The sequence below is a fragment of the Megalobrama amblycephala genome, linkage group LG12 (assembly GCF_018812025.1).
Source record: "Megalobrama amblycephala isolate DHTTF-2021 linkage group LG12, ASM1881202v1, whole genome shotgun sequence".
Classification (NCBI taxonomy): Eukaryota; Metazoa; Chordata; class Actinopteri; order Cypriniformes; family Xenocyprididae; genus Megalobrama; species Megalobrama amblycephala.
The window spans coordinates 15,177,205-15,303,738 of NC_063055.1; the positions used below are offsets into that span (position 1 = coordinate 15,177,205).

The 126,534-nt window shown below is 38.6% G+C and overlaps 3 protein-coding genes across 9 annotated transcripts; 2 read left to right on the forward strand and 1 right to left on the reverse strand.

Moving 5' to 3' along the window:
- Positions 1 to 16,514: 16,514 nt before the first annotated feature.
- her3 (hairy-related 3) lies at positions 16,515 to 18,778 on the forward strand. The gene is made up of 4 exons (XM_048210890.1): positions 16,515 to 17,568; positions 17,701 to 17,796; positions 17,928 to 18,009; positions 18,119 to 18,778. Exons 1-4 carry the CDS (start codon positions 17,509 to 17,511, stop codon positions 18,580 to 18,582), a joined length of 702 nt encoding a protein of 233 aa, XP_048066847.1. The 5' UTR covers positions 16,515 to 17,508; the 3' UTR covers positions 18,583 to 18,778.
- A 9,508-nt stretch (positions 18,779 to 28,286) lies between these two features.
- LOC125279677 (probable G-protein coupled receptor 153) lies at positions 28,287 to 95,015 on the reverse strand. 3 transcript variants are annotated; one of them, XM_048209614.1, is made up of 6 exons: positions 94,382 to 95,015; positions 50,907 to 51,339; positions 42,684 to 42,873; positions 38,252 to 38,281; positions 35,709 to 35,728; positions 28,287 to 32,129 (listed from the first exon to the last, which is right to left on the reverse strand). In XM_048209614.1, exons 1-6 carry the CDS (start codon positions 94,732 to 94,734, stop codon positions 31,326 to 31,328), a joined length of 1,830 nt encoding a protein of 609 aa, XP_048065571.1. In that variant the 5' UTR covers positions 94,735 to 95,015; the 3' UTR covers positions 28,287 to 31,325. The 3 variants fall into 3 exon arrangements, with proteins under 3 accessions (XP_048065571.1, XP_048065570.1, XP_048065572.1); XM_048209613.1 differs by lacking the exons at positions 35,709 to 35,728; positions 38,252 to 38,281 and adding an exon at positions 37,573 to 37,757 and having other exon boundaries at positions 94,382 to 95,013; XM_048209615.1 differs by lacking the exons at positions 35,709 to 35,728; positions 38,252 to 38,281; positions 94,382 to 95,015 and adding exons at positions 37,573 to 37,757; positions 60,493 to 61,834.
- On the forward strand, positions 61,834 to 67,936 carry LOC125279679. 5 transcript variants are annotated; one of them, XM_048209620.1, is made up of 3 exons: positions 61,834 to 66,088; positions 66,187 to 66,261; positions 66,523 to 67,936. In XM_048209620.1, the coding sequence occupies exon 1, from the start codon at positions 62,415 to 62,417 to the stop codon at positions 63,369 to 63,371; it is 957 nt and encodes a 318-aa protein (XP_048065577.1). In that variant the 5' UTR covers positions 61,834 to 62,414; the 3' UTR covers positions 63,372 to 66,088; positions 66,187 to 66,261; positions 66,523 to 67,936. The 5 variants fall into 5 exon arrangements, with proteins under 5 accessions (XP_048065577.1, XP_048065578.1, XP_048065573.1 ...); XM_048209621.1 differs by having other exon boundaries at positions 66,757 to 67,936; XM_048209616.1 differs by having other exon boundaries at positions 61,834 to 66,651; positions 66,757 to 67,936.
- Positions 95,016 to 126,534: the final 31,519 nt, after the last annotated feature.

Sequence of the window (126,534 nt, forward strand, 5' to 3'; positions counted from 1 at the left end):
CCTAAGACACGAAATGATCGGTTTGTGCGAGAAACCGAACAGTATTTATATAATTTTTTACTTCTAATACACCACTATGTCCAACTGTGTTCATCAATCGATTCGTGAGGTCTGATCGCGCTCTGACAACGGCAGTGATGTCTAGCACTCATTGAAGTATATGCGCGAGACATCACTGCCGTTGTCAGAGTTTCGGTTTCTCGCACAAACCGATCATTTCGTGTCTTAGGACATCAATGTGCCGTCACGAGCCGCAGGGTTTCCATTTGGATTTGTCTGTCGTGTTTTATTTACTCTTATAGTCCAAGTTCCCGCTGACTTGCATTATACCACTGACAGACGGCAGCGGTTGGAGTTAAAAATCATCATTTGTGTTTTACTGAAGAAACAAAGACACCTACACTGTGTGCAGAATTATTAGGCAAGCTAACTTTCTGATCATATTTTTTTTCCTAACACATTTTACCAATTTCAATCCACATCAATCTTAATAACTACTATTAATAATGTTTTTAATCATTTATAAGTGATATATAATTGTTCATGAAGGCTGGAAATGAAAAATGCCTTATATTCAGGTGTGCAGAATTATTAGGCAGGTTTGCTTTTACAGGCAAAATGAGCCAAAAAAGAGATTTAACTTAGACTGAAAAGTCAAAAATGATTAAATACTCACGAGAAGGACGCAATACTAATGCAATACTAGAAATTGCAAAGTTAAAGCATGACCAATGGACAGCAAAATGCTCATTAGGTCAGCGGGGTCATACAAAAACAGGTGGAAAAGAAAAGACACATGTTAACTGCAAAAGAGTTAAGAATTAAGGTGAAGAGTTAAGTGTGAAACCATCAGGAACCTTTTAGTCTCCAGCGCCACCATTTTCCAGAACTGCAACCTACCTGGAGTCTCCAGAAGTGCAAGGTGTCTCAGAGACTTAGTTAGGTTAGCTAAAGAATCCTAAAAAATGACCCGCTCTTAATAAGAATCACAAGCTGAAGTGTTATAAAATACATGAAGACTGGGTTTTTATAGGCCTTATAGACAGACAGATTGAGAGTGACTCCTGAAGGACCAGCACCACATCCTCTTTTACCACTGTTTGAAGAATTTATCTTCCAGAATCTGGCAGTAAGTTTTGGAAGATCATTTTTAGTCCATCTCTGCAAGACGGACATTTCAGGATAAGAGAGGGACTAAAAGTGAACTCCCACACCTTACTGCCAGATTTTGGAAGATAAATTCTTCAAACAGTGGTACAAGAGGATGTGGTGCTGGTCCTTCAGGAGTCACTCTCAAGCTGTCTGTCTATAAAGCCTATAAAAACCCAGTCTTTGTGTATTTCACAACATTTCAGCTTGTGATTATTATTAAGAGCGGGTCATTTTTTAGGATTCTTTAGCTAACCTAAGTCTCTGAGATCCTGACACCTTGCACTTCTGGAGACTCCAGGTAGGTTGCAGTTCTGGAAAATGGTGGCGCTGGAGACTAAAGGGTTCCTGATGGTTTCACACTTAATTCTTCACCTTAATTCTTCAATCTTTTGCAGTTAACATGTGTCTTTTCTTTTCCACCTGATTTTGTATGACCCCGCTGACCCCATGAGCATTTTGCTTTCCCTTGGTCATGCTTTAACTTTGCAAATTCTAGTATTGCATTAGTATTGCGTCCTTCTCGTGAGTATTTAATAATTTTTGACTTTTCAGTCTGAGTTAAATCTCTTTTTTTGGCTCATTTTGCCTGTAAAAGCAAACCTGCCTAATAATTCTGCACACCTGAATATAAGGCATTTTTCATTTCCAGCCTTCATGAACAATTATATATCACTTATAAATGATTAAAAACAATATTAATAGTAGTTATTAAGATTGATGTGGATTGGAATTGGTAAAATGTGCTTGGAAAAAAAAATATGATCAGAAAATCAGCTTGCCTAATAATTCTGCACACAGTGTACATCTTGGATGCCCTGGGGGTAAGCAGATAAACATCAAATTTTCATTTTTGGGTGAACTATCCCTTTAACTAATGTAGTTAACTAAAGTTAAATGATGAACCTTATTGTAAAGTGTTACCTAACAATCTTTTAAATGTACTTTTAATTAATAACAGCTCAGTTTAACAAATATTTATGAATATAATAATTATTATAAAATTTTAACCAAATAGTCTAAATTTAACTGTTAATATATATATATGTTTTTTTTTTTAATCTCACTAATGTTAATGTTCAGATTAAATTTCAAAATTAATAGCCACAATAAAAAGTTCAAGAAAAAAAAAAAAAGATGAAGGGACGTCATACCCCATCTTCTTCTTTTGTGCCATCTCCTAATATATAGTTATGTTAAGCTCTGATGGTTTCCTGGTGCTCCAGTCTCCATTCCACACCATACCATATGTAATGATGTCATTATTTTAACAAATCATGTCCTTATTAACTGCATGGTTACCAAACTGGAATTTAAATCTATGTGAATGAATTTCCCCCAAATATTTCCCAGCATCATGCATTGTATAATCAAGTTCTGTTTGACCTTGTTCACAAAAGTCTGATTTTCATATTATTTTACTGATTCTCAGGAGATCCCTATGCCTGTTTTCCATGTGCAGAGAGTGAATGGTCTGATGAGGGCAGCGCAAAATGTAAGGCACGTTCTGTTGTTTATCTTCAGTTCACAGAAATCTCCTCCATCACTGTGATGATTTCTGCCACCTGCCTAATTATTCTCCTTTTTGCCATATTTTTCCTTTTCACCTATAATTACAACACACCAGTGGTTAGGTCTGCTGGTGGTAGCATGTGTTTCCTGATGTTAACATGTTTGATAATGTCTAGCATAAGTGTGTTCTTTTTCTTTGGACAACCCACATCTGTACATTGCCTCCTGAGAAATGTCATATTTGCATTTTTCTTCACTGTTTTTCTCTCCTGTATGGCTGTCCGTTCTTTTCAAATTGTTTGCATCTTCAAAATGGCTGCCAAGTTCCCCAATGTTCACAGCCTTTGGGTAAAGTACAATGGACAGTGGCTCTTTGTTGGATTTTTTTCTGTCATTCATTTAATTTCTTGTGTGCTGTGGATGACTGTCTCAGCTCCCAAAGCTTTCAGGGACTCGTTAACTTTTAAAGACCAGATTATACTTAGCTGTGAAATGGGGAACACTGTAACTATTAGCATTGTTGTGTCCATGGGTTGGTTTCTTGGTTTCCTGTGTCTCTTATTTTCTTACATGGGAAGAGATCTGCCAAAAAATTACAATGAGGCCAAATCAATAACTTTTAGTCTTATTTTGTACAATGTGAGTTGGATTGTATACTTGACAGCATACCTCATTCTCAAAAGCCAATACATTCAGCTTCTTAATGCAATGACTCAGCTAGCTAGTATATACGGAATTCTCATCAGCTATTTCATACCAAAATCTTACATTATGATATTCCAACCACAAAAGAACACCCCTGCATACTTTCAAACATCTATTCAGAATTACACCCATACCATTAGTAGGACTTAGACCACAACAAAGCACACAGTAAACACAAATGCTTCCTTTTAATTAGCTTTCCTTTTAAGAAATTTTCTGTAAAATGCTTTTATACTCATTTCCATATTGTCTTTAGATCCACTAGTAATTCCCAATCAGATATCATTGTTTTGTGTTGTTATATCTGCTTGTTGTGATGTTGTATTTGAGTTTTGTTAAGAAAAAGATATCCCCTTTTGTTTTAAAACACTTTAACAAGGCAGCTACTGGTGTGCTGGTAGATATTTAACTTCATCATGCCAACATCAGCCTAAATGGTAAGATAGGCCATGCGAATCACACTGCAATTTAACAGGTGAATAAAGAAATGAAAAATGAAAAATTCTGTCATCATTTATTCACAGTTATGTTGTTCCAAACAATCATTTCTTTCTTCTGTGGAACACAACAGAAGATCCTTTTAACATTATTGACAGTGCTTTACAAGAAGACTGCTATTCTGTTCACATAGATACAACATAAGGACATCTCAAGAGTCTCGATATCATATTTTTAACCACGGATTGTAGTAGTACAAATATCTATTTGATTCACTAATAAAAACAATTCTTCCTTTATAATGTGGGATCATGTAATATATTCTACCATAATAATCAAATGTTGTAAAATAATATTACAGTAATGATTCCATTTTAGTTTCCCATCAGTGATCCATTTGACCACATGATGTCATTGCTCTATATATGTTTCAAGGTCATTATGTTCAGATGAAAATATGCTAATTGCTGTTTTCTGTCACTCCATTGACAGAGGCAACAGAGGTAGGGGAGACCGGCATGGTTGTAACAGGTGTCAGTTGAAACACTTCCAATTTCTTCAATCAGAAACAAGTTACAAGTCACCGGAATCACTTCACATTTGCTCAGTTTAGTCCTTATTCCATGTGTGAGGAGGTAGAGCCCTACATATATATAGGCATGTTTTCTTTGAATTTCAGGGTACCTAGGTTTTGAAAGAGAAAAAAAAATGAGGGTGTCTCTCAGCATTTTGAAGAGAGCATCAGATGATGTAAAAGAGCTGGGAAAGTCTGTAAGATCTGTGGTGGCAAAATTGTATAGCATTTAATTATGGCTGACAGTAACACCCTTACACACATACTTACACACGCATGTGCGTTATTCAATTTTATTATGATGATGCTAATGTGACATACACACACAAATAGTGTTCAGTTGTTGAAGCTGGTGCACATTTGCTAATTTTATTCATTTTTGTTACACACACATTAGATTTCAGTATCTTTGTGTGGCCTCTCCATAGACAGAATGATTTTTATACTTTACAAACTGTATTTTCTATCCCCAAACTCTACCCATAAACCTACTCATCATAGAAACCTTTTAGCTTTTTTACATTTTCAAATAAGCATCATTTAGTAAGCAGGGACTACTGACTAGTCCCCACAATGTGAGCTCAGGTTTTACTATCCTTGTTCTGGTCCTCACAATATGGGTTAAACAAGTACACACACACAAATTATGTTGAAAAATCAGTGTTGTATAAAAAGCTTTTAAAATCCTTTATTTTGTCATAATCCTCATAATGTATATCATCCCGATGGATACCATAATATTAGCTTATATCTCACCACAGGGTAGCAGCTATGTTACAACTAATCCTGACTTTGCAGTGAATTGTAACATTTTACTCCTCTTATTTAAAACTAAACCATGCTTTTTCTGTTTGCCCTGCAAAGGTAACAGCTACGTCATTTAATAGCAGACACTTTTAATCACATTTTGAATGCACTGGCTTAAAAGAACTCCAAGATATAGACAGAAATGTCAAAAATGTTACCATCCCCGGTCTCCCAAATGCTAGCTGCGTCAGCGTGTTAAAGACTCTACAATGCAGGCTATTGACTATGTTTTAATAATTTTTTAAACTATCCTTTATCTACGAATATTGCAATTGTTCTTGAAAATATTTTAAATGATCAAATTAAATTAATTTAGAGACACCATTAGTTCCCAAAGGCAAATTTCTGTGCAGGATGAACTTTACTAATCAGGCGTGTGTTGATTATAAACAGGGCCGGTGTTACAATATATTCGGTTCCTGAAATATTCTGTTCCACTGGGTGGCGCTTACGCGAATATTCATGATATCCTTCTATTGTGGGCGTGTCCTTGAGACAACGCGCAAGTGAATGGAACTGAAAATATTAGTACAGGCTTCTCAAATCGCATCGGTTTAATGGATTATTTCGAAATGGTAATAAACTATTCAGTGTTAAGTCAAGTCAAGTCACCTTTATTTATATAGCGCTTTTTACAATGCAGATTGTGTCAAAGCAGCTTTACATTGATAACTGGTACATAATTTGGCTGTACAGTAGCTCTTAAATAATAGTGTCAATGCAGGCAGATCAAAGCACTGTTGAATAAATGTCAAGAATACTATTGAATATCAAATGTCAAGTGTCCCCAACTAAGCAAGCCAAAGGCGACAGCGGCAAGGAACCCAAACTCCATCAGGTGACATCAGGTGGCAAACAAGTGGCAGATAGTTGTTAAGATGGAGAAAAAAAAAACCTTGGGAGAAACCGCTTAGTCGGGGGGCCAGTTCTCCTCTGGCGAACAGTGCTTTGTTACAATCAGGTTGCTATCATAAGTCTGATAGGATCGCAACAATCAAAGTATATATTTCAGTTCCATCCAGTTGAGGATCGTATTCATCACGCCGGTATGGACGGTCTGTTGAGGAACTGTGCTACTGGCTGTCGTGTCGATGAGGCCTTCACAATGGATGATCTAGTCGACTCAATCTCTGCTGATACTTCAGGGCTGCGTTGTGGTCGTATCAAGGCGCCGGTCCTTGGTCTCAGCTGGATACGGCCCAGATCCGGTTGACTACGGTAAACCTCGGGATAAACAGAAAGACTAATATTAGCGTAGATGCCATTCTTTTTCTGATGTAACGAGTACATCTGGTGTTATAGGAAGTGTTCCCGGTTCCGGCTGACCTAATTTATGCAGCCTAATAATCCTTTAATCATTTAAGCAACAGTTCACATGTTCAAAGAAATGCATAGTTTGTGTAATATGATAAATCGTCAGAGCTATTTTGCCTGATTGAATACAGGACAGGCATTCAGATAAACAGTTAACGTAATGATACATCAGAGCAAACATGAGCGAATAACCTTGTTTTACGCTGATGTGTTTTCTGTTTAGCTTTTTTATTTGTGAGGCTTTAAAAAGTATTTGAATAGTTTGATTAGTTTGCTTCCTTTGTTGTAATTGACAACTTGAAACAAACCTCTACAAATGTATCTGTGGCCTAATAAAAAGCTATAGCCTGGTGTGATTATTCTGTCATCCTTAATTTCTTGATTATTTTGATATTTTCAGTGTTTATCACCACAGTAAGACTTACATAGGCTACCCTTTATCAACACCAAACTACAAATATTTCCTGTTTTCTCATATTTTACTGGATATCATGACAAATTATCATTATAGTCCAACAAGTAAATGCACACTTAATGTTTTTTGTCACATATTTTTGTTGCAAAGCAACATCATTTTTTTGTGTGTGTGTGTGTGTGTTTTTCCAGCACATTTCTTAACATGTAAATATTTGTACAAACAAAAAGATTCAACAACTGAGACATAAACTGAACAAATTTCACAGGCGTTTGATCAACAGAGTATCTGAAAGTCTGGTGTGGCACCAGCTGCTTTACAGAGCATATCATCCTCATGGACAGCACCAGATTTGCAGCTCTTGCTGTGAGATGTTACTCCACTCTTCCATCAAGGCATTTCACATTCTCAAACATGTCTGGTGGGACTTATGGTTACATGTGGTTTGGCACTGGAAGGACAATCAGCTGTCCTTCTTTCTCGCTGTAGCACTGTCTCAGGCATCTTCATGTGTGTGTGCGTGTGATGGAGGGATTCCCGCTGCTGTTTTGACTCCTTTACACATTTTAGGAACATTGCAGTTTATTGCTCTGTTCACATCTGCATTCCTCATACCTCCTGCAGCAGGACTAAGGCACGTTCGCACAGGTGATCAGAGACCCTGGGCATCTTTATTCTGGTGTTTTTCAGAGTCAGTAGAAAGGTCTCTTTAGTGTCCTAAGTTTTTGTAACTGATTACCTTGACCTATAGGTGCATGTGAAATAATTGAAAAACATGACAAACATTGCTAAAACCTTTTCTAAATATCTGCAAAGCTTATTTGGATTGTACAAAATTATCTTTAAAATATTATCCTGAAAATGTTTTCATCTTTTCTTAGTTTAATTTTTTTAAAACAACAAATTCAGTTGTAGCCTATATAAATATTAAATACATTAAATGTTATAACAAGTACAGAAGGAATTACTCTATGAATGTAACTCAAATTGAAAAGACATTAAAAAATTCAAAACAATGTGTGAAAAGAAGCAATGCTAAATGTGAGGTTCTGAGGTAAATATTAAAACAGGGCCTTGGCACTCGGGAACAGCCTTCATGCATGTCCAGATCACACACTGCCAGAGCTATCCAAGACTTCAGCTCTCACATCCAGCCTGAAACAGACAGTGACTTTACAAGATGATGAGTGTAATGTGGAAACGTCACAAAAGCAAAACAAAACCATATGACATTGGTGATAATAACAAGTATAACGTCATCTTGTAAAGTAGCTGTCTATTTTTTCTGTGCATTTGTGCTGCATTACCTCACAGAATAAATTATATGATTATTATCAGAATTTTTTTATTTGACTGCTTTTGAAATTGTTTTAAATCAGGTACATAAAGTTGTTTGAGTATGTTATGTTTGACACATTTCAGGGTTTTGTGCTGCAATATCCTGCCTTGTCAAACTTTAAATAAAACGAAACTAAACTAAACTAAACTATAATTTTCTTATCATAATTATAATATTTTAAACAAAAATAACATTCTTTAAGTAGCTGCTGGCATGAAGACTGTCATCAAAACAAAGCTCCAAAGATTTATATTCCAAATTCATTTCATTAAACCGATGAGATTTGAGGAGCGTGTACTAATATTTTCAGTTCCATTCGCTTGCGCGTTGTTTCAAGGACACGCCCACAATAGCAGGATATCATGAATATTCGCGTAAGCGCCACCCAGTGGAACAGAATATTTCAGAAACCGAATATATTGTAACACCGGCCCTGATTATAAAGACAGTTTGCTGTCATTCAATCTCTCATCTTATTACGAGACCACCTTTAGTCAAATCTCCTCTCTAATCCTTGGATGCTTTTTAAAATATTATTAAAGCAGACTTTCACTATTCACTATTATACGTAAGATGTCATGCCATCATTTCATGTTAAGATCGCTATATGCATATGCAGTTTCAGGCTTCTCATGACACCTGAATTCCTAGTTAGCCTACTACACTATGTTAAACTAAACAATTTGGCAGTATGCTAATATTATCATAAAGCATATGACACAATTATTCGGTAGGCCTATTAGTCTTAGGCTAAGTCTAAAAAATGCCGCGCAATAGCATCATATAGGTCTGCTAACAGCAGCAGTGTTATTAATAAAGAGCTGAACACCCCCAACACACACTCGCCCCTCCATTTTTTTTTTTTTTTTTTTTTTTTTTTTTTTTTTTTGCATCAGCGAACCCATTCATTCTTTTAACCGAACGCATAATTTGTGCGCCAAAAATACGAAGCGAGGAGAATTGGCGGACCGCCCCCAAGCTTTTCAGAAGATGGACCGACTCTACATACTTTGAAATTATAAAGTTTGTTCTCTGGGCTCTGGGAAACCTACGATTTGGCTTCTTTAACACAGAAGCATATAACCATGACGTCTTGAAATATCGAGCCAAAAATACTGCAGTATGGAGGAAGACTGCTAGGTTTGTGGGTCTTCCAAAAGAAAGATGTCGGCCTATTTGAAGTTTAAGATGAAAGTAACAACACCGAGAAAATGTAGACTTAGTCATTGCAAGGAAAGCTTTTTTTGAGACCCTGTCTCATTGCGTTTAAACGAAAGAAGTGTACACAAGTCGTTTATTGTTATACAAATGCGTCTCAAGTTCTGACGAGTAAATGGCAGATGTTTTGCAATTCAAGGCGCATCCATAGACAGGATTTGGAGCTTTACAAAGAGGGGGCTCGTCTTTTGTTATGCCCTTGTGTTTCTCATTGAAAAGCGTTACAAAGGGTTCATCCTTCATGGAGTTTTAAAGTTACTTTCCACTAGTTCATTTTAGCCCTTGAGAAAACCCAAAGCAATGTTAATGTCCCTCTCTTCTCCTTTGAGACCGAGATCTCAGTCCACACAAGCAAACATAAGGCATTGTGCACCTGAACCAAAGCCTTCTGAATAACATGTAGTCTAGTCTATAGAAATTCATTAATAGAACTTGTTTGATTAGCCCAATACAAACAGGACCGACGCGTGGCATTATACAGTGACATAAAACATGTCAAATTTTGGGTTGTATGCTTTATTAAATATATCAAGTTTGCTGTTTTGTTTAACTTTGCGGGAAGACATTTGTTTCATTTAGTTTTTTTTTTTTTCTTTCTTTTTTTCAAACCTCTCAGTAGTAGGCGGTTCTCCGATTTGTTTCGCTCTTGGTTGACCCGTTCCGTTGACATTCAGTGAGGATTCCCGAGACACACCGTCATATTTGCATAAGCAAAATTCTTTCAGTAGCTATATCATATTTTCAAATATTTTAAAGAGTAATTTAAAGAATTATAACTTATGGTGCATATCGGTGTCCATATATATTTACAAAAATATAAATGTAATTTCATCGCTGTATATATTGCCAAAATGTACTGCGATATTCAATCTTTGTACTTCTACTCTATGCTTTGCTAACCCATATTTTTATTATTTATTTTGTGTATGATTTTTTTTTTTTTTTTTTTTTTTTTTTTTTTTTTTTGTAGGCCTATTTATATGCTTGTATTTATATTCATATCAGTTGTGTATTTATCTGTATTTATATTATGGGTAACACTTTATTTTAGGGTCTTTAGTTGCTTATTAGCATGCATTCTACTAGAATATTGACTGTTTATTACTACTTATTAAGCACATGCCTTATTCTGCATGACCTTATTCTTCATTCTTAATCCTACCCAATACCTAAACTTAACAACTATCTTACGAACTATTAATAAGCAGTAAATTAGGAGTTTATTGAGGGAAAAGTTGTAGTTAGTGAGTGTTACCATATTCGGTTTAAAATAAGATGTAATTTTCCTTAAAATGCGAATAACTGTACTATAATTACTCACTAATTATTCCTGACAAGTTGTATCAAACTCCAGAATCCCCTTAACTAAACATAAAAAACAATTGGGGTTTAATAGTTAATCAAAGCGAACTAAGAATCACGGGATTGGAGAGACCTTTGAAAAACACAAGTTTAACGCGTTTCATTGTTGACAAAATGTTTTAAATTGCATCTGTCTTAATTTAATGTGTGTATGTTTTTTTTTTTTTTTTTAGGGATCGTGTGTGTCTGGCATAATTTAATGCATGTTTGTGAACAGAGAACACAGCTTTTCCTCGGAATGTAGTGGCTAAATTGAAGGGCCAACGTGGAGCAACATGTTGAATTTGAGCGTGAAAATAGCGTGATAAACAGCATCGATGTGGTACAAAGGAGTGGAGCCTTCCACCATGCACCTAACTGCTGTGCTCCAATTTCATACTGATTTCGCGCTACTTTGTAAGACAGCATGCCGTGTTTGAAACAATTATTCGGTGCATTACACGCAATTTAATCTGAGGTTTACATGCTTAAGTGATTGCCTGTATAGCAGCATAATAATAACATAATAGGCAAAAACAAATCAATGTATCTTTTAATTAGCCTAGTAAATTATAAAAATAGTGAATTCAAAGTTCTCACTAATATTAGAATATAATTCAGCAATTTGTCGTTTTCAATAAAAAGATGCAATTTTTTTTTTTTTTTTTTTTTTGATATCTTAAAAACGCTTTCATGTATTAGTAACTATAGTGGACTCATTGATAGACATCATTATCTGGAACACCGAACAACAAATCAGTAGCCTAATGATCAATCGCTTCAGTAGCCTACATTATAGCAGTAACTTAAATGCTGGTACATTTTTTAATTACAGAAAAAGTAAGACGAGTCTGTGGCTGTATAATATCCACGTCACAATCCTTCTCATTTTCTCTAATCGCAGGAAACTGTAATAGCCTATGTCATAGCCTATGCATAAGTCTACATTTTAAAGTTGAAGTCTGTTTTTGTCCAAATGCGGCTGCCAGATTTTAGTCAAATTATGTGTCCACGATTAAATGATTGACGTTGGCATTAAGCATGAAGCCTTGGAAATATGCAAGTAGAAAGTGTAATAGGAGACTATGACTTACATGTTGGTCACACGGTATTCTAAGACTTTGCCAAGGACCCGCTGTTAACGAGGAAGTGTGGAAAATCAGGCGGATAGGGCCTTCGATAGGAGGCGTTACTCTGATTCGCCTCGCTCTGCTGTTTGAAGGGAGTACCCTGTGTCAATTCTTCTTTTTCAGACAATATGTTCAAACTTAAAAGTACAAAAAATATACATTTTCGGATTATACTCATCACAAAAAAAGCGACCATCCTATTAGAAACGCGTACACATACCAAATTATTAACTTATACATTGACAAGACACTTCTTAAATTCCTAAGGTGCTTGTGGGTCAGTGACGTATAAAATGTTAAGTGTGAATAGATAGGACCATTGCAGGTTGCAAGTGACTGTTTGTAACGTCAGTTCTTTATAGCAATTCTTAAACCTTTTTTTACGAACAGTTTGACTCCACATGACAGTGTCTCTTGCCTTAAAAAAGGACAGCACACCTTCACAATGCTTTCAAACTTTGTTTAATGACTGACAAGCAACGTTTAGACCATTTCTGTCTTCGTCGGGTATTCAAAAACATAACAATCTTTCAATATATACCTGAATAGGCGTGCATTGACAGCTAACAAGACAATTAACCAATGAAAACACATTGGACTCTCATCATTGAACAACTAAGACATATGGAACACTTACAGATGAAGCCAGGAACAACGCAACAAACACCACACATCAAAAGTATATCAGTAGTTTTGAGCACTGAACAGCTTGTCTGGTATAGCTGGTTTCAGTACCTTGGACAAGTCCCTTCAGTCCCTTGTTTTTATTATGGTGTGTAACTTCTTCAAAAATAAATGACTGTTTGTATACTGTATGATAGTTGTGCAAGAGTAGTGAAACTGTTCACTGTTACTAAGAAAAAACATATTCCAGTCTTACCAAAAGTGTCTATATGATGTTGAGTTCCAGCTTTTCATATGGACCCATACATGACTACAAAAGGCGCAGTTTGCAAAAGTAGTATATTGAAAGGCCGCAGTGGGATACCAGTCACCATGACGATATGCTTATTAGAGAGGTAAATTGTTCTCTTATTGAAACCTCTGCTGTGCGGAACCAGAGGATGAACCGTGGAACCAGAGACGAATAGTTTCAATAGGACGTCGTAGCATAGCATATGGTGCTGCCAGCTAACCGAACGCTGACACCAACAAATTGCAGATTTCATACTAATTTTCTCTGGAGGAAAAATGCCACCCACGCGAATCAATGGTAACACGTCTCTCTCTCTCTCTCTCTCTCTCTCTCTGTCTGTCTGTCTGTCTCTCTCTCTCTCTCTCTCTCTCTCTCTCTCTCTCTCTCTCTCTGTGTGTGTGTGTGTGTGTGTGTGAAACACACACTTGTTTCACTTTATTACACTGAAAATGGTAACTTAAAAATGTGCTTCATGTGGTAACATCTAAATTATTTTTATTTATTTTTTTTTATTTTTTTTATTTTTTTTGACAACGCTAAACAAATAAATCAAACTGATAAAATGAACAAAGATCAAAAACAAATTATGAATTTGGATTTATTTTAAATATATTTAATTGAAAGAATGTGGAATTTAGAATCAATACTTCATCGTGATAATTCAATAATTCAAGATTCGCTGCTACATTTCACCTAAAAACAGTGCCCACAAGTCTTTTGTTCTTATACAAATTTGTTGCTTATTCTGTGTGGTAAATGGCAGATGCTTTGCAACTCAAAGAGCCTCAACAGACAAGATTTGGTACTTAACAATGTGAGAGGGCTTTTGTCTTTAGTTTCTGGCTGAATGGCTTCACAAAAGCTTCCATCCTTCGCTGGGTTTTAAGTTACTATGCTCTAATTTAATTCAGCCCCTAGAATACCCAAAGCAATGTTAATGTGCCCCTCTGTTTTTCTTTCTCAGACAGTAACCTAAGTGCAAATAGCCAAACACATACCGTGGACGCCTAAGTCAAAGCAAAGACTTCTCAGATACACGCGGTCTATAGAAATTCATAATTCAGCACCCTGTGTCAATTCTTCTTTTTCAGACAATATGTTCAAACTTAAAAGTACAAAAAATATACATTTTCGGATTATACTCATCACAAAAAAGCGACCATCCTATTAGAAACGCGTACACATACCAAATTATTAACTTATACATTGACAAGACACTTCTTAAATTCCTAAGGTGCTTGTGGGTCAGTGACGTATAAAATGTTAAGTGTGAATAGATAGGACCATTGCAGGTTGCAAGTGACTGTTTGTAACGTCAGTTCTTTATAGCAATTCTTAAACCTTTTTTCCGAACAGTTTGACTCCACATGACAGTGTCTCTTGCCTTAAAAAAGGACAGCACACCTTCACAATGCTTTCAAACTTTGTTTAATGACTGACAAGCAACGTTTAGACCATTTCTGTCTTCGTCGGGTATTCAAAAACAACAATCTTTCAATATATACCTGAATAGGCGTGCATTGACAGCTAACAAGACAATTAACCAATGAAAATACATTGGAGTGCAAATAGCCAAACACATACCGTGGACGCCTAAGTCAAAGTAAAGACTTCTCATATACATGCGGTCTATAGAAATTCATAACATACGATATTGATCAGACCAAAAAAAAGTGTTGTCGCGTGGTGTTTTATGCTTTGTAATAGGCCTAATTATTATTTTATGAAAAACAAATATAGGCCTACAGTAAGTGTCACATTGAGTCGTCATATTTAATTGCATGGACTTTAAGATATTGGTATTATGGTAGCCTATATGTGGGAATCTATCTGTTATTTAAACAATCGGTAAATAATTGATGTTGTTTGGAAAAGTTGCATTGCTCACGTGGCAGATCACTTTCAGGACACATAGCAAGTAACTGTTCCTTGTAAAAAGGCAACACTAAATTCAAACACTTGAACTGTGCTGATAATGCTGACTTGTTTTTGTTTTACTATTTGGCAATTTCGAGCCAAGAACATCAGCTGATTCTCTTTTCCATGGTTTTTGTATTTAGCCTACATGTTAACAATGAATTGCAGCCCCTTGGAAAGGGAATGTTTATTGCAGTAATTGTATAATTGCTTCACTAATTGTTGTTAACAAGCCATTGAATACTTCAGTCACTACGGGATCTTCTAGCTAAGCTCGCATGATAAAAGGCAGTTAGGGTTAATCAGTTACAGATGGAGAAAAGTGAAAGCACTTCGAAGCTTTTGATAAACATGCGCTTAACCTTCATCGCAGTCAGTTATTATGCTAAACACGATCACATATTGTTCCTACAAAGTGGAGTAAATGGTGAAACCTCTATAAATAGAACACATGGCAATAAAGTGTTTTTTCTATCGAAGCGCTGTGTTGTGTGCTATGCAAATATTCTTTCTTTCATGTGATCTAAAATTATAGACTTTGACACAATTGACTAAATAAGATTATTTGCTTTTACAAATTAACTGTTAACTGTACCACGTGTTGCTTCTAAGCCTGTGACTGACGTGTGAATCAGCGTCACAAAAGAGAGCTGATTTGCTCCGATTTCATACTGATTTGCGACATTTTCTGCTGTGAAAAGAGAAACACTACAGCGTTTTGAACCATTTTTTTGGCTATTACAAACAACTGAATCTCTAATGCTTGTAGATAACAAACATGCATTTGTGCACTAGCCTGCCTGTTTCTTAGTTTGTTAAACTTAAAATTAAAGTAGGCTACGGAACAACAGAAAAGCTAAGAGTTAAAGATGAAATAGACGTTAACAGCACTCTGATTTTTTTTAAACGAATTATTCAACCAACGGGCCTTTTGACAATATGACTAGTTTATTGTTCCTTGCATTTAACATACAAACTGAAAACTTGTAAACACTGTATGATCTTTGCAAAGGTTTGTGTAATATTATTGTGTCGTATTAAAATGGTCGTATTAAAATTCTTTGAAAGAGAACTCATTTTAGAATATATTGCCTTACAATAGACCGAAATATCAATCCCTACTCTATAGGCCTACATATAAACTGTTGTGTTTTTCATTGCCTTCTAAAGGCTCTTGACCGGAGCTGCTGAAATGGTAATGTGATTCCATCCCAGTGTCACGTTATTTGTTCCCTCTGTATAAATACTCCTATTGTATGGTGAGGCAGTCTCAAGTGAAAAAAGTCTTAAAGCTATCAATGGACGTTCATTCATCCTGTCGCGTGTCATGTGTTTGAAGTTATTATTACCCGTCTTTCTTACTGCGCATGTGCAACATGGTATTGTAATTTTGACCAAAGACATTTATTTTGATCAAAGAAAAATTCAGAACCAAAATGTCATTGCACCAATAATGTGTCTATTTTAATAAACAAATTAAAGGTAACCGAAGAGTTTTAATTGTGAAATGAACACCAAGCTCTGGCGTTAGAACCCCTTTTCATTTAACTAGCTACTTTTTTTAAATTTATTTATTTATTTATTTTTTTTTATGTGAAACTGTAGTTTTTCCCACAGTGGAAACTAGTGGCTTTATTTTAAAAGGTTCTTCATTTCTATTAAAACCCTGTATGACATTCCCAAGGACAGTGCCTATTGATGGGGAACTGTGGAAAATCAGGCAGATAGGGCCATCGGACAGGAGGCGTTCCTCTAATTCTCCTCGCTCTGCTTCTTTGAAGGGAGCATCTGTGAGAATTCTACTTCTTTTTCAGACCATGTATGTTATCAAGGCAAGCTTTTAACACGTAGAGCTCCGCTTGTAGCATGGCCATCTGTATTTTACAGGCCATCAAAGAATCTTAGAGCGTTTGGACAGTTTTAGAAAATGTTAATTTGGTTTGTAGAATCTTGACATTTTAATTCAGCAAAAGTGAAGGTTCCCCTTCCTTATTGGCAGACAATTGCCACGTTGTGATGACACGGAAAAGATTTCCACGGTGCTGCCTGTCCCACATGGCGTGAAACTTGAAGAGAAAGGGATGAATAGTCGGAGCTAATTCCTCTAAAGCTCGTCTGGTTATTTGTAACATTTTCCATTTTACGGTGCTTATGCAGCTCTCTAAAAGCTACATTTTCACCCCACACGATGACGTTTTAGGTCAGCGCTTATTTGTTAATTTCTCTTTAAACTAAAACAAATAAAATATAAGATTTAAAAATGTCTCTTAGGGATAACATGATTATAAGCGTTAGTCCAAGTATGCCATTTCAAACTAAAATAGGCTGACAGGTGTCTGTAAAAAAACGATTGGCCTATACCTAATTATGTATGACGCCAAAATACGGACAAGTAATGCAAAACACATCTTATTTTATCTTAATTAATTTTCTTCTGATTGCATAAATTAGAAGTCTCGTGGTTTATAAAATAGAGCAGGCCTAATACCAAAGTCACCCTTAAGCTCTTTTTTTTTTTAGAACAAAAGCACAGCCAGAAAAGCAACTTCATGCTGATTGGGTGTCCAGCAGAAACTAAATGGATGCTCTTTTTTTCTCACCAATGATGTGAGCAGTACATTGAGATGTTAAGTGAGTCTTTCTTTATAAAGCAGGATACTAGGGAGAATTCCTTCACTCCAACACAAGGAAGTCTGATAATTCATCTGGGTATCTAAGTACTTTGAGCATTTGATGACAATGGCTGCAGCATCAGATTGTGCGGTAACGGCAAAAACTAAATGCGTTAAAAAGGTGATTATGAGTAGCGTGTTTTTTTTTTTTTTTTTGACAAGAAACTGTAGAACTTCATTATCTGTGTATATTGTATTTGTATTTGAAATCAAAATTGTATTTGAAATCAAAGAAAACGATTTTGTCTTTCAGGTTTCTAAACCACTGATGGAGAAAAAAAGAAGGGCACGTATCAATAAATGTTTGAATCAACTGAAAAGCCTCCTGGAAAGCGTTTGTTCCAACAATGTAAGGAATTTAAATGAATTTAATTTTCTAAAGTGGTTTAGATATACAGTAGGCCTATTCAAATCCTAACATCAAATCTCTGTCCCAAAATCTAACTGATCTTTTTTATATTTACTTATTGCATTATTCAGATCCGCAAGCGAAAACTGGAAAAGTCTGACATTTTGGAAATGACGGTGAAACATCTAAGGCATCTGCAAAACAGCGAAAGAGGTTCGTGTGCCCTTCACTTTGAAAGAATTAATCAATTTTCCAACATAATAGGCTATATAAGAAGTGTATTATTGGAGAAAATAACTAAATATCGTTTCTCTGAATACAGGAATGGCCAAAGTTTTGGACTCTGCTGAATATCACGCTGGCTACAGAAGTTGTCTCGCCTCTGTCAGTCATTATCTTCTCGCGTCAGACACAGACAGGGATTGCCGTTTCACCATGCTGACGCATCTTACGAGCGGTCCTCACCACGGCAGAGTTCATGATTTCAGTACTGCGGAAAGCGACCCCGCACTGATCCTTGCACCAACAAGTACACCTCGGCGATCACATAGGCCTATTGTTTCGCTTAAAACAGAAGCTTCTTATCCCAACGTGCAGCAAACATCAGACAGAAATTATTGCTTTGTGCCGAAGAGGACTGAGATTTGTGATATGGACAAACAATCATTCAACGCACAGGTTGGGACGTCTGGATCAAAGAAGCTCAAAACCATGCACTTCAGTCTTAAAAATACAAAGGTTGATAAGTGCTGCATTTTGAAACATAATTATTGGCGGCCTTGGTAATTATGAACAATTTCAAATTTCACTGTTTCAACACTTAGACTTTAGCTCTAATTTTTGCTTCTCATGCACTGTACATGTAGATCTTATTTTTTATGAATGTCTATTTTAGGAATAAAAGACTACAACAATATGTGTATTTGTAAAAAACATACATTGTTTATGACTAGATGTCAAGTCTCTTTTTAATCTCTTCTGCATGTCTCCCAAGAGCTTTTTCAAGTAGCCAACACGTAAAACCGTTTGTAAACTATGACTCGCAACTTGAGCTAATTTTCACTCTTGAATAACTATACTCCTTACTGCTTAAGTAGCATTATATCATGCGTCGGTTTATACATTATATGGTTTACTGATATATTACATTAGATGGACAAGCTGGTCCAAGCTCTTCCCGAATTTGTGTTTATGAATGAATGACGTTACGTAGGAGATGGAGTAGCTAATAACTGCTGCGAAGATGGATGGATGTCAAAATCCATAGAATGGATGTCAAAATAAGCAAGGGAATAAAATATTTAAAAATACACACCCTTACTATGGTACACTCTAAAAAATGCTGGGTTAAAAACAACCCAAGTTGGGTTGAAAATGGACAAACCCAGTGGTTGGGTTAAATGTTTGCCCAGCGTGCAAACCCAAATATTGTTTAAAAATTACAATATGGCTGGCTTAAAATAAACCCAAAAATAGGTTGGAAATTAAAAATCAGACACATAATTACTAGAGGCAACAATAATAATCAAAATGTGAACATTTATTAATAAACAATTTAATAAATGTTTATTGTTTAAATATTATTCAATAAACGTATTAATTTCCAGCATACTTTGGGTTCATTTTAAGCAAGCAATACAGCAATTTTTAAACAATAGTTGAGTTAAATAAAACATCCATTCGCTGGGTTAAAACAACCCAATTGCTAGGTTTGTCCATTTTCAACCAAACTTGTTTTTAACCCAGCATTTTTAGAGTGTAATTTTATACGATCAATTTTCATAGTTATTCTGTTGACTCAAAATTTTATAAAGTCTAAAATGTACTAACATATATACTTAAAATTTCCGAACGGAAATGTCTCTTTTCCCCTAATTCCCCTCAGACATGAGGGCTCTTCATGCTGAGCAACATTTTGGCTGCCCATTAACTACTACCAAATGAGATATAGGGGTTGTTGTGGCTGCAGCGAGAGCGGAAAAAAAGATGGTTGAACTCTAAAAGATGAGGGAATAATTAAAAGTCACAAATGTTACAGTTATGCTATACAACAACGTAGGGCACCATGCTTTTTTTTTTTTTTTTTTTTTTTTAATCCAACACCTCAGTTGTGGTAGGTGTAAACAGGCTGGGTCTGGCAAACTGGGCTCAGTTGAAGCAAAGAGTATTGAACCCAGGAGGCGACACTCTGATCATTTTTGGGTAACAGCCACTAGATGGCGCTCCGGTAGTGCGGCCGCCATTTTTGAGTGAAAATACTAACTGGACCGTAGAATCCTTCACATCTTACGCACCCAAAATCGGCGAATTTCACTGCCAAATCAGAAGCGCAATAGAACAGTTTTTTTTAATTAAGTCACATGGCTCCTACAGTAAATGTTGATATTGTTGAATAAAGTCGTTATTTTTGTTTTGTTTTTGCGCACAAAAAGTATTCTCGTCCCTTCATAAAATTAAGGTTGAACCACTGCAGTCACGTCGACTGTTTTAACCTTTCTGGACCTTGAAAGTGTCGGTTAAATTGCTGTCTATGGACGAATCATAATACCTCTCGGATTTCATCAAAAATATTTTAATTTGAGTTCCGAAGATGAACAAAGGTCTTACGTGTGTGGAACGACTTTAGGGTGAGTAGCCTAATTAATGACAGAACCCTTTTTTTTTTTTTTTTTTTTTTTTTTTTTTACACATTTTTTACTTTACATTTTTTACTTTGAATTTGAAAAAAGAAATGAAAAGTTCCATTTGATGAACAGAAATATCTAGCAATTCATTTAGCAAGTAGTTTGTGTGGTCACCTGAGGATTTTCACTCAAACTGTAGCAAATCAGCCATAAACAAGCATGAATCTTGTTTTTTTTGCGCGTACGTGTGGTCCTGGTAATGTTATGGGGACAAATGTCCCCACAAAGATCCAAAATCCTTGACCTTGTTGGGACATTTTTTGGTCCCCATGAGGAAAACAGCTTATTAATACTTATATGATGTTATTCAAAAAACGCAGAAAGATTTTTCTCATGAAACATGAAAACTCAACGTGTGTGTGTGTGTGTGCGAGCATGAACATTTTTGGGAAAATTTTTGTCATGTTCCTGAAGAGGGTGGTTTGGCCACAACTGGCTGCTGAGAGACATATCCCCTGTCTTCACCCATACTTACACCTGTAGCCAGCCGCTGTTGGAGAGAAGAGGTTCAAACAGGAGCATAGAAGGACACGCTCCATATGGAGCAACGCTTTTGTTGCATTAGCAAGTTCCATGGAGACTTGAAACTATGCAGTTGTAGTGGTTACTGCTATTCTCCACAACAGGGAAAATGTTCCCTAGGAGGAAGAGCAGATTCAAAGGAAGTAAGAGAGCAGATGAGATGAGAAATTTTAATTCTAAATCTATTAAATTCTGTATTTTATCATTTTTTTTAGTTGCATCTGACATACATACACTCATTTAATTAATCAATTAATTAGGAAGGAGCTGGAACCCTACTGTGTTTGTTTCTTGTTAGCAAACTTATTTTTCCTTCCCTAAAAGTGGCTTGAGACCATAAAGAGACCCATAAATCAAGTATAGGTCTCTGCAGGACAGTAATAGGAGTTACCAGATCAGTGTGGGCGAGGCCATACAGAGGGCCAGAGGAGCGTTTTTGACCGCGTTACCTAATTTGCCCATGTCCAAGTGAGGGTAGGGTTTAGGGGTTGGGTTGGGTGAAGGGGTTAATTTTTATCGTGTGATTTATAAACACCCACCAGTTTGAAATCACCCACAAATTCCGAAATGCCCACTTTTGTTCCGCAGAGACCCCATACTCCCATAATTGGCATCATGGTTCCAATCGTGCACATTTAAAGGCACACAGACTCACACCCATATGACACTAGGTGGCGCTATAATAAGACAATTTGCATTTTGGATCATAAGTTTGGAACTCTGTGGGCTAGAGACAATGTAATTTTTTTATATGTGTCTGACATCTGGTATGACCCACTATCACTATTATGTCTATATTTAGTGTGCACAAAGTCCAAATATCTCAAAACTTTGTACATATGGAGAACTAGTCATTTTAAACATGCTTAGTTAGTTTCATGAATTCATGATGCACCGGAGGCTAACAGCAAATTCTAAACTAGCTATCAGTCATTTCAACTGAAAGATAAAGGCTGTGCCATTAATGTTTTATTTACGGCCGGGAGGTCACATGTCACAACAACAGAGTGAGTCTCAATGAATAGAAAGATACATGCACATAGTCTTACAGTTGAGTAAAAATCAATGTCTTCTTCACTGTGATTTGTTCTGGTGATTGGTTTGTAATGATCTAAGCTAATCGTATAACTGGGGTGCTTCTCAATATCCCTCCTCGTCTCCTCGCTCCTCCGTCCTCCATCCTATGACCCGGAAAACGATCGAGCTCAGCCATCTTGAAGGACATATCAATTCTCTAATTGCACCGCGAGGAGGCGAGGATCGAGGAGTGAGGAGGCTTTCTGAGGAGTCATGAGCGAGGATACACCGGTGCATCCTTTGCGGAAGTCTTTCTCGTCGAGAAACCTGACGCAGGCATAAATTCTCCTCCCCCTTCATATCTGTCACAATAATTTAAATGTATGCTTTACTTTTACAGTTTAAATAAACTTTATACCTCATATATTTCAACGGGGCATCTTGCTTTATTAATATTTATTATAATTTTTTAAATAACCAAACTTTAACAACATGTGGATAGATTCCTCGAGAGCAACTGATGACGCTTTGAAGTGACGCTAAAGAGAGCAAGGATATATCATTTCACTTGATTCAATTCCTCCATCCTCGCATCTTTTCCTTGCGTCCTTCCCTCGCATCCTGAAGGGGTGGAGCTAAGACGCGAGGAAAGGAAGCAAGGAAAGGAAACGAGGATGCACAAATAAGAATTGAGAAGTACCCCTGGTCTTTGACCTGAGCATCCTTAGTCTGCATTTTCTGTACATTTCTATCACACCCACTAGAGGGAGCCACGGGATAAGGAATCTTTTAAGCCTAAAGATTTTATCAGTTTCTAATAATTTGATTGAAAATAAATGCATAGATCCAATTCATTTGTATAACTATGGTGTATTGACAGTATTTAGTTTTATACTGTGTAGATAGAAATGTACTGTGAAATACTTATAGATCATTAAATGTTTAACTATGCTGATAACACTCAACTCTATGTCAAGACCAACTCAACCTCGTCTGCTGCCCAGCCATCTACCACTTTGACCACATGCCTGGAGGAGATAAAGGCATGGATGAAGCAAAACTTCTTGCAGCTAAACAGCTCCAAGACTGAAACCATCCTATTTGGCATTCCAGCAGGTTCAAACATCTGTCATTAATAGCATTACCTTCTCTAGCCAGGATATTCCACTCTATCTCAAGGAACTCCTCACTCCACAATGCTCTACACGTACCCACCGTTCTGTTTCAGCAAATCTTCTGAAACCCCCTAGGACCAAGCTCTGTACTATGGGAGACCAGGCTTTCTTCTCAGCTCCTCCCCGTCTGTGGAATGCTCTCCCAGACCATCTGAGGACACCACAGTCTGGATACTTTTAAATGTGGCCTTAAAACCCACTTTTTTAGCAGAGCTTTTTGCATAGGGTTTAATATGCAGTTGGTCGACCCTTTACAGCTATAACAGCTTCAACTCTTCTGGGAAGGCTTTCCACAAGGTTTAGGAGTGTGTAATGTGAATTATTCTTCTAGAAGAATTTTTTACCATTCTTCTAGAAGCAAAATTGTGAGGTCAGGCAGTGATGTTGGCGAGAAGGCCTGGCTCACAGTCTCCGCTCTAATTCATCCCAAAGGTGTTTTTTCGGGTTGAGGTCAGGACTCTGTGCAGGCCAGTCAAGTTCCTCCACACCAAACTCGCTCATCCATGTCTTTATGGACCTTGCTTTGTGCACTGAAGCGCAGTCATGTTGGAACAGGAACATCCCCAAACTGTTCCCACAAAGTTGGGAACATGAAATAGTCCAAAATGTCTTGGTCTGTTGAAGCATTAAGTGTTTCTTTCACTGTAACTAAGGGTTCAAGCCCAACCCCTGAAAAACAACCCCACACCATAATCCCCCTCCACCAAACTTTACACTCGACACAATGCAGTCAGGCAAGTACCGTTCTCCTGTCAACCGCCAAACCCAGACTCGTCCATCAGATTCACAGACAGAGAAGTGTGATTGGTCACTCCAGAGAACACGTCTTCACTGCTCTAGAGTCCAGTGGCGGAGTGCTTTTCACCACTGCATCCGACGCTTTGCATTGCATTGGTGATGTGAGGCTTGGATGCAGCTGCTCGGCCATGGAAACCCATTCCATGAAGCTCTCTACGCACTGTTCTTGAGCTAATCTGAAGGCCACATGAAGTTTGGAGGTCTGTAGCTATTAACTCTGCAGAAAGTTGGCAACTTCTGCGCACTGTGTGCCTCAGCATGCGCTGACCCCACTCTGTGATTTTACTTGGCCTAACACTTCGTGGCTGAGTTGCTGTTGTTCCCAATTGCTTCCACTTTGTTATGATACTACTAACAGTTGACCGTGGAATATTTAGTAGTGAGGAAATTTCACGAATGGACTTATTGCACAGGTGGCAACCTATCACTGTACCACGCTTGAATTCACTGAGCTGCTGAGAGCGACCCACACCTGTGGCCATGAAAGTGACTGGAACACCTGAATTCAATGATTTGGAGTGGTGTCCCAATACTTTTGGCAATATAGTGTATTATTATAAAAAGTATTACACAACTATACTCTCGCAATCCACATCAATTGTACTTTGTAACCATAAATGTCATTTCCACCACAGAGGGCAGTGTGGTGGAAATGACTGTGGTGGAAATGACATTTCTGTAGTTTTTTGTGAAAAAATGGAAGATAGCTTCACTGATTCGCTTTGAATTAATACTTAGCATTTCATGTATGCAAAATACTCTTATTTAACTTAAAATTTTTAGCTTTTTAAAAACACCCTTGAAGGTACAGCATGTTTGGAAATGACGTAGAATAAATATATTAACTGATCTAGCAATATTTACCTTGATTTTTCTTCATTTTTTGTTGATGAAAATTTAAAATTTCCTCCATGTCCAACATGTGCTCTGATGTCACTGAACATTTCCACAGAAACCACCTAAACAATCTTTCACACAAACTTTTTAAAGGGACATTACAGCATTGTGGTGGAAATGACACCAATACTGTGCGACAGCTATATTTTGTATAAAAAGTAATATTGATAGTAGTCTCACATTAAATACTATAATGTATTTTAATTATTTTACTAGTGCTTAATTCAGGTACATTAATAGTTACCAGATAAGTCATATTTTTAGACTGTATTTTCATTGTTGAAGTTTAAAAGTCTGGGTGTGCGACAAGGAGAAAACAGTGATTTTGGCACCTATAAGGAGGTTGAAAAATATGAAAAAATCATAATAGAAAGGTAGTAAAAAGTTTTTAAGGTGGTTTTATTGTTAGTTTGATAAAGAAAGAGGAATTTGTCCAAAATTATATGTATTTTTAAAAATATGCCCAAAGGACATAAAAGTGCCCATAGTCTAAGAATCACCCGGGTATACTTCACTTTCCGCGCCCGGACGCGTCACACGCGCAGTCCCGTCCGCGCGTCTTTCAAAGTATACTACACCACGGATGCGCGCGGATGACCGCGTTCGTCTCATGCGCAGTACAGTTTTTTTCTATGCTCTACCAGACAACGGAGAGCAGCACTGAGTGGTGTTATCAAGCATTTACTCGGCATGATCAGAGAAGAAAAGAAGTGCATCCTTTCCCATATTTTACTTATCCCCTCCATGAATTTACCGCCCTGAACACGTCTTTGTACTCTTTCAAACATGAATTGTACAAATGTGGTTACTTTCTAATCTCTTCGCACGAACGCTGGTCAAGTTCACTGTCCATTGTCGTGTTTTTCTCTTTTTTCAAGCGTGTTTTTAAACCGGTCTTTTCACACTCTTCTTTGACGGCTGAACACTGTGCTCAATACTGTGCGTATTGCCACCTAGTGGACTCTTCTATACTGCTTGCGCATGCGCTGTTGCACGCGGACTGTCCGCGCGGTCTCGAAATTTGGCCTGCACGCGGCCAGGGTGTGCGGCCGGCCGCGAGCCCTCTGCATGACGAAAATTACATAATGCGGACGGTGCACGAACGCGGACGGCCGAAGTATACCCGGGGCTTAAGCCTGCCTCCATAAACATCAAATAATAAACACAATATGATGCATATTGTAGCAAATAAATTAACTGGAAAAAAAAGTTAAGGTGCCCTAGAATGCTTTTTCACAAGATGTAATATAAGTCTAAGGTGTTCTCTGAATGTGTCTGTGAAGTTTCAGCTCAAAATAACCCATAGATGTTTTTTTATTCATTTTTTTTTTAACTGCCTATTTTGGGGCATCATTATTAATGCGCAGATTCAGGTTGCTTCCCCTTTAAATCCTCACGCTCCCGGCCCCTGAGCTCGTGACTCTATAATACATTGCATAAACGAAGTTCACACAGCTAATATAATCCTCAAAATGGATCTTTACAAAGTGTTCGTCATGCAGCATACCCGATTATATAAGTACAGTATTTATTTGGATGTTTATTTGATTCTGAATGAGTTTGAGGCTATGCTCAGTAGCTAACGGGCTAATGCTACCCTGTTGGAGAGATTTATAAAGAATCAAGTTGTGTTTATGAATTATACAGACAGCAAGTGTTTAAAAATGAGTACAGTAAGAAACAATGGTAACTTTAACCACATTTAACAGTACATTAGCAACATGCTAACGAAACATTTAGAAAGACAATTTACAAATATCACAAAAAAAATATCATGATATCATGGATCATGTCAATTATTATTGCCCTATCTGCCATTTTTCACTATTGTTTTTGCTTGCTTACCTGCATAACGTCTGATGATTCGGCTGTGCACAGATCCAGACGTTAATTCTGGCTTGTGTAATGCCTTGAACATGGGCTGGTATATGCAAATATTGGGGGCGTACATATTAATGATCCCGACTGTTGCGCCACAGTCGGTGTTATGTTGAGATTCGCCTGTTCTTCTGAGGTATTTTAAACAAATGAGATTTACATAAGAAGGAGGAAACAATGGTGTTTCAGACTCACTGTATGTTATTCCCATGCACTGAACTCTTGTTATTCAACTATGCCCAGGTAAATTCAATTTTCAGTTCTATGGCACCTTTAAGTAACTCACCTTTCTTCACTGAAATGAAGTCAGTTTATTTCATCTTGCATGACAACATCTTAAACTTACTAGAGGATGATCCTGTTTTAATCAGTCATTAGTTTATTATATATTTTGAATACAGATTGACTTTAAAAAAGAAACCTAACCTGAAAAATATTCACTGGTGTAAAAAAGTATGAAAATTAGCCCTGGTCTTACCTTTAAAGTAATATCTACATGCTATTTGAAATTGAATTTTATTTTTTTTTTAAAAATAAGTTTTTACACTTGTGGAACAATTCTTAATCATGTCAAATGTATTTGGGTCTGACAGTCTTAGCCTCTGGACAATTTGATCGGGCAATAAAATATCTGATCGACAAGCAGGGCTCATTATAGCATAAGAAAATCGTTAAAACCATAAATTAGCACTATACCTAATGAATTTTAAAGACTATCATCAAATAAAGCTGCTGATAGAGTATCACGTGAGTGAGCACAGTCTGTTTGTAGAGATGGGCCAACACAAGCAGAGCTGGAGACCTGCAGAGCACAGTCTGTGTTCACACTGCACTGATGGAGTCAAGGACGAGTTGCACTTCTTCATGAATGCAGCAAATATAAGACCATTGGAGACACTTACTTTACTCAAATAGTTTGAATTCTACCTGATTTCCAGTGAACAAGTCATTTTGACAAACTTTCATATGTTTGGGAGAAAATTAAGAGTGTGTCCAGCTGGCAGAGCAATCTGTTCTCCTGTTATCATATGAGCTGAGCCTAATTTTACTTTTTTTTCACTGCTCTGTGCATTTTTATTTATTTTTTTGCTTACATGTGATTTATTCATTTATTTATATATGTGTATAATATGTTTAGTACTTAAAGGCACAATATGTAAGATTTTTAGATTAAACTGGATACCACTAAAATGTTATATATTTTGTTGACTTGTGTACTTGCATTATCCCAATGGTTTCCAACATTTAAATCCAGAGAAATCAGCTATTTTGACCAGCGTAACGTCCCATGTCATTGCATTGCCTGTCAATAACGGCAGATCCGTGTTACTCTCGACTTTTTACTTTTTACTTCCAGTTTTACTTGCGTAGAAACAAAATACACTTTAGAAACAAAATACGTAGAAACTAAATACAAAATACACTCAACATGGTTATCTTATTGTTTGAATGTCTTTTCCTTGATTTACTGCACGTAGCATGTTTGTACCCAAAAAGTAAATCAGACAACACTATTTTGTCAAGTGACTAACTTTGCATAATCATAAAGAGATTTATTTGTAATAACAGTAATACAGCATTTTCTCCACCATACAATGTTTTGAAATGAATTGCATGTCATTTAACAACTCAAGTCATCCATCTTTTATTAATATATTTTAATATCGATCTAGCTTACTGCATTGTGCAACAACTGTCTCACACCAGCCACTGAGCAAACGCACAGAGTATAACGTTAACTTTCAACACACTCAAATTTATGATTAGTATAATAATTTTGACTAGTAAACAGTGCTGCATTACCCCGCAATTTTAATTCGTCAAATAAAGTGACCTGTATGAGAAGTAATTCATCACTTGCAGCTGTTTCATTAGAATGAAATAAAATAATGTGAATTTAAGTGATCTAACATAACTGTAAGAAAGTTCAAGTTAAGAGGAGGTGAATGTTAAATGCAACTTCAATTGAAATTTTAATCGTAAAATATGCATAAACAATAAAACGAAAGGAGCGGCAGTGGCCGACTGCGGCATTAAAGCATAATATAAACAACAACATAAAATGTCCCAGGCTCTCAGCCTCACCCTGTTTCATACCACAGAAACATTAATAAAACTTTAATATATTAGTATTTAGTATTAGTATTTAATATTTTAGCTCATCCATGAAAACGATTTCTGCCTGAGTCCTGTCAGATTGCTTTCCATTGGCTGTGGAGGTGAAGATTCCTGAAGATTCATGACTCATTCATGGTGTCATCAAGCTATGCCTTTGTTATTAATTTGAATAAGCGAACTCTAGCAGCAAAAGTTACATACTGTGCCTTTAATGCTTTGGCAACATTGTGCTATTCTACACAGTCATGTCAGTAAAGCTAACTGAATTGAATTGAATTGAATTGAATTGAATTGAATTGAATTGAATTGAATTGAGAGAGAGAGAGAGAGAGAGAGAGAGAGAGATTAATTCAACAACAAAACATCAGTAATCAAAAACACTTTGCTATAGGTGGAGATACAAATGTTTAAATCTGTTCAATTAAGAGAGTTTAACACTTAATGCATGGACACAACACCAGCCTTGTAACCTTTGAAGTAGCTTTAAAGTTTCATTATATTATTGAAACTGAACAAGTCTATTTGCATTCATATTCAAAATTATTTAAAATACCCACTGTGCTATGGCAATAGTGATCATTTTCACCATAAATGTAGGCTCAAATCTATGGCATGTTTAGGTTTCAGTGCTACATATGCTAGATAACTGTGAAATATATCATATGTAATGGTTATATAAAACAAGTCTTGATTTTAGTCAATGTATATTTTCCACCAGGTAGCAATCCTTTAGACACATTAATTTTAAAGTCATCCCAATGATGTTGTCAAAAGCAAATGTTAATTAATTGGGGGGGGGGGGGGGGGGGGGCATCCTGAGTATAGGAGGAGGAAGACTTATTGATGCCCTTAATGTATATTAGACTATGAGGGGCAATCTGCAGTTTCCCACATTAAATTTTAAGAATGTCCTAGTGGATCACACATGAAGCTGCCAAGGTATCCAGCACCAATTGATATTTCAACACCAATTTCTGGCTGTATGAAACATACAAAAGTGCATGCTGGCAGCAAGCAATCGATTTTTTATATAAATTAACAAAAACAAATCATTTAAAAAGCTGAAATCTTTTGACAAGTGTAGAAAATGTGGTCATATACAACATAAAATACAACAAATATCCAATTCTGATTTAGTGGTTATGTCTACTACAGTATAACAAATCAAATAACACCAGCTTTCAAAAAGTCCTTTTCTCAATATGGCAAGATTATGTCACTTGTTTTGTAAAAAGTGCATGTCGATGCATGTCGGTGCAGGTTATGGGTGTTTTTAAATAGTGTCACTTTTTATATCATACTTTGTTACAGGCTACCAGACAAATAAGACTGTAATCATGAGAATAACAATGCATCGGATATACATTTTCAATCATCACAAAGCACTTAACACAAACTTATAAAAACATATCTGTGAAATTAAACATTTTTAGGCTATTGGCAAGCATGTCTGGATCTACAAAGAGAACCTTGTGCTTCAAAAATATGATAATTGATAATTCAAATGATATAACAAAATATCTTTTTTTTTTTTTTTTTTTTTTTTACTTAAATATTAAAAACAAAAATGTTAAAAACATGCCACACCACCAGAAACAACAAAAACACAGTTAAAGATTCTGCTTAAAAGCTCTGTGAGCTAAAGTGTTGTAAAGAAACACTATATAACTTAACTGCTAACCTTTTCCACAACCAAGTTGACCTTTGAGGTTTCATTAAATGCAGGGAATAAAATCTGAAATCAGAAATCTGCAAACTGTTATCAATCCCCTCAAAGGCAATAGCCTACAATGCTAAATCGCTACAAAATTATTTGGATCATGGTCTATTGGGCACACACGTCTTTGAATTCACCTCTTCCCCTATGTAATAACAGACAAGGGCAATTTGCCAAAAAAATAAGGAAACATATGTTTTGTTTGGCTAATATTAGATGGCTAAACATAATATGCATCTTTAGACATGAATGTAAGAAATTTAAAACATATTTGAATAAAGCATGAACTCCCAGGCCTACCCTATATAGACCTACACAAAGTGATGGAACAGGCCCTTATTCCTTAGTCAAGTAAGGCAGTATTTTGACCAGAACACTAAATTATCATTGAAACATAAAAGCTGAAAACTGTCTTATATGATATGGGCCTCAGTAAAAAGCTCACATCTATGAGTAGAAGGCCTTGTGATCATCTCACACTTCAAGTGCTAAGCTCAGGACTCTTAACTCCTTGTTCAGCTTCTCTTGGCTTGGAGGCGAACTGGCCCTACTGAATCCAGCCCTGTATCAGTAACAACAAACCAATAATGTCCCTATGCCATTTTGAATCAACCACATCTCAAAAAGCCTTGTTCCTAGATAACAAAAACATTCCACTTAGTCAAAGCTTTAATGCTAATAAGCATATCAGGGACTATTTTATAATACTAATAAAACTGTTCCTTAGTTTGTGGATCCTATGGATTCAGAGTGAAAAGTGATATAGCCTGACGATGCAGATTGTGAACTTATAAAACTATTTGTGCTTCCTTTGCTTTCGCCTTTGGACAGGTGTTTCTGTTCCACCCAAGCAGATGCATCTACCTGTCGTGTCCTAATACTTGAAGAAGACTGATCTCCTGTCCGTCCACCCTGGCCCAAAAGAACCAGCTCTGATGCACGCTTGGCATCACGCCTATGCTCAATGCATCCCTTAATGCCTGATCCTTCGCCAGTTGCACTCCTGCCATCGCTACCATCTTTCGTCTTTCCTGGCGTATCCTGAGGGATCTCAGTTAGTGTGGCTCCTTTGCCATGGTCGGAGAAGCGCCTCAACGCTTGAGGCTCGCGCTCAAAGTGTGTGAGCGGGAAATGCGGCAACAAGACGATGTGCTGCTCGAACGTCTCTGGGACAAGAGAGATCTTAGAGGCTCGGCGCGGGCTCCTCATTGGACTAGCCAGCGGTGTCTCGTCGATGAACTTAATCACTTCGTCGCGGCTAAAGCACTTGAAATCGTCCTCATAACGCTCGACTCGTGGAATCTGCTTGAGTGAATGCATGTCCTCTGATCGCCTCCTTTTGCGGTGAGGGTGGCTCTCCACGTGGTAGGGTGCCGGGCTGCTCCGACGTCTCTCGTGGCGTGGCAAGCTGCACTGAGGGATGCCAATGATGTCCTCTGTGGAGCCCCAGCGATGTAGGTAAGACGGGATCTGACCGGTGGTCCACATGTCGGTTTCGTCGTGGGAGTATCTTCTTGTAGGGGGCACCTGGAGTAACACACAGACGAATGAACCAGTACATTTCTAAAAGCAAAATTATACAAATTTCTGCTTCCGACTCAATCTAAAGACATAAAACAGCTTTTGCATCTCGGTAGCACTTTATTTTAAAGTACGTGTACTTTCCTGGTACATATATAGTAATTATGTTGTACATACAGGTAAAAGAGTGGTAACACAAGGTACTTACCTGACATGTATGTACATGGGAACTAATAAGAAACACTACTGTACTTTCCAATGGTACATACATGGTAACTACTTTGTACCTATAGACAAGTGTCGGGTAATAACAGGTGCTTACTTATAGTGTCCGTATATGGTAACTAACAGACACATTACTGTACTTGGTATGTAATGGTATGTATGGTGAATATTTTGTACTTACAGACAAGTGTGGATAACAACAGGCACTTATGTGTGGTAACTAGTAAGACACATTACTGTACTTTCTAGTGGTATATACATGGTAACCATGTTGCACTCACGGACAAGTGTGTGAAACAAATGTGCTTACCAAAATGATACACTGCAGTAACTATACAGCACTTCATAGTGTTAATACTTATCAAGTAGTCCTTTTAAGCAAGGCTTTTGACACATGACAACTGAGTATACCAAGTACAGTAGTGTTACTGATCTGTATGTATGTCATCAAAATACCCCTATTAAGTGAATTATTGTCCTGTAAAGATTAGGCAAGTTGAACCGCAAAAGTATATCATCCAGTACTCAAGAAGTATCTTGTACCATGCTTATACCTCACCCTAAGTAATGTGTAACTTACGCATTAACTAACTGGTATATTCACTAGTACGTTCATAATAAGTACATGGAAATAGGACTGTAAAATAAAGTGAACCCTTGTACATAAACCTTACATAGGAATTACCAGCTCTTACCAGGTGTAACTTACGCATTAACTAACTGGTATATTCACTAGTACGTTCATAATAAGTAGTTGGAAATAGGACTGTAAAATAAATTGAGCCCTTGTACATAAACCTTACATAGGAATTACCGTGATCTCATGAGAATACATGTGTATTTTTACATAAAATTTGGTTTAACCACACGTACGTTTTCATACACACAAAAACATACATTACGTATTAACAGCAATAATAAATCATGTAACGTAAAGTTTGAATGTAAATGAATTCCCCTGTAATAAAATCATGGGATTAATGTTTTAAATTTGTTGTATATATTCAATTGTCATATCAATACATGTTTTCAGTCACATTTTTTGAATACAGTTTACTCATCTACTTAATATGAAATAACATTTCTAACCGTGACTTGTAATATTTAGTTTGTCTGCTGTGAGACACAGAAGATGTTTTCTCCTATGCAGCAACTGAATACAATCATAAGATACATCAAAACACAACATATATTCACAAATCGCACCCATTTTATTTGTTTGCTGTACTCCATATCTTTAGAATCCATATGTTTGTAAGGAACAGGTCCAAATTCAGCCCTTTATCCATCAATCTTCATCTTCATTCTCAGCAGCGACGCGACGTCACAGTCAAAGCTCGCGCTCGTTATAATTTAAATTTGAAAGGAGCGCCACCCTCGAGAAGCGTTACGACATGGTTTACGGCACTGATATCAAACGCTCATTGGCTCTCACCCATAGCTCTCACCTGCTTCGTTACAGATTGCGACATGCCATGTTTCAGTGGATTGACATTTGAATGAGTGCGCGCCTTCACGTACGGTGCGTTCCAAACGGGATATATCGCCCTCCGAAGGGCACTTCGGAGTGAAAACAATCATTGCCGCCATATTGAAGGGTCGTTTCAAACCGAAGTGCTCAAAACGGCCACTTCAAAGGGCCCTTCGGAATGAAGGATTTCGAAGGGTACAACTGATGGACACTTCGGGCCCCCATGATCCTTTAAACAGGGAAGTTGTTTGTCGTCACAGAATGGGTACAGGAGGCTCAGAGTTCGCTTTTAACTATAAATGTATGTATAGTATTTTTCTATACTACTGTAATATTTATACGAGTTAGATTTAGTACATTTATGGTCAAAACGACATTGTACTTCAACAAATATACTTTACAGCTCCCTTTAACAGTCCATACAAATGTTTAAAATACATAGACACAATACACATTATGGTGCGATAAACCAAAAATAACTAAATATATAAACTAACGTTAAACAAAGGGCGCAGCTTGCACAATCTACTCCTCCTTGATTGTCTCGTTAAGATGACGCAGAAGTGCGTTCCAAAAAAGGAGTATTTTTGACCCCTACACCCTTCATCCCTTCGAAGCTCTCACTCCAGAGGGTAAACCCTTTGAAGGGATTAGGGCATAGGGATGAGCCCTTCCGAATGGAACGCAGGGGTAGAGCAGCCGGATTCATCATATTCTGCTCTGTAAAAAACTATTATTTACCGCCAGAGAGGACTGCGACTGCAATTCATCATCATTTGAACTACTTTTGGTACAACATTTTCGCAATAAATAAATTGTTGTGATTACACTTGTTTGTCTGTCATTCTTTTATTTAAAACAGTACGGAGTTTTAATAAATGTTTATGGGTTACTTTAAAGGTAGGTGTAGGATTAGCAGCTCAAAATATCGTTTTGATGTTATATTTTTAATAAAATTATCATTTTCATTTACAAAAATGTACGTTTTGTGTCTTTGAAAGCTATGTATGCTCTTACCAGGTGTAACTTACACATTAACTGGTATACTGGTAATTAACTGGTATAGTCACTAGTACGTTCAGAGTAAGTACATGGAAATAGGACTGTAAAATAAAGTGAACCCTTGTACATAAACATTACAAAGGAATTACCAGCTCTTACCAGGTGTAACTTACACATTAACTAACTGGTATATTCACTAGTACGTTCATAATAAGTACATGGAAATAGGACTGTAAAATAAAGTGCATCCTTGTACATAAACATTACATAGGAATTACCAGCTCTTTAACCTTTGCAATAATAAGCTTAAGCATTTTAAACAATTAGTAAGTACAGTAATGTGTCTTACAAGTTACCATAAATAAGTGCTTGTTATTACCCACACTTGTCTGTAAGTACAAAATATTTACCATGTACGTACTATTAGTAAGTACAGTAATGTGTCTGTTAGTGACCATATACGGACACTATAAGTAAGCACCTGTTATTACCCAACATTTGTCTATAGGTACAAAGTAGTTACCATGTATGTACCATTGGAAAGTACAGCAGTGTTTCTTATTAGTTCCCATGTACATACATGTCAGGTAAGTACTTTGTGTTACCACTCTTTTACCTGTATGTACAACATAATTACTATATATGTACCAGAAAAGTACACGTACTGTAAAATAAAGTGCTACCTGCATCTCTTATAAAGTCAATCAATGGAATTTTGTGAACTATGTATAATGGCAACATATGTCTGCTTTCACTTGAAAGTAGGCTACTAATATTCATAGATTTTTACCTTTTAATAGGGATTTCTTTTAAAAATATTTTGAGTACAAAATGAAGTTAATATTTTGTTTAGCTCATAATCACTCATTCTTCAAACAGATACTCACATTCCACATTGTTCTGAGAACTACACAGGAAAGACATAAAATTAGTTTTTAGTATTCGAAATAACTTTTAGTACACTATCCAAAGCATACAGCACAAGCCTAGCATGGAAGCAACTGTATTGGTTAATGAAGGAATGAGACGGCAGTTTACAAAGAAATCCTATGGATTATGAGGTCTTTACTATACTCTGGCCAGTAGAGGGAAGCAAAGCATCAATTAAGCAATGCCATTTAAGTTTTTTTTTCTTTTCTTTTCTTTTCTTTTCTTTTCTTTTCTTTTCTTTTCTTTTCTTTTCTTTTCTTTTTAAAAAAATATATTTTGTAATAGCTCAGTGATTAGATTTCTTTAAAAACCAATACTGGTAATCTTAACCGTTTAAGTATATCAGCTATTACACAAACTTAATTATGTATTATATTATGATACAGGACCAGCTGTAATGAACACTTCAACATTTTTACATTTTGGCCTTTTACTGATTAAAATGTTATGTCTATTTTGTAAAAGCTTGTCATATTGCTTTAAATATACTGCCCACAGAATTTATTTATTTATTATTATTATTATTTTTATTTTATTTTTTTCATTTTGTCTTATATAAAGGTAAAGATGGAATTACCTCACAATTGTTTGACAGTGTTAAATATTATTGTCTGGAAGTGTTTATTGTTCCATAAACCAAAATAGCTTGACAGCAAAAACAATAGCAGCTTGTACTTCCCAATTATTATGATATTCTGATACTCTGATGATGATGATGCAAAACTGCACTGGTGAAATTGAAAAAGAACATTGATTCTGTAGTCTAATAGTATAATGTTCTAATGTAGACATGTTTGTTTTGAGTTCTTTGTCAATAAGCATCAGTGTTTTTTGCAGAACGTCTTTGGAGCAATTCTAACACACACAATGTTTTATACATTTTGAAGAGAACTTCAAAAGTTGATTCGTGCAATGTATATAGCAATAAAATCAGCAATGAAAAGCAGTCAAGCACTGCAGATTGTCTAACAGAGCTTTGGGAAGTGTTTGGCATACACATTTATGGCATGTTCTCCACATTTAACCTCCAAGTCCAAATTTTCATTCCAGTCATGTATATTTTTAATAATTGGTTACTTGTTTATACAGAAAGAAAAATGTATAATATGTGAAACTGATAATTCAGGCCAATGAAAGTTACATGTGGAGGTTACATATGTTTATGGGCAGTATGTAAAGTAATCATTTGAATGTAAAAAGATTAAAAGTTTGAAGTGAAGCATTGCACACCTCTAAAACATACTAGCAGGCTCTAACACGAACTCTTAAATAAAGCCTTTATTTCTTTGTAGAAGTGGTTCAGATCATGATGGTTCTATACATAGTGGGTCATAGTGTCTATAACATGGGATTTTTACATGTCACAAGATTAGTCATATGTTTTGAATTCAGACTAGTATTTGAATTGTTTTTTTTCCCCTCATTTATATTTGCAATGACTTCAAGCTTTTAACTTTAAAATATAAACTGAAAAGGCATCAGTGGCTGTCGTCACATGAGCCCTGCAACAGTAGGCCTACATCAAAAATACCAAGATACCACTGGGGTGAAGAAAACAAAAGTGTTTGTTAGATCATATTTTCCAAACATTTCTCACACAAAAAAGTCTCCAATTTCAAATCTTGATGTTTGAAAAGACTAATAAGTAAGACAACATGAATGTAAAATGATTCCAGTAAAAGAGGTGATATTATCGAATAATATTGTATAGTGACTATAAAGGTTTTGCAAATACTGAGGTGGAGGGCCATTGCAACATGCACATTTTTAATTAAAAATAAAGAAAAGATCAATTTGAAAACAAAATCAATGGAAATATACCTGCAAATAGTGCATTTTATCTTCCTGAAGCTCCCTCAATGGATAACCCTGGGGGCCCCCCCTTTCTAAGGTTGAGAATTCGTATTTGGCAATACGGTCTACCGTCATGATATCACCAGCGGAGCTATAGTCAAATGGTCTGTCAAATATTAAGTCCGGATGAATGCCTCCATCCTGGCTGTTTTCTGCAAATGCAGAAAGCATATATATCAGGATTAAAAATCAGTGTGCTCAAAATACACAGACAGACAGACATACAGACAGACGGATAAGTAGTAAAAAATCAATTTTATAGATTTACGGGTCCGCATTAGAATTGGAGGCCGTAAAAAAATGCTTTATTTGAAATCATTAGAATCCATTGAAGTGTCTTGTACTGAAAATCATGACTGACTGTTGAAATTTACTAATTAAGCAGTGCTGCCGAATACAGCTAGAGCAAACCCTCATTTAAGATTCCCTAAAATTTATTTTGGTGCAAAAGATTCTCTAAGGGGTACAAACAAATGTATTTTTTCAGAACTTTAAAAACAGTTGTAGGGCAATGTGAAATGCTGATCTTAAGGCAAAATGGGGGCACACAGTGGGATGACAGATGAAATCAGCTATTAGCACAGGCAGCTGAGCTTAGCATGCATTTGAGTGAGACACAAGTACAAGAAGCAACCCTTATACATACAACTGAGTTGTGTTACACAAGGCAAACCGTCTGAAAAGAAGCAGAGCACTGGTAAAATTAAGATTAAAAATTCCATTTCTTGCAAATATTCCTTATGACTGCAAACTTAGAAATGGTGCCAAATAGCAGGAAGGGCAATGAAATACAGCTAACAGCAAAGTCAAACACTTAACACCTACATTCAGCAATACATAATGACAGCTTCATTTACTAACAGTTTGTGATTAAGCATATTAATCATATAATTATCATGTGACCTCTAGTTATTTTTGATGGGAAATAACTAGATAAATTAATGCATGCTGGGAGATTTTCTTACAAATTATTGTGAATCAACGGAATGATGCTAACATCATAATAATTTACTGCTCTTGTTTTACTGTGAATTCACATTATAAATTTGTCTTTAACCATGCAACTGTAATAGATTTAATTGTTTACCACTGCAATTGTTTTGAAGTCACCATAATGGAGATTAGTATTCTATTTGCTTGGGATCAGTGTGACAAATGAAAACATTTGTTAAAACCCTGACAAGCTAAAATATAAATAAGCTTATTGGCTGATTTTAAGCTAGGTAAACTATTCTTAGCATGAATATGAAGATTTTATTTTAGCATTATTTAAGCAATAACTTATTTTAAATTCATAACTGTTTGTGGATGGATCTTTCTCAACAGTGAAGCAACTGCTGAAATACATCTTTGAAATGTGTGACATCAGCACTCAACATACAAAACAACAATGGTGGCACTCTACAAATAATTAAAAAATAAAAAAGATTTAAAAAAAATGATAAAAAGATAAAAGATAAGCTCTGACCAAAATAAACCAACAACACAAACTGCTAAGTGAACCAAAAATAGGCACAGAGAAAACCAACAAGTATCAAAAGTTGCATCCCAAATGACGCACTATACACTATGCACTTATACAATATATTCTTATGCACTATGTACTCAACCATGTAGTGTATGAATTTTACAAGGTTATTTTGTCATTCAAAATCAAAATCTGATAGCCCCTCCACCTCCGCTACGTAATTAAAGCTGCAAAAGTTGAGTGCATGAAGTGTCCAACATTCCACACTTCGTTTTTTCGGTTAATTAAGTGCATCATCTGGGTATTTAAAGCGCACTTTTTCTATTTGGAATTTTCAATGTGAACATAATACTCACACTATTTATGGCATAAATACGCAAATTAGGACACACCTAAAAAAAACTCTGCATTGGATGCTGTGTGCCTTCATTGCACTGTAGAAATACAGTATGATATTGTTTGTTTTTAGTAATTTGTGTACATTGTACTGTAAACTCACAGTAAAACCAAGCTTTTTTACAGTACAATTGTATAAACTTGACTAAAATTTCTGAGAGTGTAATTAGATACAATTTCTACTGTGAAAGTAATGTAATTATTAACCTGGAATATACTTTAATTTCACTCTAAAATGTTTTACAGTATAATAACAATGCCTGTAGTACTATGCTTGTCACTACACCCAGGGCCGGTGGAAGAGCTGTGAAAACTGGGAAATTGCCCAGGGGCGCCAAACCACTAGAGGGCGCCGAACCATGACAAACACGATCAACAATGTCTTCACTGGGAGTTTGACTGACAGGCGTTCTAACCAATCATAACACAGAATCCGCTGTTATGTCCAAAAAAGCAGTCAGGGGAGTTAGTAGATTAACATCAGTGGACTTGAACTTGAAAAGTTCATGGTGCATACTGAGGTCTTTCCGCAGTTGAAACAACATTCCTTATGATGTTCATTCATGTTTATTTGATGGTATAGTAGGAAGAGTAGGAAGTGTAGGAAGTAGGAAGAGATGATCGGTTCACAAGCCGCTTGAACTGAGGCGCTACAGTGATCTGTCATGACACATTAAAGAGCCACAAAACGCTATTGTTTCTATTTCTTTAAAAAATACAAAATTTGAAATTTGAGACTTTGTTTCATATCAAAAGTAACCTGCACTGTCTTGTCTGTCGACGCATTGTCAGGGTCCTCTTTTCTCCGTGATGTATTTTTCACTCTCTGAGAACATGATGTGTGGCGTGAGAGTGGCATGGCTTGTCGGACATACATAGCAACAGTAACTAAAGGGAGCGGGTCTTTACAAACTGTCAAATTGTGCACCAAATCTGTTGCAAATTGGATTACTCCAAGATGATTGAAGAGTTCGCAGCAGCCAAAGCAACTCTTTTAAATGGTGAGTCAACTGCATTAATTCATTACACCTGTCTTAAGTCAACAGTAGGGATCAATATGATAAATTTGCATTTTTTTCTCTTAAAAATTTGAATGTAGTGGGTGGCATATTCCTATTTTGCCCAGAGCACTGGATTGTCTTCCCCCGGCCCTGACTACACCTGCAGTATTTTGGCCAGTGGTACTGCAGGGGCATTAACTAGTGACAACATGCAAATAAGGTTGTTGCATAATTGAAATAATTATGCTGTAATTTTGGGCAGTCTTGCTTGCTCTTCTCTGAATATTCTTTTATTTTTTTCCTTTTTGTGCTCCATTGCAATTCCCTTTCGAAGTGGAACTCATCACTGAGTTTTGGATTGACTCTATGGGGAATGCCATCAGTGTGACCAGTGTCTGAAGCACGTGTGAACACATGACAATTTTTCATTGGCTGATGACAGTCCGAGACATCATTAGTGGAGAACCCAGAAGTATAAGAGGCACACGTCATCAGCTTTTTTTTGTCTTCAGGAGCCATTTGTTTGAATAGTGCATAGTGAAGGCAGATTGGAAAATACTAGCAAGCATTTTAAAAAGTGTGTGAATCCATGTCCCTGGTTTTTGAAACCTGAGGATACACACAAGCTGTGCATTCTGTGCTTGGGTGAAGAGCATGCGTGTTCAGTGAATGAGGCCTCTATTTGAGGTTCAGAGCCCTCTATTTAAGCAACGTTTGTGTTTATGTCACTCAAATAGAATGCTTAGCCAGGTAGCCAGGCAACAGACAAATGACCAATCCTAAGTGGTGACGTCACTTCGCGGATTCTACCAGCACAATTCAGCATGGTTAGACAACTGTGCTGAGAATTTTGTGCCAAGAACGGTTTGTAATTGTGCAGTGCCGTACCAGGCTCAAGTGGAAACACAACTGGAACTGTTCCTTACCTTTCTAAGAACCATTCGGCCAGACGGTGGAAAAGCGGCTTATGTGAGTCTTGGAAGGGTTGCATCCTGGGTTGACACTCCGTTAAATAATACATGAGTCAACTTATGCTATGCACACATATTCTCACCTAGTGAGGCAAGCATTCCCTCAGCATGGCAGAGTGGTTATTTGTTCCCCCTATGGTGTCAATCCAAGATGCAGTGTTGAGTTCCACTTCAAATGGGAATGTCTCAGGTTACGACTGTAACCATGATTCTCTGAGAAGGGAAATGAGACACTGCATCTCGTTGCCATGCCTTGGGCCTGCCAGCACGTCTCTTCAGACAAAGAAGTTGATTATGTGTGTTATGGGTGCTCTCTTATTCTTCTGGGCACTTTGCTAATGATGTCATGGACTGTCGTCAGGCAATGAAAAATTGGCATTTGTTCACATGTGCTTCAGACACCGGTAACGCTGATGGCATTCCCCATAGCGTCAATTCAAGACACAGTGTGTCATTTCCCATCTCAGTCGTAACTTGAGAGGTGTTTTTTTTTCATCTTTCTGGATTTATGTCATTTAAAATGTTTAGATATAGCAGTCTACAGCAGGCTTACTGAAGCATTTCTACAGTGGTGCTTACTCCAAAGAAAACTTAACAGGTATTAAAGTTATATATATTTCTTTCTGAGTGTAAGTCAGCTAAACATATTAATAAGAGACAATAATTTAAAATAATGTCCATTCATCTCAAAATGTAGGTCACATGATAAATCCAATGACCGTAATCATCATTGTAGATTTGATTTTTTTTTTCAAACGTGGCAGTAATGTATGTAAAATTAATTAATTAATTAGTTAATTAATAATTCATTCTAAAGACAAAAATTAATAAAAACATAATGGATGAAACTTTCTTTACTTCCTTTCTTCACCACCATCAACATCTGAGGTTGTGTTTTAATATCATTGAATAAATACTATCATACTACACATTCTACATGTATACATATTGTGCATCTTTAAAATAATTTTCTTTATGCATGTGATAACAGGATGATCTATTTTCACCAGAATTATACAAGCAGAGCACATTTGCCTTTTCCCACAATCTTTTTTTCGTTTTAGCATTTTCACTAGTGACCATTCAAGATTCTTACTGAGTGAAGTTAATGACAAGTATTTAATTCTAGAATTTAAAAGTATTTATTGTTGCATAGTACTGTGCATAATATATTTTGTATTAGTTTGAAAACAGTATTGCTTTCTCCTTGGAAAATGCTAAAAGAAGCTCAGTGTTCCTTACCTTCATCTACTTCATCGTTGGACATGATGGCCACACATTTCTCCCAGACCATCTTGACGTCTGCCCTGTAGCGGTCACAAGCCCACAGGAACATGGGAAGGAGGATTGATTGTGCTATGGAGCACCAGAGTACACATAGGACCATCCAGCTGTAAGAGCGGTCAAATTTCAGGCTGGCAAAGCTCACCACCTACAATGAAGCACTGCAGTTATTTATATGGTAAAAAGCAAAGAAAAATGGCATACATACACATACAGTTCCCCTTATGCATCATTTAACTGTGGCAGTGATATACAAAGTCCTACTTGCAATGTATTTACTTGCAATGTATTTACTTGTAATGTAATGGGTCAGTCTGTTAAAAGCATTAAGTCTTGAGCTCCACACAACTGGCCAGTATCTGGGGTCTTCACTTTGACCTCCTTTGCCCCTTCCACCACAAACTCGTTTAGTGGAACATGAAGACATAACGGAGTACGTAAGGCATTGATTGAGACCCGTCTGGAGTCCAATGACGATGTAAGATACTTCAGCACCTGGTTGTGCCTCCATGTATAGCGGCCTTGCGTCGAGCTTACCTTGCAGCCAACCAAGATGTGCTTCAGGTGAGCAGAGGGGACACGTAGGATCTTCATACCACTGACTGAGGTTCACTGGAGATGGCAGAACATCATAGGTGGCTCATAACAGGAAACTAATTTGAGATGCTTCCATGCCCCACAGATCCTTCCAAGAGAACTTTCACCTCTCAACTCCCTCCCATCACACCCATTACCCTTGCGTCGCTTGGGAGATAATGTCTTGCTTTCCCTTTGCACATTGCGGTGCTTGCTCTTGTTGGTACACGTCATCAACCACAAGGTTTCGATGCTGGGATAGAGTTGTCTTGTGCCAGGATGGTTTACTATCTCCAAGGCTGAGGCCTTCTCTCCCTTGCTGAACATGGCCAACAATGTCTCTGTGCTTTAAAGGCTGACTTAGCCTGTTGTACAGCTGTGGATGGAGTCCACTTCTTTCCAGTGTTGAGGGCAGGAGCTATTTGGGTTAGCATGGATCACGGGATTCAATGTCATTTCCAGCCTTTGGAGCATTTGTACACCGGAAACTCCAAGGTGCCTTTTCCATACAGCCCTATGTTGCTCATGTACCTGGGGAAGCCTAGCCATTTTTTTAACAAATGAGCTTATCACCCTTTCCAATTTTCAACTTTCGAGACTGGTACCTCATAGATCAGCCATGGTAAGAGACAGAATTTAAAAAAGTTTTAACCTGCCAGGGACCAAGGACATACTTAGGGTGTCCCACCTGAGTTGGTCCACTTGATCTGTGTCCTTGAAAATAGCATCATACCAGTGACTCAGGCTCTTAACTGGTTTTACCATCACCGTTGGTATGGGTTCACTTTCATGGGAACATCGATGCTGCGTTGAATCGCATTGGGATCACCTCTGTGTGATTACGTCTTGAAGCACTTGTGAAATCGAACCAATAATGTGACGGGACATCAGAGCGGGTGACGTCACAGACCAGGAAACTATAAAGCACTCCTGAGAACAAAGAACACCAGCTTCTGTGTCTTCAGCAGCGCTCTGTGTTATCGTGTGTCTTATTTAGTGTTGTCTGTCCGTTACAAATACAGCTCAAAAATATCTCTTAGTCTGAGGGCAAAAGTATTTTCTGTTTCACCAAGCACACACACATATATATATATATATATATATATATATATATATATATATATATATATATATATATATATATATATATACACACACACACACACACACACACATATATATATATATACAGTGGCATGAAAAAGTATGTGAACCCCTTGCAGAATCTGTGAAAATTAGAATTATTTTAATAAAATAAGAGGGATAATAAAAAAATGCATGTTATTTTTTGTTTAGTACTGTCCTGAGTAAGATATTTTACATAAAAGATTTGAATTTAGTTCACAAGACAAAACAATAGCTGAATTTATTAAAATAACCCCATTCATAAGTATGTGAACCATTGATTCTCAATACTGTGTGTGGTTACCTGATGATCTACGACTGTTTTTATGTTTTGTGATGGTTGTTCATGTGTCTCTTGTTTGTCCTGAGCAGTTAAACTGAGCTCTGTTCTTCAGAAAATTCCTCCAGGTCCTGCAGATTCATCAGTTTTCAAGCATTTTTGCATATTTGAACCCTTTCCAGCAGTGGCTGTATGATTTTGAGATTCATCTTTTCACACTGACAATTAAGGGACTCAAACTCAACTATTAGAAAAGGTTCAAACATTCACTGATGCTCCAGAAGGAAACACGATGCATTAAGAGTCGGGGTGTGAAAACTTTTGAACAGGATGAAAATTTTTCTTATTTTGTTTAAATGTCACTGTTTTTCATTTAGTACTGCCCTTCGGAACCAACAGAAGATACTTGCATGTTTCCCGGCAGAAAAATTAAGTACAATTTACCTTGATATTTGAATTCAAAAGTTTTCACCGCTCGGCTCTTAATGCATCGTGTTTCCTTCTGGAGCATCAGTGAATGTTTGAACCTTTTTTAATAGTTGAGTTTGAGTCCCTCAATTGTCCTCAGTGTGAAAAGATGAATCTCAAAATCATACAGCTACTGCTGGAAAGGGTTCAAATATGCAAAAATGCTTGAAAACTGATGAATCTGCAGGACCTGGAGGAATTTTCTGAAGAACAGAGCTCAGTTTAACTGCTCAGGACAAACAAGAGACACATGAACAACCATCACAAAACATAAAAACAGTCGTAGTTCATCAGGTAACCACACACAGTATTGAGAATCAATGGTTCACATACTTATGAATGGGGTTATTTTAATAAATTCAGCTATTGTTTTGTCTTGTGAACTAAATGCAAACATCTTTTATGTAAAATATCTTATTCAGGACAGTACTAAACAAAAAATAACATGCATTTTTTATTATCATTTTAATTCTCATTTTCACAGATTCTGCAAGGAGTTCACATACTTTTTCATGCCACTGTATATATATAGTTGAGACACGTATTATGGTGACTAGCAAGCAGCAGTTTGTTAAGTGTATTCCTCCCTGCCCTCGCTTCATCATGGTCGGGGATACACACAAGGTGTGCATTGCTTGCTTGGGAGTGGAGCATGCCCAGGCAGCTCTCGAGGGAGCTGTCTGTGTGCATTGCGAAAAGTTAACGCTCCTTACACTCCGTTCACGCCGGGCGTTCTTTGAAAAAGATAAAGAGGGTGCTGTGGCTAGTGTTACCCAGGGATCGGGTCCTGCTGCTGCACGCGCTTGCAGTTTCTTCCCCCCGGAGAGAGACATCGGCGCTTCACCTGTCCAGCTCTGAGGAGGTGGATGTGCAAGCGTCGAGGCTGGAGAAGAGGACTCGCCATCCCCCCGAGGCTGCTGAGCGGGAGCAGCCTCGGCTATCAAGCAGCTCCTCATCCGCGCATAAAGCGCAACAAAAGCAGAGTGTCGCCACCCGTGCTCCCCCGCAAAGAGCTTGGGGACCGGGACGGGTGACACAGCCGAAGCCTTCCAAGGGTAAGACAGATCTGCGGACTGTCATTATCGCAAGGAAGGCTTTGAAGAAGTCCTGACGCCAGTGGCACAGGATTTCTGAGGGCAGCCCCCTCCAGAGAGGGTCCTGTATTAAAATCTATGGTGCTCATCACTCTTCGGTGCCCTCCGGGGGCCAACGTTTAATTCGGCTTTTCTCTGTTAGTGCGCTGCTTCAGGGCACCGAGTCAAAAGAACAGAAAACACCAGAGGCCAGTCTCGAGAGACTGGTTCCCTTAGTAGAATTTCTAGAAGAATGGAAACGTCTTCCCAGTATTTCTTGATGGGTGCTGCTCATGGTAGAAAAGGGTTACAAAATGCAGTTCGGGGTTTCGCCCGCCCCAGTTCAATGGGGTCCTCCCTACGGTGGTGGGCCCCGAGCAGTCTCTGGTAATGGAACAAGAAGTAATGACACTTTTGCGAAAAGGAGCTATAGAAAGGGTTCCTCCTCCCAGCAAGCAGTCAGGGTTTTACAGCCGATACTTCATTGTTCTGAAGAAGGATGGAGGGTTGCGTTCCATTCTAGATTTATACATGTTAAATCGTTCAGTGCAAAAGCTCAAGTTCAAGATACTTACACTCAGACAGATTACTACACAGATCAGATCTGAGGACTGGTTTGTGACAATAGATCTGAAAGACACTTAATTTCATGTGTCAATCCATTCTTCACATTGGAAGTTCCTCAGGTTTGCTTTCAGGGGAGAATCTTACCAATACAAGGTTCTTCCATTCGGCTTATTACTTTCACCCCGCATACTCTCTGAATCATCCAGCCCCGCTGGGGTTGGATGCCATGATACAGACGTGGCCGAGGCTGCGTCTGTACGCATTTCCCCCGATTGCTCTGCTCCCCGAAGTTCTGGAGACGGTTCGGCGGGACAGGGTCCGTCTCATATTGGTGGCCCCGTTTTGGCCAACCCGAGTATGGTTCACAGACCTAGTTTCTCTATTAGAAGGTTCCTCCATGGAGATTCCAGTCAGGCAGGATCTTCTGTCCCAAGCGGGTGGCATGATAACTCACCGCCACCCAGAGTTATGGAAACTGTGGGCTTGGCCTCTGAGGAGGCCGAGCTCATAGAATCCAGTTGTGGAGACCATACTCCACTCCAGAGCTCCTTCCATGAGGAAAATGTATGCATATAAATGGAAGCTGTTTGCTACTTGGTGTAGCCATCTTCAAGTGGACCCATTCCACTCATCTATCAGACATGTATCTGCGATTTCTCCAAGAAAAGGTCTCGATGGTCTATCTCCTTCTACTTTGAAGGTTTATATTGCAGCTATTTCTGCTTATCATGCTCCTGTGGGGGGTATTTCTGTGGGAAAGGACCCCCTAGTTATACGTTTTCTTTGTGGCACCCAGAGGCTGAGGCCTGCTGTGCGTGCAAGAACTCCGTCCTGGGACTTGGCTATTGTGTTGGAAGGGTTAGCTGAGGCTCCCTTCAAACATTTAGAGGAAGTATCTGAGAAGTTCCTCACTCTAAAAACCATCTTCTTGCTGGCTATATCATCTCTCAAAAGAATTGGAGATCTACAAGCACTTTCTGTTGCTCCTTCATGTCTGGAATTTGTGCCTGGTATGGTCAAGGCTTTCCTGCATCCGAGACCTGGGTATATACCCAAGGTCCCTACCAATGTCCCAGGGCCTATCGTACTGCAGGCCTTCTGTCCTCCTCCTTTTGCAAATCCGGATCAGGAAAAACTCAATCTGCTTTGCCCCGTTAGGGCTCTAGACACCTACGTCCACAGAGCTGCCCTGTGGCAAAAAACTGATCAATTGTTTGTCTGTTACGGGTCTCCCAAAAAAGGAGGCCCGGCGTCTAAGCAGAGAATGAGCAAGTGGGTGGTCGAGGCCATCTCTCTTGCCTATGAGTCTTCCGGGCAGCCTTCACCTTTGTCTGTCTGGGCACATTCTACTAGGGGTATGGCTTCCTCAATGGCTTTGATCTCGTGGATTCCCAACAATGAGATATGTGATGCGGCTGGGTGGTCATCCCAGCACACCTTCATTAGGTTTTATAACCTTGATTTGGGCTCCACTCCAGGGTCCTCTGTGCTCTCGTCTCAGAGATAACAGACAGGTACTCAGTATTATGGCCTAGTTGGGATAAGGTTCCCAGTGCGATTCAACGCAGAGTCGATGTTCCCATGAAAGGGAACATCTCAGGTTACGTCTGTAACCCTGGTTCCCTGAATAGGGAACGAGACGCTGCATTGCTTAGCCATACTCCCTGCATGCCTGTGAGCGTCTGCTTCAACACAGCATCTCATTCCCTATTCAGGGAACCAGGGTTACAGACGTAACCCAAGACATTCTTCCTCAATGAAGAAACAATGGTCTGGCAGTCTTCCCTTGATTATTGATATGCTCATAGATTTACTTGACTTTATTTTCATCTGGGCCCACTCAATGTTCTCCTGCAACTTTTCCAAAAGCCACCTGGTGCAGGCCTAGTTCCCGAGCCACAGACTCTCTCTTGTGTTAAATAATTGTGATTTCAATATTGACCAATACTGACTTTGTCAGACTTGGACCTTGTTCAACATGCACAGAACAACCATCATATTTCAACCTTTTCAACATCATTTTGATATATATGATGATAACGCACAACAGATGCCAATATGGATGCTTTAATTAATGCTTCTGCTTTCACTGCTTCTGTCAGACTGAAGGACTGGCGCTCCAGCACATAAGCAGTTTAGATGATCAGTGGTGAACAATCACATTTCTGATTGCAACATTGTAATTAACTCTACATGACAATTAATTTTTCACATGCATGATTCATAGTCACATTTTTGTGCAACGGACAATTTATTGTTACACGTATATACTAATTAATTAAATAATCAAGATATATCTGTAGGGCATCATTAATGGCCTCTTCATGGGGCTTCTTTTTGGAGAAGAATGTATATTCTGTACATTGTAAGGGTAGGGGTAGATGTAGACATTAATAAAACAATCTGATAAGTAGCAAATTTAATTTATTGTTATTTTATGGTGAGATTTTGCATGGTGCAAATTTTTTGCAATGGTGACATTCATTATCATGTAAACATAATGGGCAATATAAAAAAGGGGCGTCACTAAAAATTATTGAGGTCATGTACATACATTGCACGACAAGTCGATATATTGATTATTGTGACAGCCAAAGACCTAATATAAAAATGTTCTGAAGATGAATGAAGGTCTTACAGGTTTGGAATGACATGAGGTTAAGTAATTAATGACAGAATTTTAATTTTTGGGTGAACTAACCCTTTAACAGTAAGTATATGTACCATTTTTGGAAGTAACAAGAACAAATAATCTTATAATTGACAGTCAAAAACCATAAACTGGCATTTCTTAGAATTTCCACTTACTTGATGTTTTTTAAAAATGTAATGATTGTGTTTCTTTTTTTTCTTTTTTTCTTATCAGTTATGTACATTAGGGTTTTATGTTACATCTTATGTTGTTATATTAATTTTTACTGAATTGTTGTAGTGTCATGTGTGTTACCATGATGGTGTTTTGTATTTGTGTGTATGACACTGTGTGCACCTTCTATATATTAGTATTTACCTCAGCTTGTGGAAAAGCTACTTGTGATGAACATTGATTCATCATGTGGCTTTCTCTTTACCACCACTGTTAATATGGTGAATGTCAAAGTACAAAACAATTTTTAGCAAAAAAGGCTGTTGGATTTACCGGTTTAAAATGTTTTTTTTTTCTTCTTCTTCTTAAATTACAGTATTAAACTGTAAAATTTGCCAGTTGTTCTGTAAATATGTTTACATTTTTACTGTATTTTTTACAGAATTATTCTGGCAACCACAGCTTCCAGTTATATTTTTTAAAAACGACAGAATTTTTTTTTTACAGTGACATGCTTTAGTGGCTCACGCAGAAGCATTCCCAAAGCATCAATGCCATGATGCAGTGTCATTTTTTAGCTATGTGAAACTTTGTTCCAAGGAGTTTTCTAACTGACATATATGAGGATTTCATAAAGGATCTTTATAATCAAAAGCATTGTCTTGCACTGTCAGTAGTCCTCAAAAAGTCAATATCAATCATAAGTCAATCAAGAGCAACTCCTCAACTAATTTATCTGCAAAGATAAATTGAGCCTAGCGTTAGTTCAGTTAGGCCATGTAGGAATAGTGCTGCGGTCAGCTGTCAAATCCTGGGACATATATATGTAGCATTACTGCTCAGTAAGAATGCTCAAACTGCTCGCAACCCTCCCTCCCTCCCCACTATAAGTATCAGCATATTACTGTGCACTTTCTGGGTGTTGTCTTCTTTTTTGTTTCAGATTACCATGACTTTCAAGTCCTAGCTGGCATGGACCTCACTGCTGAGAGACACTGATCCTCATAGCCAAGCTACAGTATAGATGTCCCACTGCCACGTCTACACGTTACCACTGTTTCGCTTTAAAAACATTACTAAAGTGTCTTAATCATCTGTATATTTCCCAAGCTGATGGTTCCATGGGGGGGTTAATGCTAAAGCTCTTGTATGTTCAATTAATTATGGAGCAAGAACCCCCATAAGGAACCATACTGCCAAAGATAACTTGTGTTTCAATGAACTCAAAGTAACTTGCCAAGCCCTTTTTGAAAATCATGTCCTTTTAAATGAAATCAAACACTCACCAATATGGGGAATCCAGTTAGAAAATCGTATATGAAGACTATTCCACTGATCAGATAGGTGATCTGCAGCGATGTCTTAATGGGCTCTGAGCCATCAATGGATGAACGCCTTTTGCCCTGAGCATCCTCCACTACAATGGTGGGAACATTAAATTTGTTCTTGTCCACGTTTTGGCCCATCTGGATGGAAAAGGTCTGGAAGAGGGCAATTCCAATACAGATGACGCCCATCACCACACTCCCGCTGATCAGCAAGAGGAAGCAGACGCCAAAGCCCAAGCCAATCTCGGTCACAATGAAGCGACAGTTGTCATGGGTGTAAAAGCGTTCTGTGGTATCATGCCAGCCCACAGCAGGCAAGGTGGACAGAATGAACGACACCATCCAGATGCCCATGACGGTATGGACAGCCTGCTTTTTGGTGTTACTCAACCTGGTAGAAGATAAAGGAGATTAAAGATTAAAAGTCTTGATGAAAGGTTAATAAATCTGCAACAGAATAACACATCTCTGAGGAGATTTTCTTTTTAACATCGAATGGAGACTTTTTTCTAACAGTCTCCCAATGGTCTCCTTTAAAGTTTTAGAAGAGATCTCAACAGCATCACACACTGCGCTCAGATTTTTCTACTTACTTAGAGACTCTGGAGCTCTCACATTTGTATCCCCTAAAGATTCAGAAGAGATCTCAACAACATCACACACTATGCTCATTTTTTCTCCTTAACTAGAGTCTCTGGTGGTCTCACATTTGTCCCCTTAAAAGTTTAGAAGATATCTCAATAACATCACACATTGTGCTTAGATTTTTCTCTTCAGCTAGAGACACTGGATCTCTCCTCTAAAGTTTCATAAGAGATTGAGAACATCACACACTGTGCTCAGACTTAGCTAAAGACTTTGGCACTCTCACATTTGTCTCCTCTAAATTTTAGAAGTGATCTCACAACTTTGCAAAGTGTATAACAAGTCAAATGTCTCAATGTGTATTCAAACATTTATATCATATAATATGTATTAATAATTAAATTTGTCAAGGATTGAGTCATAAGCCATTTAATGTGCCTTTCAGCAAAGAAAGCTCCAGGGTTACCTTTCCTGTAGCAATTTTGCCTGATAACAGCATCTGGTACATTACTATTTCCAACAACAAATTATGTGCCCTATGCACATAAACTGTACAGCTTTCATATTGTATCAACAATAGGTTGTTTGCACATGACGTCACAGCAGCAGCGCGAATGAGTCTGGAGGGCAGGGAGTGATGTTTCTATCAAAAACTCAAAATTTGCATGTTTTGCGTCGTTTATGGTTGCTCAAATCGATAAAATCGAGAACCCAGAAGGCGTTTATATCGTTTACATAACTTATACCGTTTTTTATAACTTATTTCGTTTTTTAACTTTAAAAGTTGTCGCCTTTTATAGCGTTTTGCGTCTGCTAATGAATATGGATAGCTGCTTACTTTTTTGACTTGGTTAAATATTCACATTCTTCATGCTATCGTTTGCAGGGAGGAGAAGATATTTTATCCTATTTAATTATAATTTGGTATTTTCACTTCAGTTTTGTAGTTTGGTCCGTGTACGTTTTGATAGTTTGTTTTCCGATTTGAAATGAAAAACGCAGAAACGAGAAAACGGAAAAACGAGATTTTGACTCGATTTTCGTTTTTTTTCGGGTCACGGATAGAAAACGGAAACACGACTTCAAAATTCGTTTTCCACATGTGGGCGGTCATTACACGCCCCTTTCAGCCGATTGGTCTATCAAATCTGAGCCAGTGACGTCATCTTCAGTTCGTTCAACAAAATAACAGTCCTCTGCTGCTATATCAGTAGATGTCATAAATCGGCTTTCTTCTGTGCAACCTAACACGTATTTCACAGAAATATGTTTGCACAGATAAAAAAAGTTTAAAAAAACTACAGTAAATTTAATTAAGTCTGTTTTTAAGCTGTCATTGTGTTTTTAAAATGTAAAATGTAAATGCCTCTACATCTGTTACCAAGCGCATGACATCCTTTGGGCTACTACCACCGATCAATAGGCTATACATAATGATAGACTATTCTCTATTATAGATCAGTGGCTACTGCACTCATTTTTTTTCTTTTTTTTTTCTTATTTTAATGTTTTGTTTTATACATTTAAATTCAATCATTTAGCAGACGCATTCTTTGCAGTAGACTATGCAGTCATATTAGAAAATAGGCTATCCACTAGGTGGCAACACCTAATAACGGTATCACCATCGGGGGGCTTTTTAGTTTTCCTTAGCTTATAAATGGCCATACAGATTTTATCTCTTAATTAAACACTTTTATGAACACAGTGAACATTATTATATGTCACAGTTTACTTGCTATCCTCACTTTTTCTGTCTTTCCTTCGCTTTTGAAAGAATTAGCTATAAATGGCCCTGAACATTTTACTTTCAATTTCGATTTAACGGCTATTGGCGATTCTGCGTCAATTGCTTTAGTGGACAACAGCAAAACAAAAACTCTCGTATATTAAACATAGAACTTTTATTATCTTTGTAATTATTTTATTATCTTTTATCATCTTTGTTATTATTTTATTTTGTAAATATTCGTGGCTTAAACAGCGGGAAAATTTACTGTATTTCTGTGGATGTTTTGAAAAACTTAAACTAAACGAAAATTATTGTTGCCTTGTCAATATAATTTCTGTTTTCCCCCTGACTTTCAACTGATGCGATCATCGTTTCATTAACCGATAAGATTATATTAAATTAGAATTAAACGAAATTTGATAAATGTGAATCATTAAAAAAATCCCAAGGGTTTAGTTTTAGCCTACATGAACAAATAGCAAAAAAAAAAAAAAACAACAGAACATGAGGATTCATCATCATCACGCACCTGCAGCGCTTCTGTGAACGGAGAACAAAGGATTCAATTATATAAAAGGAATAAATAGCCTATGTCTATGCACGAAATTTATTTCACTTAAGTAATTAACATATTACCAAAATGAAAAGGGAAAAAATGCGACAATATGAGTGTCGGTTCATTTTTGAGAAGTTCACAGAAAGAAAACCAAGACGGCAGAAAATGTCTTTGTTTATTTTACGAGCAATGTTTTGTTTTTATTGTGAGTGTACAAAAATAATAGGCCTATTTAACCCTTCACAGATTCGAATGGTGTTACATATATTTGACCATAAATGTCTAAGTATTTTAAGTTGTTTCCGCTTTTATAAGAAAATTCAAGTGAACGCGTCGGCGCCTCACGCGCACACAACATCAGTTTTAGTAACTTGACATAACAGCCTGTTAACTGTTAAAATAACATACATTCAACCAAATATATAAAAAGTTATACTGCTCATTTTAAGTAGTCTGTGTAGGCTACAATAAAAGCGTTTAAATAATAAATATAGCTAGTTTAGCCTCCAAATCGTGAATATTGAAACATTTGGATTTGTGTCAAATTAGAGAGGTATAACGCCGGTTTCTGTTTCAGTTCAGCTTTAAATTAATTCGTTTTGGCTTAACATTTATATATTATTTTTGTCATAACTAAAATAGCTATGTAGCTGTAATTTTGATCTTTAATGTTTGATCTTTACATATTCCCTCAATCTTTTAACCAAAAGGGTTATTAACATTAGCCTATATTTAGCAGGCAATGTTAGGCTATATAAAATAAATAAATAAAGAGAGATGAGCTATTGTTCGTTTTTAAAAATTGCTTACACTACTTATTTATTGTGATTTATTATATTTATTCAAAATAGAATAAAATAAAAACTGTAGTTTTTTTTTTTTTTTTTTTAATCTGTGCTTTTCATCCGCTCCTCTGTGTGGGCAGTTTCACTATGCATATTAAACTACAAACAGCATTACAACAGTCTGTGTGCTGATTAACATTTCTGAAATAAATATTTCTGTGAAATACAGGTTGCACAGAAGAAAGCCGATTTATGACATCTGCTGATATAGCAGCAGAGGACTGTTATTTTGTTGAACGAACTGAAGATGACGTCACTGGCTCAGATTTGATAGACCAATCGGCTGAAAGGGGCGTGTAATGACCGCCCACATGTGGGAAACGAGTTTTGAAGTCGTGTTTCCATTTTCTATCCGTGACCCGAAAAAACGAAAATCGAGTCAAAATCTCGTTTTTCCGTTTTTTTTTTAACAAACGAAAAAACGGGAAAGGACCGTTTTCTCGTTTCTGCGTATTTCATTTCAAATTGGAAAACAAACTATCAAAACGTACACGGACCTAGTTTTCTGTTCACAATGTTGATCTGGTTACCATACAGTGTCACGCGCAATCAGGGTATCTTCCGTTCATTCATGTTTTGATTTGATATTGAAATCAGAAAAATGAGAAAACCGCACTTTTTTCGTTTTTCATTTACAAAATGAAAACGAAAAAACAAAAAATTGGCTTGATTTTTCTTTTTTCGTTCTGGGGTAGGAAACAAATAAGCAGTTTGAATATTCGATCTCTACATGTGGGCGGGAATGAAACGCCTCTTTCCGCTGATTGGTCAACCAGATTTCAAACCATGTCGTCATCAGTTGTTCATCGGTTCAGCTCAACAGAATAAAAGTCCCTCGCTCTACAGCTGTACGGATTCTTAACGCATTTATTCTACATTTTATGTCTTTCTCACAAAATATTAATTTACTTTGCAGCTGCACACAATTACCCCCATTCTACAACGTTGGCACAATGCCTGTTTTATTGAAGTGACCAAATATAAAAATCGGTAACACTTTAGAATAACTCACGCTATGAAGCATTAGTTAAGCATTAGTAAATAGTTAATTCATCATTTATAAAACATTAATAGACATTAGTAAGCCATTTATAAATACAGCTATAAATGCTTTGTTCTTGATTTATAAGCATATCTATAATGAGTTTAATAATTGTATTTTCATACTTTATTAATGATCAATTTATCATTTCTAAATTATGTATTACATTATTCACAAACCAGTAATTTAGGAGTTGTCAGTGGTTCATAAGATCATTTAGGAAGTGTAAGTAAATGATTAATAAAATATTTAAATGTACATTTATGCATCTTATTATTTAGACATATAGTATTAGTTACTCAGTGTGTTAATAAATGCTTCATTAACATATTCCTAGTGTCAAAACTACCTCGGTACTAACTTTAAAACATTAGAGAACAGCAGTGCAGAAGATCACTGAACCTTTAAATCTCATTTATAAAAGCTTTACAAAGCATAAATAGTCCTCACTTTAGATGAGCTCACAAAAATAGTTAACTGACTACTTCTAAATGTTTTATAACTACCTGAATTACTCATGAATTGCAGTAGGAATATGTGTTAATAAAACATTTACTAACACACTAAGTAACTATGTGTCTAAATAATAAGATGTATAAATGAATGTTTAAATAGTTTATTAATCATTTACTTACACTTACTAAATGAACTACTGACAACTCCTAAATAACTGGTTTGTAAATAATGTAATACTTAATTTAGAAATGATAAATTGATTATTAATAAAGTATGAAAATACAGTTATTAAACCCATTATAGATATGCTTATAAATCAAGAATAAAGCAATTATAGCTGTATTTATAAACTACTTACTAATGTCTATTAATGCTTTATAAGTGATGAAATAACTATTAACTAATGCTTAACTAATGCTTCATAGTGTGCAGTTATTATAAAGTGTTACCTAAAAATCTAGCGAAGCTGCTCAACGCACTGGCCAGCGAATGTATAGGTAGGCTATACACTGAATTAAAAAAGTGCAAATCAGTAGCCTATCGATGTAAATATGCAGCAGTCATAACTTTTGTTTTAGACAACACCCTGAGTTTTGGACATGGGATGAATTTGAAATATGACAGATATGAAATATATTACATGTCATTAGTTCATCAAAGCGGTGCTATAGAGAGATGGACTTAAAATGCGAATTGGATGATTTGACGGAGGTGAACTCATTTATGCCAATTCGAAATAGGCTATCACACATTTTAAAATAAATAAATAAAGGGAAAAATGTTAAAACAGTGTTAAAAATAACCGTTATAGTGCTCTCTTAAGAAGATATCAATTATACTTTATCAATATTAGGATATATATCAAAACCCTGAAATAACACTAACAATAATAAGATAAAGAATATTTTTATAGCCTATTTATTGCTATCTGTCTGTGTCAGAAGTTAACTGTAATTGATTTAGTTGATTAATTGATTTTCAGGGGATTTTAGGATTTTTCCTAATCTTATTAAATATGTATGCTTTCTTTAATGTTAAGTTCTTAAATTTAGTCATTTAAATTACAATAAAATGATGCTATAGGTTGTTACCAATTAAATCAGTATCAAACAAAGGCTTGCAGAGGTAGCAAAGAAGCACCATCTGAAGTTGCTTTTAGATTTATGAGTTAGATTGCTCAGAGAGGGCAGTATATGTGTAGGAATTACAATTGCATAATGTAATCATATTAATGTTTTAAACATCATTTTGAATACAGAAAATTTTAAATGACAAAATTAAACGATAACTGGATTATGAAATTAATGTCGCCAGTAGGTGTCAGCAAGTCATTGTGCTAATCATTGAGTCATTTATTTAAGCGATTCGTTCAAAACGCTGATTCATTCAAGAATATATCAATTGGATCTCTATAATCTTTTGGGCCATTGAATCACTGTCAACTGATTTGTTCAAAGACTCTGATTCATTCAGGAATGAAACGCTGCTCTGTGCGCTACGAGTCAGTCACACAACATTTCTGATATGCATTGGAAGTTTAGTTGGCAGAGAAAATAAAACACCGTTTTGACATTCATTAATACTCAATATTAATGAAATAAACTCAGAATATTGCCTTAAACAAAAGTTATAACTTTAAGAAAAGGAAAAAATAGCATGTTGACTATAAATGTATTGTGAAACAGAAGGATTAACTGAATATTTGACATGTCCTACACTTCTCTATGAAAACAAAACTCAAAATAGGCCTAATAGATATGCTGTGACTGTAAAATACACACACACATACATACATACATACATATATATATATATATTTCATAGTCTATCTATCATTTCAAATCCATCCCATGTTGTGTAAAACAAAAGACATTTTTACACTCAATGTATCGAAGTTGTAGGCTGCCTGGGGGTAGTGTGCAGCTGCAAAGTAAATTAATATTTATGAGATAAAGTAATATTTCACGTGATGAATTAATGTCTATACAGAATTAAGCCCTGACTCTTCATCAGAACGATTTGTGTCAAGCCATTCACTAGTCTGGCTAGAATTCACTAGAAAGAGATTAAATGTAGAATAAACGCGTTAAGAATCTGTACAGCTGTAGAGCGAGGGACTTTTATTCTGTTGAGCGGAACCGATGAACAACTGATGACGACATGGTTTGACGTCTCCTTGACCAATCAGCGGAAAGAGGCGTTTCATTCCCGCCCACATGTAGAGATCGAATATTCAAACTGCTTATTTGTTTCCAACCCCAGAACGAAAAAAGAAAAATCAAGACAGTTTTTTGTTTTTTCGTTTTCATTTTAAAAATGAAAAACGAAAAAAGGTGCGGTTTTCTCATTTTTCTGATTTCAATATCAAATCAAAACATGAATGAATGGAAGATACCCTGATTACAAGCCAAGCGAAAATTGTATTACCGTCCATTTATTTCCACGAACGATATCGTGAGTTCCTATTACAATTCTCGTTTCAGCATAAATGACCTACAATGACGACATTTTTCACAATCACAACAGAAAATCAAAATACTGCTCTAACTTAGCAGAAAGGCAGCGCGATATAAACAAACCCAGACTAACGTTAGACCTGGGGGGTATTGCACAAAAGCAAGATAAGGGATTAAGCTGGGATTTTCCAGTTATCCTGGCTGAATTTAGCCCTGACTCGGTTGCATGAAGGGAGGCTAAATTAATCTACATTAAGTTACTATGGAGATTTACACTTTGCAGCTAGCCTGCTCCGGAGCAGGCTAACTGTCAGGCTAAGCTGAGCTCCTCTAACACTGACCAATAGGAACGCAATGATATTACAGCTGACTCTCTCACATACAATTATTTGACTTTATTAACATATATATATATATATATATATATATATATATATATATATATATATATATATATATATAAATACACACATTTACTAAATTGTGCTAAATAAAAATATATATTGGTGTAAGTTTAAGACATTTTTATTATTTTAATATTTTATTAAAAGGTAAGTATGATGAGAAACAAAACATTTAAAGAGAAGTAATTTCTTAAAAATTAAGTGTTATATACAGTAGCCCACTGAATCATTCTCAGAATACAAGAGGATTACCAAATCATTGTTTTAAGTGTGAAAATATAGCAAAAGTAACACAGAAATTCAAAATCAATAAACCTGTGACAAGGCCCCTGAAACAATCAGGCCTTCATTTGTAAGCTTTCATTAAGTGATGAGTGATTTTTTTGCTAGACAAAGAGCAGGATAAATACCAAGTGAGTGTTTCAGAGCCAGCAAAAGCTATGAAAAGAGTGACCGAGTAAGATGCAGCCTGCAGAAGTGACATGCATGGTTGTTGTCCACACTGAAACTACCCACTGTAGTCAAAGCACAATAAAGTCAGCTAGCCTTTTCCAAGGCCCATATTTAATATATACTCTGGTCTCATATATATATATATATATATATATATATATATATATATATATATATATATATATATATATATATATATAATTCAGGTTGACTTTTTGCTATTGAAATGACTGGGAAAAAGTGTCCTAATCAACCTGATATATATATATATATATATATATATATATATATATATATATATATATATATATATATATATATATATAGGTTTTCCTTTCTTACTGGCTAAATGTTTTGTGCCCAATATTTAATTAGATTGTTTTAAAATATATGAATACATTTCTCTCTGGTTTTGTTTGGCAGTAGTACTCTTTATGGTTATTAGAAGAGCAGAAATTAAAATCACAAAATTAAAAATTAAAATTAATATGCACAGACTAAATTTTAATTGGCAAGATGAATCTAAACTCAGTAATTGTCCCAAAGTATATTGATTTACCCCATTACATTAGTCCATTACAGTTACGATCATAAAAATACACTTACTTGTAGGTTTGAAACTGTACATAAGGCACATTTAATGTCCAACATCAAATATTTTAGCGAAATGTATATTTTAGAATTAAAAAATGCGCTTCTATTGCGTCCCGTCTGTTTAGCGCGCATGCGCGCAGCAGCGCTCGTTCAGTGTGAAGTTTAGCCTCAAAATGGAAATATTTGCATTACTTTCTAACATTTACAGATGGAGAATAAACTTGTGAAAAGTAAGTTATGCACTAAGGAAAACACCATGTCTCCAACGCATAAAATAGCACAAAATGTATGCCGTTTCCTATGGTGGATCGATTTGATCCATGATCGACCTCTAGGGCTGCTTAAGAAAAGCGTGCACGCTAAATTATCTTGACTAGGTGAACCTGGATCGAATTAGCGGGACTGCGTGAACTTCAGTTACCTTTTATGAAACCGTTTTAGCCCAAACTCATTTGTTAGGTTAATTCAAGTCAGGTTTGGGAGTTTAATCCTCGCTTTTCTTAGCATCTTTTATGAAACAGCCCTCAGAACGCGGCGTGACGACAGCTTCACATCCTCTGTATCTGTCTCCTCGATGTCAGGACAGTGTTTTAATTCAGCGGAAAAGTCGCTCCTCTTCATAACATAAGGATCGCGTCCAACATATGTTGTGATTTTCTGTTTATACCTTTCTAAACCAGCAAAGAAAGGACTTTTCCCCATCTCTTCCATTCTAATTTTCACTGCTTGCCCTCCACCGGATTTTCGCGCGTCACCAGAACCACGTGATTGCAAACAACATATTAAGGGTAATGTTAACCTTATTTCTGCATATTTTCACTCTTAATATAGGCTTAAACACTGAAATTATGGACTGTTTTTTTTTTTTTTTTTTTTTTTTTTTTTTTTTTTTTTTTTACTTTATTGGTGCACACTTTGTAAAGTTGTTGAGATCTCATCTAAACTTTAAGAGACAAATGTGAGAGCTTTCTCTAGCTGAGGAGAAAATCTGAGCACAGTGTGTGATGTTACTGAGGTCTCTTCTAAAACTTAAGAGAAGACAAGTGTTAGACCATTGGAGTCTTTAGTGTAGGAGAAAAATCTGAGCACAGTGTGTGATGTTGCTGAGATCTCTTCTGAATCTTTACAGGAGACAAATGTGAGAGATCCAGTGTGAGAGACAACAACAACATCACACACTGTGTTCAGACAATTCTCCTTATTATTGTCTGAACACAGTGTGTGATGTTGCTGAGATCTCTAAAACTTTAAAAGAGACCATTGTGAGAGTGTTAGAGTTTTTGTCTCAGGAGACAAGTCTGAGAAGCAGAAAGCTCAAGCAAAAAGTCTCTATTTGTTGTTAAAGTAACCTCACTTTTGTCTAGGAGAAACTTTTGGGATGTTAAAGAGATCTCATTTTTTATTTTTCTTTCCTAAGGGATGGTGAGTTGAAATACAAACATAAAAAAACACATGCATTTTTATCCTCCATCCTTTTTATCCTTGTTTTATCATAATTTATATTTTCCACCTCTACAGTTTGATAGTAGTATGCGTATGCCAACAAAAAGCTGATTTTAGTGCTTCTTTTCATTGTTTGCTAAAGGGGATTGGCAATCATTACACTCTAGAAAAGCATTCACCTGCAAATATTCATTAAGTGCTTTGTGAAGTGGGAGTGTATGAGAACAGCATAGACAAAAATAATAATCACATGGAAAAAAACACTTTAATGTCTTTCCAAACTACACAGGACTAAGATAAAACATCTGTGAATAAAGGAGAGTTGTCCTCAAATTGAATCACTGCCCAGATATATCTCTAAATGAACTGACTGTCTGCCTGGCAGATGTATCTAATAATCTATATTTATTTGTGACATTGTCATTGACAGGCCTTTTTTTCCAGTGGCCTGACACCAAAATCCGACATGACTGTATCAACAAGTCTGTAGTTTACTCTATTGTTCTCCCAGTTCTCCGGCCACTTTTATGTATTTCGGGGAAATTTTCGTAAATCCGACAGCTCTGAATTGCGGTGCAAACTTATTGTACAACAAAACACATTCACTTCCACATATTTTACAACCAGAATATATAATATAATTCATGATATAGGCCTTGTTAACAAGTTTGTGAATATTTTGAATAAAAAAAGAAAAACGAAATAAACGTGATACCTAGATATCTGTCAGCTGCATGACGCATCTAAAGAATAAATACGTTCTAAAATAATGTTCTAAAATAACGGTTGCCTTAAACTCATGCTAGTGGACTTAGTTTGGAGGTGCTCCTCCACTAACCTTGATAAATTAGTTTTATTTAATCACAAACAAAACAAAATCTCACAAAGCCTGAAGTCAAGATGATGAAACCTAAAGCGAAAAAAGGGGACCAATCGACCAACGTGGACGAGCAATTGGTGGAGAAGCAAACACTGACTGAACAAGTGGCTAGTGCTACTCCTAGCGACGAGACCGTGGCCTTATCCCCTATTTTGGCGGCTATCCAAGCATCGATCCAAGTTATGGATAAGTCGATGAATGACAGATTTAACTCCATTGAAAATACTTTATGGCAGATGCAAACATCACTCTCCGAAACTAATTCCCGCAACTCCAAATTGGAGGGCGCTAGAACCGAACATGAGAACCGCATCTCTGTGCTAGAGACTCTCTGCCAGGACATTGCTGTGGCCAATAAAGCCCTACACGCCAAGCTTGATGACCTGGAGGGTTGCTCCCATCAGCAAAATATAAAAATTACGGGGCTACAAGAGAAAGTTGAAAACAACCGACCAGCTGAATTTGTGGAAAAGCTGATTCCGGCTCTCTTGGGAGTCCAAAACTTTCCATCTAGGGTAAAAGTGGATCACATTGGACCTCTGCCAGCCAAAGGAGGACACCCCCGGACGCTAATAGCAAGAATCCATCATTACCCCATTAAAGAACTAATCCTGAAGCTGTCCCGACAACAATCGCCCCTACAGTTTGAAGGTATGCAGATCTCCATATATCCTGATTTAACAGCGGAAGTACTGTCACAGAGGGCCGAAACTTTGATGGAATTAAAAAGAAATGAAAGGAGGCTGGTGTCAGATATGGACTGCTGTTCCCTGCACGTCTTATCGTCACTCACGGATCGGAAAAAAGAATCTTTGATTCAGTCGCGGATGCCAAAGCATTTGCCAGTACAATCACCGCTGCATCTTGACTTTTTAATGCACGCACACTTGATTTGGACAATTTTAACAGTTGGTCTATGCAAATGGAACCTGGATCCCATGAGTATGCTCCTGTTCATGCACTGTCATACAGACTGATGCCCCGGGCTTTCTGATGTGGAAAGCCGATGATGGCTGTAAATGGGCGCTCTCACTAAGACTAAGTCTATTGATTTTATATTGAAATTATCTTTTTGTGGGATTATAGTCCTGACAATTACATAAGTTAGGTTTGGCCTCGTGCCAATGTTCGAAACTACTAGTTTTGTTAATCTTAAGTGCCGACATGTTACGTTATTGAATATATACGGACCAAATTATGATGACCCATCCTTTTTCCGTAAAGTTTTTAATCTCCTGCCCTATCTGTCAAACACTCATCTAATAATCGGCAGTGACTTTAACCTGGTTCTAGATCCCATTTTGGACAAGACCCCTGTCCGTTCTGTGGGTCACCTGCCAAATTCTACCATCACTCTAAACAAATTAATGAACTCACTTAATTTAGTTGATATTTGGAGGTTAAAGCATCTGACTGAGAGGCAATATACTTTTTTCTCTTACGTTCAAAACTTCTAGAATAGAATAGATCTATTCTAGAATAGATTTTTTCCTGGTCGACTTTAAGGTTGCCTCATAACTGCAATGAAACACCACAATAGAATAATTTCAGACAATTCTGCTGTGACCATTTCCCTTGATCTTTTTGAAATAAAACCTTATTATAGCTGGTGATTCAACCCTACATTACTCCTTGATTCTTATTTTTCCCAGCATTTCATAGAATGGTTAGATAACTATCTTGCATTCAACAATTCAGGGGAAGTGTCTGATTCAACGCTGTGGGAGTCACTTAAGGTGGTATTAAGGGGACACATCATAGCTTATGAATCTGGGATGAAAAACAAAGGAAAGCACGCCTGTCAGTAATTGAATCTTTTCTTAATCGACTTGAACATTTACATGCAGACTCTGCGGACCCTGACATGCTCAAATAGATTACAGTATTAAAGCTAGAGTAAAATTCAATTCTTTCTAATCAAGTTAATAATATGCTATTAAAAGTAAAAAAAATTGAACTAGGGGCAAACCGGACAGGCTGCTTGCACGACAGCTGAGAAGCATTCAAGCTAATAGACCTATTCTTAAAATTAGGAAAAAGGATGGGACCCTAGTGGCAAACCCCAGAGGCATCAATGAGCGTTTCAAAGAATTTTATGAAGATTTATATGAATCTCGGGCTTCCATTGCCCCTACAGCCCTTTCCTGCTTCCTTCAATCACTACATCTCCCTAAATTAGATGATGCAGAACGAGACGCAATTAATGCAGAAATAACTTTAGACAAAATATTTCAAGCCATCAAATCTTTCCCTAGCAGTAAAGCCCCTGGACCTGATGGGTTTGGAATTGAATTTTACAAGAAATATTCTCAGAAACTCGCTCCCCTGATGCTGAGATTATTCAATCATTCTATTGACAGTCAAGAATTTCCACAATCAATGTGCAATGCCAACATTTCTTTAATTCTTAAAAAAACAAAAGAGGAAACAGATCCATCATTACATCGCCCTATAGCCCTTCTGAAATCAGATCTTAAAATTTTCACTAAGATTCTTGCAAACAGATTAAATAAATGTATAACAAAAATTATTCATCCTGATCAGACGGGTTTCATCCCAGGGCGCTTTTCCTTTTTTAATGTGTGACGCTTAATGAACATTCTATACTCAAAGCATGATTCTCTCTCGAATGTCGCCATTTTATCTCTGGACACTGAAAAGGCATTCGACCAAATCAAATGTAATTATATTATTTCAGTGCTCCATGAGTTTGACCTAGGAGAATCATTCTCTCTATGGGTGAAAATGCTTTATGCAAAACCCAGGGCCTCAATGCTCACTCATTTCGATAAATCATCACAATTCACGCTACATAGAGGCACTAGGCAGGGGTGTCCATTGCTATAATTTTTAATTTTTGCCATTGCTAATTTTTGCCATTGCTATAGAACCCCTCGCGGCTGCTATAAGAAATAACCCACTTATTTTATCAAGATAGGTAAATTAGACCATCATATATCTCTCTACGCCGACGACATTATTCTTTACCTTGTTAATCCAGAGCCGTCCATCCCACCCCTATTAGATTTGTTGGAGACTTTTGGAACTACAGGGGGGGTTTCGGCTATAAACGACTTCCCAGTACCTAAGACCCGACCTGAGGTACGTAGATTCCTGGGAATGGCCGGTTTCTATCTGTGTTTTTGTCAAAATTTCTCCTCTGTTGCTGCACCATTAACTATTTTACTTAGTCCTTCAGAACATTTTGTTTGGTCAACTGAATGTCAAACAGCATTTGACAATATTAGAGTGTTGCTGTGTAGTGAGCCTGTTCTGTCTGCTCCAAATTTCTCCTTGGCGTTCAAACTGGAGGTGGACGCGAGTGATTTAGGACCTGGTGCCGTACTCGTACAGGAGGATAAGGATGGAATCGATCACCCTGTCTGTTACTTCTCTAAGAAGTTTAATAGAAGTCAACTGAACTATTCAACGATAGAGAAGGAAGCTTTGGCTTTGCTGTTAGCAATCCAACACTTCGAGGTTTACGTTGGTTCTTCTATTTTTCCTGTAATTGTTTATACAGACCACAACCCTTTAACCTTTATCTCATGTATGTGTAACCAGAACCAAAGGTTGATGAGGTGGTCCCTTATTTTTCAGAACTACAATCTTGAGATCCGGTACAAGAAAGGTACAGATAATGTTGTGGCAGATGCTCTGTCTCGGGTCAAAGGAAAAGTACCTACTTGTCTAGGTTGGTTCTATCAAACATGTATATGTTTGTTTTTTAAAGGGTGGGGGTGTTACGTCCCGTATTGTTTTCTCCCTCTCTTTCACTCTCACCTGTTATAGGTCCTGTGATTGGATGACGTCGCTGCCAGTCATCGGGTGGGAACATCGATACATCACTTCACAGGACGTAGAGAGGTAAAATTACCTGTCATTGCGCACCGCGTCACCAGTTAGAACTACGATGAAGCAGAGCAGTTGAAAGAGTTTAACGGCTCTCTGGTTTTGAGTATTCATACATTTTATACGAATGAAAGTATGAATGGTTATGGCGATGAGTGTTACATTTGTATATTTTATTGTATGAATAGGCATGACAAAGTAAAAGTGTTGAAAAGCAGCTAAGGCTCTATCATTTATTTTATTTTATTTTATTTTATTTTATTTACGTTACCTCAGGAGTGTTTATGCGGCTGCGCATGGAAAAGAAAGCACATGAGACCATGGATTAAGAATACATTTATACAGTTAACCAACTGAGAATTTATTTTCATATGGCATGACAGTTACAGCTTTACAGCAAAATCTGTTAAGTCAATTTTAAATTCTAAAGTAAATTAAAATATCTATTTATTTATTTATGTTATCAATCTGCGCGACACTGTCATTGACTTTCTTTGATAACGTTTACAGGGCGTTCCAAATGAGATATTATTGTCAGCTTCAAGTCCATTTCAACGGATATACCGTGCTCAGGGAGTAGGGAGCAGTGAACACTACGTAGGGACCCTGTCAAATGGAATGCAGCTATAGTGATAGGACCAGGTTAGTATGTCATGTGACTTACACCTCACAGCATGTAGAGTTAAATAAAATAAAGTTGTTTAAACACAAGGTTATGAGCGGGTGCCTAACTTATGTATTTATGTTTGTTAGATAGTGTAGATAGCGGTGTCCTACACTGAAGATGTTAGTTTCCTTGCTTTCTTTTGATTAGTTTAGTATTTGTTGGGGTTTAGTTAACTTGTTTATGTTTTATTGATTTCTTTTCTTTAGCACCGCTCTTGTCCCTCACTTTGTTATCGTTTATTATTACGTTTGTATATAATTTGTAAATAGGTATTTATTTGTTTTGGATGTATGTTTGGTTCACTGTTTATTGTACTATTGGGTGTTTTGTTATATTGAATTATTTTTCTTACTAAAAGCAACTACAAATTCAGTTTTCCTCTCTGCCTGTTTCTTTATTACACACATCACATCTCCTTGATAAATGAGTACATTCCTTTTAACAGCATTTTAATAGTTAATTTTTCTCGTGTTACGTCTCCATATCCCCTAGACGCTAACCCCACACTAGGGTTAAGCTTAACAAATTCTACCCCTCAATCTCCTCTACCTGTAACAAATGTGAATCTGCCGAGGGCTCTCTGGGATATCTCTTTTGGTCCTGTCCGAAACTTAATAAGTTTTGGAGCGAATTTTTCATATTCTACTCTGAGGCATATTCTTGTGATCTCTGCCCTGATCCAGCAATTGCTGTTTTCCGGCTGGTCTGACTCTCTTCATGGCTTCAGCCATCAAATTCAAAAAGCTGTCCAATATGGAATGGTGGTAGCTAAAAAAAATCATCCTTTGTCTATGGAAAAAGCATCAAAACTACTTTTTAAATCTTGGCTGTCTGAACTCTCCACCACATTTAGAGAGACTCAGACACAACCTCTGGTAACATTGCTGGCTTCGAGGCCACCTAGGAACCCTTTCTTAAACATCTATAAAATGTCAAGGATAACAGTCTAAAGGTTTGACCCAAGGTTATTTACATGATCACCATATTGCCCTTGCCCACTGGCCTAGAAATGTATAACATTATAGAAAATATGTATAAAACTGAAGGAACTGATGTAATTCAAAGCTTGTAAAATCACTTTATTTTGGTAACGCTTTAGATTACAGCCTGGAAAGTACTGCGTAATTACAACAAATTTACAGCGTAACTTTCAATAATTATAGTGTAACTATACAGTAAGTATGTGTAAGTATAGGGGAACAATATGTAAAGTATTGGGAATAAAGGGGTAACAACCAGGAAAATAACAAATTATTTATATTGTAAATATTTTATAACTAAGGGGTACATATGACATATAACTAAGGGGTAAGTATGACATTACGGGCCGTAAATTAAAGTGGAGCTTGTTACCCTCTTGTTTCATGTAGTTACAGGGTAAGTATGACATTACGGGCCATAAATTAAAGTGGAGCTTGTTACACTCTTATTTCATGTAGTTATAGGGTAAGTAATTAATAAATTTGAAAAACAACTTATTTCAAAACAGATTTAAAGTTGCAACACTTCTTATTTGTTTCTCTTGCTTGGCTTTCTCCTCCTCTTGTTCGTCTTTTTCTTTCTTTCCACTGATGAATCTTAAGAGGGAATCCTATTTGCTATTCTGTATTATAAGAAAATACAGTACACCCGGAAATGTGCTCACCGTTTACTCATCTTTTACCCTCATACCATCTGAGATGTATAGGACTTTCCTTCTTAAGATGAACACAAAAAGGATTTTAGGAAAAAAAAAATCATCTGGGAACGCTTTATAATGCAAGCTCACGTGTTCCTAAAAGTCGAAGCATCAAACAGCACATACAGCAATAACTACAGTAATCCATACGACCCTAATGGATGAATCGATGTCTTCTGAAGTGAAACGATACGTATTTGTAAGAAAAATACCAAATATTTTAATATTTTTAAAACTTTCGACCAACTGTCTCCTGCATGCAAGGGTTGAGAGTTCATGCTTGACGTAACTTGAAGCGTGACGTAAGCGTGCCGAGAAACTCACGCAGATGTTGGATGCCGTCATTTTTTTTTTTTTTTTTTGTAATGCTCACAACAAAATACACAGAATAACAGATAATGAGAATGAGAAACAAACAAGACAGAATAACAGAGACAGCAGTTCTTGCGCGAGTTTCACACGAATCTCCCGCGAGAACGTCATGAAAGCTTCACGTTGCTCATTTCAATGTGCTTCGTCAAACGCAAAGTCGACTCTCATGCAGGCGCTGGTGACAGTTGGTCAGAAGCGAAAAGATGAATAGCCTAAACCATGAGAAAATTTCGGGGTGTGCTGTATTTTCTTATAATACAGAACAGCAATGAGATTCCTTCTTAAGATTCATCAGCTGAGAAACAAGAGGAGGAGGAAGCCAAGCGAGAAACAACAACAACCAAAAAACGGACAAAACTTGTTACTTTCTGTCAGGAAAGTAACTCTTTAGAGTTTGAAATGAAGTTGATTTAAAAAATGAATAATAAGTGTTGTAGACCTGTTTTTAATAAAGTTGTTTTTCAAATAAAGGTTTCGGAGTCAGTGATATCAGATTGTTTGCATTTTATTAATTACTTACCCTGTAACTACATGAAATAAGAGGGTAACAAGCTCCACTTTAATTTACGGCCCGTAATGTCATATTTACCCTATAACTACATGAAATAAGAGGGTAACAAGCTCCACTATAATTTACGGACCGTAATGTCATATTTACCCTGTAACTACATGAAATAAGAGGGTAACAAGCTCCACTTTAATTTACGACCCGTAATGTCATACTTACCCCTTAGTTATATGTCATACATACCCCTTAGTTATAAAATATTTACAGTATAAATAATTTGTTATTTTCCTGGTTGTTATCCCTTTATTCCCAATACTTTACATATTCTTCCCCTATACTTACACATACTTACTGTATAGTTACACTATAATTATTGATAGTTATGCTGTAAATTCATTGTAATTACGCAGTACTTTCCGGGCTGTAATCTAAAGCGTTACCCTTTTTTTTCTTTCCCTTTCTTGTCATTGTCTTTTTGTGCTGTTCTACGTTGTCTTAATGCCAAAATAAAAACATAATATTAAAAAAAAAAAAAAAGTCATGAGCGCGGGCAGCTTTTGCGTAGAGATCGTCTGCAAGCTGTGACATCATTATAAATAAAAAGGGAACAAAAACGTTTGTGTTGTTTACATTTTTTGCACTTGCGTGCCAATTGCCAACAAAACACAGACATCTGATGCAGCTTTACTCACTACCCATGATCTGCAAATCCAGCGCAAAACTGGGACTTGTTTACAAAGCATTCATCACCGAAATCCCGGGAACAAACAAACATACGTGCACAACTCTGGAAAAACAAACTGTTCCCTTAACGCTGGTTCTTTGGGAAGCAGAAAAAGGTAATCTTTCCCTCATAATCAAAAACGCATTCCTTTGTTGACAGGAGCTGCATCTCATTTCGGAGGCTGCGTCCTCCGGAGGTCGCATTTGAAGGCTGTATACGTCATCAAGGATATCATATTTAAGAAAAATAACTGTAATAAAATTGACTGATATTCATTGTGATGTGTAAAATACTGTAATTTCTTTCTTACTTTGCAATCTAACCGCTATTTTTCCTAAATGAGACTGCCTCGAAGATGTATGCAGCCTTCAAGGGGTGCAGCCCCTGAATTGGGGGACAGCCATTGTTGAAAAATCTCCCGGCTTCCGTATCCCAAATGAAGCGCGTTGATTGACGTGCTTTTGCTCTTTCTCTTTCTCTGGGTGGTGTCTGTGTGCATGCTTTATCAGGGATAAATGCCTATACAAGGAATTTCAGCCTTTATGAAGTGATACAGGACATACTCAAAAACAATTCGGCAAAACGTCCACAACCGGAAGTAGTATATTTGGCACAGAAATACTCTGTCATACGTCCAACTTGTGTTTTGAAACTTTGGCCATATTTAGCATGAGAATGCAACTCTTTAACAGTGTAAACAGACATGTTCACAAGTCCCTGCGGTCAAGTCCAACTCAAGTCTCAAGTATTTGAGGACAAGTCAAGTCAAGTCAAGTCAAGTCAAGTCAAGTCAAGTCTCAAGTCTTTGAGATCCAAGTCAAGTCAAATCTCAAGTCTTTAGGGGTCCAAGTGAAGTCTCAAGTCAAGTCTTTGTTCTACTTTTATCAATATATTTTTTCAGCTAGATGTTATTGTAATTAGCAGCGTATTTAAATATCAAAACAGATTATTTTTACTTTAAAAGTGCTTCCCTTCAGATTAATTGATTGCTTTTCAAATGAAACTAGATAAAAAAAGTTTGTCGAGACAAACTTTAAGTTGGCTTGAAAAAGCCAGTCCAGAAAGTTTGAAGTAGTTTTAAAAGTTTTGAAGTTTGAGAGTTTGAAAGTTTGAAAGTTTAAGTTTTAGTTTAGTAGTTTTGATAGATAGATAGATAGATAGATAGATAGATAGATAGATAGATAGATAGATAGATAGATAGATAGAGAGAGAGAGAGTCAGGGTATTCAAGGTGGTTACTAGGGTGTTATGTGGTTGCTAGGGTACTCAGGGTGGTTGCTAGGGTGTTGCTATGCGGTTGCTAAGGTACTCGGGGTGGTTGCTATGGTGTTGCTATGCGGTTGCTAGGGTACTCTAGGTGGTTGCTAAGGTCTTGCTCTGCAGTTTCTAGGGTACTCGGGGTGGTTGCTAAGGTATTCGGGGTGGTTGCTATGGTGTTGCTAGGGTACTCTAGGTGGTTGCTAAGGTGTTGCTACGCGGTTGCTAGGGTACTCGGGGTGATTGCTAGGGTGTTGCTATGTGGTTGCTAAGGTACTCGGGGTGGTTGCTAAGCTGTTGCTATGCGGTTGCTAAGGTACTCTGGGTGGTTGCTAAGGTGTTGCTATGTGGTTGCTAGGGCACTCAAAGTGGTTGCTAAGGTGTTGCTATGCGGTTGCTAAGGTACTCTGGGTGGTTGCTAAGGTGTTGCTATGCAGTTGCTAGGGTACTTGAGGTGGTTGCTAGGGTTCTCGTGGTGGTTGCTAGGGTGTTGCAATGCAGTTGCTAAGGTACTCTGGGTGGTTGCTATGGTGTTGCTATGCGGTTGCTAGGGTACTTGGGGTGGTTGCTATGGTGTTGCTATGCGGTTGCTAAGGTACTCTGGGTGGTTGCTAAGGTGTTGCTATGCAGTTGCTAGGGTACTTGAGGTGGTTGCTATGGTTCTTGGGGTGGTTGCTAGGGTGTTGCAATGCAGTTGCTAAGGTACTCTGGGTGGTTGCTATGGTGTTGCTATGCGGTTGCTAGGGTACTTGGGGTGGTTGCTATGGTGTTGCTATGCGGTTGCTAAGGTACTCTGGGTGGTTGCTATGGTGTTGCTATGCGGTTGCTAGGGTACTCTGGGTGGTTGCTAAGGTGTTGCTATGTGGTTGCTAGGGTACTCAGGGTGGTTGCTAGGGTGTTGCTGTGCGGTTACTAGGGTGTTGCTATGTGGTTGGTAGGGTACTCAGGGTGGTTGCTAAGGTGTTGCTATGTGGTTGCTAGGGTACTCGGGGTGGTTGCTAAGGTGTTGTTATACGGTTGCTAAGGTATTTTGGGTGGTTGCTAGGGTATTGCTATGAGGTTGCTAGGGTGCTCTGTGTGGTTGATGTGCTGTTACCATGGTGTTCAAGGTGATTGCTTGGGTGATCTGGGTGGTTGCTATGATAGATAGATAGATAGATAGATAGATAGATAGATAGATAGATAGATAGATAGATAGATAGATAGATAGATAGATAGATAGATAGATAGATATAGTTTGATAGAGATCGAGATAGATAGATTCAGTTTGATAGATTGATAGATAGATAGATTTAGTTTGATAGATAGATAGAGATAGATAGATAGATAGATAGATTTAGTTTGATAGATAGATAGATAGATAGATAGATAGATTTAGTTTGATAGATAGATAGATAGAGATAGATAGATAGATAGATTTAGTTTTAGATAGATAGATAGATAGATAGATAGATAGATAGATAGATAGATAGATAGATAGATAGATAGATAGAGTTTGATAGATAGATTGATAGATAGATTTAGTTTCAGCGATATGAGCTGCGGCTCGACATGGTTTAGAAGGCAATGAGGTGGTTTTACAACTTCAGGACGGACATAGGTGAGCCATGACAGCATCCTCAATGGTAGGTGGTTACACGTACCCTCTTTTCTCCATCCCCTCTGCTGTCGTGAGAAGCTGAGTTCCTTGTGCATGGGCTCAGGCTAAGTTAGGGGAGCGTCATGAACGAGTGAGCTCCTTGTGGAGCTCAGGGAAGAAAGGGGTGGGTCTCTGTGGTGTGTCCGTTTGGCGGCTCGCACTGAGGAAAGACCAGTCCATCCAACATTTAGACGGCTGTTCAGGAGCTGCCCAGTCCAACTCCAAATCTGCTACTGCCTCCGTGAGGATGCTCGTCAGCTCCATGTCCATTGAAGTCGGGGTGCAGCTAGCCTCTGAAGGGACCTCTGACTAGGCACCTGGGTCAGAAGCACTCGTGGACATGGCATCATCCTCTCTACAGCTGAACAAGACCATTTCCGGCACTTCTGCCAGAGGGAGGGAACTCTCTTTAACATAGATGAGCGGCGGCTCCGGCACGCGAGGACGTTGGGCCGACGTCAGCCCCTCGGTAGAGCCTCCTGAAGGAGTAATCTGCAGTCTGGCGGCCCGCGGCTCGAAGGCGGTGGGCGGAGGAGATGCAGGAGCCAGAGAAGCCACCCCTGCGATCAACGGCCAGCCTCACACAAAAGATCTTGATTGGCAATTTCTCGCAGGCTCTGCAATCCGATCATCATCAGAGAGGAAAGTGCACCAAGGATCTGAATGGGTGTCAAATATTCTTCTAATTCCATAAAAAGACACTAAAGTAGTAAGACTTTTTTTGTATATCTGAGAGAAGTATGAAAAGTGGTGGTAAGTGAAAGACACCCAGTACCAACAATAGACTCCAAGCAATGCAGGGAGCAAAGGTGTTTGCAAAACTGAATGCCCGTAAGCGTTTCTAACAAGTTGGCACCTGAATCCAGACAAATGACCATATTCATAATGCACTGGAGATGCTATAATTTTAGGAAGGTTCCATTCAGATTGTCCTGAAGCATATCAGAAAGCCATGGATTCTATGTTATGGTGGATGCCACGTGTGGTGTGCTACATGGATGATGTGGTCATGTTTGCTGAAAATGAACTAGAGCAAAGACTGAGAAATGTTTTTCAAAGATTCCGAGAATAAGGACTGACCTTGAATAATAATAAAAAAGAATTAACTAGTAAGCCATGCCTAGCATACTTCAACATGAGTGCTCCAACAGTTGTGATTTGTAATGCAAGTCCAGTCAGACTTGGAGCAGTTTTGCTTCAGACACTGAGGACAACAGTTACGTGGACATGTATATGGACAGAGTGTTGTCTGTAAATATGATAGATGTACAAGCCTTGGCTCTTGAGAAACTTAAAAGAGCTACAATGGAAAATACTACCTTGATGCAACTGATTTCCATAGTGGAGACAGGACAGTGGCCTGCTACAATTCCTGAAAGCCTACATCCATATAAACGCTGCTCAGAGGAGTTGTCAACCCCATGATGGTCTTTTGCTGCAGGGACACAGGATTGTTCTTCTTCCCAAACTTTGAATATTGCACACGAGTCACATCAAGGTGTAATTCGCATAAAGCAATTTTTGAGAAAAAAAAAAATTCTATTGGCCTAATATGGACATGGATGTAGAAAGAATGGTCAAAAACTGTAATGCGTGTGTTCTGAATCAGCCCTTGCATGAAGAACAACCACTGCATCCATTAGAGCTACCATCCAGACCATGGGGCAAGATAGGTGTTGATTTGGTGGGTCCTACTCAGAATGTCTATATATTCACTGTTATAGACTACTACACATCATATCCTGAAGCAGTAGTCATTGCTGACATACACTATATTGCCATGAACTTAATGACATCCCATTCTTAATCCGTAGGGTTTAATATGGAGTTGGCCCACCCTTTGCAGCTATAACAGCTTTAACTCTTCTGGGAAGGCTTTCCACAAGGTTTAGGAGTGTGTTTATGGGAATTTTTGACCATTCGTCTAGAAGCACATTTGTGAGGTCAGGCATTGATGTTGGACGAGAAAGCCTGGCTCGCAGTCTCCATTCTAATTCATCCCAAATGTGTTCTATTGGGTTGAGGTCAGGACTCTGTGCAGGCCAGTCAAGTTCCTCCAGACCAAACTCGCTCATTCATGTCTTTATGGACCTTGCTTTGTGCACTGGTGCGCAGTCATGTTGGAACAGGAAGGGGTTATCCCCAAACTGTTCCCACAAAGTTAGGAGCATGAAATTGTCCAAAATGTCTTGGTATGCTGAAGCATTAAGTGTTCCTTTCACTGGAATAAGGGGACAAGCCCAACCCCTGAAAAACAACCCAACACCACAATCCCCCCTCCACCAAACTTTACACTTGGCTCAATTCAATCAGGCTCAATTCAATCAAGTACCGTTCTCCTGGCAACCGCCAAACCCAGACTTGTCCATCAGATTGCCAGACAGAGAAGCATGATTCGTCACTCCAGAGAACATGTCTCCACTGCTCTAGAGTCCAGTGGCAGCATGCTTTACACCACTGCATCCAACGCTTTGCATTGCACTGGAAGCTTTGTTAGTTCAGTTAGTTCCTGGATTGTCACATGGCCTTTTCTTCTTTGGGAGGCATTTGTGGACTAAAGGTGCACAGAGCGCCCTCTGGCTGCAAGTATGAATTGAAAACACAGTATCCAGCGCTCATAGTGATGACAATAAATACTGAATAAATATTACTCCTCTGTATAGAAAATTGACATAAACATGAGAATCCATAAATATTTCTCCAAATGTGCATGCTTTTAAGCTAAAAGCCTATATGAAATGCCATAGAGGTAACATAATTGTTCAGACACTTTGCATCACAGAAATACATTGTATTTTAAAGTATATAATAGAATACCATTATTTTAAATTGTCATAATATTTCACAGTATTGCTGTTTTTTCTTTATGTTTGATATACACCATGATGAGCTTGAGACATGATCACATTTTTTAACAGCCTACCTGACTAAAAGGCCTTATTAATATGCAGCTGCACCCACTGAGACAGAAGTGTGATACCTCAACCAATTCACATCAAGTTTGGACTCAACAAGTTCAGAACACTGCCACAAGGACTTTGAGAAAGGTTTGAAAAAGAAATAAAGCATTTTTCAAGGTCCTAAAGACACTGTCTTATTTAACTGTGTATTTTGGGACAATACTCAGATACAAATGTATAGTATAATGCAATGAAAGTTGCTTTGGATAAAAGCGTCTGCCAAATGCATAAATGTTAAATGTTAAATGTTAATGTTAATACAACAAGTTCCACAGGATGGGAAGGTGATGTGATGGGCGGACACCTTGAATGCTATGACCCAATCACATCACCACAGCAGGAAAAGTGGGGACTAGTAATCCCCTCCCCAACGGGAAGGAATAAAAGCTTTCCCAAGTGAACAAACCCTTGTTCTGAGTTTCTGACCTGATGAGGGAAGAACAACAGCATGACCAATGTAACGACGTAGCGGTTCGTACAGTTATTAATCAATTTATGGATGAAATATGAATATAATAATTCATAAGGTTATGAATAAATTATGATTCATATATCGACCCAACAGGGAATTAAACATATATTGTGAATCAATTACAACGAATTATAATCAATTACATATATGTTTAGTTCTGGTTTAATAATTATTTAGAGAAACTGTTCGTTTGTCCAGCAAACTAAGTCCCTCACAGAATATTATAAACAGAGTTATTCTCTGGCCATGAAAATAACTTGCTATTAGCATAAAGCGATCGAAAAACGTTAAAGTGACTTGGTCTTCAGTTGAAAGAATGAACAGAACAATCGAGCATGAATTAAGTGTTTAATATATGCAGCTATGACTGAGATTATACGTCTAAAATATATACAGAAGGTATACACATATATATATACACAAGAGTGAAAATGAAGAAAAGACAGGGAAAGAAAGATGATCAAAGAATGGCAAATTACCCAGTTAAACCCTTTTGAGAGAGCCAGCACAGAAATCAGTTTAGACAAATTTCAGATAAATGATAATACTTGCTTATTGGTTCAAGTCCGTGAGTAGCAGTTTCAATGCGCTTGGCTTGGTTGGTCCTTTCCGAGAGGGTTTCTCCGGCGGGGTTTTTCAAACGAGGTTTAAACTGAAGAGTAACTTAGCCGAAGAGAGAGAGAGTCTAAGGAAGTGGTCCTCCCGAGCTGCGCGCATGGTTGGGAAGCGCGGTCACCTGAGGCGTCCGGAGAGACGTGCACGAGACGATAGGGAGAACACCGGGAGAACAACGGAGAAGGTGTGTGTCATTGTTTTTATGGAAACCCAAGCTAACACACCTCCTGAATTGTAGCGGTCAATAGAGGCGCAGCACTATTTGGTGGGCAAAGTTCCTTGGTTTGTTCTCCTAGATGAATTTGCATACTTAATGGCTATCAGATCGGATTTCGAGATGTAGTACGTTCTTCACAGGATCATTAAACACATAGAAAAATGCATTTGTCCGTTTTGTGACATGTCTCAATGAATAGCTCAAGTCCGGAGCTTTAAAACGAGATCAAACTCGATAGGTCGGAAAGGCATAGGAAAGAAGTTATGGTTTACAGACAGAATTCCACTATTACCATGCACACTAGCACAAATACACTCCTTTAAACACTAGGAAACATGCATACGCTTCAAAATACAGGATGGGTATATGTTGGCATAATTTGTATTTTACATATACAGTCAAAAATGTATGTTTGTGAGTTTCTGTATGTGTCTGTGTGTGTGTTTTCGTGTGTGCCTGTGTGTGTGGGTGTTGGAATGTGGATCTGGTCAGTCTCTGGGGGGGGGGGGGGGTGCTCCTTTTGAAGTCACCAAAGTGAGGAAGTTGGACTTTTCTGTTTACCGTCGCAGGCCCACAAACCTGCCGAAAGTCACAGCCGTCCGGCGCCGATTTTGTGATTTATAAACAAAGTTCACCAGGTTAAAAGCGTTCTGAAAACTCCAAAGTTTATTGACTCTGAACGGATCCATCCAGGCGTTACACCAAGGTGATACTCTTGCGAGTAAACCTTTCATTATTATCTGTATTCATAGTAAATGCTTATTTACTATTTCATACCAGCATCCAGAAAGACCACAATTGACTCCCTCATAGACTGCTATTTACCCATTCATTGCTTCGTCCAATCCGTTGCTCATCTACTTGGCATTCAGTTTTGTTAACATCCATTTGTGTTGTAGTTTGTAGTTTCTGTTTGATTATTGATTCAATTTTCTTAGTAGTTTAGTCATGTTTCCTTAGTAGTTTAGTCATTTTCCTTCTTGGTATTTAGTGAGTGTGATATTTTACTCTTGTATATCTTTTTGTTAATAAATTCATTTTATTGCAAACTGTGTCATTCTTGTGTTGATAATCAGAGGCTCTACAAGCTTGCCCAAATCTCACAAAATCCTTCAGATTGGTCAGATGATAAACTTCCTCCAATTTATAAAATTCTAATTCAGTCAACAATCTTTCATGATTGTTCTTTATTATCAATGTGAGATTCCTGACTGGTGCCCCGAAATATTGGAAGGAATCATTTGACTCAATGTTAATATTAATAAAAATATATAAATATGAATATTTAAGACCATAAATATATTCATATCCAGATACTCATATACTCATATACATATGAGTGCTGCCAGCATTGCTGCAGAGGTTGAAAGGGTGGGGGGTCAGCCTGTCAGTTCTCAGACCATACGCCGCACACTGCATCAAATTGGTCTGCAAGGCTGTCATCCCAGAAGAGAGCCTCTTTTAAAGTTGATGCACAAGAAAGATAAACTTATTTGGTTCAGATGGTGTCAAGTGTGTGTTGCGGCAACCAGGTGAGGAGTACAAAGACAAGTGTGTCTTGCCTACAGTCAAGCATGGTGGTGGGAGTGTCATGGTCTGGGGCTGCATGAGTGCTGCTGGCACTGGGGAGCTACAGTTCATTGAGGGAACCATGAATGAGCAGAGCATGATCCCCTCCCTTCAGAGACTGGGCCGCAGGGCAGTATTCCAACATGATAACGACCCCAAACACACCTCCAAAGACAACCAATGCCTTGCTAAAGAAGCTGAGGGTAAAGGTGATGGACTGGCCAAGCATGTCTCCAGACCTAAACCCTATTGAGCATATGTGGGGCATCCTCAAATGGAAGGTAGAGGAGCGCAAGGACTCTAACAACCACCAGCTCCATGATGTCATAATGGAGGAGTGGAAGAGGACTCCAGTGGCAATCTGTGAAGCTCTGGTGAACTCCATGCCCAAGAGGGTTAAGGCAGTGCTGGAAAATAATGGTGGCCACACAAATATTGACACTTTGGGCCCAATTTGGACATTTTCACTTGGCTGTGTGTTGAGTTATTTTGAGGGAACAGCAAATTTACACTGTTACACTGTACATACAAGCTGTACACTCACTACTTTACATTGTAGCAAAGTGTCATTTCTTCAGTGTTGTCACATGAAAAGATATAATAAAATATTTACAAAAATGTGAGAGGTGTACTCACTTCTGTGAGATACCATATATATAGATCATATATATATATATATATATATATATATATAGAGAGAGAGAGAGAGAGAGAGAGAGAGAGAATTTTTCAACTACATATAAGTTTTTACTACATAGAATTAATTTTCTAAATACCCCACATCATTACATATTAAACTTCCAACAAATCGTATTTTCTCACCTCAGGCATTAAAGATCTATTATTATTTTTAGTTTTTTTTTTTTTCAGATTCAAACACCTTTTATTCTCAATCCGTAACGGACAAAATGGAATTGGTTTAAAAAAGATTTTACGCAAAACTTGCAATAAAACAAACATCTACCTACTGCTCATGTGTCCCTCATAACAATTTAATAAATACAAACGTAACATTTATGATCATTTTCACATTTTTATGGGACTGAAGTTAAAAATAAAAAAATTGTGTGTCTCCGGTCTCTTTTTGTAAAAAATGTTTTCAATTTAGATGTTTAACTAAAACCACAATTTTATTGTGTTAGTCCTTAACATGTCAGGTGGTAATCAGCAAAAAATACCTTAAAATTAAAATACATTTTTCCAAAATAATAGTTGAGAATAGTGTGACGGGGTTGAAGACTAAGAGACTTTGAAGGGAGAAATTGCCTTCAATTTTAATTTTTTTTTAAATTTTGTCTCTCTCTCATATTGTGCCTTTCTTTCTTGGTCAACACATTTGCATGCGAGCACCACAATACACTTGTAGCCAGTCAGCAGTAAGGGGTGTGTCCACACATGATGGGGGAGGAGAGAGAGTGAGCAAGAGGAAGATTTGAAGAAAGACTGTAGAAAAGGAGATGGCTGAGAGACATTACAAAAGAGAAAAGGTCAGAGGAATATCACTGAAAAAAGAAGGGTTATGATCAGGCAAGAGCTTTAGGACCTGCATTAATATTAGAAAAGCTTTCTAACGCTGGAGAGACCAAAGCAGGAAGGCCTGAAAACGAATGCCGAGGTTGCTCCATATGTGAGTAACATTGGTTTTGCTGTTTCACAGAACCAAGATATGCTGTTGTTGTAATGTTAGCTATAGTAACAGGACAGTTTTGAATGTTATTGCTGGTGTACAGGTAGCGACTAACAACTTACTCTTGCTTGTATATACTCTTGTGTACTGTATGTTCATTTTTTGCTCTTCCTTGTTGTTTGTTCATCATCTTTGCTTTATTTTTTGAGAAGCATTTCTTTGCTTTGCTTCAACTATGATAAAGTCATCCACTTTTGTATTGTGTGTTTGTGTATTTTGGGGGTGGAGTGATGAAGCGAGGGGTTGATTTCAAATATCAATAGTGTTTCTCAGATATTGCTTACTGCACCTTTAATTTTATGTGATGGAGTTGAGTTGTTAAGCTTGACAGTACCCTCCCTGACTATAATACCCCTCAAAAATATGAATAAAAAGTATGATACCCCTTACCATCTTCTGCACCACTGTAAAAGAGACCTGAATGATGTCATTTCTGGTTAATGATATCACATATGGGTGGAGTCTAAATTATTATAGGCGGAGAATGGCTGGCGTGACGGGGTTGAGTTCAGACTGAGGGACATAATTTTACAGTCAGTTTTTTTTTTTTTTTTTTTATAAAATATCTTGAATTTTTTTAGAAAATTATTTTTTACAAGAAAACAAATACAAATAAATACTTTCAATATTGCCAAAAATTAAAGACATTGTGCACATTTTGTTAAATAAAAGTACAAGTTCAGTGAAGTGCCTCAGGGACATGAAAAAATGCTTAGTGTACGATAGAAATAAGACATTATTTTATGATAAAAATTATTAAATTGCAAAAATTATTTTTATTCATTATAATGGACATACCAAAGTATTGTGAAAAGATTTTAACAATTAATTTTGGTGAACCAGCACTTTAAAAAGTTTTTAAAGGTGCCCTAGAATTAAAAATTGAATTTATCTTGGCATAGTTAAATAACAAGTTCAGTTCAGTACATGGAAATGACATACAGTGAGTCTCAAACTCCATTGTTTCTTATATAAATCTCATTTGTTTAAAAGACCTCCGAAGAACAGGCGAATCTCAACATAACACAGACTGTTACGTAACAGTCGGGGTGTACGCCCCCAATATTTGCATATGCCAGCCCATGATTGAGGCATTACACAAGGGCAGCCAGTATTAACGTCTGATGTGCACAGCTGAATCATCAGACTAGGTAAGCAAGCAAGAACAACAGCGAAAAATGGCAGATGGAGCAATAATAACTGACATGATCCATGATAACTCGATATTTTTAGTGATATTTGTAAATTATCTTTCTAAATGTTTCGTTAGCATGTTGCTAATGTACTGTTAAATGTGGTTAAAGTTAACATTGTTTCTTACTGTATTCACGGAGACAAGAGCCGTCGCTATTTTCATTTTTAAGCACTTGCAGTCTGTATAATGCACAAACACAACTTCATTCTTTATAAATCTCTCCAACAGTGTAGCATTAGCCGTTAGCCACGGAGCATAGCCTCAAACTCATTCAGAATCAAATGTAAACATCCAAATAAATATAATACTCACATAATCCGACGCATACATGCAGTATGCAGGACGAACACTTTTTAAAGATCCATTTTGAGGGTTATATTAGCTGTGTAAACTTGTTACTGTTTATGCACTGTTTAAGGCAAGCGCGAGCATTTAAAGGGGCCGCAGCATGAATCGGCGCATTTCTAATTATGCCCCAAAATAGGCAGTTAAAAAAATTAATTAATAAACATCTATGGGGTATTTTGAGCTGAAACTTCACAGACACATTCAGGGGACACCTTAGACTTATATTACATCTTGTAAAAAAACGTTCGATGGCACCTTTAATATGATCAAATCCCAGGAATGACCCATATATATATATATATATATATATATATATATATATATATATACATATATTGCCAAAAGTATTGGGACACCCCTCCAAATGATTGAATTCAGGTGTTCCAATCACTTCCATGGCCACAGGTGAATAAAATTAAGCACCTAGTCATGCAGACTGCTTCTACAAACATTTGTGAAAGAATGGGTTACTCTCAGGAGCTCAGTGAATTCAAACGTGGTACCGTGATAGGTTGCCACCTGTGCAGTAAGTCCATTCGTGAAATTTCCTCACTACTAAATATTCCATGGTCAACTGTTAGTGGTATCATAACAAAGTGGAAGCAATTGGGAACAACAGCAACTCAGCCACAAAGTGGTAGGCCACGTAAAATCACAGAGTGGGGTCACCGCATGCTGAGGCGCACAGTGCACAGAAGTCGCCAACTTTCTGCAGAGTCAATAGCTACAGACCTCCAAACTTCGTGTGGCCTTCAGATTAGCTCAAGTGCAATGGGTAGAGAGATTCATGGAATGGGCTGCAAAACACCTTCGTACTACCATTGGTCCGTGACGGTAATGTAATAGGAGGTGTGCGCCGAGGCTCCACCTTCACTTGCGTGGAACTGTTCTCTCACTCATTTAGTCTGTAGAGTTTGTTGATGTTAGAGCTCCTGTGAAAACATGAACACACTGGATAGCCATTTTATAGTACAAAATGAAGTTGTGCTTCTGATGAAATGAGGCACTGACACTGTTTTTCATGTTTGATACTGTAAAGCTGCTTGCTTTTGAATAAAGTGCTATATAAATAAACGTGACGTGACTGGAGTTCAGGGGCGGATCTACCGGGGTGGCACGGGGTGGCAACTGCCACCCTAAGAAAAAGCTTTGCCACCCCATCTGCCACCCCAAAATTATCAGAGAATAAAATATAAATGTTAGCAGTGTTTCAAGTACTACTACTTTTCAGCAGTGGCGCTTCAATGTGATGACATAAAAAAGACAGCGTATTGCAAAATAATGGCAAGACAACACGTCTTTCAATAAGCTGCATGACGGTTGCACGCGTACACAGTGCGCCCAGTGTAGTCAGCTTAATTAACAAATGACTCTTATGAACCGATTCTTTGGGAGTCAAAAACACACAGCGCATCCAAGTTCACTTACGAATTGTTTTCCATTTGTTTGTGAATTGGAAAATTACTGCTTCTCGGCTAACTCAGAAGTCCTTGAATTTTCGTAATTTTTTGCGAGCTGATTCACCGACCGCCCGCTTCACTTTCATCATGGATAAAGGTCTTTTTGCCATCCGACAAAACGGTAACATGAAATCAATAAGAAGATCCAGATCACAGAAACTAGTTAGGTAAGAATCTAAATGTATTTTAGCTTTTCTCGATTGCTAACACATTATAAGTGATTCAGTTGGCCCAGTTACCCAAACTATTCGCTCAGTTCTCAAAACAAAGACACATTTCTCAAAATGTTTAACAATGACTAGGCTACATTAGGTAGCAAAACTGATGACACACACCAGTCAAAATCTGAGAGAGAGCTGAATGAATAATTTACAGGGGTTTTAAACTTACACAGTACCAGTACTTTAGATGAGGGAAATTTCACTATGTACAGTAAACTGTAGCACGTTGTACACCCTCAAACTTGTGATTGTCAACTTTCTCTGTAGCCATTTGTTATACTGTATTTTGCAGAACTGAGAAATGACTGTTTTGTGTCAGAAGACCAATACATTGTTATAGTACCTTATATACTGTAATAAAATTTGGGCAAATGTGCAGAGGATGCTGAATTTAATTTTACTGTAATTGACAGTATACTGTATTGTGGTGCATACCAAGTTCATACAGATCTACTGCCAGATCAATTTACAATAGTAAAATTAAAAAAAGAAAGAAAACAAAATCACTGCTGTATTTTACTGTATCTGTACATTTATTTTTGTATAGTGTAGTAGACTGAGCTGCAAAATAATTCCTGAATCCCAGTAAGCGGTATTTTTGTTACAGTGTTATATGAATTGATCTCACTAGTGTTCACTGGGCAGTGCAGTAGTCTGTGTATTTATTAAGTTTTGTGTGTCATCTGAGGCCAAAGTTTGATTTTGTCAGACAAGAATAAGTTTTTGACTAAAACATTTTATTTTGACCTGGAAGTTTGAGGTTTGTACAAATTGGTGCATAGTTTTGAGATTGTGTTTATAGTTGTAAAAATTTTTTTGAATTGTTTCATTTCAACTAGATTAAAAGTTTGAAAGACAAATTTATGCTGGCTTGTCATAAAGCCAACTTAAAGTCTTGTTTACAAAACATAAATAATTTGGCCAGTTAGGCTAGAATATAGATGTTCTGGGTGATTGTTTAAGTGTTGCTAGGAGATTCTGTTGCTAGGCTCTTGCTGCAATTGCTGGGGTGTTGCTAGAGTATGTAGTTGATAGGGTGTTCTGGGTGAACACACACAGACATTCCCACCTCTGTTAATAACAGAAACTCAAAAATTGTTTGCAAAAAACAAGTTTTTGTTGTTCTTTAACTTGCACTAAAACATGTGATTTATGCCATCGAAGTAACCTGTGTAATATTAATAAAACTGCTCATCTTCTTTAGTGATACAAGGTCAGACTCATTTTAAATCTGTTGATGTTTTTCCTATAGTGCTTACTTGGTGCCATGATGGATATTGACATCTTGTTATTTATTTTGGTAATGCAATGTTTGTGAACACAATTGTGTATGTCAGGCCATAAATCTCCAAAAACTATGCATGGGCGCTTGCTTTGGTGTTGCCACCCCTCATAGACCTCATGCCACCCCTCTGCCACCCTATAAATAATTTTCTAGATCCGTCCCTGCTGGAGTTCTAATTTGCAGAGCTCATGCTAACATTCCAATGTTGTTATGATCAGAAGCTTTTCTTATGCTTTCTATAAAAATTCTTGCAGTTTTCTCATTTTTGTTGTGTTTATTTTATTACTGAGAAGAAAGTGTACAGCACGTATTTACATATTCATCTAACCGTTGCTCTCAGCAGTGTGGGCAGTGTCAGATGTTCAATTACAGTATATCGCTGCTCACACATTTCGAACTTCATTTTACTCCTTAATGAAGAACGAAAAATAACTTTGTTTGAAGTATATCGGGGCCTTTAATGCTTCCGCATACCAAGATTTTGGACAATTTCATGCTCCCAACTTTGTGGAAACAGTTTGGGGATGGGCCCTTCCGGTTCCAACATGACTGCGCACCAGTGCACAAAGCAAGAAGACATGACACTCCTAGTCTTGTATGACCCATTACTGCCATCGGCCACGCCCATCTCTGGTAAGAGTAGGCCCTAGGTCAGGCCTCTCGTAGAGTACTGTAGCGGAGTGTGTAATCCTCTTGTTTTAAGAGTAAAGGGTGTTTTTACTGAGTACATGGCTTGCTGGCTTGTTGGGTCAGGATGTCCACTAGCTGAGGCCACGTGTTGTTGAAGTTGAAGGCCCCGCTAGGCCTCCTTTCATATTACATGTTGGCACAGTTCTGTGTGGTTACCGTACACTGCCATTGGCCACGCCCATCTCTAACTAAGAGTAGGCCCTAGGTCAGGCCACTCGTAGAGTATGATGGCGGAATATGCACTCCTCTTGCTTTAAAGGTGCCATAGAATGCTTTTTCACAAGATGTAATATAAGTCTAAGGTGTCCCCTGTATGTGTCTGTGATGTTTCAGCTCAAAATACCCCGAAGATTTTAAATCCTTGCGCTCCCTGCCCCCGAGCTCGCGACTCTATAATACATTGCATAAACAAAGTTCACACAGCTAATATAACCCTCAAAATGGATCTTTACAAAGTGTTCGTCATGCAGCATCAGATCATGTAAGTATAGTATTTATTTGGATGTTTACATTTGATTCTGAATGAGTTTAACAGTATGCTCTGTGGCTAAAGCTAACATTATACACTGTTGGAGAGATTTATAAAGAATGAAGTTGTGTTTATGAATTATACAGACTGCAAGTGTTTAAAAATGAAAATAATGATGGCTCTTGTCGCCGTGAATACAGTAAGAAATGATGGAAACTTTAAACACATTTAACAGTACATTAGCAACAGTGTTGGTCACGTTACTTTAAAAAAGTAATTAGTTATAGTTACTAGTTACTTCTCACAAATAGTAACGGAGTTAGTAACTGAGTTACATCATTATAAAAGTAACTAATTACCAGGGAAAGTAACTATTGCATTACTTAAAAAAAATTGAATGCCCCCAATATTACATATAAGTCTAAGAATAAATTATTCTTGATGCGACTTCTGACTCATGATCCGCTCTTGCTCACGACATGAAATTTCTCTGTACTGTGTTGGTAGCCATTAAAGAAAACGTAGTTTCATATTTATGTTTAAATAGTCCTATGTTATGTTTTAAATCCATTTATTCGATTATGAAAAGTGAACAGCGTGAGTAAGATGCATCATAAGATGCGCAAATATATCGGGAGACATGGAGTGGGTCAGACATGATTTTAAACACTTCATTAAGTTTTGTTTTATAGAAAGCCTCTCTTTAAAGTGAATTTCGTTTTGTAAAAATTGTATCTTAATTTTAATCAATGTTTCATCAACCAATTGCTTGGATTTAATATATAACAAGCAAATATAGCAGACAATAAAATCATGACATGGAGGCGCGGGCGCGATCACTGGCGCGTGAACTGGAGCGCGTCTTATAGGCTAAATAAACCGAAACTCAGAGGCTGCTTGCCTCGCAGACATGAGAAATATATCTATAGAATGCTTGAAATATCTACTTTAATGAAAATGAAGTAATTAAACACGAAAAGAAAGAGGCTACTCTAATTATATAGCCTAATCCGAATGAAATGTGCGTTATCTCTCTAGGCGCGTCCATATGAGCAGATGATCAGCAATGAGAATCAGCAATGTCAACTTCATCTTTGCAGCCGACACTGATTCAGAAAACATTACTTTATTAATAAACAATTAAAATGTCTCCTTGCTGTTTTTGTCACACTCATAATCATTACTTTTGCCGGTTCTTTATGGCAATTATGCGTGCCCTTGAGTGCTATAGCCTATATTATGTAAACGCTCCTTATTATGGTTTATTCTCTCCAGTATTTAAGAAATTAAAATAATATAAATGTGATTAGTCAACTAATAGCTTAAATGAACAACTACTAGTCGACTAGAAAAAAACTCATTTCACATATTTTCGATCAAGCATCAAAAAGGGTATTCTGGTTTGAGCTCGCGCCTCGCGCGCATGCTCTGACAGACACACACACAGCGCATCATACATTATTATCAGTTTAAAATTATATTTGTGTATGACTAACCGCAGCACACACCAGAGAAAAAAACTTTGCAGGTCCTATGGCTGAGAGAGAGCTTACTCGGATGAAAACCGCATCAGTGAGCTCAATTATAGTAACGCGGCATTTTTTTTGTCAGTAACGGTAATGGCGTTGTAACGGGAGAAAAAGTAATTCGTTTGATTACTCGTTACTGAAAAAAGTAACGGCGTTAGTAACGCGCATTATTTATAACGCCGTTATTCCCATCACTGATTAGCAACATGCTAACAAAACATTTAGAAAGACAATTTACAAATATCACAAAAATATCATGATATCATGGATCATGTCAGTTATTATTGCTCCATCTGTCATTTTTCGCTATTGTCCTTGCTTGCTTACCTGCATAACGTCTGATGATTCAGCTGTGCACAGCTCCAGACATTAATACTGGCTGGATTGTCTAATGCCTTGAACATGGGCTGGTATATGCAAATGTTGGGGGCGTACATAATAATGATCCTGACTGTTGCGTAACAGTCTGTGTTATGTTGAGATTCGCCTGTTCTTCTGAGATTTTTTAAACAAATGAGATTTACATAAGAAGGAGGAAACAATGGTGTTTGAGACTCACTGTATGTCATTTCCATGTACTGAACTCTTGTTATTCAACTATGCCAAGGTAAATTCAATTTTCAATTCTATGGCACCTTTAAGAGTAAAAAGGTGTTTTTTACTGGGTGCATGGCCTGCTGGCTGGTGTGGTTATGATTGCCACTAGCCAATGCCACGTGTTTGCAAGTTGTAGGTCTTGTAGGCCTCCTGTGTAGCATGTTGGAGTTCGGTTGTGTACGCCTCTCGCTTTGAGAGTAAAAGGTGCTTTTACTGAGTACATTTCTGAGTGGCTTGCCTCTCAGGGTGAGTTTTTATGTTAAACCGCACTGTTGTTCGCTTTTTCTGCATTTGCTTCTTTAAGCATGGTTTTTCCTTTAGCTCTAGTTGAGCTAAGTAGCTACCTCATGTGTAACTTGGTTCTATTTTTGCTCCTAGAACTTTAGTGGCCACTAGACTAGCGCCACGTGTTGACAGGTAGGCCCTCTGGGCCTCCTTTGAGAACATGCTGGTGTATGTTATAGTGTACTCCTCTCACTGAGAGAGTTAGAGGTGTTTTTCTGAGTATGCTGCTGGTTGGCTAGGGCCCCAGATGACTTATTACCCTCCTTGTAGTTCGGTTATTTGTCCCTCCTGGAGCTTGAAACACTGCCACAGGCTGACGCCACATGTTTGACTGAGGTTATTGGGCCTTCCTTAGTTCATGATGGCGTATGTTGTACTCCTCTTGCTTTAAAGAGTAAAAGGTTCTTTTACCGAGTACACTGCTCACTGGATTGTATTGGATGGGCTGTTATGTGGGCACTCACAGTCTTATCTGCTGTTACTAAGTCATGTGGTTTGTTCTTGCTTCCAGCAAGTTAGATGTTCAAGTGTGCGGCCTTGTCAGGCTGCTTTTGGACTTCCCACTATGTGACTAAGTATACTAGTGTGATATGTAGTTGTCTATGCAGAACTTTTGTCATGTTGTAGACCCCTTTCTGGCCTCCATGATTATGTGCCTACAGTATGGTCTATCTGTTAGGTTGAGCTTTGTACTCCCCTGTTAGGGTTGTTTTTTTTAATAGTGCTTAGCTCCCTAAGCTGATCATTGGTTGAAGGCTTCCATGAGGCCTCCCATTTAGGGTCAGCCCCAGGCTGGTTTGTGCTCCCCTGTTGCAGGGTCTGTCAGCACACAGCCTCCTCAGTGCAAATAATTAAGCGCTGAGTAGATCCTAGGATTGAGCAGGGTTTACTCCCCTCAATAAGAGGGTTTATAGCATTCAGCTGAGTTCTGCTCTCCAGGATGCCCGTAGGGAATGCTGCCACTGACAGCTTTTGTGTGACCCGAGGGTGAGTTGCTATCTGGCGTTTCTTTCGATACTGCTTGACGTTTGTCTAGCCATCTTTTGGCATCCACTCTCCTTAAGCATGGCGGCATGGGTATATCATTCCCCAAAACGTACTGAAACGCAGAGTTGAGTTCCCCTTTGAAAGGGAATGTCTCAGGTTACACATGTAACCATGGTTCCCTGAGAACAGGGCTGCCTGCTGAACAGTCCCTCAAGACAATAAGATACTGACTGGTTCTCTAGGCACTCCTTATATACTTCCGGGTCGCGCTATGATGATGTCATAGGCTGTCGCCGGCCAATGGTATTGGAGTGGTTTGATTCTTGGCTTTCAGACATCGGTTCACGTGTGACGTTCCCCAAAGCGTACTGAAATGCCTACCTGTCTCGTTCCCTGTTCTCAGGGAACGATGGTTACATGCATAACCTGAGACGATTTCTATCATACAGAAGTGGTCAAATATTAAAGATTAAGTGGACATTTGAATTAAATCTTGTTTGAATAATATTAAACAAGGATTTGATCATTAGTGTAACAACAACAATCACCAAGCCGTTAGCAGCAAAATCTGCAGGGATTTGTTATAATACATAATGTGCTTAAGTTATGTTTATATTATTTATTTTACATTGTGTATTTTAACAGTATTGTTCAATAAAACCCATATTATTACTTACTTTGATACTTTATTTGAACCAACTATTATTGCTTCTTGTTATTATATATGCAAATACGTAATTTTAAAGGCTGTTGTTCAATTGGATCTATTTTTTATTCCACAAAAAAGATCAGATTACTCGATTAATCCCCAGAATAATCGGACGATTAATCTATTAACAAAAGAATTGGTAGTGACAGCCCTAGATCGAATCAAATCCCGATGGACAAAATCAAACCCCACCCTACATTTTTTCTTGTTCGAGAAGCCGTTTCCCTTGGATATACGTAGTGGGGAACCATCAGGTTCCTCAGAGAGGCCTCAACTATTATAAAAAATAATATTTACAAACTTCTAAATAATAGTTTAAAAAGTAAAACCTTTTTTAATAAAAAGTCATCAATTATAATGTTATTTTAGAAATGTATAATTTAATAATAAACATCTAAATCTTTTTCAGCAAATAAACCTTTCAAATTTGCATATTCAGTTTGAGTTGGGTTGAGTGTTGTGCTCATGTTTCTGCCTAACGCTTTCAGCTCTGTGATTGGTGGTCCAGCTGTGAAATTACAGAGGGCCAAGCCATAGCAAGTCAATGAGAGACGAATTTCAATTGAGAGGAAAATTGACCAGTCATATCATCCCTTTTGATGGGTGGGGCTTGTTATCAGTAGGTTTATGATGCGTTCCGCCCGCTGTGGGGAACTCGATAGGGAAAAAAACAGCAGATAAAACAGCTAGTGCTATTGGCTATGGAAACCGCAAGCAACATTAATGATGAGGATATTGTTGTTAATTTATCATCCACGCCGTTTTCGAGATTAACTTTTAAAGAAAAGCTGGAGTTAATCGGCAAAGGAAGACCTACACCAGAGCTTAATTTTGTGCAGAAAGCCAAAGCTTTTGAAAGCAATTTTAAGAGATAACAGATACCCCTGGATCATGACAGCATGAAATAAGAAGCTAATGCTTTATGGCTGGAAATGTTTGCTGTTTGAGTAAGTTATTTAAAATCAAATATGTTACGTGATTCTGGCTGCCACTGTTATATGTTAAGCTTTTTACAGAATCTGTAAACTGGTCTGTAAATTTACTAACTTAGTGACCATGCACATTTGCTGTAATTCTGCATAATAGTTTTTTTTCCTCAAATCATACGTTTAATACGGTCTTTAACATTTAATCGGCTGCTCTGCCAGTATAATGAGATGATTTATTATCAACATATGAGAAAGTGTCTGTGCTGTCATGATGCATTGGCTTGCATTAAATTTGTAGCCAGTTGTCACCATATTCTGTTGAAATGACACACCGAATGTGTGATGATGCAATTTTTTGTAATGATGATTTGCATTTTATTACTTTTTGTTTAATTTTGGGGATGATTCTCATGCTCACTCTGATGTTTGCTTGTGGCATTTCTTGTCAAAGGTAACATGCAGTATTATAGAAGAGGACACAGTAGTTAGGCTGATTTCTAGGCTGAGTTTACTTTTCCCCCAACAAGGGAAGGGGGTGAGAGGGCCAAGATTTGAGAGTCACAGTTCGCTACTGGATATACATCACAATAGGTAACAAAAGACTATTGCAACTTTTGGGCACTGGTCAGGACTGGTCATTCCGTGTCAACTCAACCAGAGGTCCTGCCAAAAGTAAAGTTTGTTAAGAACCAGAATCTAAAAGGATATTAAGATATCTTTAATACTTCTTGAGTTACAGGCATGCAAACTTGAGGCAAAAAAGTGCTTTTTGCCATTTTTGAACTGTCACCGTTGGCATATAATGAAACAAAGATTGCTGAAGTCAACAGATTTTACTAATAAACCTACCAATCTCTGTGTAAAAATAAAATAATGATGCTACTGTCTTTCTAATCTCAGGTGAAAATTGTCATTTTGACCCCCCTTTACAAAATAATGGATTACTCAGTAAATATACATCTGTGACATTTAATATTTTGGCTTCCATTACTATTTGTGACCCGTGCTGGCAAAATGAGTTGTAATGCACGCATGCTAATTTCGAGCTACAGGCAAAACAAGTGAAAAATGTTCATTTTGGTCGAAATTGAGGTTTTCACAAAAATTAGTTCATTAAGAGCAGCACTGGTGGTAGCACTGGTGCTCCCAACTTCAAAAAGTTAGGAGCACCAGCAAAAATTTAGGAAAAAATTTAAAAAGCCTTGTCATTCGCTTGTCCAAATAAAAAGTTGTTGTAAATATAATTTACTGAAGCAATATTCTCATCAGTGTTCATTCAGCTTTGACATTTAAACCTGCATATTTGTGGTATTTACTCCAAGGGCTTTTACCTTTTATAAAGAGCTTTTTCCCCTAATCTTATTAAATGTTTCATCTTTCATTTTAAATTCTTAAATTTGATCAATAAATGCAATTAGAATAATAAAATACTATAGGGTTGTTACCAGTCAAATATAATTTACACTGAAAAATTACAACTGCATTAAATAATGTTATGATTTTTTTTTTTTTTTTTTTTTTTTGAATATACAAATAAGAAATGTTGGAAAGAATGATTACTTTTAAACATGAAACTAAACCGCCATTAGGTGGCGGTAGGTGGTTAATGAGTGAGTAATTGAGTCATTCATTGAAACGATTTGTTCGAATGGATGATTCATTCAATAATGACGCAGTTGTTTATGAACAGGTCATTGATTCATTGACTCAACCGATTCGTTCAAAATGCTGAATCATTCAGTAATGAAAACACGATTTTGTTGGTTCTGCTGTGATCTTTGTTTGCAACTATTTTTGCTGCTGAAAATGAACAAAAACAGCCACTATTGCATCTAAAATGTAAGTCATTTAATTTTAACTACTTTTTACATTTCATTGAACTGTTGTATGAAATCAGTGTTACATTTTCAATCGTGATGTTTTATTCAGGATATTCAGGAAAAGTAGGTTTACTCTTGGTCGTGTAATGTTGCTTAACTGTATCATATGTTTTAAATATAAAAACTGAAGTGTAGATGTCGTGTCGTGTGTAACGGTTCTTTTCATCTTCTCTCTTCAGCTCTTTATATTTTGCGCGCTAACTCCCTGTCACGTGACAACGGAGCGCCGTGAAAGGGAGTGACTGATGGCTAATATTAACCAACCTAAAATCTGATTTAAACTTAAGAACATAAAGATGAAGTTTAATTAGTTGTGTGATAGACCGGTCACTGTATCAGCTCACAGCAGGCACATACTGTACTGTGCTGTAATCTCGAACATTTTGTAGAGAAATGAAAACAAACGTTAAATTTTGGGAGCATATGCGACTAAAATGGTCGCAGTTTCGAGCCTTGTATTACCAGGGATTTTAAGGTATAGTAGCTAGGTGATTTTGTTTCAGAACCTTCAGAAAACTTTCACTTGATTTTTCTCAAAATTGACTTGGACTCTATCGACTTCAAACAGGTCTAGCTCAGTCATTTTTTGTCGGATACCAACAAACATCATTTTGAAGGATTTATTTATTTATTTATTTTTAAATTTGTGCATTGTGAATCATTTTGCCAGCACGGGTTACGTATGTTTGTCTCTGTTTAGAAATAAATATTAACAAAATCAAAAATTTGAGCCAAGGAAGTTTCTGAAATTTGCTTGATTTGACACAGAATGACCCAAAAGTCTTTTTGCATGACTTGTATCAGGACTTAAACAACTATCAACAACAATTTGCTTTGACCTCTACATTGCAGATAACATCATGGAAGGATTTCACTATTTCTTAACTTGCATGAACATCTAATAATTATACAGTATATTATTTAGATATTTACACTGGCATACTTGAATGGAATATGATTCAGAGTGTTCTATCATTTTTATTTAACTTATAAAAACCAAACTAATTTTTTAGTTTACCTTGTTTGATTCAATACACATAAATTACCTACCTTACCTTATTTTCAAAGCCAGTTAAGTTTTTTTTTAATAGGTAGGCATTTTCAAAATGTAATAATTTCCACACTATAAATTAAAATTAAAATCCAATTATGTCAACAAAGGTCAGCTCAAGTGTCTTTCACTTACCTATAGTTGACCGGCCAGCGGACCATCCACATGCGGTGGTAGGACAGAGAGGTGACTGAGAAACAGGTGACCAGGGTAAGGGTATAGAAAGTGGAGACAAAGACCTTGCAGAGTCCCTCATTCCACTCATAGTTGGAGTGTTGTCGGCGCAGCTGAATGACACAGTACATGGTGATGGGGATGCCCATGTTAAGAATGTGCGTGCCAGCCAGTGTGCAGATGAGGAATTCCAGTGGCTTCCACTTCTTCTGCTTGGCGCTCACGCTCAGGATTCCCCAGGCATTGGCCAGGATGGACACTCCCGAGCAGACCAGCCAGGCCAGTGCATTAGTGCTGATGACCTCATCGTTCATGATGAGCAGCCTGCTGGTGAGAGCTGGTGGGGGGGTGGAATGGTGAAAGGTATGGGAGCAGCCGCTGGCAGAGGCAGGTGCCAGGCCCGAACAGGCATTCCTACAGGGACAGGCAGTCCTTCCTCTGGATGTGCTGAGAGGACAGGTCGAGGGGCATAGCAGTGTGAGGGGGCACTGGGGTTGGGCAGAGGAGGAAAACGTGCACTGAGAGCCAGTCCAGTGCTGTACAAATCCTGAAAAAGAAAGGCATGACAGGTCTTGAAAAGACTGATAAGACAAGAATGGAGAGACAAGAAGAAACAGAGAAGAGACAGAGAAGATGGAGGATATACAGGTGCTGGTCATATAATTACAATATCATCAAAAAGTTCATTTTTTTAATTGTAAATTATTTTTAAAAATGAAATTTTCATATATTCTAGATTCCCTACATGTAAAGTAAAACATTTCAAAAGTTTTTATTTTAAATTTTGATGAGTAGAGCGTACAGCTAATGAAAGTCCAAAATCCAGTATCTCAAAATATTAGAATATTTCCTAAGATCAATCAAAAAATGGATTTTCAAAACAGAAAAGTTCAAGTTCTTTAAAGTATGTTCATTTGTGCACTCAATACTTGGTCGGCAGCACATATTACAGCAAATGACTTGCTCCTAGCACAAATTACAGCATCAGTGAAGTGTGGCACTATTGGCACTATTGAACCTTCAGATCATCTATATATTGTTGGATCGACTGTTTCTCATCTTTCTCTTGAAAATATCCCATAGATTCAGGTCAGGCATGTTGGCTGGCCAATAAAGCACAGTAATATCATGGTCAGCAAACCACTTGGAATTGGTTTTTGCACTGTGGGTAGGTGCTAAAGTCCTGCTGGAAAAGGAAATCAGCATCTCCATAAAGCTTGTCAGCAGATGGAAGCATAAAGTGCTCCAAAATCTCCTGGAAGATGGCTGCATTGACTTTGCACTTGATGAAACACAATGGACCAACACCAGCTACCACTGTAGTAACTAATCATTGGAAATATATTGCCATTATTGTGTTACAAATGTTTTCAATAAAACAAAAGCGTTCTGAGGACTCACAAAATGTCCATTGAGATTTTTTCTTCTTCTCATAAGCTTATGCACTTGAGGAAGTCACAATTATGATCCATGTTTTACACAAAGAAATTCACAAGTTCACATGCCAATAAAATCTTTCAATGATAAATGTTAAACTACTTTGGCATGCTTTCCATAATGAAGGGGCTCAAGGAGAAGATGCAACTCAAGCTCTAATAAACCCCTATGGCATCTGTATTTAGTCCTGAATATTGTAAAATGGTGTACACCAGGGGTGCCCAATAATGTTCCTGGAGATCTACCTTCCTGCAGAGTGCAGTTCCAACATTTTTCTAACTCACCATTTTGCAATTATCAAGTGTTCCTGAGGATCTTAATTAACAATTAATTCCCATGACTTTTGACAAATTATGTTTTATTAAGGGTGTACTCACACTAGGCAAGGTTGCCTTGAACCGAGCCCGAGCACGATTGTTCCGAGTCACATTACGTACAACACAGGCCTTTTAACGAGTTCGTTTGCCCATATAATCTTTAGGGTATTAGGTTAGCTAATTTGGCTTGCTGTCCACTGAGGAGGGGCTCGATGAAGCAGCTTCATCTCAAGCTCTGATATACCCCCCAGTGAATAAATATAGGATATGATTACATAGGGCAAGGTAACTGAGATGAAGGTGGAGTTTGGGGAGGTGGAGGGATCCTGGAACAGCTGAGACTGAAGAGAGGTAAGCAGCTGCTTATATACTCTGGCTGTTGATTGGAAGATTAGATGGGCTCGCTCCTCCCTAAATTATGTTTAGGAACTTCAATAACATTTTCAGATGACATACCCTACTCTTACGTTTACAATCAGGAGTACAAATGATGCGGTTTGTATCACTTAGCTTCCTCTCTACTGTGTAAGGGCCAGAGAACCTAGCCTGCAATATCATTGTGATGTGATTTAGGTTCAGGAAGCAAGACGAGCACAGGCTCACTGGGCTGGAAAGTACATTCTACAATCTTTCGGTCATACTGAACTTACATCCTAGTCTGAAGTCGTTCACGAAAAGAACTGGCATAGTCATGAACAGACAACGGCAAAGAACTCTGTGACGGCAAGTGCTCACTGAGTAACGAGTCACAGGTCACATAATAGTCAGGACATATTGTTGACCCGACTTTGACTTAGGCAAGGGCCCTACACAGTCAATGATTAATTGTTTGAATGGCTTCCCGAGGACTGGTATGGGTTTGGTTTGGGTTACCTGCCAATTGTTAAGTAGGAATAAAAAACAAATTTGGACACAGATGACTTTAAACCAGGCCATAAAATTGTATATTTGGCAACACAATGGCAGGTTTACATCACCCCTAAGTGTCCTGATAAAGCTTTTTCATAAGCTAGTTATAACATTTGCAAATTATAATCAGAAGGTAGTACATTTTGGTGAATCTCGTCAATTCAAGTCAGAAAGCCGATGCTTCCATTTGTGCATCAGCACTCCATCCTCCCCCCAAAAAAGCTACTCTAGCGTCTGGCATTGATACTGTGTTTTACACAAACACAGTGAAGCTGCTTCCGCTTCCTGTCTGCCTCACTGCTGAGTGGCTTGCGTTTGTGGCTTTGTTTTGAATCTTTACTTACTATTATTCCTTGTTGTTTATATTGCTTAATATAACTTACTCATCACAATCTGATATTGTCTAATATTGCCTATCACATTAATCTGACATCGCTAGCTTTTATCTAAATCGCTATTGCTAGCACAATGCATTAGCATTTCGCTAGCCTGTTAACTTGTCATCTGTGCTTACCGTCTTTTTCTATCAAGCTCCTTTTTCTATGAGTCCATCAAACAACTGTGGTAAGCCTGAATCAGTCAACAAACACGGCAAGTGGTGTCTAAGTGGTGTCCGCAGAATAATATAGGTTTCATAGACAATTGGAAAAGTTTTTAGGGCAGACCTGACCTGTTAAAAAGAGATGGTATTCGTCTCTCCTGGGATGGTGTCCTTCTTCTCTCTAGTAATATGGCACATATTCTTAGAGTTGAACCTTGACTAATCTTGCCTAAACCAACCATCTGCTAGCTGTCTCACATCACAGATGTCAGATAAATCTGAACACATAAAGACGCTTTCACCTAGATATCATCACATAGAGACTGTGTCTGTTCCCTGAATTAGTAAATACAAAAAATACCAAACCCATTTAAGGGTAAAAATTTAATTGATGTTCAACAAATAAAAAACAGTATATATAAAAATTAAAAAAAAATACAGATGAACAAATGAAAAAGCTTGGGTTGCTGAATATTAGATCCCTTTCTTTAAAAGAACTTATTGTAAATGATATGTTTACAGATTATAACCTAGATGTGCTGTGTTTGACAGAAACCTGGCTAAAATCTGATGATTAGATTACTTTAAATGAGTCCACCCCCCAAGATTACTGTTATAAACACAAGACTCATCTAAAAGGCAAATGGGGGAGGTGTTGCTGTAATTTATAGTAATATCTTCAGTATTACTCAGAGGTCTAGTTATAGGCCAGAGCACTGATGGTCTGAGGTGTGAGGACCCTATTGTAATTGCTCGGTCAATTCTTCTTCTTCTCTGGAATGAATCACATTTTTGAGGGCCTAAACATGCTCGAAAACGTCTCGGTTACAAAGGTAACCCTCGTTCCCTGAAGGAGAGAACGGAGACGTACGTCGGACAGACCGACGAATAGGAATCTCGCTAGAGAGGCCAATCTACTTCGAGTGTAACTAAAACGAGCCAATGCACATTGGCATGCAATCATATGCATCAGCTGCTCGCCTCGCAGCGCGGGTATATAATGAGCAGCAGGTGCGTTGCATCTTCAGCTTTTCGGAGCCGAACCGGATAGGCAGCAGCATCAGCGGGGTACAGCGACTGTGGCGACGGGACGTACGTCTCCATTCCCTCCTTCAGGGAACGAGGGTTACCTTTGTAACCGAGACGTTCCCATTCAGTCGGTCACGTTCGACGTACGTCGGACAGACCGACGAATAGGAATCCCTACCAAAGCACCACAGGAGCTGCCCCCTTCCAGCGCTCTGTTGTAAGCCACCTGAACCCCCTTGCCTGAGGATGGTGGGACAGGGCTAACACAGAGAGAGTCGATCACTGCTGTTCCCCAAAACCCATTCAGTGTGACTATTGGATAACGCTGGGAAAGCGTACCCTTTCGCTGGGAAAGGAACGCTGCGGAAGCCACATCCTTCCCCGAAGGAGTTATGTGGAGAAGTACATATGGACTAACCCTGTAGGGCTGTGCTACATATGGAAGAGCTGGGGTGACTCCAACCCGATGAAGGGTAGGTTCTCCCAGAGGGAAAGACACGGGCTTCGTTTAGGAGCAACCGTGGAACCAACCATATGGGATCCCCGTAGGGTCACACATATGGAACCCAGCCTAAACCCGGTTCTCAAGGATACAACGGAGTATAGGCCTGGCGCCAGACGCTCCGCCACGTCGGCTGCCAAAGGGATATCGGAGGACTCGACAGGGTCTGCCTTGTAGTGACTCTCTGGAGAAAAGAAGCACATGTAGCGCAGCAAGCCGACACTAAGCCAGGGCCTCTCCGTGCCTCTGACCTGTGGCGAGAACACGGGAGGAGACCGGCTCGACACGAAGGCTATAGTATCTAGCGAACGTGTAGGTGTCGCCCAGCCCGCAGCTCTACAAATGTCTGTCAGCGAGGCGCCACGAGCCAGCGCCCAGGAGGATGCGACACCTCTCGTGGAGTGAGCATGCAACCTGAGCGGGCAGGGCACGCCCTGAGCTTGGTAAGCCAGGGCGATGGCATCCACTATCCAGTGGGCCATCCTCTGCTTGGAGACAGCCTTTCCCTTCTGCTGGCCTCCATAACAGACAAAGAGCTGGTCTGAGGTCCTGAGGCTTTGGGTTCTGTCTATGTACTGTCGCAAAGCGCGAACTGGACAGAGCAAAGCCAGGGCTGGGTCTGCCTCCTCCGAGGGCAGCGCTTGCAGACTCACCACCTGGTCCCTGAAGGGAGTGGTAGGAACCTTGGGCACATAGCCAGGCCGGGGTCTTAGTACCACGTGGCTATCACCCGGCCCGAACTCCAGGCACGATACGTCGACCGAAAATGACTGCAGGTCATGGACTGTGCTAGAATGAGCCAGTCGTCGAGGTAGTTGAGAATGCGAACACCCTGTTCTCTCATGGGAACAAGGGCTCCCCCTACGACTTTCGTAAAGACGCGGGGAGACAGGGCCAGCCCGAAGGGTAGGACTCTGTACTGATATGCTCGACCTTCGAACGCAAAGCGCAGGAATGGCCTGTGTCGCGGAAGAAACGAGACATGGAAGTACACGTCCTTCAGGTCGATCGCTGCAAACCAATCTCTGGGACGGATGCACTCAAAAATGCGCTTCTGCGTCAGCATTTTGAACGGTAGCTTGTACAGGCTCCGATTCAAAACTCGTAGGTCCAAGATCGGTCGTAACCCACCGCTCTTTTTGGGTACAATGAAGTAGGGACTGTAGAACCCTGACCTCATATCGGCTGGAGGGGCCGGCTCCATCGCGTCCTCCGCCAGTAGGACTGCGATCTCCGCACGCAAGACAGGGGCAACGACATCTTTCACTGTAGTGAAGAGGACGTCCCTGAACTTGGGGGGATGCCGGGTGAACTGAATCGCATAGCCGAGCCTGATGGGTGGGTGTGGTCTGTGTACAGCCACCCCAACCAAGAGGGTAGTGAGAGAGGAAAAACTTATGCAGATTTTGGCACTTTTGGCATTCCATATTTATGGCACCAACATACCCCCATACTGCCAAGTTTTCCATGCACATCTGGAAGACCCAGGAAAGCATGGCTGTAAACTCCGAATCTGAGTCAGCATAAGCACACACCATTACAGTGGGCAGCGTCACCCTCATTTCCAGAGCATAACAACACTCTCTCCGATGCTGCAATCGACGTCTGTCCCTCAGCTGGAGCTCTGAATGAAATGCTAGGTTCCCCTATGAGAAGGACCAGCAATCCACTCCAGAAACTGCACAGCTTGCAATGCGCTAGAGAGGGAGGGGCCCTAGGGGGTTGGTTCCCCGAAGGAACCTCTCAACCTCATGTCACCCAAGCCATATCAGCAAAGTAGACCTCTTCTGGTGCACCAGAGAGGGCGCTACAATGGAGATTATGCAAGGGAACCGCGCATCTAGAGCGCCGAGCGAGCGATGGGTTGCCGTGACAACCCGCGCTGCAGCCCGGCAGCTCGACGGCACACGACACGCAGAGGAGCGAGAGGTTTGCTCTCGCTGATCTCCACGGTCTTCCCAGAGTGTCGGGCAGACCCGCGGCTGTGCTTTTACACACAAGCGGCAGCTGGCCAACAACAGAGGGGACTCAAGCTTCCCGGAGAAAGAAGAGTCACGACCGGCGTGTCGACGTGATCATGTTCTCATATGAAAACATGAAACACCCACGAACATCATTTCAACACGCGCCCAGACATGTGAAACAGTGATCGTGGCCGTCAGTGAGGACAGGAACGACCGCATCCAGAAACACAAGTAGGATGTCATCTTTAAAAAGACGCGAATCTACTTGTGTAAGCTCTTTCAGGGACTTTACTCTTTTAAAAGTGCTGAAGCACGCAGGGGAACGGCCGCCGCAACACAGACAGGGATTGTGTGCAGCCTGTCGTGTGCTCTCTCTCTCTCTTTGAAGGCGCTCACTCTTACCAGCCGTAAAAACGGCTTTTCAGCGCTCAAAAGCGCACCGTACCGGCCGTGAGAACAGCCTTCCGACGCTGTCAAAACAGCTATTTGTTCAAAAACGGCAAACGAAACAAAAACAGAAAAAGAGAGGACTTCAACCCCGCTGCTGTGCTGTTCGCCTGCACTCGGAAAAAAAAAGAGAAGTTCAACCAAAAAGCTTGGCTCGTCTTCTAGCAGACACTCGCTTGCAGAGAACAGGAACAAACACCGTTCGGCTCCGAAGCGAAAAGCTGAAGATGCAACGCACCTGCTGCTCATTATATACCCGCGCTGCGAGGCGAGCAGCTGATGCATATGATTGCATGCCAATGTGCATTGGCTCGTTTTAGTTACACTCGAAGTAGATTGGCCTCTCTAGCGAGATTCCTATTCGTCGGTCTGTCCGACGTACGTCGAACGTGACCGACTGAATGGGAACTCATTAAACTTTGCACACGTGTCAGAAGTAGTGAAAATTTACGTCTAATATGGGTTTCAGTATTACTTGTGGCAAAATGGCTTGATAGCGCCACCTACAAAGTTTCACTTAAACGCCCTTCACGCTATGTTTCACGTACAATTTTGAAATTCGGTAGACACATGTAACAGCCCAATACCTACAAAAAATTCCTTGGGAGCAAAATCTAAAAATCCAAAAGGAAGTGAGATATTTTGAATTTTCTCTGCAAAAATTTTGCAGTTTTTGCCATTTCCAGATGTTGTACTTTAACTAACTCCTCCTAGAGATTTTATCAAATAAACATCATATCTGGTCAGTCTAACCTAAAGGCCTTTGCGATGTTAAATTGCAAAGCTCTTGAGTTTTCACTGAAGGGTGTGTCTGTGGCGGCCTGACAAAATTTGACATTTCGCCAAGAAACAGGATGTTATTGTAACTCGGGCACTGTCCGATCTGCCCCAAACTTCACAAGCTTGAAAAGAGTCCTGGCCTGAAGACGGCTACATGCCAATATTCAGTTACAGTGATAGCGCCCCCTGCAGGCAACAGGAAACGTCATGTTTTACACTGTGATTAACTCTTTATTGAGATTTAACCAGAACAGCATTGTATTTGGTCAGTCTAATCTTAATTCCTTAGCAATGTCAAATTGCAAAGATCTTGAGTTTTTGTTGAACGGCGTGTCCGTGGTGGCCTGACAAAGTCTAATGTTTCGCCTTGAAACAGGAAGTTGTTGTAACTCAGGCATACAATGTTCAATCTGCCCCAAACTTCACATGTTTGAAAAGAGTCCTGCCCTGAACACATCTACATGACAATATTCAGTTATAGTAATAGCACCACCCACTGGCAACAGGAAGTGATGTGTTTAACACTGTGATGCACAACTAACAACATACTAAAATATACAATTGAGTGCTAAACATTCTACATTCTAAAACATACTAGCAACATTTAGCTGAGTGCTAAACCATGCTATTATCGTCATGAAACAGGAAGTTGTTGTAACTCAAACATACAATGTCCAGTTTGCCTCAAACTTCACGTTTGATAAGTGCTCTGCCCTGAAGACATCTACATGCCAAAATTTAGTTAATCATATCGCCACCAGCTGGTAGCAGGAAGTGTGTCAAATACAAATGACTGACGTAGTCCTCCTATATTTATATACTTAAATGCATACTGCCCACCATGATCTGTTTTCCTAAAGCTACCAGGTGGTGGTGACATGGGTGCGAGGGCCCTTTCATCGTTGTTTGCAGCTTTAATTTCAAATCAAATTCTTTGGAAGTAATAGTGCTTTATGTAATGCTATCTGGAGTGATAAATGTGATAAATCCCATGTGACATTTGTATTAGCTACTATATATAGGCCAGCAGGGCACCATACAGACTTCATCAAAGAATTTGCTGATTTTCTATCATAGTTAGTACTGGCTGCGGATAAAGTCCTAATTGTTAGCGATTTTAATATCCATGTAGATGATTAAAAAGACACATTGGGATTGACATTTACAGAGATTCTAAACTCTACTGGAGTTAGACAACACATCTTACATGTAATCATACTTTAGATCTATTGTCACATGGAATCGATGTTGATGCCATTGAAATTCTGCAGCAGAGCGATGACATCTCAGATCATTATCTCATCTCATGTATACTACATCTAGCCAAGGCTGCAAAACCTACTCCCTGTAAGAAATATGGTAGAACTATCACTTCCAGCACATTGGACACAGTCCACTCCAGCCATGTGCTTACCCAGGAGAGAGAGAGAACTCTCTCCCAACTACAAGAGTCAAACTAACCATGCAAGTTTGTCATCATTTCTTCATTCAATGCAGAAAAAAATCGATTGCAACTTTAACACCATTGTTTCACGGAATCAACAAGATCCTGTTCAGAACAACAGACTGCTTCCAGTGCAAGTATCGAATTTTTTAACTAAACAAAGGTTTGGTATAAGCTGTAAAATCCTCTTAACAAGGTGTTTTGAAATCTGAGACTGGTGGTTCTTTTCATGGTTTAATGATTCTTTTCCATAGCTTCATTCCCTGTTCCATTTCTGGCTTCATTCTGTCACTTTCCATTTTACCCATGTATGTGTGATTGTGTGTCTGTGTTTGTTTAGGTTAGTTGTGTTTGTGATTTAGTTTAATAAAACTTGTGCACAATACATATTTGGTTTTAATTCTCTGCTTGCAACAATGTCAATTTAATGATTCCTGGTCTTGTTACACACTCTAAATGCTGTACATGCTAAGAAAGAATTATTTTACTTTGGTCATGAAAAATACCCTTTTCTTAGAATTAATATTCAATACTGAGTGTTTGTTGGATGAACTGATTAATTGATTTTTAATGTTAATGTAGCTACATCAAGTTAATCCGATTAACGGTTCCAAATATTCATAAGTAATCATAAGTTATGATTAATTATTAATATTTCCCCTCTGAGCTATTTTGCTACACTCCTTTTGCGCTTAAAGAAGATTAAGGAAAACAGTCCAACGCTGTGGTACAACGAGCACACTCAGGCCCTCAAGAAAGCAGCCAGAAAAATGGAGCTAAAAGAAAAGAAAACTAGTTTTTCGCATTCCATGGAAAGAAAGCATTATTGCATACAGAAAGGCCTTATGAACTACTAGATCTGCTTATTTTTTGACTCTCTTAGAAGAAAACAAACACAACCCTAGGTATTTATTTGATACAGTGGCTAAATTAACAAGAAATAAAGCTTCAACTTCTGACATTTCCAAACAGCACAGCAGTAATGACTTTATGAACTTCTTTACTTGCAAGATTGATAATATTAGAGAGAAAATTATAACCATGCAGCCGTCTACAACGTTATCGCATCAGTGCATTGTCATGTCCCTAAGGAAAAATTTCATTAATGCATTGCTATAGGAGAGGAAGAATTGTATGTTAGACCCTACACTGACTAAGCTACTGAAAGAGATGCTTCCAAGTGTCAAAGATCCTCTTCTTTATATTACTATTAATTCATTATTGTCAGTAGGATATATACCGAAAACTTTTAAGCTGGCTATTATTAAACCTTTTATAAAAAATAAATAAATAAATAAAATTAAAAAAACACAACTTGATCTTAGAGAATTAGTTAATTGCAGGCCAATCTCAAATCTACCATTTCTGTCAGAAACACTAGAAAAGGCAGAGTTACAAATTATTTGCTCTTATCATCCGATCGTGGTTGTAACTCTCTATTAGTGTTACTGGATCTTAGTGCTGCATTTGATACTATCAACCACAACTTTTGAATAGACTCGGAAATTATGTTGGCATTAGTGGAATTGCATTGGCATGGTTTAAATCATACTTATCAGACCGTTATCAGTTTGTAACAGTAAATGAAGAGATGTCATACCGATCACAAGATCAGTATGGAGGCTTAGTACTAGGGCCATAGCTGATATGGGAAAAAAAATGGATGACTAGTAATTTCCTCCTGCTTAATTCTGAAAAAACAGAGATTCTAATTATTGGACCAAAAACCTCTGCATATAATAACATAGAATACTGTTTGACACTTGATGGCTGCTCTGTCAAGTCTTCGTCGTCAGTTATAAACATGGGTGTGCTCTTTGATACAGATCTTTCATCTGAAAGCCACATTTCTAGCATCTGTAAAACCGCATACCAATCTTAAAAACCAATCAAAAAACCAATCTTAAAAATATATCTAAACAACGACATATGCTCTCAATGACAAATGCGGTACAGTTAGTTCATGCGCTCATGACCTCAAGGCTAGATTATTGTTATGCTCTACTGGGTGGTTGCCCTGCATGCTTAATAAACAACACTGCATTGGCTCCATATTAAACATTGTATACATTTTAAAGGGATCATATAATGCCACTTTTACAAGATGTAAAATAAGTCTCTGATGTCCCCAGAATGTGTGAAATTTTAACTCAAAATACCCCACAGATCATTTTTTATAACATGTTAAATTTGTCACTTTTTGAGGGTGAGCAAAAACGCTCTGTTTTTGTGAGTGTCCCTTTAAATGCAAATGAGCTGCTGCTCTCAAGAAGAGGGCAGAGTTTCAGCAGCTCATCTCAGCAGCTCCAATTAACATTAACTCACGCACACTCACTGAAAATATCAGAAACTGTTCAGCCTTTTATTTTCAAACTGGAATCGGACACAATGGAGAGACTCAAGAAGTGACAACATGTAGAATGCAACAGGATGCTTCTAAATGGTTAGTTGATGAATTTATGTAGCTGATGTGGAGTTAACTATCTTAAAGTCATTAATTAGCATATTCTGTCATTTATAATCTATAAATCACTCATGTGGGAACTGTTGTAAGACGCCTACAGAGCTAGAGAATATGCTGCATGAAGATAGAACAGGTATAATTTAGTTTAATTACAGTTATAACTTATTTTGTCATCTTGCTTTTATGACATGCTATTGCATTTGTTACATACTGTATTGCAATAACATGGCCTCACCCCCTTTGTTGCATGTTCTCAGGGGTAGGGTTTATGTAAATTTATGGGTTAGTGATGTCACCAACCCAGGAAGAAGCTCGTTGTAGTCCCTACCAGCTGTTTGTTGTAGTCCTTAAACAGAGAATTCTTTAAAAGAAAATATTTTTGCTTTGAACTTTGAGCATCCTAACTTTGCAGATGTTTTTTTGCTCTTAAAGCAACATTACACACTAAATAAAGTTAAACAAGTGAAAACATAATCAACCACCCCTTTAAAATCTTGCTAATTACTTACAAAGCACTAAATGGTTTAGCTCCCCAGTGCTTGAGCGAGCTGATAACGCATTATTGACCTTCACGTCTATTGTGATCTCAAAATTCTGGCCAGTTGATAATAGTTGATAACCTAGAATATCAAAATCAAAAATCAAGATCCTTTTCCTATTTAGCACCTAAACTTTGGAACAGTCTTCTTAATATTGTTCGGGAAGCAGACACGCTCTGTCAGTTTAAATCTAGACTAAAACACATCTCTTTAACCTGGCATACACATAGTACATTATCAATTTCTATTATTAAAATCAGTCAAATAATTGTTTAGGCTGCTTACATTTTACATTTACATTTATGCATTTGGCAGACGCTTTTATCCAAAGCGACTTACATTGCATTATACTATACATATTGATATCTGAGCATGTGCAATCCCTGGGATCGAACCCATGACCTTGGCATTGCTAATGCCACGCTCTAACCACTGAGCTACAGGAAAGCATTAGATCATATAAGAATGCTTATATTAGGTCAGCTGGAATCGGGGACACCGGATGTACTTGTTACATCATAAGACGAATGGCATCTACGCTTATATTAGTCTCTCTGTTTATCCCGAGGTTTACCGTAGTCAGCCGGATCTGGGCCATATCCAGATCAGACGGAGGATCACAAAGCATCCATGAATTGTCAGCAGAGATTGTGTCAACTAGACTTTCCCCTGTGAAGGCCTCATCGACACGACAGCCAGTGGTCCTCAACAAACCCATCTCCATACCGGTGTGATGAATCTGATCTTCAACCAGATAGAACTGGATTAAATATTTTGAATGTTCCAATCCAGTCTGACTTCTGACCTGTAATCCTGCCTGAATCATAATCATGCACTGTTTGTTTGTTGGCCAGAGGAGAACTGAGGGCTGTTTCATAAAACAAGATTAGAAAACAAGCCAGGCTTATTTTACTTAGTCAGACTTTTTGTCAGCGAATTCTGTTTCATAAAACAAACTTAAATTAGTTCAAACTCAGTTACTCTGGCAACTTATGCTGGGAAACTAGCCTGGTCTGGAGCAGGCTAACTGTCAGGCTAAGCTGAGCTTCTCTAACACTGACCAATAGGAACGCAATGATATTACAGCTGACTCTCTCACATACAATTTTTTGATTTTATTAACACATATATATATATATATATATATATATATATATATATATATATATATATATATATATATATATATATATAGTCCAAAAGTTTGGAACCACTAATATTTTTAATGTTTTTAAAAGAAGTTTCATCTGCTCACCAAGGCTACATTTATTTAATTAAAAATACAGTAAAAAACAGTAATATTGTGAAATATTATTACAATTTAAAATAACTGTGTACTATTTAAATATATTTGACAAAGTAATTTATTCCTGTGATGCAAAGCTGAATTTTCAGCATCATTACTCCAGTCTTCAGTGTCACATGATCCTTCAGAAATCATTCTAATATGCTGATCTGCTGCTTAATAAACATTTATGATTATTTTCAATGTTGAAAACAGTTGTGTACTTTTTTTTCAGGATTCCTTGATGAATAGAAAGTTCAAAAGAACAGCATTTATCTGAAATACAAAGCTTCTGTAGCATTATACACTACCATTCAAAAGTTTGGGGTCAATAAGAATTTTTATTTTTATTTTTTTGAAAAGAAATTAAAGAAATGAATACTTTTATTCAGCAAGGATGCATTAAATCAATCAAAAGTGGCAGTAAAGACATTTATAATGTTACAAAAGATTAGATTTCAGATAAACACTGTTCTTTTGAACTTTCTATTCATCAAATAATCCTGAAAAAAAATATTGTACACAAATATTTTGTACAATTGTACACATTAAATGTTTCTTGAGCAGCAGATCAGCATATTAGAATGATTTCTGAAGGATCATGTGACACTGAAGACTGGAGTAATGATGCTGAAAATTCAGCTTTGCCATCACAGGAATAAATTACTTTGTGAAATATATTCAAATAGAAAGCAGTTATTTTAAATTGTAATAATATTTCACAATATTACTGTTTTTTACTGTATTTTTAATTAAATAAATGTAGCCTTGGTAAGCAGACGAAACTTCTTTTAAAAACATTAAAAATCTTAGTGGTTCCAAACTTTTGGACCGTATATATATATATATATATATACAGTGTCTGTATGTCTGTATATATATACACACACACACACACACACACACACACACACACACACACACACACATTTACTAAATAGTGCTAAATAAAAAACAAATATTGGTGTAAGTAGCATTTTTTTTATTATTATTATTGAAAGGTAAGTATGATGAACCAAAACATTTAAAGAGAAATAATTTCTTAAAACTCTGAATCATTCTCAGACTTAATGCTGACAACAATGGAAGCACTTGGGAGAGAACTGTCAGGAGACTTATTTCTTAGCACAGAAGAGTAGGCTACAAGAGGATTACCAAATCATTGTTTTAAGTGTGAAAATATAGCAAAAGTAACACAGAAATTCAAAATCAATAGACCTGTGACAAAGCCCCTGAAACAATCACGCCTTCATTTGTAAGCTTTCATTAAGTGGTGAGTGATTTTTTTGCTAGACAAAGAGCAGGAGAAATACCAAGTGAGTGTTTCAGAGCCAGCAAAAGCTATGAAAAGAGTGACAGAGTAAGATGCAGCCTGCTGAAGTGGCATGCATTGTTGTAGTCCACACTGGAACTACCCACTGTAGTCAAAGCACAATAAAGTCTGCTAGCCTTTTCCAAGGCCCATATTTAATCTATACTCTGGTCTCATATATATATATATATATATATATATATATATATATATATATATATATATATATATATATAACCTGATATATATATATATATATATATATATATATATATATATATATATATATATATATATATATATATATATATGTGTGTGTGTGTGTGTGTGTGTAAAACCTACAGCTTTTCCCTTCTTACTGGCTAAATGTTTTGTGCCCAATATTTAATTGTTTTAAAATATATGAATACATTTCTCTCTGGTTTTGTTTGGCAGCTGTAGTACTCTTTATGGTTATTAGAAGAGCAGAAATTAAAATCACAAAATTAAAAATTAAAATGAATATGCACAGACTAAATTTTAATTGGTAAGATGAATCTAAACTCAGTAAATGGCCCAAAGTATTGATTTACCCCATTACAATAGTCCATTTACAGTTACTATCATAAAAATACACTTACTTGTAGGATTAAAATTGTAAATAAGGCACATTTAATGTCCAACATCAAATATTTTAGCGGAATGTATATTTTAGAATTATTGCGCTTCTATTGCGTTCCGTCTGTTTAGCGCACATGCACGCAGCAGCGCTCGTTCACTGTTAGTTTAGCCGCAAAATGGAAATATTTGCATTACTTTCTAACATTTACAGATGGAGAATAAACTTGTGAAAACTAAGTTATGCACTGAGGAAAACGCCATCTCTCAAACGCATAAAATAGCACAAAATGTATGCCGTTTCCTATGGTGGATCGATTTGATCCATGATCGACCTCTAGGGCTGCTTAAAAAAAGCGTGCACGCAAAATTATCTTGACTAGGTAAACCTGGATCGAATTAGCGGGACTGCGTGAACTTCAATTACCTTTTATGAAACCGTTTTAGCCCAAACTCATTTGTTAGGTTAACTCAAGTCAGGTTTTGGAGTTTAATCCTCGCTTTTCTTAGCATCTTTTATGAAACAGCCCTCTGGCCTCCTGACTGAGCCTGGTTTCTCCCAAGGTTCTTTTTTTCTCCATTCTTGTCACCTCATGGAGTTTGGGGCCCTTGCCACTGTTGCCTCTGGCTTGCTTTGTTGGGGACACATGAAGGGTACATAACACATACAGTTTCTGCCAATCTCATGTTAATCTTGAGTACCTATAGAGTAGAATAGCATTCTTCATATCTCCGAACAGTCTTTAGTTTTATCAGATGTATAAAAGACAGATACACTGTACCGAGTCTTTCTGAAAACAGCCGAGCTCCTGGAGGCATGCCGTGGGCCAAAGCTAAAGAGTGACGAGCATGCACAGCTTTTGTGTAGCGATCATCTGCAAGCTATCAATGGTCAACTAAACAAATGTATTTAAACACACACAATACACTGTGACCGCTCCATCTTTCAGTTTCATACGATCTGTAAATCCAGCGTTGAACTGGGCCTTGTTTATAAAAACATTAGCACTGATCCTGGGGGCTTGAGCAGCCACAGAAAAACACAAGATATTCTCCATTCATTTTAACCAATAAAAAAATGTACTGCAACTATCAGACATGACTTTATCCTTATTTTGATAGTTAATTTAAGGCGGTTTCTATGGTTATTTTAATGACAAATATCGAGAGCGCATCAATGTAATGCATGGACGATGACATCACTGTTTTCTCCAGAGCTGCTGTATAGATAAATTAACAAAGTTAATAACGGTTTTACAGTGGAAATTTATCAACATGAACTTACTTAAGCTGGGACAGTGAAACTATTTTCTTCTAGAGCTGCTGTACGGCCAAGACAAACTTTGTTGTATTATTTTTCTGTTACCAGTGTAAAGCTGCATTGACACAATCTGTATTGTATAAAGTGTTACATAAATAAAGGTGACTTGACTTGACTTGACTTAATGTCCACCACGGCATCAATGCAAGGAGCCTAGGAAGGGTCAAAAGTCTGGGTGCCAATAAAGTCTTTCTTATAAACCTTTAGAGAAAAATTTGGTACTGCACTTTATTCAGTAGGTTCTGTGACACTCAACTCACATTTTTCACAATTAGGCTGAGAGATAATAACAGTGTCTGACAGCTCAACAGTATTTTCAAATGTCCTTGACTGTGCAGGGGTCAACACAGGCAGGAAATGCATCAGAGAATTTGGTAGAGAGAGATCAGGTAACTCAACACTAGGTTTGTGTATCACAATAGGTCTAGAAAAAATCTTACCACCAGCAAGTTAATTTCCCAGAATAAGACTGATGCCATCTATAGGTAACCATGAGCACAAGCCCAGCATAACTGGTCCTTATCAAAATCATAAAGCATAAGAGGTTATACAAACAAATATTAACTTACAAATTAGTAGTCTTTCTTGCCATTAGCACCAATTACAACAAGAAGAATATTTACACAATAGCACAAAAGAAAACGTCTCGTTTACGTATGTAACCCTCGTTCCCTGAAGGAGGGAATGGAGACGTACGTCAGTAGTGACCGACGAATTGGGATATCGCTAGAGAGCCCTATCAGCTTCGAGTGAACTAAAACAAGCCAATGGAATTGGCGTGCGATATTTGCATAATGCGCACCGCCTCCGACAGGTGTATATAAATAGGAAGCAGATGCAATCGCACTCTGTTTTTCGCTGAGGAGACAACTGGTGTCCGCACAACAGCGAGGGTACAGAAACTGTGGCGACGGGACGTACATCTCCGTTCCCTCCTTCAGGGAACGAGGGTTACATACGTAACCGAGACGTTCCCTTTCAGTCGGTCACGTTCGACGTACGTCAGTAGTGACCGACGAATTGGGATCCCAAATAAAGCGCCACAGTTACGAAACCCCTTCCAGTGCCCAGTGCAAGCTCTAGCCACCCGTCGCACCAATTGGACGGTGAAGGGGGCGAGCTTACGCCGAGAGAGTCTACTGCTGTTCCGACATACCCACTAAGTAAACTAGACTACACTGAGGAAGCGAACCCGTAGGGGACGCTGCGGAGGCCACTACCTACCCAATGGGGGAGGAGTTTACGTGGAGAATACACATATGGACTGGCCCGGGGGCAGTACGCATATGGAGTCCCTGGGATGGCTCCACCTGGGTAGCGGGAGACTCATCTGACAGGTGACAGCAGAGCTGGCTCTGCTAAGGGAAAGACACGGGCTCGCCGTAGGGAGTTTAAACCCGTGGACAATTACACATATGGGACCGCTCACGTAGAGGAGTCACGACATATGGAACCCAGCCAACAGACAACATCGGTGACGGATGTTGGCCTGGCATCAGACACTCCGCAATGTCCGAGCCGAAGGGGGAGGCGGAGGAACTCGACAGGGTTCGCCAAGCGGGGAACACGACTGGAGTAAAAAATATGCACGTATCCGGCCCAGGGGGCGGGAATGGCATTGCAAGCCGACACTTAGAGCGGGTTCAACGCGTCTACCGGCTAGTGGAAGCGAGTACACGGGAAGATACCGGCTCTACACGTAGGCTATAAAACCTAGCGAACGTGTTAGGTGTTGCCCAGCCCGCAGCTCTACAGATATCTGTATCTGTACAGATATCTCTCAGATAAAGCACGGATCTGACCGAGCATAATCGGGGGTCCTCTCGGCGAGAGGCGCACCATTCAACGAATAGGTTCCACTTCAGCGCATAGAGGCTCCGAGTAGAGGGAGCTCTAGTGGAAGTGATGGTGTCTACGACCGCTTGTGGGAGATCACTCAGAACCTCCGCATCCCGTCCAGGGACCACACGTGGAGGTTCCACAGGTCGGGACGTGGGTGCCATAGGGTGCCCCGTCTCTGAGTCAGGAGGTCCTTCCTCAGAGGAATCGGCCAGGGAGGGGCTGTCGCGAGGAGTGTGAGGTCCGAGAACCAGGTCCGAGTGGGCCAGTACGGCGCCACTAACAAAACCTGCTCCCCGTCCTCCCTGACCTTGCACAAGAGTTGTGCGAGAAGGCTCACTGGGGGAAACGCATATTTGCGCAGACCCTGGGGCCAGCTGTGTGCCAGGGCATCCGTGCCGAGCGTGCCGCCGGTCAGGGAATAGAACCACTGGCAGTGGGCAGTTTCTGGGGAGGCAAACAGGTCTACCTGGGCCTCGCCGAAATGCTGCCAAATCAGCTGAACCGCCTGACAGCTCGTCGGCTGCACGGTTGAGCACACCTGGGACATGAGTGGCCCGAAGGGACCTCAGATGCTTCTGACTCTACAACAAGAGATGGCGGGCGAGTTGCGACATGCGACGGGAGCGTAGACCACCTTGATGGTTGATGTACGCAACAGCCGCAGTGCTGTCCGAGCGGACCAGTACGTGCTTGTCTGACAGCAGCTCCTTGAAGCGGCCCAGTGCAAGACGTACTGCTAGCAACTCCAGGCAATTGATATGCCAATGCAGCTGAGGCCCCGTCCAAAGACCCGACACTGCATGCCCGTTGTACGTGGCCCCCCATCCCGTGGCAGAGGCGTCTGTGGAGACCACAGCATGCCTGGACACTTGTTCGAGGGGTACTCCGGCCCGCAGGAACGAAGGATCCGGCCACCGGATGAGGGTGCGACGGCAGCTCGGTGTCACGGGGACACGGAGCGTGCCGCGCTGCCACGCCCATCTCGGGACCCGGCCGCGGAGCCAGTGTTGAAGCGGCCTCATATGGAGCAATCTGAGCGGCGTTACCGCGGCTGCAGATGCCATATGCCCCAGGAGCCTCTGAAATACTTTCAGTGGGGCCGCTGTCCTGCGCTTGAGCGTGCTCAGGCAGGTCAACACCGACTGGACGCGTTCCTCGGTGAGGCGCGCAGTCCGGGCGGCCAAGTCTAGCTCGAGACCGAGACAAGAGATCCTCTGCCCGGGGGAAGAGTTGCTCTTGTCCCAGTTAACCCAAAGCCCCAACCGGCTGAGGTGAGCTAAAACCATATCCCTGTGTTCGCACAACTGCGCTCGCGAGCTGGCCAGGATCAACCGAGGTCGTCGAGGTAGTTGAGAATACGAACGCCTTGTTCCTTGAGGGGAACAATGGCCGCCTCCGCAATCTTCGTGAAGACGTGGGGCGACAGGGCCAGCCCGAAGGTTAGGACTTTGTACTGATATGCTCGACTCTCGAACGCACACCGTAGAAAGGGTCTGTGGCGAGGCAGAATCGAGACATGAAAGTACGCGTCCTTCAGGTCGATCGCTGCAAACCAATCCCGGGGATGGACGCATTTGAAAACGCGCTTCTGCGCATCTTGAACGGCAACTTGTAAAGGTACCGGTTCAAGACGCACAGATCCAGGATTGGCCATAGCCCACCGCCCTTTTTGGTACAATGAAGTAGGGGGCTGTAAAACCCCGACTTCATATCGGCTGGAGGGACCGGCTCGATTGCATCCTTCGCCAGGAGGACAGCAATCTCCGCCCGGAGAACAGGTGCGTTGTCCAGTGACACCTGAGTGTAGTGGACACCCCTGAAAACCGGGGGACGCCGGGCGAACTGAATCGCATAGCCGAGTCTGATGGTACGAATGAGCCAGCTGGACAGGCTGGGGAGCGCTATCCACGCTTCCAGACACCGAGCCAGCGGGACCAAAGGCACCACAGATGCACCGGGGGTGGGGCAGCGAGGCAGAGTATGGGGACCCGACTCGGACGGCATGGGAGCTGCCCGGAGTGTGGTCAGACTCTGCGAGGCAGCAGTGCGTATGGGAGACGGCGCATGGGGCGCGGCCTGCACCATCACACTGCCACCTGCTGGCGATGTGAGGGGGGCTGCGCGTGACAAGGCAGGGCCTCACACGCTGACAGCCGCAAGCAGAGTACGGGGACCCGACTCGGACGGCATGGGAGCGGCCCGGAGTGTGGTCAGACTCTGCGAGGTAGCAGTGTGAATGGGAGACGGCACATGGGGTGCGGCCTGAACCACCACACTGGAACCTGCTGGTGAAGTGAGAGAGGGCTGAGAGTGGCAAGGGGGGGCCTTGCACACTACCAGCCACACCCTCTTGGGACCTGGAGGATCAGATAACAGTTCTATTCGTGGGTACCGCTGGACTCCGGAGAGCCAGCGGCAGAACAGACCAGAAATCTCCACCCGGCCCTCCTCCGGGGAAAGAACTGTTTACTTCAGCTTCAAGTCACCATATCCCCAGGACCGCCTCCTGCTAACCAACTGGGTTGGCTGCGGGGAGAGCGGGCTGGGTTTTAGGCCAGCTTGTGAGATGAGCACATCGAGAAAATGTACTTGACGATGACACATCCCAGCAAGACTAGCCAGGGGTGTTTCCGGACCACCATGGTGGACATTGTCTGGCCAGAGGCCTGTGCTATGACCTGCATCATGCGTAGCTCAACCCTGACTCAGAACTACCCACATGCAATGAGCGCTTTGGCCTACCACGGACTTGCCGGGGGCCAAGACCCATGCAGGGCAGAGGTGGTGTGCCCGTAGCACTGCGACCCCACCCTAAAGGGTAGTGAGAGAGAAAAAACTTGTAATGCAGATTATGGCCCCCTTGGCGTTCCATATTTAACACCAAAGAGGCTACAAAACTGCCAAGTTTTTCCATGCACGTACGGGCACAGGGGGCGGGGCAAGGCGAGTGCGTGTCAAACAACGCCCCCAGGGGCCCGGGAAAGCATGGTTGTCAAGTCTGAATCTGATTCAGCATGAGCACATCACGACTGTGGGACGCTCAGCTTCATCTTCATTTTCAGAGCCCAACAATACTCTCTCCAATGTAGCAGTCGACATCTGATCCTCTGCTGGAGCTCCGACTAAGACACTAGGTCCCTCATGAGAAGGACCAGCAATCCAAGCAGAAGCTACCAGCCATGTTGGACAGTGAACATGGTCGTCCAACTGGACGACACACGGCGCACTGGGCGCCGACGTGGCCATGTTTTATTAAACATGAACCACCCACGGACATAGTCACAACATGTTTGCGATGCACTAGAGGAGTGGGGGGCCCACGGAGAATGGCTTGGCGGGTATAGCCCCACTGTGATCCTCTGGTCACCCAGGCTTATTAACCAAAGTAGTATTTTTCTTATTCAGAAAATAAACTAGATCGGGGAATAAGTGAGGGGACTCCACCTCATTAAAGGCGCTTGAGTCTCGACCGTGCATCTAGAGCGCCAGACGACGCGCAGGGTTGCCATGGCAACGCGCGCTGTCAGCCGGCAGCTCGACGGCACACGGCGCGCTGAACGCTCAAGCCCTTACGAGAAAGGCGAGACAAACAACACGCCGACGTGGGCATATTCTCATAAGAGAATATGAACCACCCACAAACACAGTCTCAGCACGCTAAGCAGACATGAGAGAAAGTGACTGTAGCCGTCAGTGAGGACAGGAAACGACCGCCTCCAGAAACGCACAGACAGAATGACGTCTTGAAAAAGACGCAGTGTCTGTCTGTGAAGCTCTTTTAGAAGGGGAAGAGTCAGCTCTCTCGTGCTGAAGCACACAGGGAGTGACGCGATGTGTTCAGGTACACCACTCCCCGAACACACCGGGAGGAACCAGCCCAAATCGCAACAGACAACTGCGTTTTATATGGGAATTCAGTTGCTGTTAAAACAGCAGTTGAGAGCTTAAGCTCAGGCTCCCCGGGAAGCTCGCGACCTCGCTGTTGTGCCTTAACGCCAACACAAACAGACGCTGAATCTCCAAGGCTGTTTAGTTTCACTCTTGTGAAGTCTGAAGCTGGACACCAACTGTTGGCTCCGAAGCGAAAGACAGAGTGCGATTGCATCTGTATATTATTATTATATATATATATTAATAACTGCAGAAAGGCCACACTGCAGACAGATATACATTTCATATTTCGGCAAATCAAATTACATCGGCTAAGCTTTAACTAATCTACAGCGCAACATTGATGCACCTATAGCTAGAATTGTCAACTTGTCGTTTTAACTGCAGAGACAATAAACACTAAACTGGAGTGGCAGTCTCTTTAGCTAAACATTAACAGCATCCAAAAATCAAATTACATCCGACTGAAATAGTTTGAAATCACTTGTAGCTACCCTATCTGATTGAGAGACAAAAATCCAGTCTTTCACACGATCTGCCTGTGTCCGTTTGAGTCTTTTCAAATAGCGTGCTATAGTCAGCTCATTGGCAGGCAGAAGCGCGCCGCAGTGTTTGTCGTTGAGTTGTATAGGACATGAGCTGTTGGCACAACTTGCATCATACGTTTTTTTTTTTTATCATCTTTTACCATTTCAAAGTGCATCCAATCGTACGCTTTATCCCAGACATTGTTGAAGATTTAATCCCTGCCGTAAAGATGCTCATCTGCCGGTCACGGATCATGGAAGTGAAACTTAAATCAGTCACAGGTTGGATTTATTCACGCGCATTAAAAATATTTATTAAAAGCTTCTTTCTTTTCTCATTTTTATTTATAGTATTAACATAATAAGCTGTATATTAACGTAATGGGAAAGAACCGGTATGTCTATGTAAAATCAGATATTGAGCGCACCCATATCTCGTCTCATAACACCTCTGCGACGATTCGACTGTGAGATTGGTAGTCGAATCAGGCTCCTCCTATCGAAGATTCGAATCGTCGACTATTCAGGGTCACCAAAGAAGTATGTCCGAATTCACAGTACTCATAAAAGAGTAAGGCGAGAAGAACCCGGATGACCTGAACTTCTGTCAGGACCACCATCGTCAAATATGATTGATAATTGCATAGAGTTTGGATTGGCGGTATGGTTCTGTTCTGGGCAAGAACTCCCTGCACATCCTTGCAGCCTAGCTTGGATAAGAGCAAGGAAAGCAGCAATAGCTCCCCTTAGGGTAACAGAAAAGAACCAACATAAATGTGCAGATATCATTAATGTCAATAATTTAACATGTACACATTTTTCAAGAATTAGTCTGATTCAAGGGGAATCAGAAGGCCAAATCCTGACTGATGAGAGGAGGAGCTGGGGATGGAGGAGGGTAATTAGCTCCTGAGAAATGCGATAGCTACTGATAATACTGAGGAGCTTATATATGGATGCTGTGATAGGCATCATATTCCTATAGGTAGACGTGAGTCACCTGGGAGTCAGCTGATGCAAGCTTGACTGATGTGACATGCCAGAACTGATGCTACGCTTGATTTCCGGCGAGATTCTGAAGTGTGCATACCATAGACACTGTACTATTCCATGTGGCCATGGGAGAAGATTTGTGAATGGCAGTGAAGCGACATAACTGACACTGGTAGGTCACATGAAAATGACAGCATGGCGGATGTAGTATGTCCGAATTATATTCATACTACACACTTTCAACACACTTTCATACTATATGGTATGTACTTTTTTATCTGTCGTGATGTAATTACTTATTTAAAATAAATACCTACTCAAGAGAGTATGCAATTTCAGATGCAGGCAGGGAAAAAGAAGAGGGAAAAAAGAACCCAACAACAACAACAACAAATACGTCCTTGAACCTAACAACGGCTACTATTCACAAGATCACATTTCTGACATGCCCCAAATCTTTATAATTATGTGGTGGAGTTGCAAACAAACAAATAAACAACAACAAAACCCACACACAGACTTGCTGTAAATTTTGAAATACAAAAGAGGAATAAAAATTAATGATTTAATTTATTCTGTAATCATCCATCTCAGATGGCAAGACACCACAAGAATTGATATTGCAGAAAACCAGGCCATAATAACAGTCACTCACAAAGTCAGATTTGTGTGGATAAACCCTGAACAAATTAATAAAATAGGAGTAACATAGCACTTTTTTGTTATTCACAGATTTGTCCTGTCAAACAATTCTGATAAGCACCAATCCATCTGCTTTTGAAGCAGCAATAATAACAATTTTTTTTTTTTTTTTTTTTTTTGCTGTTTGTTTTTGCCAAAGATGCCTGTGACAAAGCCAATATCATGCCAATGTATAAGTATTATGAAGGTTATATGGTAGATGGTAGACCTTTTTTTTTTTTTTCTCCCAATTTTCAAGCCCTTGTCACTGAAGGCTTGCTGGACCATTTTTTAGGTCGGTATGTTATACTTTCCAGAACGTTGGACATCTGTGGACATTGAATAGATATAGCCACACGTTTCAATTTTTTTTCAACTAGAAGAAATTAGTTTTGACCAAAGTTAAACACACAGTAAAATCTAGTTAAAATTAATTTAGGCATGTTTTCCACACAGTTTAAAAATAAACACAAGGGTGAATGTTATTATATGCAACAATATAACAATACATAGAAATAATAAACAGCAATGTTTACTAATTAATAAAACGTAATACACAAAAATACCACAAGGAGGATGACACTGAGTGTATTGTAATAACATTTTATATTGGCACCAAAATCATTATGAACATACTGAATAATAATAATAATAATAATAATAATAATAACAGTAATTTGTTGTGAATCACAGCACTGTTTGAAATTGTCAGTGTGCCTATTTTTTCCCTAACACATATTTTAGTAATCTTCATAAACAGTGTTGGGGGTAACGCATTACAAGTAACTTGAGTTACGTAATCAGATTACTTTTTCAAGTAACTAGTAAAGTAACGCATTACTTTTTCAATTTACAACAAAATATCTGAGTTACTTTTTCAAATAAGTAACGCAAGTTACTTTTCACATTTATCGACTGACAGATCTCCTGTCCCCATATTGAGAGAAATAAAGTGCAGAGGGTGTTGTGTGCGCTGTGTGAACATGATGATTATTGTAGTTTTAGACTAAATGTGAACATGCATTTACTCATCTCACTTGCACGAAAACATTCAGTATTCCTCAAAATGAATAAAAACAATTTTTGCAAACCTGTAATAATAAACTATATTAAATTAAACAAATATACTTTATGTATTTAATCTCAATTATTAACCAATGTCTTTGCTGCTGACCTTCAATATACCTAATTCAACCATACTAATAAGCAAAAAATACTTTAGATTAGATTTAGAAATAAGAACTAGAACTTCCTTCTGTATCATATTCTTCTTTAATCCAGAATAGCAGCACAGCTGAAAGGTTTGTTTGAGCTGCGCCCTCTACTGTACAGGTGTAAATATGCATTTCCTTCAGCCTGAGGCTTATTGATTTCACTTTTGGTGTGAAAGGGCCTTTTTGCCAAAAATAGAACTTTTTTGTTGTTATTAAAAAACAAACAAGCAAGCCCAGCCCCGGTGAGAAAAAGTAACGCAAAAGTAACGTAACGCATTACTTTTCATAAAAAGTAACGAAGTAACGCATTTAGTTACTTTTTTAGGGAGTAACGCAATATTGTAATGCATTACTTTTAAAAGTAACTTTCCCCAACACTGTTCATAAATTAGGTATCAATCAAAATCTTAATACTCAAAATTCATCCTGTGAAAACTGTTTTGAAATTGAAAACTGCATTACCATGGAAATGGTACTTTAATCCCTTTCAGTGGGCAGACAGACAGACTGGCTATACCGACCATCTGCTAGCCGTATACATGCTATCTACATGTAGATAATGAAAAAGGCAAATTGCGATTGGCATTTACAGACATTCTAAACTCTATTGGAGTTAGACAACGTGTCAGGACCCACTCACTGCTGTAATCATACTTTCGATCTAATATTGTCACATGGAATCGATGTAGAGAGCGTTGAAATTCTGCAGGAGAGCAATGACATCTCAGATCATTATCTAGTCTTGTATATACTCCATTTAGTATAAGTATAAACAAACTCCCTGTTAGAAATATTAACAATATAACTATCACTTCTACAACTAAAGATTGCTTTATAAAAAATCTTCCTGATCAGTTTCTACTCCTCGGCATACCAGATAGCTTAGAAGAACTCGATGTTGCAACAGAAACTATTGACTCTCTCTTTTCCAGCTGTAGGAACAAAATCAGCTCAAATTAAATAATTATAAAGAGTCATTTAGTTTACGACCGAGCAACTAAATCGTCCAGCGTTCATTTGCTCAGGCCATAATAAGCTCTTGTAGTGGGTATGAATATCCAACTAGTGAAAACACTAATTAATAGCTCAGTAACAAGATCGACAGTTTAAGACATTAAAGGGTCATGAAACCCCAAAACACTTTTTTTGAGATGTAAACAGATATGTATAGGCTGCACATCATTGAAAACACTAAAGGTACTCATTAATGTTATTCATGAGTGAAAAATAGTTATTTTTGCATTTTTCAGAGCGATTTCTGTCTTCCTGTTTGAAAAGCTGAGTCGGAGCAACGTCACAAAATCTGACGTCATCGTGTACTTTCAAACATGCTGACGTAGATTCTCGACATATATATTCATGACATAAAGCTCATTCAATCCAATCACTGCACTGTAGTATGCATACGATTATAATTGCAGTATTATGCTTGAGAAAGTATCACTTCTCTCGCCTCGGTCTGTTGTCATTCAGAGACATATCGTTGGTGTACGTTTCCTCAGTGCTACAACACAATGTGTTTTCCTGCGACATGACCAGAGCAGAGGTTTGTGTGCATGTGGATTGTTTTGCTGTAATCTACCAGCACAAATGGAAAATATGTTCGCGTGAGATCGCATTACAGCGGAGAATTCAAATGTCCCAAAAGTGAGGCTCATTCTCCTCTGCCTGCTCTAGCTGCGTTCAAATACACAAGCCGTAGGCTGTTTCCCTCAGCACAGCACGTGTGTTATTTGTATTTTGCTCGCGATGCGGTCAGAACTGGAGTTTGAATACGAACACATGAAAAATACGATTGTTTTTATGATATACAGGCGGTTCCGCGATGAGTTTAATAACACTAGCCACGTGGCACATAGCTCATACAGAATAAAGTATCCGTGTTTAAAGTTTTTATTTCACACATTCTCCTGCACCAAACATTAACCAGCACGGTGTAGTTATGCACACATAGTTCATCAAGTCTTCTTCAAATGAATTATATGTGCAAACTGGACAGTGGTGTCTGAATGCGACGACACGATTATTCTAAAAGACTGATTTTGAGACTGCAGTGCTCGTAAATGTAATCAAAGTAGCCTATTATTAGCCCTATTAAATATTCTTTCACATTTCTCCCTTGTGCTTGGGAGTTTGTTGTCATTCTCTCCGTGCTCATATATTAAAGGGATAGTTCACCCAAAAATGAAAATTTGATGTTCATCTGCTTACCCCCAGCGCATCCAAGATGTAGGTGACTTTGTTTCTTCAGTAGAACACAAATGATGATTTTTAGCTCCAACCGTTGACGTCTGTCAGTCAAATAATGCTAGTGGATGGGAACTCGCGCTCTGACAACGGCAGTAATGTCTCGCGCATATACTTCAATGAGTGCTAGACATCACTTCCGCTGTCAGAGCGCGATCAGACCTCACTAAGCGAATGCTGAAGGCAGTTGGACATAGTAGTGTGTTAGAGGTAAAAAATGATATAAATACTGTTCGGTTCCTCGCACAAACCGATTGTTTCGTGTCTTAGGACATCAATGTGTCGTCACGAGCAGCAGGGTTTAATTTGGACTTGTCTATGCAAGTTTTATTTACTCTTATAGTAGAAGTTCCCATTCACTAGCATTATTTGACTGACAGACGGCAACGGTTGGAGTTAAAAATCATCATTTGTGTTCTACTGAAGAAACAAAGTCACCTACATCTTGGATGCCCTGGGGGTAAGCAGATAAACATCAAATTTTCATTTTTGGGTGAACTATCGCTTTAATATTTATTATTCTGTATAATGAGTGTGTTGTATGTCTGTGCTTCATTGGTTGTTCTCTCCCCTCTTCCCCCCCTCTACACTCCCACTTTTCCAGAGTTTTACACGCCCATTTTCACAGACTTTTTGAAACTCAGAGGTGTGAACGACCAGGGTAAAACAGGGGGGTTTCATGACCCTTTAAATTTTCAAACACATAATACAAGACACTTTCTTTTAAAATCTACAGGAGATTTTATTTATTCTAACACAAACGAATCTAACACAAACACGCACACATAACATTCATACATGTTGCAGAAAGAAAGGAAATGAGAGAGAAAGAGTTTAAGAGAGAATGAAATGATGAGCATGATTTCTAGCAAAGTATGCATTTCAAAAGACCTGACCTGAACGAACCATGAATCATTCATTTAATGCACCAGTTCAGTTTTAGAATCTGGAGGTACTTGCTTGTCGACTATGTGAATCCCTGGACACAACACCAGCCTTGTAACCTTTGAAGTAGCTTTAAAGTTTCATTATATTATTGAAACTGAACAAGTCTATTTGCATTCATATTCAAAATTATTTAAAATACCCACTGTGCTATGGCAATAGTGATCATTTTCACCATAAATGTAGGCTCAAATCTATGGCATGTTTAGGTTTCAGTGCTACATATGCTAGATAACTGTGAAATATATCATATGTAATGGTTATATAAAACAAGTCTTGATTTTAGTCAATGTATATTTTCCACCAGGTAGCAATCCTTTAGACACATTAATTTTAAAGTCATCCCAATGATGTTGTCAAAAGCAAATGTTAATTAATTGGGGGGGGGGGGGGGGGCATCCTGAGTATAGGAGGAGGAAGACTTATTGATGCCCTTAATGTATATTAGACTATGAGGGGCAATCTGCAGTTTCCCACATTAAATTTTAAGAATGTCCTAGTGGATCACACATGAAGCTGCCAAGGTATCCAGCACCAATTGATATTTCAACACCAATTTCTGGCTGTATGAAACATACAAAAGTGCATGCTGGCAGCAAGCAATCGATTTTTTATATAAATTAACAAAAACAAATCATTTAAAAAGCTGAAATCTTTTGACAAGTGTAGAAAATGTGGTCATATACAACATAAAATACAACAAATATCCAATTCTGATTTAGTGGTTATGTCTACTACAGTATAACAAATCAAATAACACCAGCTTTCAAAAAGTCCTTTTCTCAATATGGCAAGATTATGTCACTTGTTTTGTAAAAAGTGCATGTCGATGCATGTCGGTGCAGGTTATGGGTGTTTTTAAATAGTGTCACTTTTTTATATCATACTTTGTTACAGGCTACCAGACAAATAAGACTGTAATCATGAGAATAACAATGCATCGGATATACATTTTCAATCATCACAAAGCACTTAACACAAACTTATAAAAACATATCTGTGAAATTAAACATTTTTAGGCTATTGGCAAGCATGTCTGGATCTACAAAGAGAACCTTGTGCTTCAAAAATATGATAATTGATAATTCAAATGATATAACAAAATATCTTTTTTTTTTTATTTTTTTTTTTTTACTTAAATATTAAAAACAAAAATGTTAAAAACATGCCACACCACCAGAAACAACAAAAACACAGTTAAAGATTCTGCTTAAAAGCTCTGTGAGCTAAAGTGTTGTAAAGAAACACTATATAACTTAACTGCTAACCTTTTCCACAACCAAGTTGACCTTTGAGGTTTCATTAAATGCAGGGAATAAAATCTGAAATCAGAAATCTGCAAACTGTTATCAATCCCCTCAAAGGCAATAGCCTACAATGCTAAATCGCTACAAAATTATTTGGATCATGGTCTATTGGGCACACACGTCTTTGAATTCACCTCTTCCCCTATGTAATAACAGACAAGGGCAATTTGCCAAAAAAATAAGGAAACATATGTTTTGTTTGGCTAATATTAGATGGCTAAACATAATATGCATCTTTAGACATGAATGTAAGAAATTTAAAACATATTTGAATAAAGCATGAACTCCCAGGCCTACCCTATATAGACCTACACAAAGTGATGGAACAGGCCCTTATTCCTTAGTCAAGTAAGGCAGTATTTTGACCAGAACACTAAATTATCATTGAAACATAAAAGCTGAAAACTGTCTTATATGATATGGGCCTCAGTAAAAAGCTCACATCTATGAGTAGAAGGCCTTGTGATCATCTCACACTTCAAGTGCTAAGCTCAGGACTCTTAACTCCTTGTTCAGCTTCTCTTGGCTTGGAGGCGAACTGGCCCTACTGAATCCAGCCCTGTATCAGTAACAACAAACCAATAATGTCCCTATGCCATTTTGAATCAACCACATCTCAAAAAGCCTTGTTCTAGATAACAAAAACATTCCACTTAGTCAAAGCTTTAATGCTAATAAGCATATCAGGGACTATTTTATAATACTAATAAAACTGTTCCTTAGTTTGTGGATCCTATGGATTCAGAGTGAAAAGTGATATAGCCTGACGATGCAGATTGTGAACTTATAAAACTATTTGTGCTTCCTTTGCTTTCGCCTTTGGACAGGTGTTTCTGTTCCACCCAAGCAGATGCATCTACCTGTCGTGTCCTAATACTTGAAGAAGACTGATCTCCTGTCCGTCCACCCTGGCCCAAAAGAACCAGCTCTGATGCACGCTTGGCATCACGCCTATGCTCAATGCATCCCTTAATGCCTGATCCTTCGCCAGTTGCACTCCTGCCATCGCTACCATCTTTCGTCTTTCCTGGCGTATCCTGAGGGATCTCAGTTAGTGTGGCTCCTTTGCCATGGTCGGAGAAGCGCCTCAACGCTTGAGGCTCGCGCTCAAAGTGTGTGAGCGGGAAATGCGGCAACAAGACGATGTGCTGCTCGAACGTCTCTGGGACAAGAGAGATCTTAGAGGCTCGGCGCGGGCTCCTCATTGGACTAGCCAGCGGTGTCTCGTCGATGAACTTAATCACTTCGTCGCGGCTAAAGCACTTGAAATCGTCCTCATAACGCTCGACTCGTGGAATCTGCTTGAGTGAATGCATGTCCTCTGATCGCCTCCTTTTGCGGTGAGGGTGGCTCTCCACGTGGTAGGGTGCCGGGCTGCTCCGACGTCTCTCGTGGCGTGGCAAGCTGCACTGAGGGATGCCAATGATGTCCTCTGTGGAGCCCCAGCGATGTAGGTAAGACGGGATCTGACCGGTGGTCCACATGTCGGTTTCGTCGTGGGAGTATCTTCTTGTAGGGGGCACCTGGAGTAACACACAGACGAATGAACCAGTACATTTCTAAAAGCAAAATTATACAA

What these genes read in the sequence shown, in the direction of transcription:
- her3 (XM_048210890.1), top strand. Translation starts at nt 17,509, where the DNA reads ATGACAATGGCTGCAGCATCAGATTGTGCGGTAACGGCAAAAACTAAA. An exon ending in AAAGCGTTTGTTCCAACAAT is followed by an intron (nt 17,797 to 17,927) that starts GTAAGGAATTTA and finishes TGCATTATTCAG; the next exon opens with ATCCGCAAGCGAAAACTGGA. An exon ending in TCTGCAAAACAGCGAAAGAG is followed by an intron (nt 18,010 to 18,118) that starts GTTCGTGTGCCC and finishes CTCTGAATACAG; the next exon opens with GAATGGCCAAAGTTTTGGAC.
- LOC125279679 (XM_048209616.1), top strand. Translation starts at nt 62,415, where the DNA reads ATGATGAAACCTAAAGCGAAAAAAGGGGACCAATCGACCAACGTGGAC.
- LOC125279677 (XM_048209613.1), bottom strand. Translation starts at nt 94,734, where the DNA reads ATGAACGATGAGGTCATCAGCACTAATGCACTGGCCTGGCTGGTCTGC. An exon ending in CGCTGGCCGGTCAACTATAG is followed by an intron (nt 51,340 to 94,381) that starts GTAAGTGAAAGA and finishes ATCTTCTACCAG; the next exon opens with GTTGAGTAACACCAAAAAGC. An exon ending in CAACGATGAAGTAGATGAAG is followed by an intron (nt 37,758 to 42,683) that starts GTAAGGAACACT and finishes CTGCATTTGCAG; the next exon opens with AAAACAGCCAGGATGGAGGC.